General features: G+C 35.7%; 10 protein-coding genes across 10 annotated transcripts; 7 read left to right on the plus strand and 3 right to left on the minus strand.

The window, feature by feature from the left end:
- Window positions 1-14,647: 14,647 nt before the first annotated feature.
- On the minus strand, window positions 14,648-57,412 carry LOC101900021 (microtubule-associated protein futsch). Its single transcript, XM_011293158.3, has 4 exons — window positions 56,785-57,412; window positions 46,923-47,393; window positions 17,315-21,654; window positions 14,648-15,300 (listed from the first exon to the last, which is right to left on the minus strand). The coding sequence occupies exons 3-4, from the start codon at window positions 21,648-21,650 to the stop codon at window positions 14,648-14,650; spliced, it is 4,989 nt and encodes a 1,662-aa protein (XP_011291460.2). The 5' UTR covers window positions 21,651-21,654; window positions 46,923-47,393; window positions 56,785-57,412.
- A 4,655-nt stretch (window positions 57,413-62,067) lies between these two features.
- LOC101897740 (annexin B10) lies at window positions 62,068-64,134 on the plus strand. Its single transcript, XM_005180934.4, has 4 exons — window positions 62,068-62,304; window positions 62,371-63,079; window positions 63,584-63,765; window positions 63,835-64,134. The coding sequence occupies exons 1-4, from the start codon at window positions 62,293-62,295 to the stop codon at window positions 63,889-63,891; spliced, it is 960 nt and encodes a 319-aa protein (XP_005180991.1). The 5' UTR covers window positions 62,068-62,292; the 3' UTR covers window positions 63,892-64,134.
- A 3,219-nt stretch (window positions 64,135-67,353) lies between these two features.
- On the plus strand, window positions 67,354-69,368 carry LOC131801119 (annexin B10-like). Its single transcript, XM_059119229.1, has 4 exons — window positions 67,354-67,604; window positions 67,661-68,369; window positions 68,916-69,097; window positions 69,164-69,368. The coding sequence occupies exons 1-4, from the start codon at window positions 67,593-67,595 to the stop codon at window positions 69,218-69,220; spliced, it is 960 nt and encodes a 319-aa protein (XP_058975212.1). The 5' UTR covers window positions 67,354-67,592; the 3' UTR covers window positions 69,221-69,368.
- Window positions 69,369-71,812: 2,444 nt separating this feature from the next.
- LOC131801120 (annexin B10-like) lies at window positions 71,813-73,815 on the plus strand. Its single transcript, XM_059119230.1, has 4 exons — window positions 71,813-72,067; window positions 72,133-72,841; window positions 73,398-73,579; window positions 73,647-73,815. The coding sequence occupies exons 1-4, from the start codon at window positions 72,056-72,058 to the stop codon at window positions 73,701-73,703; spliced, it is 960 nt and encodes a 319-aa protein (XP_058975213.1). The 5' UTR covers window positions 71,813-72,055; the 3' UTR covers window positions 73,704-73,815.
- Window positions 73,816-76,322: 2,507 nt separating this feature from the next.
- LOC131800470 (annexin B10-like) lies at window positions 76,323-78,037 on the plus strand. The gene is made up of 4 exons (XM_059119037.1): window positions 76,323-76,550; window positions 76,622-77,330; window positions 77,548-77,729; window positions 77,794-78,037. Exons 1-4 carry the CDS (start codon window positions 76,539-76,541, stop codon window positions 77,848-77,850), a joined length of 960 nt encoding a protein of 319 aa, XP_058975020.1. The 5' UTR covers window positions 76,323-76,538; the 3' UTR covers window positions 77,851-78,037.
- A 5,085-nt stretch (window positions 78,038-83,122) lies between these two features.
- Window positions 83,123-95,777, plus strand: LOC131801121 (very-long-chain 3-oxoacyl-CoA reductase-like). The gene is made up of 5 exons (XM_059119231.1): window positions 83,123-83,555; window positions 83,938-83,984; window positions 94,594-94,669; window positions 94,740-95,080; window positions 95,152-95,777. Exons 1-5 carry the CDS (start codon window positions 83,393-83,395, stop codon window positions 95,485-95,487), a joined length of 963 nt encoding a protein of 320 aa, XP_058975214.1. The 5' UTR covers window positions 83,123-83,392; the 3' UTR covers window positions 95,488-95,777.
- Window positions 95,778-100,036: 4,259 nt separating this feature from the next.
- LOC101898599 (uncharacterized) lies at window positions 100,037-100,698 on the plus strand. The gene is made up of 2 exons (XM_005180939.4): window positions 100,037-100,136; window positions 100,328-100,698. Exon 2 carries the CDS (start codon window positions 100,334-100,336, stop codon window positions 100,496-100,498), a length of 165 nt encoding a protein of 54 aa, XP_005180996.2. The 5' UTR covers window positions 100,037-100,136; window positions 100,328-100,333; the 3' UTR covers window positions 100,499-100,698.
- On the plus strand, window positions 100,505-100,766 carry LOC105261425 (NADH dehydrogenase [ubiquinone] 1 beta subcomplex subunit 1). Its single transcript, XM_011293154.3, has one exon. The coding sequence runs from the start codon at window positions 100,505-100,507 to the stop codon at window positions 100,667-100,669; it is 165 nt and encodes a 54-aa protein (XP_011291456.1). The 3' UTR covers window positions 100,670-100,766.
- Window positions 100,767-103,152: 2,386 nt separating this feature from the next.
- LOC101898998 (FUN14 domain-containing protein 1) lies at window positions 103,153-104,085 on the minus strand. The gene has a single exon (XM_005180942.4). The coding sequence runs from the start codon at window positions 103,920-103,922 to the stop codon at window positions 103,392-103,394; it is 531 nt and encodes a 176-aa protein (XP_005180999.1). The 5' UTR covers window positions 103,923-104,085; the 3' UTR covers window positions 103,153-103,391.
- Window positions 104,086-104,693: 608 nt separating this feature from the next.
- LOC101900193 (traf2 and NCK-interacting protein kinase) lies at window positions 104,694-107,424 on the minus strand. The gene has a single exon (XM_011293155.3). It carries the CDS (start codon window positions 107,271-107,273, stop codon window positions 104,940-104,942), a length of 2,334 nt encoding a protein of 777 aa, XP_011291457.2. The 5' UTR covers window positions 107,274-107,424; the 3' UTR covers window positions 104,694-104,939.
- Window positions 107,425-115,264: the final 7,840 nt, after the last annotated feature.

Below are 115,264 nucleotides of genomic sequence, written 5' to 3' on the forward strand. Positions count from 1 at the left end.
ATAGACCTCATATGAACTATTGGAACGAATCTAAAATTTTAAGGTGAAATGTTCGTAACGGGTAATTTTAAGTCCGCAAAGGCGCTTTAAAAACACTTCTGAGAAATAAATTTGTTTTATAAAAATTTTCCCCTGATTTTATCCAGTAATATTGCCATAGACACATAATATATCTAAAATTCATAGGTTCCAGGGAATCTTAACTAAAATATTTTCAAAAATGAACAAGTAAAAAACTACCCTCTACCATTTGGAAGAAACATTAACATTTTCAATTAATCCGAAAAATACCGCCTAAATGAGACGCGTAATATATAACTGTGTACGAACTTCAAATTCGAAATTTGAAACAATTCCGTTAAACAAAATCATCAAAATACCGAAAATACGAAGACGTGGGCCGATATAGCCAATTTACGAACTTAACGTGCCTACTGGCAAAATACACGCGTGTGCAATATTTTAGCCTCATACCACAATTCGTTCGAAGGATAGCGTGATTACAACAGACAGACGGACAGACTGACACCGCTAAATTTACTTAGAAGACTTACGCTGATACAGGATATTTTTTGTAGGGTCAAACATGAGTGTTTCAAGAAGTTACAAACGGAATGACAAAGTTAATATTCCCTCCATAGAATGCTGGAGAGTATAAAAAGGCCGAACACGAACAGTAGGAAAGAATCTAAAATTTTGAAAGTGGACTTTTTGCTGACGAAGTATCGAAGTATTGCTATTTTTATACCCTCCACCATACTATAGAGGGTATATTAATTTTGTCATTCCGTTTGTAACTCCTCGATTAGCGTAAAATTCTAAGTCGATTTAGCGATGTCTTTCGAACGAATTGAGATAGAAGCCTAAAATTTTGCACACATGTTTATTTTGCCAGAAGGCAGGTTGAGTTCGTAACTAGGCCATGTAGGTCCACGTTTTCATATAGCCCCCATATAACAGTATCTCCCGATATTCGATATTTTTTTGATTTTAGCGACATTATTCACCGCAATTGTTTCAAATCTCGCATTTGAAGTTCGTAATGGATGTTACAGCTTGTGACAAGATATTGTCTGTGCAGGTCGATGTCTTCGTATAGCCCCCATATAACGGCACCCCCTGATATTCGGTATTTTGATGATTTTGGCGACAATATTTACCGGAACTATTTCAAATTTAGTATTTGAAGTTCGTAATGGATACTACAGCCTATGACAGAAAATGGGCCATGTAGGTCCACGTCTTCGTATAGCTCCCATATAAAGGTATCTCCCGACATTCGGTATTTTTATGACTTTAGCGACATCATTTAAAGGAATAGTTTCAAATTTAGTATTTAAAGTTCGTAATGGATACAACAGCCTATGATAGAAAATTGACTGTGCAGGTCCACGTCTGCGTATAGACCCCATATAACGGTAGCACCCCATATTCATTATTTTGATGATTTTGGCGTCATTATTCGCCGGAGTAGTTTCATATTACGTATTTAGAGTTCGTAATGGGAACTACAGACTGTGCCAGAAAATTGCCTGTGCAGGTTCACGTCTTCGTATAGCCCCCATATAACGGTACCTCCCAATATTCGGTATTTTTATGATTTTAGCGACAAATTTGATATTCGAAGTTCGCAAAGGGATACAACAGCCTAAGACAGAAAATTGTCTATGCAGGTCCCGGTCTTCGTATAGGCCCCATATAACGATACCTCCCTATATTGGGTATTTTCACGATTTTAGGTACAATACTCACCGAAATTGTTTGAGATGTTCGTAATGGATGCTACAGCCTGTGACAGAGAGTTGTCTATGTAGGTCCAGGTCTTCGTATAGCTCCGATATTACGGTACCTCCCTATATACGGTATTTTAATGATTTTAACGACATTATTACCGATTTTTTTAAGTTTCGCATTTTGAATATTGTAATGGCTTATGACAAAAGTTACCTATGCAGGTCCATGTCGTCGTAGAGACCTTAATATAACGGCTATATTCGGTATTTTTAAAATTTTAACAAAACTTTTAACGGATTTTATTGTTATTGTTTTGTTTTTATATTCTGACGACCTATGGTATAATTATATGACCTAAAGGATCCTTTAAAGACTCTGCTGTGATATCATAATATTGGACCCAGTAACAATGGACCTAATATTCATAGGTTCCAATGAATTTTAACTAAAATATTTTCTAAACTATAAAAATTTGCCGCCCCATTTCAGTTTCAAACTGTCGAAAGACATGCTTCATAAATTTAGCCATTTTTATCATTTTAATTTTTTTTTATTTATTTATTATTTTTTGAAGAAAAAAAATAGTTTGCGTGGAGGGAACCACGTGTCTAAATTTTTTGATATTTTCTGAAACACGTAAAACCACATTTAAAAAAAATCCAAGACTTTTCTAACACCCCTCGTACATAGATAGATCTTCTGCTTCGAAACTTGCAACATATTTCGATTTGCAATCATGCTATTTTTTTTCTTTCCGTTTATTTTTGCAATTCAATTTAATAAAAATTCATTCCCATCTCTGTCAACTGACATTTACACCAACGAACGAAAAAACAACAACAAAGTTTTATTTCGAAGAGCAGCAGCAGAAGCAACAACAAAAACTTAAAATTATTTTAAAGCTGTTAAATACAGGACCAACAACCACGGCAAAGGCAACGGCATCAGTCGGCGAAGGTGTAAAGTACAAGTAAAGCGGAAGTAACTAAAGAACAAATAGAAGACGATAAAAGTTGGTGGAGGAGAGAGAGAGAAGAGAGGAAGGACAGACGGACGAAAGAAAGGATTGATGTTGCACTTTCAACTTTGTTAGAAATGCGTCGTTCCTCTGTGTGTGTGAGAGTAGCTGTGTGTGTGAGAGTTAGTGTGTGTGTGTATGCACACAACATTCCAATGTTAACAACTTTTAATGTTGATTTCTACAAGTTGTGTGTGTTGTGTGCGTGCGAGTGTTTGTGTGTTTTTCTATTTGCCATGGCACGAAAAAACAAAAACTGCAAGACGAACTAAACATTTTACAAGAAGTAACACTTAAACACTTACTTCAAATACGTAGAACAACATTTTTCAATAAGAAAAATTATCACCGTTAAGAAAAAGGAGACGAAGAAGGGGAAGAGTGAAAGAAATGAGCTACGAAAAAAAAACTCATTAAAACTTATGTTATACTAGCCAATGGCAATATATGTATGGATGTCTGGATGTAAAGGGAATTCTCGGGAGTTTGAAGAGAGGGAATTGTAGGAAGGGGTAGAAAGTATGATGGATGTTTTTTTTTTGCTTCTTTTTTTTTTGTTAACTAGTGAAGCCTTGAACTTTTACCAGTAAAGTCATTAGTGTTGAGATATGTTGGAGCATATACATATGTATGTCGCATTTTATGTATGTGTTGGTTTGGTATAACATTCTCATTATTTATGTAATTGACAGAATTTCTTTTGCATTATCCAAGCAATAGACAATTTTGGAATTTTCTCAGAATGTAAGAAAGACTTGTGAAGTTCAAGTCGGCACCTTCTCTGAAGTCGGAGTCTAAGTAGAAAAAAAAATAGTTCAAAGGAGTCGAATTATATTACTGTTTAGATACATTGGGTTAATTTTCCTATAGCCGCTCTAATATCCGACATATCCACATATGAGCGCTTAATTTTCTGTGGTTTGCCGTAATATAATTAGTTTCAATTACTTTCAAAATTAGATTAGAATATGTCAAAGGTGTGGAACAAATTAAAAAAAAAATAAAAAAGCAATAAGTTCAATCGGGCCGAACTTTGAATACCCTCCACCATTTAAAACGAATTTGAAAATTTTCGAAAAAGATAACATTCGCCACAAATTCTGGTAACATATTAAAACCAGTAAAGAAAGTCTTGAAGTCGGGCGGGGTCGACTTTATGATAACCTACACCACTTTTCTAATTTAGTAGAGCTCCGCATAACAATTAAAAGTTTTATGGGAGAATTCAATCATACACGCCATGATTATAATTATAATTTAAAGTTCAAAGGACTAAATACGCCGAAGCATTTGTATCTTTTAAATTCGGACTTGTATTGCGCATTTGGTGCACATTTAATTTGAAATCGGATAAAAATATATATGGGAGCTATATCCAAATCTGAACCGATCTTGATAAAATTTGGCAAAGATATTTCTGAGCTGTATTTGATATATTTCCCCAAATATTGTTGTTACGGAGTGCATATTACGGCCGTGGGTAACAAATATGGCAAATCGGATGAACAGTATATATGGGAGCTATAGCTATATCTGAACCCACCTTCACCAAATTTGACATACCAGCTTCTAGACTCAATTCGATCGTAAGTGCCAAATTTCATCCCATTTGAACAAATATTAGACGTTTGGTGCACAATCAAAGGTAAATCGGACGAAGTTATATATGGGAGCTATATCCAAATCTGAACCGATCTCGATAAAATTTAGCAAATGTATTTCTGAGCTGTATTTGATATATTTCCCCAAATATTGTTTTTACAGAGTGCATATTACGGCTGCGGAGGACAAAAATAACAAATCGGATAAACAATATATATGGGAGCTATAGCTATATCTGAACCGATTTTGATCAAATTTGGCATACTTATTTTCAGGTCCAATCTAATCGTACGTGCAAAATTCCATACTATTCGGACTGATATTACACGTTTGGTGCACAATAAAAGGCAAATCGGACGAAGATATATATGGGAGCTATATCTAAATTTTGACCGATTATCTCCAATTTCAATAGGGTTCGTCCTTGGGCCAAACAAATGATTTGTGCAAAATTTCATCTGGATCGGGCAATAAATGCGACCTGTACTTTGTTTACAAAAATACATGGACAGACGGACGGACAGACAGGCAGACGGACGGACATGCATAAATCGATTCAGAATGTGATTCTATGCAGATCATCAAAAGGAACTATGGGTCTATCTCGTTTCCTTTTGCCTGTTACAAACAAATGCACAAAGACATAATACCCTGACCACCTTGTGGTGTAGGGTATAAATGGACCTTCATAGGCAATTTTCTGTCACAGACTGTAGTTCCCACTACGAACACTAAATACGTAATTTAAAACTACTACGGTGAATAATGACGCTAAAATCATCAAATATATACGAATATTGAGAGGTACCGTTACATGGAGGCTGTACGAAAACGTGGACCTGCACAGACAATTTTCTGTCTTAGTCTGTAATATCCATTTCGAACTTTAAATACCAAATTTCAAAATAAAACTGGTGAATAATGTCGCTAAAATCATCAAAATACCGAATATCGGGAGGCACCGTTATATGGGGGCTATATGAAAACGTAGAATAAACATGTGTGCAAAATTTTAGCCTTCTACCTCAATTCGTTCGAAAGAATAATTACAACAGACAGACAGACGGACATGGCTAAATCGTCTTAGAATTTTACGCTGAATATATATACTTTGTTGGGTCTAAGATCATTATTTCGATGAGTTACAAACGGAATGACAAAATGAATATACCCTCCATAGTATGGTGGAGGGTAAAAAAATCAGATTTTATACTCTCGTCCACATGGCTACAGAGGGTATATATCATTTGTTACGGCCATAACGTACCTCATCGAAATATCGTTTTTAGACCCTAGGTTTCTTTGTCCCAAATTCGTTTCAAGACATTTAGAGTCGATCAAGGGGTGTCCGCCCGTCTGTCCGTCTGTCTGGCTCATCGGTGCGCATGATAACTCTCGACAGAAGTATCCGATTTGGTCCAAACTTGGTACATCGCAATATTATTGTCAAACCTAGATCGAGGTCCATCCATTCACGTACCTCCAACACAAAAGGTCAAAATTTTCAACGAAAATAATTTAACTCATAAAAATAGAAAGAATCATTCGATTTTGTCAAAACTTTGCAAATCCCAATATTTTTATCAGTGGCAAGTCGGGTGAGAAAAAGTCGGATAATATTAGCCCACTGAAAAGGTCATCATTTTGAATAATCATAACTGTTATAAAATTCGACATAAGCGACTGATTCTCTTCAAATTTCATAAATCCCAATATTTTTATCTCCCCCACAACGGGTCAACGTTTTGAATAATTATTTCTCTAATAAAATGCGAAATAAGCACCTGATGTATTATAAGCCTGTCACATTTCAATATTCTAACCTAACCCAAGATTTTTTTGTGAATATGGTAGATATTCTGATACCTCCCTCATAAAGGGGCTAACATTTTGAATAATCAAAACGCCCATAAAATGTGAAATAAACATCGGATTCTCTTTAAATTTCACACATCACAATATTTTTACTAACGAAAGATCTGGTGTAAAGTTTTGATGGTCTACTGCTTCTGGTAACTCCCTCACAAATAGGTTAAAACTTTGAACAACCAAAATGCTCATGAAATTCAAAATAAGCATCTGATTCCTTCTAAATTTCCCATATTCCAATATTTCTATTAACACAAGATATCGTCCACCTCCTTTGGCCCTTCGCTCACATGAGGTCACAATGTTTAGTATTTATATCTCTCATAACTTGAGAAACAATGTTTTTTCAAACTTGGTATAATTAGATCTCCCTAAATCAGAGATCTGATTTGAATATGAAATCTATCGGCAAACTACTTCCGGTACCTCCCCCACAAAAATCAACCTATTGAATATCATTTATTCGTAAAATTGGAAATAAATGTGCGATTTTCTTTAAATGTTGCACATACCAATAATTTTATCAGTATAAGATGAAGTGGAATAAATTCGGTCCGCTATATTTCTCTCAGTCATATTTCAACATTTAACAAAAATATATCTTAAAATCGAAAAATTATAATAGATATTTCCAAAACCACCTTCATATCTCAAACCAGATACCAAGAGAGATGCTCCAATAACAAATTTTGGGATTCCAGCTCGATATATTCACTCAATAACAACTATAGCACCATTCAGTACTTTTCGTATAAATATAGTACACATTTTCAAAACAATTTTCATATCTCAATTCCAGATAACAACAGAGACCTCAATATCAAGTTTGAGGATTCCAGCCCCATCCTTTCACCCAATACAAAATTAGGTACCAAGAAGTACTTTTCGTATAAATATGGGACTTCTCAAGTGCCGGCCATGGTGATGGTGTGGGCCGCCATAACAGCCGATGGTCGCTCTCCGCTCGTATTAATCGACCGTGGCATCAGAATAAATTCCGAATATTATCGCGAAAATATTATGGAGGGTGTATTAAAGCCTTGGGCAGGCAAACATTTTGGCCGCAGACCTTGGACATTCCAACAGGACTCAGCACGCACCACTCAAGAATGGTTACAAAATGAGGTTCCTCGCTTCATTTCCAGCGCAAAATGGCCACCAAAATCTCTGGATACCAATCCGTTGGACTATTGTGTCTCGAGTATTTTGGAAAGCAAGGTTGGCACTAAAAAAAATACCAAAGTGTCGATCACCTCAAGCAAGCGCTTCGCTTCGCCGGGAATGGGCCAAAATACCGCAGAGCAACATTCGGGCAGCGTATGACGATGTCATTGGCCGTTTGAAGGCCATAATTCGTGCCAAAGGTGATCAATTCGACCAGATCTAAACTTATTCTGAAATTTGATGCTATTTCCGACTTTTTTTGAAACATTTAAAAAAGTTAAAAACAAATATGGCGTTTGACTTTATTGCAGTTTTTTTATCTCCCCCTGTAGATAGATAAAATGTGCCTTAATCCTTCACCTAAATGAGGATGACCCAACGACAGACAGACGAAAATTGCTTAATCAATATTTTGCGGAGGACTCAATATACCCTCTAATCAATATACCCTCTCTTCTATGAATGGTATTGCAGTATTAAGACTATCTTCGTAAAGGATTAGAAAGTCGGAAGTCAGATTGACTAGTATTTGTTTCCAAATACTTTGCAGTAGTTGTTGTTCTTGTCGCTCATATTTACTTGAGTTACTTTGGAATTGCTAAACTAGTCATAAAGTTGTGCATTCGGAAAGTTAAATAAACACAACACCTTAACAAAGTCCAAAAACAAAAGGAAAAGTTTTCCATCATCCTGCAAGGATCCTACGACTAGCTCCTCCCACAATTCAACTCCCACCAATGTGTCTGATACACACACCGAACATTGCTACTTTCAACGCCCCCCATCTAAAACTAGCAACGTTTTCCGTCTAACCACACCTTCCTTCCTTGCTTCCTTCCTTCCTATCTGGCATATCCTTTTTCCGGTTTTAAGCAAATGTTTTGCTATTCTCTCAACACGTGCCATATTGTTTGTTTTAGACACTGCGTTGCTTTTTTTGTTTTTGTTATTGTTTTCCATGTTCTCTGCTTTGGCAAACATGATTCATCACCAAAACTGCAAGTTATGGTGAGAGGGGAGGTAGAAAATGCAAAAACAAAAATTGGAACGGAAACTTTTATTTTTAGAATTTTCGGTGCGGTTAAACAACAAAGTCCACATGTGTTGGAGATTTTTCCCCAACAGATCCAAACAATTCGGAGCAAAGGACCTCTGACATATTTGTTGTTATTGTGATGTGAACACAAAAACTAAAGAAGAGCTCAACAGTGAAAAAATAACAAATTTGTTTAGCTCCATTTTCAGTTCGAAAATCTGTTCTGGATTAAATGCCAAAGAAACCACCTAACAACAGCAACAACAACAAAAACGCCAAGAAAAATTCAAACTTCGGGGTGTTGACAAAACTTTTAATGTTTATGAGGAAAATATTTTAAATAAAAATCAAAAGTTTTTCTTGTTGCCCAAAATCATATGGAGGAAAAATCAAAGATGAGAGAGGATGTGGACAGGGAGAGAGAGTGAGAGATAGAGAGGGAGAGAGAGAAATATATTTCAGGAAATCAAGTTGTTTTCAATTAAATTATAAGAATACGAGCAGGGAAATTGAAAAATAGTAGTATACGACACTAAGTCCGGTCGAACCTGACTTTTTATACCCCACGCCTTAGAAAATCATATTAAAGATTTTTTGTTAAAAGCCTAGACAAAGCGGCAGAAACTAGAACCTTGAAATTTAGCATTTAGTCACTGATGGTGTGAAGGGGATGAAATAAGAGGAATTTAACTTAAAGGGTACTAAATTACAAAATGGTACGAAATGATACAATATAGCTCAGTGCGAGCTAGGACTTTGAAATGTAGCATAGAGATCACTCTTGTCATATATATGATATATTTATATCCTCAGCCATATGGCTAGAAAGGGTATTTATCATTTGATATGGCCTCTTTAGACTAAATCCATTTCAAGACATTTGAAATCGATCTAGCGATGTCCGTTCGTCTGTCTGTCTGGCTGGCTGGTGCGCATTTTAACTTTCGAAGGTAGTATCCGATTCGGTCCAAACTTGGTACATCGGAATATTATTATCCAGCCATATTACTAGAGGGGGTATTTATCATTTGATATGGCCTCTTTAGCCAAAATCCATTTCAGAACATTTGAAATCGATCTAGCGATGTCCGTTTGTCTGGATGGCTGGTGCGCATTTTAACTTTCGAAGGCAGTATCCGATTCGGTCCAAACTTGGTACATCTGAATATTATTATCCAGGCATATGGCTAAAGGGGGTATTTTTCGTTTGATACGGCCTCTTTAGACCAAATCCGTTTCAGGACATTTGAAATCTATCTAGCGACGTCCGTTCGTCTGTTTGTCTGGCTGGCTGGTGCTCATTTTAACGTTCGAATTCTGCTACCTCACTCACAAAGGGTCACAATTTTCAATACTCTTATCTGTCATAACTTGCGAAACAAGTCAGCGATTCTTTACAAATTGCTATAGCTAAATATATCTCTCTTTGTCAGAAACCTGAGGCGAATATGGAGTTAAGATTTCACATAAAATTGGTTCGATTTTCTTATAATTTTGCCCATAACAATATTTTTTTATCTGTATTAGATGAAGTATGAAAATCGAATACTTCGGTCGACTTTATCTCGTACGTCACGCTCATTTTAATATTTTATCAAAAATTATCACATATAAAATAAAGGAAGTAACCAATATAGAGTCCAAGCCTGGCTCATCGCAATATTAAAATCATATTTATTTAGGTCCGATACGAAATGGCCAATATTCGCCCATTCCTTCGAAACCTACTCCAAAGAGGGTCAACAATTTCAATAATAATCAACAATTTCAATACATCTGTCGGAAAAGCGACAGATTGGTCTTTCCTGGAAGAGGACACCCTCGGAAACCTTGGCAGGCACCAAAAAGTACCGGAACAAAAAATAAATACATATTTCGAGAAAAGGCTTAAATGCAATCCTAATCCTAACTTCATACCCTTCATTGGAAATAGTCCGGCAGACACAAATCCACGTTTGCTGAACCAAAGCCCCTTGAAAAAATTATTTAAAAAATCCTCGTTTAATGAACTAAAGGTCCTTAAAAAAGTAAAAACTGGAAGTCTTTAAAAAAATTATTTAAAAAATCCACGTTTGATGAACTAATGATCCTTGGAAAAAATTCTTTGAAAAATCTACGTTCGATGAACTAAAGGTCCTTGAAATAAATTATTTAAAAAATCCACGTTTGATGAACTAATGATCCTTGGAAAAAATTCTTTGAAAAATCTACGTTCGATGAACTAAAGGTCCTTGAAATAAATTATTTAAAAAATCCACGTTTGATGAACTAATGATCCTTGGAAAAAATTCTTTGAAAAATCTACGTTCGATGAACTAAAGGTCCTTGAAATAAATTATTTAAAAAATCCACGTTTGATGAACTAATGATCCTTGGAAAAAATTCTTTGAAAAATCTACGTTCGATGAACTAAAGGTCCTTGAAATAAATTATTTAAAAAATCCACGTTTGATGAACTAGAGGTCCTTGAAAATAATTATTTAAAAAAAAAACACGTTTTATGAACTAAAGATCCTTGAAAAAAAATTCTTAAAAAAATATCCTTGAAAAAAATCTTTAAAAAATGTCCTTTTAAAATAAAGGTCCTTGAAAAAAAATTCTTTAAAAAATCCACGTTTGATGAACCAAAGGTCCTTGAAATAAAATTCTTTAAAAATGTCCTTTTAAACTAAAGGTCCTTGATTTAAAATTCTTTAAAAAATTCACGATTGATGAACCAAAGGTCCTTGAAATAAAATTCTTTAAAAAATCCACGATTGATGAACTAAAGGTCCTTGAAATAAAATTCTTTAAAAAATCCACGATTGATGAACTAAAGGTCCTTGAAATAAAATTCTTTAAAAATTCCACGTTTGATGAACTAAAGGTCCTTAAAAAAATTCTTTAAAAAATTCACGTTTGATGAACTAAAGGTCCTTGAAATAAAATTCTTTAAAAATCCACAATTGATGAACTAAAGGTCCTTGAAATAAAATTCTTTAAAAAATCCACGTTTGATGAACTAAAGGTCCTTGAAATAAAATTCTTTAAAAAATCCACGTTTGATGAACTAAAAGTCCTTGAAATAAAATAATTTAAAAAATCCACGTTTGATGAACTAAAGGTCCTTGGAAAAAAATTCTTTGAAAAATCCACGTTTGATGAACTAAAGGTCCTTGAAATAAAATTCTTTAAAAAATCCACGTTTAATGAACCAAAAGTCCTTGAAATAAAATTCGTTGAAAAATCTACGTTTGATGAACTAAAGGTCCTTGAAATAAAATTCTTTAAAAAATCCACTTTTGATGAACCAAAAGTCCTTGAAATAAAATTCTTTAAAAAATCCACGTTTGATGAACTAAAGGTCCTTGGAAAAAATTCCTTAAAAAAACCACGTTTGATTAACTAAAGGTCCTTGAAAATTTTTTTTTAAAAAATCCACGTTTGATGAACCAAAGGTCCTTGAAATAAAATTATTTAAAAATCCACGTTTGATGAACTAGAGGTCCTTGAAAATAGTTATTTAAAAAATCCACGTTTGATGAACTAAAGGTCCTTGAAATAAAATTCTTTAAAAATGTCCTTTTAAACTAAAGTCCCTTGAAAAAAAAATTCTTTAAAAAATGTCCTTTTAAACTAAAGGTCCTTGAAAAATGTGATGATGTGAATTTCCTTGAAAAAAATTATTTAAAAAATCCACGTTTGGTGATGTGAAGGTCCATATGGGTCAATATTTTGTAATTAATTTTAAAGTTATCCCGACAATATTCTCTTGGGCAGTTTCAATTCTAAATTTTTACACACACGTTTGCTGGAATTAATAACAGTTTCTCAAAAATTTCCTTCATTAAACAACTTCGAACTCATTTAAAATTCCACAACTATTCATTATTCCAACAGCAAGAAAAACAAAAGTTAAAATAATACCAAGTTATGATTTCTTGACCACTATTCTTCATTCCCCCCAATCTGCTCTCCTGGTCCCCAAAGAAAAGTTCAATTGAATTATTTGATAATCAAGAGTTCAAAGTTTCTCTCTCCCTCTCTCTCTCTCTCTCTTGCTCGTCTGCTCATCTTAAAGTAGAGTCGTTATAATTGACTGTGACTTGAACCTTTATACTTCATTTAATGATGGCAATTTTAGTTTTTCCACAACTTATCCCTAGAGAATCGAAAGAAAACCAAAAGAAGTCAAAGATACAGATATGTGTGCTTGAGTTTGGGTTTAACTTATGGCTGGAATCCTAGGACCAAAGTTAATTTTATTGGGGGTGGATGGTGACGGGGTAGGAGCAAAGAATTATTGAATTCAAGCAATGAAATGAAGAAACTTTTATTATTTCAATACTTTGTAAAAACACAAGGCACACTCTCACACACACACTCTCTCTACTAACACACACTCATCCAACATATTAAAAATTCTTTATTTATTTTATAAAAGATCTTCTTCGTTGTCTTTTTATTTTCTTTTTTTCTCTCAAAGAAGAATGAATGAATGAAAAGTTTTCTCCTTGCAGCACCAAATGATGCAAAATCATTCCTCTGCCATCCGTTGTGGCATTTAGTAGAGAAAACTTATCGAAAAGGCTTTTCCTTGGTTTGAATTATTTCAAATATTTTCCTTTGTCTACTGGGGATGGGGATGGGGGAGGGGTAGTTAGTTTTTAAAAAGGATTTATTAAAAAATTAAATGATTTCAATGGCAAATTTTTTTAAATGAACAAAGGAGGAAAATAGGGAATTTTAATAGAAAATTAATTTTAGAGGAGATAGAGAAATATTACATGGAGAAAGAGACAGATATAGAGAGAAAATTGTATAAATTAACAAGTTAAAAAGCAGTAAGTTCGACCGGGCCGAACTTTGAATACCCTCCACTATTTGCAACGAATTTAGAAATTTTCAAAAAATAAAATCCGTTAAAAGTTCTGTTAAAATCTTAAAAATACCGAATATTGCCGTTTTATTGGGGTCTATACGACGTGGGTCTATATAGGCATTGTTTGTCATAAGCCATTACCATATTCAAATTCGAATCTTGAAATAAACGGTGAATAATGTAGCTAAAATCGTCAAAATGTCGTATATAGGGAGGTAGCGTTATATCGGAGCTGTGCGAAGACCTGGACCAGCATAGACATTTTTCTGTCACAGGCTATAGCATCCATTACGAACGTCGGTTTCGGTGAGTATTGTACCTAAAATCGTCAAAATATCGAACATAGGGAGGTACTGATATATGGAGCCTATACGAAGACCTGGACCTGCATAGACAATTTTCTATCACAGACTCTAGTTCCAATTACTAAATATGTAATTCTCAATATCAAATTTCAGAATTCCAGTCCTATTCCTTTACGCAATACCAAGTTAAGTACCATTTAGTACTTTTCGTACAATTATAGCACACATTTCCGAAACCATCTCCATATGTCCAGGCTTCACATGAACAACAATGCTAATATCAAAAATTCAGATTTCAAGCACTATCTGTTCATCCAATACCAAATTGTAACAATTATATATTTTAGAACTCTTCTTGTACCTCCCGCACAGAAGGATATAGGAACAGGTCATAAAATAAGACACATTTTTGTAAATATCCTTATTTTCGTTGATAGTCCAGACAACCACATAAACAGGCCTTAGTTGGCACATTCTACTCATACCAGTTCACACAACCGCAACAAGTGGTCAAACAAGTTACCCCACCCCCATACTGATGAGTATGTCACTCAAAATTACAACTTCTTACACATCCTCACCAAGTTGCAGGACCTTCAAGATGTCAATTATACAGGACACCGATAAGGATTATTAAAATGCATTTAATTTGTAGATTTTCCAAAGGACCTGAGGAGTCTCAAGTGTCACAGAGGTAATACATCAATTAAGTGGTAGTTCATAATTAATTCATTATGTAAGAAGGAACAAGAATAACTAGGCGGAGAGGAGGGAGAGAATTTTAAGGAGATATAATAAAGACACTAAGCAAAGGGAAAGTTTCGAAGGATAAGGAGGGATGAACCGGAAAACAGTTTTCTTAGGGGTTTACTTATTCATTATTCCAATTAAGGATATACCAGTATAGCGGACAAGGAGGTGTGGTAGGTCTAATATAAGAATCAGGGTGGGCCTACTGACTGACCACTGCTGTATCAAAAATCTGACCAAAATAAGGGATAACAGTTTTCCGGACTACTGTAGATAATTCATAAAAGTTTAGGCAATTTTTCAAATTCCTACTCACCACTTGTTTCATTTGCTGCGCCCTGAGATCCCGACTGCTGTTGTGCTGCTGCTGCTGCTTGTGCCTGCTGATGTTGTTGTTGTTGATGCTGCTGTGACTGCTGCTGATGATGGATGTTTGTGGAACAGAATGCACTGCCACCCAAGCCAGCCGACAATGGGGGCTGGCTTGAAGGAGGTGGTGCCGCTGGTGCAACACCTGTTGCACTACTCGGATATCCACTACTGGCACGATATGTCGGCGGCGGTGAGCCAGGATCACAATGACCCGGTGGTGGCGGCCCATAATGTGATGGTGGCGGAGGACCCGCGGCATAGTGATGAGGCGGCGGTGGCATACCATGATGTTCGGCACCGGCCTGTTGATACTGATGATGGGCATGCACATGGGCATATTGATGCTGATGATGCACCCCGCCAGCGCCATGTGGTGACATATGATGTGCATGATAGGCAGCAGCTGCAGCTGCTGCTGCCGCCGCATAGGAAGGAGGCGGTGGACCATGATGTTCCATGGGTTCAGTGTGAATGCCTAAATCGGCGGGGTTGTAGAGGCCGGCGGCGGCATTCAGTGTCTCTGACAGTGATGAGGCCGAGGTTGCCTGCGAGGTGGCAGTTGTGGGCGGAGGTGAGACAATTGGAGTGCCTGGAATGAAGATATGAAGGATAATGGTAAGTAAACAAATAATCTAGGGTATTTTTAAAGAGAATTTCCAAGGACTCTATTGGCAATAAACGTGGATTTTTTACGAAGATTTTTTCAAGGACTCTCTAGCTCATAAAAGTGGATTTTTTAAAGAGGATTTTTTCAAGGACTCTCTAAACATAATAAACGGACTCGCTAGGCCATAAACGTGGATTTTTTAAAGAAGATTTTCTCAAGGACTCTTTAGGTCATAAACGAGGATTTTTTAAAGAAGATTTTCTCAAGGACTCTAAGCCCATAAACGTGGATTTTTTAAAGAAGATTTTCTCAAGGACTCTTTAGGTCATAAACGTGGATTTTTTAAAGAAGATTTTCTCAAGGACTCTTAGCCCATAAACGTGGATTATTTAAAGAAGATTTTCTCAAGGACTCTTTAGGTCATAAACGTGGATTTTTTAAAGAAGATTTTCTCATGGACCCTCTAGGACATAAACGTGGATTATTTAAAGAAGATTTTCTCAAGGACTCTCTAGGACATAAACGTGGATTATTAAATATTTTCTTAAGGACTCTTAGGCCACAATTGTGGATTTTTAAGGAAGATTTTCTTAGGGACTATTAGGCCACAATTGTGGATTTTTAAGGAAGATATTCTCAAGTACTCTCTAAGCCATAAACGTGGATTTTTTAAAGATTTTCTCAAAGACTCCTAGGCCATAAACGTGGATTTTTAAGGAAGATATTCTCAAGTACTCTCTAAGCCATAAACGTGGATTTTTTAAAGATTTTCTCAGGGACTCTCTAAGCCATAAACGTGGATTTTTAAAGAAGATTTCTTCAAGGACTCTCTAGGCCATAAACGTGGATTTTTAAAAAAGATTTTCTCAAGGACTCTCTAGGCCATAAACGTGGATTTTTAAAGATTTTCTCAAGGACTCTCTAGGCCATAAACGTGGATTTTTTAAAGATTTTCTCAAGGACTCTCTAGGCCATAAATGTGGATTTTATAAAGATGATTTTCTCAAGGACTCTCTAGGCAATAAACGTGGATTTTTTAAAGAAGATTTTCTCAAGGACTCTCTAGGCCATAAACATGGATTCTTAAAGAAGATTTTCTCAAAGACTCTCTAGGCCATAAATGTGGGTTTTTTAAAGAAGATTTGCTCAAGGGTTTCTAGGCCATAAATGTAGATTTTTTAAAGAAGATTTTCTCAAGGATTCTCTAGGCCATAAACGTGGATTTTTAAAGAAGATTTTCTCAATGACTCTCTAGGCCATAAACGTGGATTTTTAAAGAGGATTTTTCGAGGACTTCTAGGCCATAAACGTGGATTTTTAAAGAAGATTTTTTTAAGGACTTTAGGCCATATACGTGGATTTTCTAAATAAGATTTTCTCAAGGACTCCCTAGGCCATAAACGTGGATTTTTTAAAGAAGATTTTCTCAAGGACTCTCTAGGCCATAAACGTGGATTTTTTAAGGAAGATTTTCTCAAGGACTCTCTAGGCCATAAACGTGGATTTTAAAAGAAGATTTTCTCAAGGACTCTTTAGGCCATAAACGTGGATTTTAAAAGAAGATTTTCTCAAGGACTCTCTAGGCCATAAACGTGGATTTTTAAAGAAGATTTTCTCAAGGCCATAAACGTGGAGTTTTAAAGAAGATTTTCTCAAGGCCCTACAGTAGATTTTTTAAAGAAGATTTTTTAAGGCCATAAACGTGGATTTTTAAAGAAGATTTTCTCAAGGCCATAAACGTGGAGTTTTAAAGAAGATTTTCTCAAGGCCCTACAGTAGATTTTTTAAAGAAGATTTTTTCAAGGCCATAAACGTGGATTTTTAAAGCAGGGTTTTCGAGGGCCTTTTACAGGGATTTTTCTAAAAAAAATTCGAGGACTTTTAGAGCAAAAAAAGTGAATTTCTTAAAACAAATTTGAAGGACTCTCTGTGGTGATTTTTTAAGAAATTTCTTTCAAGGACTATGACAATAGGGATAACACAAAAATGTACTCACCTTCACTAGCCCCACTGCCGGCAGCACCGGGAGGCAGCATACTCGACAGAGCACTCAACGGCGTATAAGACTTCGGCGGTGGCTCCGTTGAACCGGGCCTCAGCAAACGCTCCTCCGTAACGCTAGACTGAACACGATATTGCATCTTACAATAGGCCTCCTGACCAGCACCTGAACTTGAATTGACATAGACCCCAGTGATGGTGACATCTGTATCCTGGACAATGACCACACTCGATGAGGTGGGACGACTTGAATCCTTGGCCTCTTTTGTGCTACTCGTTGTGGTACTGCTACCCGACGAACTCGAGGTGGTGGTGGTAGTTGTATCTGTATTAGTTTCTTTGGTATCCTTGGAATACTTGGAATCATTGCTTTCCTCACAGATATTTGTGGGTTGTTTTTCCAGCTTCGTGGGTGTGTTGGGAGTGGCTTGGGAGGGTTTTGTTTCAGTGGCAGCAGGAGTAGAGGTTTTCAAGGGAGTTGTTGAAACAGGAGAGGGGGTTGTGGTGGTGGTCGTGGACGTGGTATTGCTGCTAGTTGTTGTAGGTTCCATAGATGTGCTTGTTGTTGTCTCTTTGATTGTGGGAGTACTTCGGGATACCACCGAACTGGGGTTGGCTTCTGCAGTTAAAGTTGCCTCCCTTGTGACATCGGGAGTGGCTGTCTTACTGGGTGATGCTGTTGCCGCACCTGTGGCCGAGGCACTGACATTACCCGCCGTTTTGCCCGCCTTGCCTTCCCTACCCTTGGCCTCCTTGGACTTTTTACTCGGCGTCTTCTGTTCATCTTCATAGGTCTCATAGCCACTGAGCTGTCCCAAATTCCTATCCAAATGTCGTTCCACTTCATAGGTGGCTGCCACAATGGCACTGGCATTTAAACTGGCCATGCGCTTGCGGGCCAATATACCCTTATAGTCCCCAATGAGTTCCTCTTTGAAAATCCGCTTTCGTTTCTTCGGAGGTTTCTTGGCCTCGGGTAGCTTGAGTTTTGCGGGCTTTTCTTTATCCCCGCCTTCTTCCTTATCCGAAGATTCAGAATTACCCTCCTCCGCCGAACTACCGGTGCTAAGTTTGACCATTTTCTTAAGGGGTTTCTTGATTTTTGTATACTTCCGTTTGACTTTAATGGGTGTTTCCGATTCCTTGGATTCACCTTCTCCCTTGGCTTTTGCCTTGAGTTGCTTTTCCATTTCCTTTTCTTTCTTGGCTTGCAGCCGCTTTTGCAGCTTTTTCTTTTTGAGTCTCGTTTGCTCGATTTCGTCCAGTTCACTGTCACTATCAAATTCCCAGTATTTGCCAAAGCCTCTTCCTCCGGCATCATTGCGTTGCTCTCTCTTTAGCTCTCCCACAGGTTCTTCAATGGGTTCTGTAGGTTCCTTTTCCACCTTGGCGGCATCTTCAATTTTCAAAGGGTCTTCGGACTTTTTCTCCTTCTTGGTTTTGGGTTTGTCCTCCGATTTTGTGGAGCTAGTTGGGGGGTCCTTGGGTTTCTCTTTTTCCTTGTCCTTTTCTGTATCCTTTTCCTTTTGTTTCGGGGTGGGAGTATCCTCCTGTTTCTTATCCTTGTCCTTCTCCTCATCACTGTTGTCCAGGGTACGTATCTTTGGCGGCATTAATGTGGCCTTGGACAGACCCAATTCATAGGCTGTGCGAGATTCATTTTCATAGAGACACTGGACCTTGGCCAGGGCATTCAAAGAGGCCATGCGATGCCTTTTTTGGCTAAAGACAATCAGATTTTTATCATCCTCGGAGTCACTACTTTCCGCCGTTTCTTCTTCATCTCCATTAGATTTCTTACCGACTTTCTTGGCTGGTTTCTCCAATTTTTTACCCAGTTTCGATTTTGCCGGCCTGCCAGCTTTCAGGTTCTTTTGCTTTTGCAGATTTTTGACCTTGGCGGACATTAGCTTTTTGTTCAGGGCAAGGGTTTTCTTTTTGGTTAATTCCTTTTTGGGTGGATTTTTATTTGCCACTTTCTTTTCTTCTTCTTCCTCTGCGTTTTCTTCTGCCTCATTTTCTTCTTCCTTGTTATCCTCTTCATTCTCCTCTTTAACTTCCAAGTCATCTTTGGCAAGGTCCTCCTTACCCTCCTCTTTCGTTTCAGGATCTTTTTCCACCTCTTTCTCCTCCTCTTTGTTTTCCTCCTTCTCCTCATCCTTTTTGACCTTTTCTTTGAGTGAGGAGAACTTTGCCGGCTCTTTTTTAGGTGTAGATTTCTTCTGGGTCTTCTTTTCTTCCTCCGAGAATTCCAAAAGATTCTTAAGTGTGGGCAATTCCATGCGTATGTTCTCCTCATCCTCCGAGCCGGACTTAAAGGCATAGATATCATCATCTTTGGCCGTGGCTTCCTTGTTTTCCGTCTTAGCCTTGGCCGCCATGATTTTCGAGTACTGAGATTTCTTGGTAACCGGTTTGGGTATTTTGGGTTTAATGGGATTTACCTTGTATTTGGGTTGTAGCCTCTGCTTGATGTTGGCTATTTTGGGAGGTTGGGTCTTCAACACCTTGGGAGGTTTGTCAGAACTCAGAGTTTTACCGACTTCCTTTGGAGCTGATTCTGTTGTTGTCTCTTTTGATGGAGTTTCCGAGTCTTCCTTAGATTGCTGTTGTTCCTTCCCATTGGAGTTGGAGTTATCCCCTTGTTCTGACTTCTGAACGGCAATCTCCTCGATTTCCATTTGCACCTCTTCCGTATTTGAGTCTATGGTCACCTTGAGTATTTCTTCCTTTTCTTCTTCATAGAATTCTTCTAATTTATTGCACTTTGTTTTGTTCAGCTCTTCGGATGTCTCCAGGGTCTCTGGGGGCTTATTGGAACCACTGGGAGATTTTTTGGGAGATTTACTGGGAGTTTTTGATTTTTCTTCTTCCACTGGGGTAGCTTCGGCCTTGGCATCCTCTTTAACCTTATCATCTATTTTAGTTTTCTCTTCTTCCTTTTCGAGTATTTCCTTGGTTTCCTTTTCCGGAGTTTCCCCCTTCTCCGGTATTTTGTGTTTTGGAGATTTTCGTTTTTGGGGTGTAGCCACCTTTGATTCTTGAGATTCTTCCTTAGTCGTCTTTATTGTTTCCTCTTCTTTGATTTCTTCTTTATCCTTCTCCACGTTTTCCTTCTCTTCGATTTTCCTGCTTTCCTTTTCACATTTCTGATCTTTATTTACTTCCGAGGACTCATTGATTTCCTTGCTTTGAACAGCTTCTTGCTTTGTCTCCTTTTCTTCAACTTTTTTGCTCTCATCTTTAGGCAGCTCTTCTAACTCCTGCTTATCCTCCACTTCCTTACATTTCTCTTCCTTGCCTTTAGCTATTGTCACTTTTTTCTGCTTTGGATTGCTTTCCATTCTGGCCTTTTTCTTTTCACCCGCCAATTGCTGCTCCGCTTTACCTTCCTCCTCCTCTTTTTTCTCCTCTCCTTTAGACGTTTGTATCCCACTCTTCTCCACCTGGCTATCTTTACCACCTGCCTTCGCCTTTTCACTTACTTTCGAACTTTGTGCTCTCCTCCTGTCCTCCTCACTCACCTTAGGCCTCTTCAGCGGTTTGTTATTGTTACTCAAGGTGGCTATAACTTTGACAGCTGCCGCCCGTGACTTTGTTTTGACATTTTCCGATATCGACGATTTCATACCCAGCTCCTGGATATTTTGTTCCTTGGGCAGGATATTATCAAATCCACTTATTTTTATATCTAAGTTCTTAAGCATTTTACTAATGGCCTTGTGTTTGCCATCCTTTTTGTCCTGACTCTTGCCGGAGGACTCCACGGAACTTATGGTACTGGAATTGGAACTCTGAGGGCCTTCTTTGCGCGAATCTTCTTTGTCTTTTTCCAATTGTTTTTTTAGTTCCTCTTTTTGTGACTTGAGTGGATGGGTTTCATTATTCTCCGTCGATGTCTTCTTGACATTCTCTCTGGACGAAGCTCGCGTTGTGCTCTTTTTCTCTTCTTCCCCTTTGGGTTTTTCTTTACTCTTCGAACGTTCGTGTAGCTTGGAAGCGTCTTTGCTGGGCGATGATGTTACCGGCTCTGGATCGGTTTTATCTTTCCCACTGCCAGTTTTTGGATTCTTTTTGGAGGGTGACACAGTTTTTGTGTTATCCTTTTTGTTGGGTGTCCCAGCCGCCGAGGTGGAAGCTGGAGCTGCAGTGTTTCCAGTTTTGGCCGAAGGTTTACGTGAAGCTGGCGATTGACTGGCACTGCCGGTGGCGGGACGTTGTTTTTTGGCCGAAGCTGTTGTTGCTGATGCCGCCGCTGCTGCTGTCGTACTGGCTACCGTACTTGAACGTTGCTGTCGCTCAGCAACAGATAAACGGCGTTTAGGTCCCATCCCCCTGAAAAGATAGCAAAAAAATTAAAAGTTAATAAAATAAAAAAAATATTGAAAGAAAACACACAGAGAAAATATTTTAATAAAGTCAATGAGACTGAGTGGTGTATACGTTGTGACAGTAGTTATACGCCCTGGAGGAACTCAATTCTTATTCAAGGTGAATATAAAATAGAAATATTCTATAAAGGTTCCATCTTTTTGAAGATAAAGGAGTAGTGAAATAACGGACTTACTGACTGACTGACCGAGAATTAACGACGAGACGAAACGGCTGAAGTTAGAATTTGTAAATTATGATGAGGCTGGGTTTTGGGAAATTCTTAATTGAAAGAATTCGAAAGGTACTAAAATGTTCTAAAAAATGAAGACTTCGTATTGGACAAACAAACTGATCTAGAATTTTTGGAAATTTGGAATTAGAGTCACTGATGCAGTGCAGGATAGCCGTACCAAAGGGTTTTTGGATATTCGAACTTTAGGGTTACGAAAAGTTCTTAAAAGGTACTAAATCTCGAAAATGGTGCCATATGCCAAGGTTTGAAAGTAAGTTTGATATATGAAAGTTTGATATTGAAATGTGTGCTAGGTATGCGAACTGTACTAAGTGGTACTAAATTTGGTAAAATTCCATTTTGGGTGAAGGAAAGGAGCTATAGTGTTCTAGAAATCTGGAATATGGTATTAGGGTCGCTGTCTAGCCTCCACATATAGAGGTGGTTTTGGAAATGTTTACTATAATTGTACGAAAAGTACCAAATGGTAATACATTTGGTATTAGGTGAAGGGATAGAGATAAAATTCTGAAATTTGATATTTACATTACTGATGTTGTCTGTTTTTGAAATGTGGTCTTTATTGTTACGAAAAGTATGAAATTGTGCCAAAATTCCGTACTTTTATAATAGGAAGGCCACATTTCAAACACGGACAACAAAGGGTTACAATTTTAAATAATTATAACTCTTATAAAATGTGATGTGAGAGTCCGATTGTCTTCTAATTATACAAGGTCTGGTGTAGAGGTGGAATATATCGGCCCACTCCTTCAGGTACCTCCCTCACAAAGGGTCAACATTTTGGATATTCTCATATCATAAAACCCGAACTTAAAATCCGCTTCCATTCAGACTCGGCACATCTCAATACTTCTATCAGCACAAGATCAAATGTAAAGGTGGCAGAGATCGGACCATTCCTTCTGGTACCTGCCCCACAAAGGGTCGACGTTTTGAATAACCAAAACGCTCATAAAATCCGAAATAAGAAACCGATTCTCTTTATATTTTACACATCCCATTATTTCCACTAACAAAAGATTTGTCGTGAAGATGGGATATATATGTCCACTTCTTCTGGTACCTCTCCCATTAAATGAATTCCATGAAACTCATAAAAAGCGAAATTAACATCCGATTCCATTCAAGATTTGGTATATCTCGATATTTCCATCAACACAAGATCTGTTATAAAGTCGGTAGAGATCGATCCATTTCTTTTGCTACCTGCCCATAGGTTTCATCATTATGAAGCACAAAACGATCAAAGAAAGCAAAATTAGCTTTCAACACTCTTCAAATTTCACACATGCTAATATTTTTACTAAAACAAGATGGGATGTGAAGATTATAGATATCTGCCAACCTCTTCTAGTATTTCACCCACAAAGGCGACTTACGATATCTAAATATTTTTCTCAACAAGAAACCTGAGATGAGTATCGAATTTGTGATTTCCCATAAAATTTTACATAAATGTTCGATTTTCTTGTAAGTTTGCTGATACAAATATTTATATCTGTAGTAGATGAAGTATTAAAATAGAATATTTAAAATTTTCTAAAAATTATCACATATCTCATATAAAGTCAAAGTAGTACCCGTGCACGTGGCAATATTTATATTATATTTATTTAGGTCCAATATTGTCCAAAGTGGACAATATTGTTTCACTTGAACAGTAATGACATGAGTCGAAATATATTTAATTAACCGAACATTAACTGTTTACTAAACTTTACTATTTCTTCAAACAACTTTAAAAACTTGTTGTATTTTTTATTTCTCGTCAGCATTGATTGCAAATTGCTCTATTCTCTCAATAGAACTTTATGAGCGCTTATGAGCGCTTATGAGTTATTCATACTGGCGTATGAGTTATTCCAGTGGTTATACGCACTAGTGTACAAACAAATATAACGTCAAGGTATATTAAATAGGTAGTGTCGTCAACAAAATTTAAGACTATAAGTGTGAAAAGTTTCTGTAGATTTAGAATAATTTTTTACAGAATATTGGGAAATCTATTTTAAATTGAAATTTTTGATGCATTTCAATTTCCGAGTCAATTGGTTTATAATATAGATATGTAGAGCGAATGCAAAATCAGGAAATACTTCAGTTTTGGGTTCATATCATCCCCTAAATATTTTGTATTAACTCCAAAAAAGTATAAGGTTATATTCTGGTCAAAAACCATCCCCCTGTAAATATGATGATCGGTATACTAAAGAGCTACAAGCTAAAAAAAACTCATCAACCCATAACTCATTAGTTCGTTTATGCCCTACATCACATGTGGTAAGGGTATTATGTCTTTGTGTATTTGTTTGTAACATGGAGGATAAAGCGAGGTAGACCCATAGTTACTTTTGAGGATCTTCATCGAATCACTTTCTGAGTTGCTTTATGCATGTCAGTCCTTCCGTCTCTCCATGTATTTTTGTGAACAAAATGCAGGTCGCCGATTGATATGAAATTTTGCAAAACAATATTTGTTTGGCCCAAGGCCGAACCCTGTAGAAATTGGTGAAAATCGGTTCAAATTTAGATATAGCTCACATATATATCTTCAACCGATTACGGGTTAATTGTGCACCAAATGACCAATATTAGTCCAAATGACCTGAATTTTGGTACACCTGACCGAATTCAGTCTAGAAGCAAGTACATAAAATTTGGAGAAAATCGGTTCAGATAGAGCTATTGCTCCCATATGTATCTTCGACCGATTTCACGTTTATTGTGCACCAAACGGCTGATATCGACTCAACTGGACTGAATTTTGGCACTTCCGATGGAATTCAGCCTAGAAGCAAGTATATCAATTTTGGTTCAAATATATCTATAGCTCCCATATATATGTTTCATCCGATTTGATGCTAAAGTCCTTCACATGTGTAATATGCACTCCAGAAGAATTATATTTACGATATCAGTTTTTGTGCACCAAACGACTAATATCAGCTCAAATGGACAGAATTTTGGCAATTCCGACTGAATTCATCCTAGAAATCAGTACTTCAAATTTGGTGTAAATTATTTCAGATGTAGCTATAGCTTATCAGATTTGGGGTTTATTTCCCTCACATGCGTAATATACACTCCAGAACAATAATCTTTGCTACCAGATATCAGACACAGCTCAGAAATAAGTGTTTCAAATTTTGTCAAGATCGGTTGGGATTTGAATATAGCTCCCATATATATCTTAATCCGATTTCAGGTTTTTCGTGCACCAAATGGCTAATATCAGCTCAAATGGACTGAATTTTGGCACTTCCGACTGAATTCATCGTAGAAATCAGTACTTCAAATTTGGTGTAAATCATTTCAGATATAGCTATAGCTCCCATATATATGTTTTATCCGATTTGGAGTTTAAGTCCTTCACATGCGTAATATTCACTTCACGACAATAATCGTTGGTACCAGATATCAGATACAGCTGAGAAATAGGTGTTTCATATTTTGTCAAAATCGGTTAAGATTTGAATGTAGCTCCCATATATATCTTAATCCGATTTCAGGTTTTTTTGTGCACCAAATGGCTAATATCATCCAAAATGGTCTGAATTTTGGCACTTCCGACGGAATCCAGCTTAGAAGCAAGTATATCAAATTTTTGTGAAAATTGGTTCAGATAAAGCTATAGCTCCCATGTATATGTTTTATCCGATCCCTCACATGCAGAATATGCACATGATATTTAATACCGGACATCAGATGCAGTTCGAAAATACCTCTGCCAAATTTTATCGAGATTGGTACAGATTTGTATATATACCTTCGATATACATCTTCATCCGATTTTACGGTTATTGTTCACCATATATGTAATACCAGCCCAAATTGAATAGAGCTTTTCATATTTAACCGATTTTTTTCCATTTGATGAAACTCGTTTGGGCATATCTATTGCTCCAATAAATATGTTTTTATATAATCCTTATCGAAGTCATATCATGCACTATACGGCAATGTTATTTGGTTCGTAGTTGGTGTAACCTACTTCACATAAATTCTCAATACAAACTTTTTCGTCACGGGAGCTCTACTAAATTCGCATAGTGGTGTAGGTTATCATATAGTCGTCCCCGCCCCACTTTTGATTTTTCCTTACTGGATTTGATATGCTTTGGGGCTTTCATCCCCAAAAGTAATGTCCAGTTCAAAACCTGAACCTGAATATTCGTTGAACCATCTCCCCACTGAACCTGAGACAACATATTGCAGGCATTAAAAGTTCGATGATATATATCGAAGATATATATCAATATAGTCTGAATTTGACTAAAATTGAGAGTTTGAATATGTGTATCATTGAATCCCATCAATTCAAAATATTTCTGATGACATAAATTGAGAGAAAACCAATTCTGAATCGCTACGGAGCGTATACGTTCTAACAACATGTATACGCACCATGAAACCCCTACAGAAATTGAGTATTTCTAGAGAAATTACAAACATTTATATATGTTGGAAGTTGGTTATCGTCCTAGAATAACAAGAAATTGTCTCTTTGAATTTCGTTATTTAATTTTTAGGGAAAAAATATTTATCGAAAAAAAAACTATTCAAAACCTTATGTCCGAATAAAATGATATATACCCTCTGTAGCCATATGGCTGAGGGTATAAAAACAACATATTCCGTAAATTGAACTACTTTTTAACAGTTTTTTTTTACTAATTTTTCTTCCTTCCTTCCGTCTTCTCTTTCGAACATACAATTGTTGAACATTCAATCTCTTTTTTTCATTCGTCTGCGAGTACACACGGCACGTGTTAAAGTGTTGTAGTCAAACGTGTAGTTGACTAAACATGTCTAAGGGGTTTGTGTGTTCGCTCTCCCTCTCTCTCGCCCCACTGCTTTGAAGTGTATTTTTTGCCAGCATTTATGGGGTTGTAAGTGGACTTGTTGTAATGCAAGCCATTGGCGATAATGTGTGTTCGATATTTTTTTATGGGGATTTTAATCGTTTGAATGTAATGTTTACTTCCTGTTCAATACCTTTTTTAGGATTTTCAAAAGTTTCTCTCTCTCTCCCTCTGTTAGGTTTTACATTATTTACAATAGCAAGGGCCAAAATAAAAAAGAATGGAAATTTTAAAATGATTTCAATGGCTTTTCAAGTAAATCGTTTATAATAGTTTCAATTTTTTTTCTGCTGGAGGTCACGTAAATTGAAAAGTTTTTGGAGCTTAAATAACAAATCTATTAGAACTTTTTCAAATATTAGTTCAACAATTGAAATTTTGGAAGAGAAGGGGAAATTGGAGAATTTATTGAATCAGACAAAAACAAGTTAAAAGGTATCAGTCGGTTTTGCCGTCAGATGTATACCCTCAGCCAATATTCGGTTAATTAAATATATTTCGACTATGATTATTAAAATTGTCATGATTAAAATTCTGTTATGAGTGGTTTCCGGAGGAATGTGTCAATACTGTCCATTTCGCGTCGGACATAAATAAATATGTTGTAAATACTGCGAAGTGGCAGGCTTGGGCACTTTATATGAGATATGTGATAATATTTGGAAAATGTTAAAATGTTCGTGAGGTACCAGATATAGTCGACCGAAGTATTCCATTTTCATACCTTATCTAATATGATATGGGCGAAATTACAAGAAAACCGAAGAGAACATCCAATTCTATGCGAAACCAGTAAAGAAAGTCTTAAAGTCGGGCGGGGCCGACTTTATGATACCCTACACCACTTTGCTAATTTAGTACAGCTCCGCATAAAAATTAAAAGTTTTCATGGGAGAATTCAATCATACACGCTATGATTATAATTATAATTTAAAGTTCAAAGGACTAAATATGCCGAAGCATTTGTGTCTTTTAAATTCGGACTTGTATTGCTCATTTGGTGCACAATTAATTTGAAATCGGATAAAGATATATATGGGAGCTATATCCAAATCGGAACCGATCTCCATAAAATTTCGCAAAGATATTTCTGAGCTGTATTTGATATATTTCTCTGAATATTGTTGTTGCGGCCGTGGGTAACAACTATAACAAATCGGATGAACAGTATATATGGGAGCTATAGCTATATATATCTGAACCGATCTTCACCAAATTTGACATACTAGCTTCTAGACTCAATTCGGTCGTAAGTGCCAAATTCCATTCCATTTGGACAAATATTAGACGTTTGGTGCACAATAAAACGTAGATCGGACGAAGTTATATATGGGAGCTATATCCAAATCTGAACCGATCTCGATAAAATTTAGCAAATGCATTTCCCAAAATATTTTTGTTACAGAGTGCATATTACGGCTGCGGAGGACAAAAATAACAAATCGGATGAACAATATATATGGGAGCTATAGCTATATCTGAACCGATTTCAAATTTGGCATACTTATTTTCAGGCCTAATTTGGTTGTATGTGCAAAATTTCAAACTATTCGGGCTGATATAACAAGTTTGGTGCACAATAAAAGGCAAATCGGACGAAGATATATATGGGAGCTATATCTAAATTTTGACCGATTATCTCCAATTTCAATAGGGTTCGTCCTTGGGCCAAACCATGATTTGTGCAAAATTTCATCTGGTTAGGGCAATAATTGCGAACTGTACTTTGTTTATAAAATACATTCACAGACCGACGGACGGACATGCATAAATCGACTCAGAATGTGATTCTATGAACATCAAAAGGAACTATGGGTGAAATATGAAGAAACCCGGATGCTTATTTCGGATTTTATGGACGTTTTGGTTATTCAAAACTTTAACCCTTTGTGGGGGAGGTACCAGAAGGAATGGTCCGATCTCTACCATCTTCATAACAGATTTTGTGTTGATGGAAATATTGAGATTTGCCAAGTCTGAATGGACTCGGATGTTAATTTCGCGTTTTATGAGCTTCACGGATATTCAAAATTTTGACCTTTGTGGGGGAGGTACCAGAAGGAGTCAACCGATATGTCACATCTTCACACCAGACCTTGGGTTAATAAAAATATTTTGATGTGTGTAGTTTGAAGACAATCGGATTTTATAATCGTTTTGGTTATTCAAAACTTTTGACCCAATGTGGGGGAGGTAACAAAAAGAATGGTCCGATCTCTACCATCTTTATAAGTGATCTTGTGTTGATGGAAATATTTAGATGTACCAAGTATGAATTAAATCGGATGTTCATTTCGAGTTTTATGAGCTTCATGGATATTCAAAATTTTGACCCTTTGTGGGAGAGGTACCATAAGGAGTCGACCAATATTTCCCATCTTCATAGCAGATCTTATATAGAAATAATAACCTGTATGAAATATAATGATAACCGGATGTTTGTTTCGTATTTTATGATCGTTTTGATTATTCAAATCTTTGACCCTTTGTGGGGCAGGTACCAAAAGGAATGGCTCGATCTCTACCATCCTTAAAACAGAACTTGTGCTGATGGAAATATTAAGATGTGCCAAGTCGAAATGGATTCGGATTTTAAATTAGTGTGTTATGAGCTTCATGGTTATTTAAAAATTTGACCCTTTGTGGGGGAGGTACCAGAAAGGGTGGACCGATATATTCCATTCCATCAGCAGATCGTGTGTTAGTAAAAATAATGGGATGTGCGTAATTTGAAGACAATTGGATTGTTACATCACGTTTTATCAGAGTTATAATTATTCAAAATTTTGACCCTTTTTGGGGGAGGTACTTGATGGAGTGGACAGATATTTTCCATTTTCGCACCTGACCTAGCACTGCCGCAAATATTAAGATTTGCAAAGTTGGAGCAAAATTGGATTATCCTTTCTGTGCAAAACATATTTTTTTGAAAAATTTCGAACTTTTGTGGGGGAGGTACCAGAAGGAGCGGACCGATTTATTCCATCTTAACGCCAGACCTTGGGTTTACAAAAAATATTGGGATGTGTGAAATTTTAAGGCAATCGGATACTTACATCACATTTTATAAGAGTTGTAATTATTCAAAATTTTGACCACTTGTGGGGGAGAACTTGATGAAGTGGACGATATTCTAAATTTTTGCACCTGACCTAGCACTGATGCAAATATTTTGATTTGCAAAGTTGGAGCAAAATCGGATTATCCTTTCTCTTTCTGTGCAGTAAAATATTTTTTTTTTTAATTTTGAAAATGTTGACCCTTTGTGGGGAAGGTATCAGAAGGAATGGGTCTATGTTGCCCATATCCGAATTCGATCTGAGTTTGATAATAATAATACGATTTAGCAAGTTTGGACCAAATCGGATACTCCCTTCGAGAGTTATTGTGCGCGTCAGCCAGTTGGCAGACAGGCGGACGGAAAAACATCTCTAGATCGACTCCAAATATCCTTAAACGGATTTGGCCCAAAGAGACCTAGGGTCTAAAACCGTTATTTCGATACTATTTCGTTTTGGCCGTATCAAATGATGTATACCCTCTCTAGCCATATGGCTGAGGGTTTAACTAGCCATATGACTGAGGGTATAAAAACAATTATTAGGAGCGGATTCAACACAGCAGAACATTTCTTATCCTCCATTATGCGAAAATTTTTTTAGTATTTATTTGCTAAGGGTATATGTCTCTGTGTTTATTATGGCTGGTACGACGAAGCCCAACTCGCTCATTTGGTAATTTGCCACTGCCTCCGCTAAAAAAATTAGTTCTTGTTTCAGGTATTCGGCCAACAGGTATATAGCTAGCTTTGATGACGTCCACGAGGTACCTATGTGCTCCCTTAATATCCGATGGGTTGGGTAATTATCTGAGGCTGCGATTGGTATATTCTTTGAAATCTTGCCAATTGGCTTTCCCATGGTTAAGGAAAGTGCGGTGTTCAGAGTCTATGTAGTCAGGTGGTCTGTTAAGGGCGACAATAATGGGGAGGGGGGTCTAGGCCTAATGAAATTGCCAGGTTATGTCACTTTTCAGACCTAATATATATCTCTCGGAATAGCGACTGAAATTTTTCAAACTTGTTTTTCCTCCATGAAAAGTGAAAACAATTTTTTATTTAAGCCCAGCATAAAAATGACAATTTCCACAACAACAAAAAACACCTTCTCTTCAACAGCAACAATTTCGGAAAATATTAACATTCAGTGGATTTCCACGTGGAACTGCTGGCAAAGGAAGATAAGTTCTGTGAAATGGAATTTATTTTCGTTTTTTTTTTTTTTTTTGCGGCAGACAAATGGCAAACGCTTGCTACCGGAACCACTGGCAATGAAGATTCCTCTGCTCGATTGCCATTACTACGAACTACGACCAAGAACATCAAACATGACACATTGACTGTACGAAAATGTTCACCAGCATGGCGAACATGCTTTTCGCGTACTGCGTCAAGTGACAAGTTTTGTGAAAAAAAGAAGAAAGAAATGATTTCACGACGGAAAAAAATGTGGTCCAACCGAGGCATGAAGGAATGTTTGAGAGCAAACAAACACATACAGATATGTTTGTATGTGTAAGCCAGTAGAGTATGATAACTATTCTTGGCTACAGTTCTCATTAATTTCCATAAAATTGGCTTATTTTTTACTCAAATTTAGAAGATTGGATTCTCAAGTTGTAGCAAATTCGATAACTTCTGGTTCAAAAATAACTGGTGTTTTCGGAATTTATTTTTCTGATAAAATATCTTGCTTGCAATTCCATTGTCGATAACCTACGAAATATATTTGTGTCAGATTTATGTTTGGTTCTTCATGACACCAACTAGTCACAAATCGTTAGTGACATGAGGAATGTTGCCACTTCAAAGCACCCGAACGGTTGTAACTCACACGTGCCCACAATTTATTTGCCGATTGACAAAAAAAAAGGATGTTGCGTTTAGACCATGTGAGAGTGTAAATATTTACACTCCCTACTTTTTTGCTGATGTTTTTTTAAAACATTTTCGCGGAAAAAAACATGTTCTAGTTTTTTTCGAAACACATGTAGGAATGTTTTGTACATTTGTATGTGTGTGGTGAGATTTTTGCATATGTCATGTATCTGAGAATATTTGAAATTTCACTTTCCAAAAGATATGTGGGTGAAGTTTCAAAACATATGGTTATTCATTTATGTTTGTTATTCTTCTGGAGGGAGGTATAAACGTTATAACAAAGAATATATTAACAAGTAAAAAAGCTGTAAGTTCGGCCAGGCTGAACTTTGCATATCCTCCATTTGGTACAAATTTGGCAATTTTCAAAAAAATAAAATCCTTTAAAAATCCTGTTAAAATCTTAAAAACACCGAATGTAGCCGTATATTAGAGTCTATAGGACGACGTGAACCTACATAGGCAACTTTTGTCATAAGCTATTACAATATTCAAATGCTAAAATCATCAAAATACCGAATATAGGGAGGCATAGGCTGTAGTATCCATTACGAACTTCAAATATAAAATTTGAAACAATTCCGGTAAATTTTGTCGCTAAAATCATCAAAATACCGAATATCAGGAGCTACCGTTAAATGGGGGCTATACGAAGACGTGGACCTGTACAGACAACTTTCTGTCATAGGGTGCGGTATTCATTAGGAACTTCCAATACCGAATTTTAAATAGTTCCGGTAAATAATGTCGATAAAATCATCAAAATACCGAATATCGGGAGGTATCGTTATTTGGGGCTATAGGAAGACGTGGACCTACATGGCCCATTTTGTCTGGACAGACGGACGAACATCGGTAAATCGACATGGAATTCTATGCTGATCAAGAATATAGACAATTTGTGGGGTCTAAAATGTATATTTCCAGGTGTTACAAATGACAAGCTTAATATACCCTCCATACTATGGTGGAGGGTATAAAAAGGAAAGGGAACCGAGGGTATAAAAAAGAAAGGGAATCCTTAAAAAATGCACTAAATCGTATATCATTCTTAAGCATCATATTCATCACTATGAAATAGAATGTCCCTTTACATGGTCGTATCGGAAATGAAAGTGATCTTCAAAATAATCTTAAAATTTTTGTTCAAAAAAGTCCTTGTCGAAAAAAATTTTTAAAAATCCAAGATACTTGGCCTGAAATTGAAAAATATTCTTAGAAAGAAACGCGATTTGGGTAAGATTATCTTAAAAAAACCAGTTTTTGGAAATTTCATAACTGTTCTCAAAAATGTAGACAGTTCGCAGAGCTCCACATCCAATTCTTCGGGCCAAAAGTACAACGTCTTTTGATAATAACAGTAACCTCAATATCATTTTTCAGGATTCAAATTCTATATATTCATTCAACGGGTAATTTAGTACAATTCGAACAATATCAAAACTATATACCAACAGTAGCCTCCATATCAAATTTCAGAATTCCAGCTCTATCCTAAGAACCAATCCCAAATTTATTGTCACACATTTCGTACAATTGTACTACGCTTGTTCAAAACTACCTCGGCAAAACCAAACGGCATACATCAGCATTCCAGCCCTTTCCTTAACCCAATACCAAATAGAGTTCCAAACCACCGTCAAATATCAAACAAAGATACAATTAGTAATGTAAATATCCGATTTCAGGACTTCAGCTCTATTCCTTCACTCATTACCAAATTTAGTACTTATCGTACAATTGCACCCATGAACAGTGACCCTATACCAAATTTCAGATTTCAAGCACTATCTGTTCACCCAATAGCAAATTGTACCAAATATAGTACTATTTAGTACTTTTTGTGCACTCGTAGTACACATTTCCAAAACCACCTCCACAGACACCAACGGTGTCAGGATTTCAGCTCTATTCTTTCATTCAATACCAAATTTAGTATCATTTAGTACTTTTCGTACAATTACAGTTAACATTTTCGAAACCACCTGCATATGTCCAGGCTACACATGAACAGCGACTATAGTACCAAATTTCAAGCACCATATGTTCACCCAATAACAAATTGTAACAAAGATTGTACTATTTAGTACTTTTGGTGCACTTGTTGGGCACATTTCCAAAATCACCCCTTTATCACTAAGCTACCACCAACAGGGATTTCAATATGAAAACTTCGAAATTTCAATTTCAACCAACGCCATATCTCAAACCCAGGTATCAACAGAGTCTTCAATGTCAAATTTCGAGATTCCAGACCTATACCTTAACCCATTACCAAATATAGTACCATTTAGTATCTCAATACCAACATTTCAAAATATCCACTTCTTATGTTCATCCAAAGCGGAATTGTACGAAATATAGTACCATTTAGTACAGTTCTTATACATTTCCAAAACCACCTTCACATATCAAACATACTTTGCAACCTTGATTCTTATACCAAATTTCACATTTTTTGCTCGATCCGTTTACAAGTACCAAATGTACCATATTTTTTTAGAAGTTACGTGCCATTTTAGAACTTTTCGTTACCTTAAAGATCGAATTTTCAGAAACCCTTTGGTACATCTATCCTGCATTGCATCAGTGAGTCTCATTGCAAATTTCTAGCTCATTCCATTCATTCATTCAATACAAAGTATTAAATTTTTCGTACATTTTAGTACTTTTCATACCCTTTTAGTACGAATTACTAATAGTCTTACCACACGCCTACGCACCAAGACTGACCCTCGTACAAAATTTCAAGATTTTTGTTCTTTTTGAAACCAGCTCTCTCCTCTCCATTTTTTCCTTTTGGTACTTTTTTATACCCTCCACCATACTATGGAGGGTATATTAACTTTGTCATTCCGTTTGTAACTTCTCGAAATACTCATTTCGGACCCAACAAAGACATATATTCTTGATCAGCGTAAAATTCTAAGTCGATTTATCGTCTGTCCGTCTGTCTGTCCATCTGTCTGTCTTTTGTAATCCCGCTATCTTTCGAACGAATTGAGATAGAAGGCTATTTTGTGCACATGTTTATTTTGTCAGTAGGCAGGTTAAGTTCATAAATGGGCCATGTAGGTCCACGTTTTCATATAGCCCCCATATAATGGTATCTCCCGATATTCGGTATTTTGATGATTTTAGCGACATTATTCACCGGAATTGTTTCAAATTCGGTATTTAGAGTTCGTAATGGGAACTACGGTCTGTGACAGAAAATTGTCTATACAGGTCCAGGTCTTTGTATAGCCCCCTTATAACGGTACCTCCCAATATTCGGTATATTGTTGATTTTAGCGTCTTTATTGACTGGAGTAGTTTCAAATTACTTATTTAGAGTTCGTAATGGGAACTACGGTCTGTGACAGAAAATTGTCTATGCAGGTCCAGGTCTTCGTATAGGCCCAAAAAATTAGTACCTCCCAATATTCGGTATTTTGATGATTTTAGCGTCTTTATTGACTGAAGTAGTTTCAAATTACTTATTTAGAGTTCGTAGTGGGAACTACGGTCTGTGACAGAAAATCGTCTGTGCAGGTCCAGGTCTTCGTATAGGTCCCATATATCAGTACCTCTCTATATTCGGTATTTCGACGATTTTAGGTACAATACGCACCGAAATTGTTTGAGATGTCATATTTGAAGTTCGTAATGGAGACTACAGCCTATGACAGAAATTTGTCTGTGTAGGTTCACGTCTTTGTATAGCCCCCATATAACGGTACCTCCCAATATTCGGTATTTTGATGATTTTAGCGTCTTTATTCATGTCCGGAGTAGTTTCAATATTCGATATTTTGACGATTTAGGTACAATACTGACCGAAATTGTTTGAGATGTCGTATTTAAAGTTCGTAATGGATGCAACAGCCTGTGACAGAAAATTTGCTATGCAGGTATAGTATAGCTTCGATATAACGATACCTCCCTACATACGATATTTCGATGATTTTAGCCGTATTATTAACGTCGTATAGACCCCAATATGTTTTTAAGATTTTAACAGAATTTTCAACTTATTTTATTTTTGGAAAATTTCCAAATTCGTTCCAAATGGTGGTGGGTATTTAAAGTTCGGTTTTTTAACTTGTTTTGGCTGGCTTAGTTCATCGGCTGGCTTCTTCGTAAAACAACAAAGGTCAGAAAAGCCTTTTATGTACTCTCACCTTTAATCGAATTTTCAATACATAATCATCTTCTAAAAAAGTTATTGTTTAATTTTAAAGTTTTTTTATTCACTTTCCTTTCTCAGTCGTCATTTTTATTCGTCCCCAACAACATCACTCCCAAGCATATGAAAAACTTTTCTCCTCCCCTCGCCTGCCATTAAAATGTTATTAAAACCAATAAGAACAGCAATTAAAACGCCATAATTAACATTACTGTTATTATAAATACGATTAACATAACAGTCATAAATGTATACATAATAATAATTATATGTATGTGTGTGTCGGTGCGTGTGTACTCGCGTGCGTGCAGAAAACATTTATCCCTACATAATTATTAACAAATGTATCTGAATAAATAATCTCAAAATGTATCTACAAAATGGTTGGAGGAAGCAAACTGCAAAGAAAGAAAGAAGAACTACTGGCGGCGCTTATTTTACAATTTGTTGCATGTCACATGCCATGTTCTAGAAATCGCACTCTCTCTCTCTCGTGCGCTCTTGTTATGTTCTCATGGTTAAAATTTTATAAACCATTGTTGCAGACTGTTAACATTCGTAACAGAAATGTGCATCTCTCTTTGTCAAACTCTCGTTTTTGTTCTCTCCACACTTCTTACCCTTAATTTGTGACAGAAACAACATTCTGCCAGAGTAGATATCTGCAGTAAATGTTGCTTTTGTTATCGTTAAACAAAAACGAAACGTGTTTAATGTAATCTGTGTTGTGTGTGTGTGTCTTGTTGGAGGGTCGGAAGTAGCAAACAACAAAAAAAGAAGGAAGTTGAATAGAAAAACCACCACGAAAAGACGAACACAAAAAATCTTATAATACGAACATACCGTGTCAATGGTATTAAGATGTCGAATAAAAATATTTTCGATTCTAGTGGCTCATGACGGACGAAGTTCTAAAGTTTTGATATCCTGAATCTTGAGACTACAGAGGGCATATATCATGTGATATAGCCAAAAAAATGAAACGAGAAAAGAAAGTAACACTGAAAGAACCTATATCTCTTTGAACAATCGAGTCAGTCTATTGACATCGTTTTCCTGCCTATGCGCCCGAAAGAAGTATCCGACTAAGTCCAAACTTGGTATATTGTCATATTTATACCCCCAACCATGGCTTCAGAAGGTATATACCATTTGATATGACCAAAACGTGCCTCATCGATATAAAGGTATTAGATCCTAGGTCTATTTGGACCAAATCCGTTTCAGGACATTTGAATTCGATCAAGGGAGTGTCCAAATCCGTGGCAATCCAAAATAGTGACAAATCCGAATATTTTTTCACAGTTCGGTCAGGTAAGAAAATGAAATATAGTGGTCGACTCCATCAAGTACCTCCTTCAAAAGGGTAAAAACTTTAAATAATCGATACTCTCAAAAAAAAGGAAATGAAAGTCTAATTTTGTTCAAGTTTCACATATATCAATAGTTTTAACAATACATTATCTAATATGCCTTCCCACAACGGGTAAACATTTTGAATAACCACGACGCTCATAAAGAGAACAAGTTAAAAATCTGTAAGTTCGTCCGGGCCAAACTTTGAATACCCTCCACCATTTAATAAAATAAATAAAATAAAATCCATCCAAATAAAAAATGCTGTTAAAATACCGAATATAGCCGTTATATTGGGGTCTAAACGACGTGGACCTACTTAGGCATTATTTATATTCAAATTCGAAACTTGAAATAAAGGGTGAATAATGTATCTAAAATCGTCAGAATATATTATATAGGGAGGTACCGTTATATCGGAGCTGTGCGAAGACCTGGACCACCATAGACAATTTTCTGTCATAGGCTGTAGCATCCATTACGAACTTCGAATACGACATCTCAAACAATTTCGGTTGGTATTGTACCTAAACTCGTCAAAATACCGAATGTAGGGAGTTACAGATATATGGGGCCTATACGAAGACCTGGACCTGCATAGACAAGTTTCTGTCACAGGCTGTAGTTCCCATTGCGAACTCTAAATACCAATTTTCAAACAATTCCGCTTAATAATGTCGCTAAGATCATCAATATACCGAATATCGGGGGCCACCGTTATATGGGGGCTATACGAAGACGTGGACCTGCACAGACAATTTTCTGTCTTAGGCTGTAGTATCTATTACGAACTTCAAATATCAAATTTGAAACAATTCCGGTGAATAATGTCGCTAAAATCAACAAAATACCGAATATCAGGATGTACCGTCATATGGGAACTATATGAAAACCTGGACCTACATGTCCCATTTACGAACTTAACTTACCTACTGGAAAAATAAAACAGTGTGCAAAATTTTAGCCTTCTATATCAATTCGTTCGAAAGATACCATGATTACAACAGACAGACGGACATCATTCCTTCAAACTTGACACATCCCAATATTTCTATCAATACAAGAACTGGTGTGAAGATCGGATATATCTGCGAAGTCCATCAAGTACCTCCCCCACAAAGGGTCAACATTTTGAATAATTATAAGTTGTATAAAATGTGAAAAAGATTTCGATTGTCTTAAAATTTCATCGCAATATTAAGATATGTAGTGAATATGGTAGATATTGGCTCATTCTTTCGGGTCAAGAGTAGTGAATTTTTCTAATAATGTTTTAAGGTCTTTTTTCAAAATGTGTGTCAAAAAATTCTCATCGCAACAAATATTTTAAATTCATATGAACTTTAAGAATAGCTGATTTGGCCATAAATCATGTTTTCATATGCTAATGGAGGGTATAACAATTTCAGCCCGTGCAGTCCTATGGCACCAAGACCCTGCAGGAGTTAAGGGGTAACGAAATAGCAAACTCACTGTCAAGAAACGCCAAAGAAATAGCCACAGTTAGACTAAACAAGTAAAAAAGGCAGCTAAGTTCGGTCGGCCCGAACTTTTAATACCCTCCATTATTTGGAAATAATTTAAAAAATTTCAAAAAAGTTCAGTCGAAAAATATCGCTTAAATGAAAACCGCTGTATGGGGGTTATGCAAAGACGTGAACCTGCATAAGACTTTTTTTCAAATACAAAATTTGAAACAATTCCGTTTAATAATACCACTGATATCATCAAAAAGGGAGGTAACGCTATATGTGGGCCATACGAAAAGGTAGATCTGAATGCGCAATTTTTTGTCATACAAACTTCAAATGCGAGATTTGAAACAATGCCGGTAAATAATGTCGTCAAAATCATCAAAATACCGATTCGTTCAAAAGATAGTGTAATTACAAATCTAGAACTTCACGTTGATCAGGATTTTTTTTGGGTCTAATATAAGTATTTCGAGGAGTTTCAAATGAAATGACAAAGTTAATACACCCTCCATTCGAAAGGTAAAGAAGCGACTTGATCGAAACCCGCGTCGCAGAGGCCGAAAAATGGCTTGTGAACTGAACATATCGCAATATTCCATTCGGCAATTATTGAAAAATGAGCTCGGGGTAAAGGCATTGAAATTCCAAAAAGTGCAAGCACTTACAACTCAACAGAAAGAAAATAGACTCAAAAGAGCTAAAGAGTTACTTCACTTGGCCGAAAGTTGTGAACTGTCGAATTTGGTTTTCGCCGATGAGAAAACATTCGTTGTCCAGCAGTTTGTAAACGAACAAAATGATCGTGTTTGCTTGCCAAAGAGGTCAGCTGAAAATGTGCAACTTCGGTGGGCCACCAGAACTCAAGCGCCGGCCATGGTGATGGTGTGGGCTGCCATAACAGCCGATGGTCGTTCTCTGCTCGTATTAATCGACCGTGGCGTCAGAATAAATGACGCATATTATCGCGAAAATATTCTTGGAGCACGCAAACATTTTGGCCGCAGACCTTGGACATTCCAACAGGACCCAGCACCATAGCACTCAGCACGGGCCACCCAAGAATGGTTACAAAATGAGGTTCCTTGCTTCATTTCCAGCGCACAATGGCCTCCAAAATCTCCGGATACCAATCCGTTGGACTATTGTGTCTGAAGTGTTGTGAAAAGCAAGGTTGGCACTAAAAACTACCAAAGTGTCGATCACCTCAAGCGCTTCGCCGGAAATGGGCCAAAAAACCGCAGAGCAACATTCGGGCAGCGTGTGACGGTTTCATTAGCCGTTTGAAGGCCACAGTTCGTGCCGAAGATGACCAATTCCAACAAATCTTAACTTATTCTAAAATTTGATGCTATTTCCGACATTTTTTGCTTTCATTCAATAAAATTTAGAAAAGAAATGTAAAAATTATGGCATTTGACTTTGTTGCAGTTTTTTATCTCACCCTGTATTTTAATGAACGGACATGTGCTGAGGGTATACACCTTCCGGATTTATGTGGCAAACAAGGTCCTAAATATTCAACTCAGAGCGAACAGATCTATTTTTGTACTCTCAGCCATATGGCTCTGAGCAAAAGCGTAACTCATCGAAATAACTGTGTCTTTGAACAAAATCAGTTTCAGGACATTTATAGCCGATTTAAGGTTGTACATTCGGCCGTTTATCTGGCTAGTACGCGCGATAGCTTCCGAAGCTACTACCCGAATTCCTCCAACCTACGTACATTATAATATTATTATCAAACTAGAATCGGGTTCGGAGATGGACAATATCGGTTAACTTCTTTTGGTAGTTCTCCCACAAGGGGTCAAAATTTTGAATGACCACAACGCTTATTAAATATTCAAGAATAATCCAATTATCAAAAATTTGTTTAACCCCATATTTATACCCTACAATATGTGTTGGGGGTATTATAAGTTTGATTGGGCCAGAATTTATGTAACACCTCGAAATATTGGTTTCTCATATAGGAAAGTATATATGGATCTTCCTAGCTCGCCGAGCTGAGTCGATCTAGCTATGTATGTCCGTCCGTCCGTCTGTCCATGTTAATTTGTAATCACGCTACAGGTCGCAATTATGGCCCGATCCTAACGAAACTTTGCACAAAGGTGGAGTTAGGGTCAGAATAGAAGCCTATTTCTTTTGGAGATTATCGCCAAATGTTTAGGGATTGAAATGGACCAAATACTGAAAAAATGTCGGATTTTGAAGTAGCTATACAGGTCGCAATTATAGACCAATCGAATTTCGCATGTAGCTAGAGTTTAGGCCGGGGAAGAAGCCTACCAATTTAGGTGGTCATCGGATAATATTTAGCATTTAGGCAAAATCACAAAGCCATGACAAGGCTACTTCTGATCTTTACATTGATGTTAAGATCCAACAAATCGAATGTATAGCAAAATATGTGCGATATATATGTCTATCAAAGAAGATATGCTTGAAAGATCTCTTATATGTCGAGAACGGCTGAACTGATTTTGACAGTTCTTATTAATTCAAAATGGCCTCTTGGCAGGAAAGAAAAAACGTCTAAAAAATCGCATAAAAATATCTCAATTTTGTCATATTTTTGGCATATTTTCATTTTGAAATGGACCAAAAAACTGCAAAATTGACAGGAGGTCGTAATTATCGCCCGATCCTCACGCACATTTAAATGGGGGTTACCGGACATTGCAAAAGCCAAGCAGTTTTGGATGGCCAATGTGTGAAGGAGTTTGCCAACTTTTGTAGTCAAAATACGAAAATGTCCATTCCAGTGACTTTTTGGAAAATTCACAAATATCGGAAAGACGCACTTCTGAATATTTCGTTAATTAAATTGGAAATATATATAAACTGTATCGTTTATTATAGTGTTGTAGGGTATTCAACGGTCGGCCCCGCTCGACTGTAGCCTTTGCTTACTTGTTTTATATATGAAGATGGAGTAGATGGGACAAGTGATTCTGGTACCTGACAGACAACGGATGAAAATGTTGAATACCCATAACCCACATAAAATTCTAAATGAGCATCGAAATGACATCTGGTGCAAAGATGGAATATTTCAGATCCCCTCTTCTGATACCTTGATTGGTTCGGTTCAGTGGTTAACGCTACCTTTCGAACCATGGTTCGGTTTTAGAATGAGTTTTTTCAAGCGATCAGATCCCCTCTTCTGATACCTTGATTGGTTCGGTTCAGTGGTTAACGCTACCTTTCGAACCATGGTTCGGTTTTAGAATGAGTTTTTTCAAGCGGTTCGAAACGTGGGTTTTATTTGGTTCAGTGTGATGTATAAATACATACATATCGTACCGCACACAAAGTGCTTGTAAAAATCTATTAGTCGCAGAGTGTGACCTGCAAGTAATTTTCGACATATTTTTAGTAAAAATATATTTACTTATATAATTTTAAATTATTTTTTTTTAAATATTTCGGCAAGGCCGAACTTTGAATATTAGGCAATTTTCAAAAACAATAAAATCCGTTAAAAATTCTATTAAAATCTTAAAATTACCGAATATAGCCGTTGTATTGGGATCTATACGAAGACGTGGACCTGCATAGGCAACATTTGTCATAAGCAATTACAATATTCAAATGCGAAACTTAAAAAAAATCGGTGAATAATGTAGATAAGATCAACAAAGTAGCGAATATCGGAAGGTACCGTTATATGGGGGCTATACGAAGACGTGGACCTGCACAGACAATTTTCTTTCACAGGCTGTAGTATCCATTTTGAACATCAAATGCCAAATTTGAAACAATTCCGGTGAATAATGTCGCTAAAATCATTAAAATACAGAATATTGGGAGGTACCGTTGTATGGGGGCTATAGGAAGACGTGGATCTACATGACCCATTTTAAATACCAAAAGTCATGCAGACATAATATACCTTTGAGTAAAATTTTATCAATCTACTTCATTTCGTTCGGATGCTAGAGTGATTTCCACAGACGGATAGATGGATAGACGGACGGACGGACGTTAAATCGACATAGAATTTTATGCTGATCAAGAATATATATACTTTTTGGGGTCTAAAACGTATATTTCGAAGTGTTACAAACGGAGGGTATAAAAAGTTTGCACAGAGGTTTACCTTTGTGTGAGTGTTCCGTGTTCTTTTCCGCATATAAACAAAATCAAATGGCAAAAATTTTAATAATAAAAAATAAATTCTCCCGCTCTCTTTGCCATTTGCCAACAACAATTGCCAAAGTTTTTGTTTACATGTCACATAAACAAATACAAAACAATTGTGTCACACCGAAAGGTATTTGACAGATGACAACAGCAACGAATTGTAACAAGTATCTCAAACTGTGTGTGCAGTAGGCACGCGCCTTGTAATCTTGGGTGTTCTCAGGGAGAGAGAGAGAGAGAGAGAAACTGAGTGTATTTGGCTGAATCTGCACACCTGAAACGAAGTTGTTTACGTTTTGTTGTTATTGTTGTTAACAACACTACACTACATATTTACCAAACAAACTGATATCCATACCGAACAACGACAAACAAACCGTTTGCAAATTGAGTTTCCGATTTAAGCTGATTGGAACAAAAGATACAAAGATTTTCTTATTGAAATCTAACTATTTAAAATCAATGGAATTCTGGAACAAAGGGAATGCTTATAAAGGATTTTTTCTTAAGATAGAATACTATCAACGAGTTATTATAGGCACAAAAACTTTAAGAGATCTTCCGTTAAATATTGACTCCCCATGCGTATATACCTACTTTCTAAATGGATTTATAAAAGGAAGACATTTAAAGTTCTTCAAGAGATAGAAGATGATGTTTTAAAGATTCAACAATTTTATTTTTATTCTTAAGACCTCTTAGGAGGGTACAGGTTATAGAAAAAGTCCAAAATGTCGAAGACCTTGAAGCGATCTTCTGAGGCAGCAAAATATATATAAACTTCGATGTTGCGTTTATGGCCTCATGACTATCTATTCTTGCAGATACTTAAGACGTGAACATACATAAACATCCGAGTGGTCGCAAAGGACCCTAACAATATAAAATCCGTACAAAGTCAACTGGACCTTCTCCATCAACTTAAAACACTTCTTCAATCCTAAGTTTCGAAATATAAGAAGTAAAAAATCTGTAAGTTCGGCCGGGCCAAACTTTTAATACCCTCCAACATTTGGTACAAATTTGCAATTTCCAAAAGAAAAATAAAATCCGTTAAAAATTCTGTTAAAATCTTAAAAATACCGAATGCCTATGCGACGACGTAGATCTGCATAGGCAACTTTTGTCATAAGTTATTACAGTATTTAAATGCGAAACTTGAAGAAAAATCTGTTTATAATGTAGCTAAAATCATTAAAATACCGAATATCGGGAGGTACCGTTATGTGGGGGCTATATGAAGACTTGGACCTACATGGCTCATTTTTTGACTTAGGATGAAGTATCTACTACGAACTTCAAATACCAAATTTCCGGTAAATAATGTCGCTAAAATCATCAAAATACCGAATATGGAGGGGTACCGTTATATGGGGGCTATACGAAGACGCGGACCTACACAGATAATTTTCTGTCTTAGGCTGTAGTATCCATTACAAATGACAAATTTGAAACAATTCCGGTGAATAATATCGCTAAAATCATCAAAATACCGTTATATGGGCTATATGATAACTTAGACCTACATGGCCCATTTACGAACTTAACCTGCCTACTGGCAAAATAAACATGTGTGCAAGATTTTACCCTTCTATCTCAATTTGTTCGAAAGATAGCGTGATTACAACAGACAGACAGACGGACAGACAGACAGACACACAGACGGACATGGCTAAATCGTCTTAGAATTTTACGCTGATCAAGAATATATATACTTTGTTGGGTCTGACATGAGTATTTCGAGGAGCAACAAACGGAATGATTTCGCAGGATTCAAGGCTTTCAAGGATTTGATCTTTTGTAACGAAAAGGTTGGTGGGCAGAATTTTCCTCCCATTTCCGCAATTTACCTTAGTTTGATACAAATAATGCTTAGGACATGGACAGTTTCAGCCAATCGGATGTTTCCCTTGCTTAATACGGGAGACTTTTTTAGACACACAAAATATTGGGCAGGTAATACTTTAAAGAAAATCGGACATTGATTTCAGTGCCCACCTTCAAACTCGATCTAACTTTCGTAACATTGGAAATCGGAAGATCACTTCGAGAGTTTTCGTCCAGAAAGTCTGACAGATATTTTTGCCGTATCAAATTATATATATCCTCTGTAATCATACGGCCTCATATAACGGTACCTCTCGATATTCTGTATGTTGACGACTTAGCCCACATATTATATTAGAATTGTTTAAAATTTGGAGTTTGTAGTGGGTTACACTGCCCGAGATATTGAAGACGCCCCAAATATCGGCCTCATGTGATTTCCAAAACACTCTCCCTATGGGTCCACGTTGTCGTACCTTCCACGAAATTGGTTAACTTTATCGAAAATTGGTCATAGGTTATCTAGGTACACCTTTTCGTGCCCGGAACTAGTCAACATTTCAAAAGAGGGTTCATAGGTCCACGTTTTTTATACCTTCCCAGGAGGTAGAAAGCGTACACCGAAAAGCGGTCATAAGCAACCTAGATCCAACCTTTTGTGCCTCGCCCGAAACTGCTCAACATCTGTAAAAAGTTGTCACATTGGCTCACTTTTTCCTACATCCCTCGGAACTGGACCAAACTTTCAAAGTGGATTAAATTAAGAATCAGGTACGAAATCGTGGCCCGAGAAGGGGCCTTAGGTCCAAGTTGTCCTAACTTCCACTGAACAGGTTAAAATACCAAAGAACACGTATACCTTGGTGACCTATGACCTGGACCTAGATCGAATTCCCTGTTGTATACACGTGATCCTGGAATGGAACTCTGTGACCAGTTTCGGCGGAGGCAGAAAAACATGTACCCATGTTGCCCATAGCTGCTTTTCGGACTACGTTTTCGGGATTAGTACCCTCTTGGGAAATGTTGACCAGCTTCGAGGGGGGGTGGTACAAAAGCGTGGGACTACATTGCCAATGGCCGCATTTTGGTCTGAGTTTTCGTATATCCCCAGGATTTGGAACCTCTTTGGAAATATTGACCAGTTCCGGGTGATGCAGGTATACGTTGACCGAAAAGGCGCCCAAGCTCACTGTTTTTGATAATTTCCAACTGTCCCTGGGGAGGTACGAAAACGTGAACCAAGTTAACCTATGGATTGTTTTCGGCCACCCAGTCCCGGAATTGCATCCTTTTTGGGTAATTTTTTGATCAGTTTCAATTTCGTACCTCTCGGAATTTTTGAAAACGTTGACTATTTTTGGGGATTTAGACCTAGGTGACATAACCTTTTTCGGAGTCTTTTAATTCATTGAGGGGAGTTACCAAAAGAGGTGGTTCGCTCTATCCTATCTTCAAACCAAATCTCAGATTAATAGAAATTTTGAGAAGTTAAAAAAGATTCGGACTTTTATTTCTATAGGAGTTTTGATTGTTCAAAATGTTAACCCGTTGTGGGGGAAGTACTAGAGGAAGTGGGTCAATATTGCGTATCTCCAAAGTTGGATAATAACACTACGACGTAGCAAGTTAGGACTTATAATGACAAATAATTTTGTAAAAAAATTTAAATTTAAATTTTGGGAAAATAACCCGAAGTACCTTTTTGCTGACTCGCTTGATGTCTAACATTTCGACCAAAATAATTCTCATATCGTAATCAGTAATATTTTAAATGCAGGGATTCCAAGGATCTTAAGTTGAAAATAAAAAAAATGTGGAAGAGGGGGGAATTTAGCCCCTCTGTAATTATTTTTGGTATTGCCAGTTAAATATACGACTTTAAAGAGTCTGCTACACATTGAAAATCTCCCACACTTTTTAAATATTTTTCAAGGCCCCTTGGAGGTTTTCTATGCAATGGAGACTATTTCAAAGTTTTCTATACATATTAAAATATTTTGACAAAGACTTGCATTTCTGAAAGCGGAGGAGGAAATGTGTAATAAAAAAATTCAATTTAAGACCCCATCTTGAGATTTAACTGTACCATAATTTTAAGCAGGACTTTATCGCTCCTATTGAAATATTTTACTTAAAATACATTTGATTTTAATTTTCAATTACTCTATAAAGACGCAATCTCACATTGACTTACCTTTACATGTGACCCCCTTTATTAAGCGGTGTCTTTTTCATTACCGATGCCAGAGGGAAAGGGAGAAAGAAAACGAAATAAATCCGTAAACGGGGGATGTCAGGAAATTCTTTAATATTTGTGTGGTTATTCCTTTGCGGGGCCCATTAATAATAATTTTGTGGGGGAGGGATTTCTGATGTTTTTATTTCACTTAAGGATGTACTATTTTCTTCTGCACGGAAGAAAAGCCATCATTGATCTCTCTTAACCGATTTCACAAGTATTTCTTTTTCACAATTGATTTCACTTATATGAGATTCACTTCGTGTATATGATTATCTTCCATTTTCTTGAATTTTCCATGTTATTTTTTGTTGTTGAAAATATGTATATTGCACAAATCGTATTTCGATTTTATATTTTTTTCTGGATATTTATTTTTCATTATTTTTTTAATGTAATTTTCAATGCTGCTTTGATAATTTTTGGCTGCAGAGAACAATTTTTATTGAGTGCTTTTTTGGGAAAAGTTACTTTGATATTCTCTCATTACATTTTAAAAAGTTAAAGGAATATGAATGAATATATTTTGCAGGTACTTCTCCGCCACCGTTATTTGGAGATATTGGACTCATTATCTTATATATCATTATCTTATAAGATATTCGCCAATCATGGCCCGATCCAGAACCTGCAAGAATCTTGTTTTTTTTTTATTTATTTTCCATTTTCGATATTTCGTCCTCCGACGGAAGACATCATCAGGAACAATACTATTTAAACATATAACAAAAACAGTAAAGAAAGTCCTAAAGTCGGGTGGGGCCGACTTTATGATACCCTACACCACTTTGCTAATTTAGTGGAGCTCCTCATAACAATTAAAAGTTTTTATGGGAGAATTCAATCATACACGCTATGATTATAATTATGATTTAAAGTTCAAAGGACTAAATATGCCGAAGCATTTGTATCTTTCAAATTCGGAATTGTATTGCCCATTTGATGCCAAATTAATTTAAAATCAGATAAAGATATATGTAGGAGCTATATCCAAATCTGAACCGATCTCGATAAAATTTGGCAAAGATATTTCTGAGCTGTATTTGATCTATTTCCCTGAATATCGTTGTTACGGTGTGCATATTACGGCTGTGGGTAACAAATACAACAAAGCGAATGAACAATATATATGGGAGCTATAGCCATATCTGAACCGATCTTCACCAAATTTGACATACTGGCTCCTAAACTCGATACGGTCGTATGTGCCAAATGCCATCCAATTTCTACAAATATTAGACGTTTGGTGCACAATAAAAGCTACATCGGACGAAGTTATATATGGGAGCTATATCCAAATCTGAACCGATCTCGATAAAATTTAGCAAATGTATTTCTGAGCTGTATTTGATATATATCCCCAAATATTGTTGTTACAGAGTGCATATTACGGCTGCGGAGGACAAAAATTTCAAATCGGATGAACAATATATATGGGAGCTATAGCTATATCTGAACCGATTTCGATCAGATTTGGCATACATATTTTCAGGCCTAATTTGGTTGCATGTGCAAAATTCCACACTATTCGGGCTGATATTACACGTTTGGTGCACAATAAAAGGCAAATCGGACGAAGATATATATGGGATCTATATCTAAATTTTTACCGATAATTTCCAATTTCAATAGGGTTCGTTCTTGGGCCAAACAAATGATTTGTGCAAAATTTTATCTGGATAGGGCAATAAATGCGAACTGTACTTTGTTTACAAAAATGCATGGACAGGCGGACGGACATGCATAAATCGACGCAGAATGTGATTCTATGCAGATCATCAAAAGGAACTATGGGTCTATCTCGTTTCCTTTTGGCTGTTACTAACAAATGCACAAAGACATAATACCCTCACCACCTTGTGGTGTAGGGTATAAATATACAAAATCTCGCCAAGTACCGACGTCGACCTTGTGTGTTTGTACATTACTTCTTTAATACTAATCACTTCCACAATCCGAATTTTTATCTAAATTAGTTGGTAGCATTGGATCCTGCAGTAGTTTAAGTGAGATAATGTGATGTTACAATTGAGAAAAAGAAAATGAAGATGGAGTAAAGGTGTAGATTTAGAGCCCCTTTGTAGATCTAGATCCACTCTGGTGCCAGAGGCAGTAAAACATTTTTGCGATGTTATAGATGACAAAGGGATCCGTGTCTGAATGCACACTGAGATCATGAGTCGAACGTTTCCCGACAGCTCGTTTCTTGATAGAGCAGGACATTGCCATAATGGCTGTTCAATCCGTTTCATTCTCTTCCATATCCTCACACAACCTACAATATTCTACGTTAGAGTTATCCCATTTTGACATTCTAGATCGGATTTTGCAGCGGCCTGTTAGTACTCCTATTGTTATCCGTAAGGTTGATTTATTCATGCTTGATAGAGACTGAGTTCTAAGCGGGGAGATATCTTGTCAGATGTGTTTTGATACCTTGCACCTGGATTCGTTGTACAAGCACACTTTGACGTTCTCTCTTAAGAGTAGTTCTAATACTCTGATAAAATGACAAAACGGGGGGTTTTCAAATTTCGACGACTTCAAGGTCTCTTGATTTCGAGCGATCTCTCGCCAAGTAACCATTTTTTTTCATTTCTTTCAGCATGAAAAAGAAAAGGAAGAAGGAGTTAAGAAAAATAGTAGGTGATAGATCTTTGTAGATCTAGTTCTACTCCGGTGCCAGAGCCAGTGAAAACGTTTGCGATGGTATGGATGACAAAGGCATCAGTGTCTGAATGCACACTGAGATCATGAGTCGAATCTTTTCCCATAGTCCATTCCTTTATAGAGCAGGACATTGGCATAATGGGTGTTCAATCATTTCATTCTCTTCCTCATCCTCACACAGCCTGTAGTACTCGGCACTAGAGTTATCCCATGTGTTATAAGTAGGGTTGATTTATTCATGCTTAAAAGAGGCCGAGTTATACGCGACCAGATTTGTTTTGATACTTGCAACAGGATTCGTTGCACCAGCACACTTTGGCTTTCTCCATAAAGAGTAGTTCTAATGCTCTGCTAAAATGACAAAATTGTGGTTTTAAAATGTCGGTCTGTTGACTGCGAGCCCATTCTCGCCAATTCATCATTTATTTTAGTATAACAATGACCAGGTACCCAGCAAAGCCGGTGAGTAGTGTGGAGATTTCTCAGAACCTTTCTGCACCACACGACTGCATCGGAATTGATTGTAGAAGATTCAGTAGCTTTAAGAGCCGATCCAATCCTTATTATTTGTTTAGGTTTACGACTTTTTCGACGTATGTTCATTGCTAGGCTTTTGTTGAAATCTGCCTAGGGATATCTGCCATGCTAGCATATATCCAGTCTCACACAGAGCATAATGGACATTAAGCTACCAAGAAGTTATGTGTACAGCCAGTCAATTTATGTTCCACGTGGCTGTCGAAGTTGTAAACGCTTATCGATAGGAGTTTTAACAGAATTTCATACAGGGTAAGATGAAACAACTGCAACCAACTTTAGACTGCTGTCATTTCTAAGTGATTCGTCCGACAGCTGTTAAAGTAATTTCAGTGACAGCTCATTATATTGTTTACAAGCGTACAAAAGAATTTTGGTGAGAATTTCCCAGAAAAAAAGTTATTCGTGATGGAATTCAAGCGTGATGGTGTGATTTCTTTATATTTGGCTGGAAAACCACAAGTGGCTATCGTTTTGCGTCTCGTAGCATCGTTCGATACCGTGATACTGGTAACATAGCCCGACGTCAAGGAAGTGGACGGAAGAAAACAACAACATCAGCAGAAATGGTTCGAAAAGTAAAGATGCTACTTGATCGAAACCCACGTCGCAGTGGCCGAAAAATGGCTCGTGAGCTGAACATATTGCAATATTCAATTTGGAAAATATTGAAATAAAGAGCTGAAGAGTTGCTTCGCTTGGCCAAAAGTGGTGAACTGCCGAATTTGGTTTTCTCCGATGAGAAAACATTCGTTGCCCAGCAGTTTGTAAACAAACAAAATTATCGTGTTTACTTGCCAAAGAGGTCAGCTGAAAATGTGCACCACCTTCGGTTTGCCACCAGAACTCAAGCGCCGGCCATGACGATGGTGTGGGCCGCCATAACAGCCGATGGTCGCTCTCTGCTCGTGTGGAAATTATGGCATTTGAATTTGTTGCAGTTTTTTTATATCACGCTGTAGTGATGTAGGGTCATCATATACTTGCCCAGAAATTCTGTCCACTTACCTACCCAGACAAGAAACGCCAACCAGTCTGGTGGTCGAAACATCTAGGCAACCTACGGAAGGATAGCAGACAATTGTATAATAATACCAACAAGACCAAACAACATGCCGACTGGGAAGCATATGAGGCCGGCATAAGCAACTACAATAGTGAGAACAAGAAGGTATCACTGAGTCGATAAAGAACGTCAATGACGTTGCCAGATTTCGTAAAGTCCTTTCAAAGGATCCTAAATCCATATCAAGTATAAAGCGGGGTGATGGCACGTCTGGCTGATTCCGGCCTTGAGGCTCTTAATCTGTTAGTCAGCACTCAATCCCCAAACAGCTAAGATGCGATAATCAATCGGCAATTCGATCACAGCAATCGCTATTGCAAAGCGGAGGATATTGTTACGAATATAACTTTAGATTTAAGTTAATTTAGATGAATTCCGTTAATTTAAGAATTTGAATTGTAACGTAAATTTCTACTACGCAGTTTATTTGAATAACTTCACAACAACAACTACTGTATAGATTTTTCTACATCCTTCCATTTCCTCTTTCATTTTCTATTTTGTTGCTGACGTACAATTCTTGTTAAACGTCATCATTGATGATCGCTTAATTCCTCTTTCTTTGTTACCCCCTCGCCTGTGTATGTGTTGTTGTTATCGTTCACTCAATGTAAGTTTGTATGTGTTCGTTGCATTGGTAGATTGTTCGTAATCTAGGCGTTACCAGATCGTCTAGAAACTTCTGTAGCGACAGGCGAGGCTCATATAAATAGGGGAAATGGAAAGGCAGTTAGTCAGTTGTGAATCAGATCGCGAATTGAAACCGTCGAGTAAAGTGCAAAGTAAAGTTGTGTGAATAAAATCATTGTAATAATCGTAATCCGAAAGATCCCGCGTTTTATTTGGTACGAGCTGTATTGGGAAATAAAACAACGTCTACACGGGATTAAGTAAAATCCAAGAACGTAACAATATGAATCTGTTTGATTGGCCCAAAATCAAGCGGGCCACAGACAGGATCAAGCCCTACAAATCAACCGGACCAGACAGTATTATTTCGCCACAAAACAACATGCTTCGGCGGCAATAGCTCCGATTCTGGGAGAGATTTTTAAGGTTTGCCTGAATATATTGCCCATTCCGGTACTGTGAATGGAAATCACCGCCACGATTGATAGAATTATAAACACCCCCAAAATCAAGTGGGCCATAGACATTTCCAACTGCTTCAAATCATCCGGCAATATCTCCGATTCTGGGAGAGATTTTTAAGGCTTGCCTACGTCTATCACACATTCCGGTACTGTGGATGGAAGTCATCGTCACTTACAACCCTTAAAATTGGGAAACTATTAGTCTCTCCTCATTTCTATTAAAAACCCTACGAAGGTTAATTGACGTTGACAGCAGAGCCCTATTACCCCCGACTGCAGATCAGCACTGCTCAGCATGCCTGTGTAAAAGGTAAATCCGTTGAGACAGCGCAACATGATGTCATGGGTCACATTGATAAAAATATAAATGGTTCTCTATTCCCCTTGGCAGCCTTTCTGGATTTCGAGGGAGCCTTTACAAATGTCAGACTCGAATCCATAACTCTTTTTCAAAGCTTGATGTACCTCAGCTCCTCATAGATTGGTTTGATGCCATGCTCATAAATTCACAGAGAGGGGAGATGTCTATTAGGAGATAGTTAACAGGGAAACGCCGCAGGGCAGTGTTGTATAACCATTATTATGATGAATAGTAATTAAAAGTATACTTATGGATCTGGAACAAACTGGAACAGAAGTCCTTGTATATACTGACGAATTTCAAATCCAATGCAAGGAGCTCTCGTTAAACTGTCAAGGTCAACACGCAGTAATGGACTAAGCATAAACCCAAAAAACCTCGAGCTCGTCCTCTTCATGAGAAAACGTAAACGTCCTGTTTTTTCACCACCAATGATAGATGGAGTTACGTTGAACTTATCTTCTCAATTACCTCGATACTGATCTCAAAATACTGAGGATCCTGTAAATAGGGGTTTAATCGCACTCTACTCTTGTAAGAACTCAATAGGAAAAATATTAGATCTTAATCCGCATATAATCAAGTGGATATATGAGTCAATTGTTCGCACGATCGGTGTAATTGGAGCTCTAGTTTGGGTAGGTCATCCTACAATCGAGCCATTAATAATGTCCAAAGAGCCGCATCGCTACTGATCACAGGTTTATTTAGAAGCACAAGCCGCAATGGATACCCTACTTTGCTTAAGTCCATTAAGTCTTCACGTAGAGGGACAGGTTATTAGATGTGCCCTTCGACTCAGAGAACTTAGACAATGGCGCAGTCAATCCTTTGGACACTTTGCGGCCTTTATAAGAGAAGAAGTCAAGACTAGCGACTACATATCACCACGGTTAAACTTCGAACCATTTGACATCCAAATATTTGAAAGGGTCGTTTGGATCCGTAACAGGCGGTATAACTGTCTACGCTGATATCCTTACCGGTCCGGTAACTATATACGGCGATACTCTAGCGGCTTTAAATTCTTTGACCATTAAATCTACGGCAGTTTTAGCGTGTAGGAAAGCCCTGGAATATACTGGATTGTCCATCAAACTCTATTAGCGTCCAGGCCAATACAATATTTCAGGTAATGGAACAGCAGATAAATCGGCAAGACGGGGATCCAAATCAACTGACATTGAAGTTAAGAACTCGGTTAAAACATCCCTGTGCCACTTCTTTCGTGCGATACACAAACACTACGCCAGGAGATTTCATCAAAAATCGATGAAGGGGGAATTAATGTCCCTAGGGGAGTTAATGTCTGAAAATCCGGCTTATAATCTCCGGGAAAAGAACAAGATTGCTCGTCTCCATTGCGAAACCTGGCCTAAAGCTTCCGGTTATTATTATTGTAGCAGTAATACATGCAGATGTTTGAATTCTGCTAATTTGGTTAGAGCTCCAGATTTAAAAATTGGGCTTCTTAATGGGCTGTAATCTTCTGGAGTGAGTTGGGTAGGTTTGGTAGTGTAATTAAAGAGGTTGTTGGGATGACTCTCACGATTGCACCCAAGCAGGTACTGTAACGAAAGCTTATGATTATGCTGGTGTAAGGGAAGGACTTTCGCCTCCTCATGTAGATGGTCCACTGGTGTCATGAGAAGGCACCCTGTCACAGTTCTAGGGGCACGATTCTGGCAGGTCTGGATGCGCTTCCACTGCGTAGCACTAGTATTCACAGACAACAATAGAGCCGCATAGCTGACCACAGACCAACCTATCGTGTTGCAAGAGGTCAACAGGGTTTCCTTGTCTGCACCACGAGTGCTACCGGTTAGCGCCTTGAGGACCTTGTTCCTAATTTTCATTTCTCCACATATAAGTAGGGGATTGAACTAGAACAAGCCGTGTCATAAAACAGTGTTGGCAGCAATTGACCTATCAAAGGCATTCGATACGGTTAATCATGCCACACTATTTGAGGATGTGCAGAGAACTACCTTCCGGCCAAGTTTGAAACGTTGGATAATCAACTATATGTGTGGACGCCAGTCGTATGTGGAATTCCGGAACAAGAAGTCCTAAGCCCGTAGAGTGAAACAGGAATTTCCTCAAGGCAGGGTGATATCTCCGAAACTGTTCAACCTCTACCTTTTCGGAAATCCTCGCCATTCAGACGGCATAGACGAATGTGGATGATTGTACGATCATAGCGTCGGGCCCAGTGGTTGATGAGGGTATTTTAATACCGACCACTAACTACCACAATGTCCTAGGTGTCACATTCGACAGCATGTTCACGTCATCCGCGCAAACCGCAGCAATTTGCGATAAGATAATGCTTTTGGGGGTATCATCACTGGTCACTGCAGCGTGAGAGCCATGACTTCTAAATGGAGTAGCGACGATACTGATGTTCAAGGAAAGCCCCCATATAACGGTACCTCCAGATTTTTGGTATTTTGAACGTTTTTGCCACAATTTCCAACCATTGGGTTCCTTTTCGATTCAGGTCCACTAATTAGTCCACATATAACGGTACTTCCCGATTTTACTTTGATAAACATAGTGGTGGGGGGTATATAAATCCCTTTTTCTTGTTCCAATTTAGAATGAACACAAAGGATCAGCGGGTCTCCGAGTTGAGCTGATACTCTCACCTTTCTAAAATGCTACAATTTGTGCTAATACCTTTTTCCCTCAAAAACCAGTTCATTAAAATTATGTTTGGTTTTGGTTGGATACCTATATTGTCTATATCGGATAAGTGGATCCAGGTCTAGCCCAGGTCTTGAACCCGGACTTTCTGCTCAAAAAATCAAGGGTCCAGGGTCCGTCCCCTAAGAAAAATAGGTTTCCGGAATAAGGGAATAAATAACTACCACTGCAGAAAATTTCAAAAAAAAAAAAATTGAAGAAAAATAGTTTCCCGAAATTAGGAGAAAATTTCAAAAAAAAAAAATTAAAGAGTTTTTACTAAACTAGAGTTAAGCAATATTTTTTCAGTGCTTACTGACATGGAATTCTGTGGGCATTCATCAAGGGACTATCGATTCTATAATCCCAGCAGAACAATTTTATAATCCCACATCTTGATCCAGATCTCTTAAAATACTGTTGCGGAAAAAGCCGTTCCTTTATTATATTTAAGTGTTTAAACATTAATTATTCATAACCCTATTTGTTTATTTTATTTCATTCATTTTCTCATAATTTATTTATTTGTTTTTTGTTTATTATTTGCATTTTTTTATACAAAAAAATAAAACAAAACAACAAATATACAGAGTAGGATTAGCAATGCATGCAAATACCCCCACCGCATAACAACAAAACCACAGCACATTTTCAATGTCGTCATGATAGGCTGCCGCCGTTGTACACAAACACAGCTGAGAGAGAGAGAGAGAATTTACACTTCCCCTCTCACACAACAAAACAAAATGTGTTTGCTTTTGCACCACACAGCAACAACAACATGTGTTGGTCTCTGCAAATTTGCCCCATGCCGAGAGTGTTTGCCAGAGAGAGCGGGAGAGAGACAGAGAAAAATACCAGAAATAAACAAATGAGAATTCTCTTTCATTTTTTTGTTGTTTTCTGTTACACTCATTGATTTGATATCTTGTAGATACTTTACAGATTCCGAACGCAAAAAAAAAGAACACACACACGCACACCGTTACAAAGGCAACATCAGCGAAAAAATCCATAGATACACATACACAAAATATCGACGACAATGAAAAGCGAAAAAAATTCGCCTTTTATTTGAAAAATTAATAAAAATTCTGAGATATTTATTTCACAGCTCGTCACTGTTGTAATGGACCAAAGGATGACAAATGCCAAAGGCCTGGGGGAAATGCAAATGTAATGAAAGAAACCAAATGAAATTTCCCAAGAAAAACTCATTAAAAACTGGGCGCGTTTATGGCAATTTTTCTACTGTGGCACACAACAGAGCAGCACAATGACGACGACCTCATCGGTCGTTGCTTTCCACATTTTTTTGGATTTTTTGTTAAAACATTTTGGCATTTCTTGGCGAAAAAATGGCCAGAAATTGGAAACTTATTTCACCACAAACACGCAACATACAACTTGCTCCGATCCGCACCTTTTGGCCGTACACTAGCTTTACAATGTAGCTACGAATTTTCACATTTTTACGACATTGCAGGGCAATGGATAACGACGGAGACGCGAGCGACACTACCAACAGCTTGAGGTTTTTTTCTTTGCGATTTTTTTTCGTCTTGTTTTATAAACTTATTGAATGCATTTTGTTGTTGTTATTATTGCTATTATTTTTTCTTAATTATTTCTTGTTTTGCTGCCTAAATGGCAACACAAAACGCGTTGCACAAACACTCAATCATTCAATTCTCTTGAATTCATTTTTTGCTTTGCTCTTTTCTTTCTGATTTTTCTTCTTTTTTTGTTTAACCTTAATTTTTATGCGAAAAATTCCAACCGGGAACACAAGGTATCTATAAGATTTTCGGCACAGTACTGGATTCCAATTTACATGAGTTGGGAGTCGAAACTGGTACTGTTGGCTGGCTGGCTGACTGGCCGCTCTGTCTGTTGTGTGAAGTGACTTGGCTGAACAAAACAAAAAAAAAACATAATGAATAGTTTCGCCTACTCTTGGTGGTGGCGGTGTTGTTGTTGTTGCTGCTGCTGCTTTATATGGTGTTGTTGTATCGTCCTCTTCTGTTTCGGGTTGCTTCTTTCTTGTGTTGTGTGTTTATTTATTTATTTTGTGTATTGTTTTGTTTTATATTCTCATTCAACATTCTGGCTGGCTGACTGACTCTTCTTCTGCAAGGCTCTCATTGTAAAATTTACTCTCTCTCTTCCCTATCTCACTTGCTCTGTTACTCACACACATCATATGGTGGTTACTCACCACATGCAATTGGGTACTCGAAATTAACAACGAATAATTAAGCCACTGCTGAATATGTTATTATCGTTTGTCTTTCGTGCCTTCATTCGTAAACAAAAATGGTTTGTTTACAAAATATTTGCCTCGCCAGCAGTTTTGTGGATTTTGTTTTTGACAACCACAGACATTCAAAGTAAAGATTAATGCAAATATTCTTTCGAAATGATTTGTTAAACAATCTGCCATTCCACCCTGCTCTTAGGTTTGTTGTTAATTATTTAAATTGTTTTTGTCTGTGTGTGACCGGAAATAAGACAAGAAATTCGTGATTGTGTCATAATGGAGGGATTATGTTAAGTCTCTTACATTAACAGAGCGGAACTACTGTAGATTTAACAGTTCGATTTATCTTTCATCAGTTGGAGTTAACAGTTGCACGGTGGGTCTCAAACGACATATTCATAAATGTGTTACGAATTATACGAATATTTATTATTTTTAAATATTTATATTTTCTATTACTACCCTGTGAAACACAAAAAATAATTTCATGAAAGTAGAGCTAAACATAGAAGACACGTGTATCGGCGTTTTGAAATATTTTATGGACAAATAACCTAAAATAAAGAAATTTGAAATGTTCAGAACTTGGTAAAATTAAGAAGATAAAGTCACTTCAAATAATAATATGCATCTCTGCATTCTCTGTAATTTACCTTGCCCAATTTCACTAAATAGAAAAAAAGATTTCTATCACTGTTTTCTGTACAGGGTGAGATAAAAAAACTGCAACAAAGTCAAACGCCATCATTTTTACATTTTTTTAAATTTTATTGAATGAAAGCAAAAAATGTCGGAAATAGCATTTAATTTTAGAATAAGTTTAGATTTATTCGAATTGGTCACCTTTGGCACGAATTATGGCCTTCAAACGGCCAATGAAACCGTCACACGCTGCCCGAATGTTGCTCTGCGGTATTTTGGCAAGCGCTTACTTGAGTTAATCGACACTTTGGTACTTTTTAGTGCCAACCTTGCTTTCCAAAATACTTCAGACACAATAGTCCAACGGATAGGTATCCGGAGATTTTCGTGACCATTGTGCGCTGGAAATGAAGCGAGGAAACTCTTTTTGTAACCATTGGCGCATGCTGATTGCGAAGGTGCTGAGTCCTGTTGGAATGTCCAAGGTCTGCGGCCAAAATATTTGCGTGCCCAAGGCTTTAATACACCCTCCAGAATATTCGGACTTTATTCTGATGCCACGGTCGATTAACACGAGCGGAGAACGAGCATCGGCTGTTATGGCGGCCCACACCATCAGCATGGCCGGCACTTGAGTTCTTGTGGCCAACAGAAGGTGCACATTTTCAGCTGGCCTCTTTGACAAGTAAACCCGATCAGCTCACGACGGCCACTGCGACGCGGGTTTCGATCGAGTCGCTTCTTTACTTTTCGAACCATTTCTACTGATGTTGCTGTTTTCTTCCGTATCACGGTAACGAGCGATGGCATGAGACACAAAAGATTTATTCACATTTAAATGCTGGAGTGCTCTAACGATAGCCACATGTGGTTTTCCAGCCAAATATAGATAAATCACGCTATCACGCATGAATTCCATCACGAACAATTTTTTTCTGGAAAATTCTCACCAAAATGCTTTTGCACGCTTGTAAACAATATAATGAGCTGTCACTGGAATAATTTTAACAGCTATGGGACGAGTGGCTTAGAAATGACAGCAGTCTGAAGTTGGTTGCAATTTTTTCATCTCACCCTGTATACAATAAATTTAAAAATATAAATGTTGACAACGAGATGTTTCCAAATGAATTATTTGAATAAAATTAGATTTTCTCGGTATTTACATGTTGATTAATGTACATAGAGATATTCTTCAGGCCGAATCGTTTCACAGACTTTAGTTGTGTTCCAGAACCTGCAAATTAGTACTAATTAGCACAAATTCTGCTACAACGCGTTCCCGTACTCCAAAAACTGCGCTGAGTGGTGCACATTTCTGCTCGTTTTAGCTACATGAATTTGGCCGAGCAGAAATGTTCATATTGTAAATTTGACATTTAATTGGCAGAGCTAACAAGGTTGAAAAATGTATTGATACATTTCAATAAAGAAAATGATCAACTTGAAAACTAAAGGAAAAACTAATATTTGTCGTGCAAAAAACAAAAAAGAAAATATGGAGCAACTAATGTATTCACTTTTGGATGAATCCAGCAGTGAAGAGGACTGGCTGAATGAGGAATCAGATTATTAATTATTATTATAAATTATTAATTTTAACTTATTGTCTTCAATACTCATTTTTTAAATGTTGGCGTTCTTTTCAGTAAGGTTTCACCAGTCCGATTTAGGCTGTTTACTTTTGGAATTTTGAATTTTGACATTTTATCGCATTTCTGCTAATTTTCCGTTCCCTTATTTTTTGAGCAAACCTAAATGAGAATGACATTTCGAACAGTTCTCTCTTCGGCTAGTTTTACTACTAAAAAAGTACTGGAACACAACTTTTAATTAGCATTTATAAGTCTAGTAAAGGAATGCAATCTTCGTCGTCAAATTCAAAAGAGTCGTAAATATCTTTATCATACCCAGCTTTACGAAAGCAGTTTTGAATGAGATTCTAAAATTGTTAACTATATGGAACTTTTAAAGATCAGATAATTCCTTTATTTAGAGACTGGCATACTGAAGTTGCATTGGAGGTAATCATATTATCTTTATGTTCTTCAACTCAACTTCGCGAGGATGAGATGCCGCGTTATCAAAAATAGCGCTACCTTTCTTCCTTCTCGAATTGAGATTGGAATTTTCCTTTTTTCTCATTTTTATTATTTTGTGGCCTGTTCTTATATCTTTTTTTATAGTCCAGTTTTGTTTCGTTTTTCTAACTTTAGGAAAAGATAATATTCAATTATCGGGTACGCCCCGGGAAGCCAGAGATACTGAGATTTTGGCCATATCAAATAAAGAATGTAAATATGCTATAAATGCTCTTAATTCAAATGTTTAGAAAAAAACTATGGCTTGTTCAATTTCAAAGTAACTAAGAAAATTCAACTCTGTTTTGGAACCTTATTGTGTCAAATAGATATTTATTCATTAAAAAAATGGTTTTGTTTATATTAATGTTTTTCTTTAAATTCTTATATCGGGGAAAACCACAAAACATGAATGGAAATTTGGGTCCATTCCACAAAATTGAGGGACAATATTGTGTTATCCCAAAATTATGCATTTCTATTGCATCTAAATTTGAAATAATATGAATTTGTTTCTTATTTATTCAATACACACACATAAACAAACTGTGTATGTATTTTGACAGAATAGGTGCACCAAAGGAAAACAATTGTATGTAGTAGTTATTTTTATTCCACCTTCCGTTATTGTGTCATGGGAAAACCATATCATTCTCACTCTTTTAGAAAGTTATTGGCAACCCTTATAGAATTCAAAGGCAAATAAAAAGCCCAAACTTTTTGCATACTTTTAGGCGTTCACTAGTAAACTTAACATTTCGATCGTTTAAGTGTTATGTACGTATATACGTTCTTTTCTAATATTTTTAAGTAATATTTCATTTAAACTTTTAAATATTAAAAAAAACTATTTTTTATATATTTACAAATTTCTAATATTTACAATTTTTTTATATATTTACAATTTTTTTATGTATGTCGAATATGTGTTAACGATATTCGACACTTGTTCCTGGCTTGAAGAAACAGGTGTTTTGTTGGGAGACAATTGTGTCTCTAAAACCCTTTAAAATGAATTTTTCGATCTTCTTGAAGCCTTTTGCTTTGCTTTAATTCCTATTTTTATCCTGACTTTCCGTTTAGTCCATTTTCTTATTTCTCTACATTAACGAATTAAAATTAGAAGGAACTGTCTCATTTTAACAGGGTAACCCATGGTACAATGAAGAGAAGGTAGGTCAACTTTGAAAAAAATTGCAAGTATAGAGGTCTACCTGTTTGGCTTGTAATGTCAGAATTACTATCAAAACAATAAAAAAGCAAACAACTTGTTGCATTGGTTTTGAATAAATAATTTAAAACCGTGAAAACTGAATGAATGGTCGAAATTTCTTTTCAATATCATGTTCTATATATCTCATATGGTTCATTTCGCGACAAAAACTGTAGATTTTGTCGATGCATTCGTTTTCGCATTTTGAAAACTCCCGAATTTGAATATTTTCTGAACAATTTTTTATTTTTGAAAAGAGGACACACACATAAGCAAATGAAGTTGACATATTAAGCCAGAAAAATAAAAAAATTTAAATCATATGGTAGTTCTGCCCTACCTTGAATTCATTGTACCATGGGGTAACCCTTATTCTCGACAAAACAGCTTGAATGCCGGTCATGTTTTCCGATCTAGGGGACACTTATGTTTGTCGGCCTTTCTGTTTTGAGTCCACATCTTCCGATCTAGGGAACACTTTTTGTTGTCGGCCTTTCTATTTTGATTTTTTGATTCCATATCGTATACAATACGATATATTTAATTCCGTATCGTATCGCAGTGTCGTGTCCTAAGTTCGTTGGTGGCGTGGAAGTTAACGAAGTTTCAGCGAAAGGAGACAATTTTCTACGTGGTTCTAAACATTGCAGGTCTATTCCGTAACACTTATCAATCACACAGATTATTTCCCTCTTATTCTCAAGAAATACTTCACTATGGATTATGATGTAAGTACTTTTTTAGTATTCAAACATAATAGTTTAATAAAACATCCGAAAATTTGTTTTCTTTAGCCCATCCCAACTGTTGTACCAGCCGAGCCGTTGGATGTTGAGGCCGACACGGTGGCATTGCGTACCGCAATGAAAGGTTTCGGTACCGATGAACAGGCCATCATTGATATTCTAACTGCCCGCTCAAACGCCCAGCGCCAAATGATAAAAGAGAATTTCTTGCGTGAATACGGACGAGATTTGATTGAAGATTTGAAAAGCGAATTGGGTGGTAAATTCGAAGATGTTATCATTGCCCTGATGATGACACCTGTACAGTATTTGTGCAAACAATTGCATAAAGCCATGGCAGGAATGGGTACCAATGAAAGTACTTTAGTGGAAATACTTTGCACTAAATCGAATGAGGAAATGGCAGAAATTGTAAAGTGCTACGAAGAGATGTACGATCGTCCATTGGCCGAGCATATGTGCAGTGAAACATCGGGTCACTTTCGTAGATTGCTAACATTGATTGTGACGGGTGTCAGAGATCCAGTGGGTACTGTAGATCCGGATAAAGCACGGGAACAAGCTGAGCAACTTTATAATGCTGGTGAAGCTAAATTGGGTACCGATGAAGAGGTGTTCAATCGTATTCTGGCTCATGGTAGCTTTGCTCAATTGCGTTTGGTATTTGAAGAATATAAACAATTGTCGGGCGAGACTATTGAACAAGCCATTAAACATGAAATGAGTGGAGAATTACATGAAGCCATGATGGCCATTGGTAAGTAGAACAGAGAACGCTGTCTGTGCATGTATTGAAGTACTAAGACAATGTCAATGGGAAACGTATTTTGGTAAAATCGTTTATTTTTGCAATGAAGGGTTATTATACCCTGCACCTCTGTTAAAGATAGAAGACATATTTTTTTGGATAAAAGATATATTAGGAATAGGCGTTTGTGGTAAATAAGCCACATCAGTCCATATATATTTACTTTAAAATCCTTATTTACTTTTCCTATCAAAAGAGGGACCATTTCGTTTGCATTGCTTCGAAATAAAATAAATATATTCTTAATTAGCATACACTGACTCGGAACTACATACTTTCATGAACGACAGGACCCAGCCGATTCAAACGCTTTTTTGATATTTGATATTTTTAAGTAATTCTTCATCTAATAATCACGTAATTAGTCGTCGATTGGGATATAAACTTTATTTTCGAAATAAATCCAATATTTGGTAAATTATTAAAATTTCAATTTTTCTTTCTCTATTTCAGTCGAATGTGTACAATCTCCACCCGCCTTTTTTGCCAATCGCCTGTTCAAAGCAATGGATGGTCTTGGCACAGATGATACTACCCTAATACGCATTATTGTGTCACGTTCTGAAATTGATTTGGGTAATATCAAAGAAGAATTTGAACGTATTTACAATCGCACTCTGGTCAGTGCTGTAAAGGTATGTATTTGAGTTGATATTTTCTATTCCAATTATAATTTTAATAATGACCTGTTGTTCTATTTACAGTCTGAAACATCGGGTGATTATAAACGTGCCCTGTGTGCTCTGATTGGTGGTGCCTAAAGATACTCTAAAATTGAAACAACAACGAATCTCTTTGGCCAAATCCCTTTTCATGTAGGACGGCTCAAAATTTAAAAACAATCTTAATTTTTGTGTAGAGCAGCTTTATTCATTCATACAAGTATTAAAAAATGTTGTGTTATTTGTCGCTATGTAATCATCCTATATATCTCTGTGTTATATTTTATGCTGTTTCAGCACATAATAAATGTAGTGCCTCGTACAAAATGCATATCACCAAAAGTTATACTACTTTGAATTTTGAAGGTTTTTTTTAAAAAGTCTGGAACCTGAGCATATAATTTCTCTAGAGGTAATGTATCAAATCCTAGCAGAGGGGAAATAGACGCCTTATGATAAAAATCATCAATAATAAAATTTGTAATTTGTAATTACTATAAATACTGTTTACACGGAAACGTTGAGTCAAAAAGAAGAATGCGGATAAAGAAAATTGTGAAGTAATACCACAGGTCTAGAGACTACACTTCTTTTAATATATTGTATCTTTCATATAGGTGAATGAAAATAACAATTAGTTTTCATAGTTTAAATACGATAATTTTTATAGGTGGTTGACAAACAACACTATAATGTCCATTTTTTCTTCAAGTTATGGATGTATACTTTTTAAGTTTATAAATAATTGAGACTTCCAAGTAATTAGTGGACAACAAGAATAATCTACGGATACAATAATATTGATATTTATACCCTCAGCCATATGGCTACAGAGGGTATATAGCATTTGATACGGTCAAAGCGTGCCTAGTTGAAATAACGGTTTTAAACTCTAGGTCTCTTTTGACCAAATTCGTTTTAGGACATTTGGAGTTGATCTAGCGATGTCCGTCCGTCCGTCTGTTTGTTTGTCGGGCTGGCTGGTGCGCACGATATTCTCAAAGGAGTATCCGATTTGGTCCAAACTTGGTACATCGTAATATTATTATCAAACTTAGATCGAGTTCGGAGATGGACAATATTGGTCCACTCTTTCTGGTACCGCACCCACAAAAGGTCGAAATTTTCAATAAAATATTTTCTGCACAGAAAGAGAAGGATAATCCGATTTTGCTCCAACTTTACGAATCCTAATTTTTGAATAAGTGCTAGGTCAGGTGCGAAAATTGACAATATCGATCCACTCCATCAAGTACCTCCCAAACAAAGGGTCGAAATTTTGAATAAATATAAGTCTTTCATAACATTTTCTATAAAATATTTTCTGCACAGAAACAGACACGATAATACGATTTTGCTCCAACGTTGCAAATCCTTATGTTTGCGTGAGTGCTAGGTCAGGCGCAAAAATGGACAATATCGGTCCACTCCATCAAGTACCTCTCCCACAAAGGGTCAAAATTTTAAATAATTATCACTCTTATAAAATCTGATTTTTATTAACCCAAGGTCTGGTGTGAAAATGGGATATATTGGCCCACTCCCCCACAAAGCGTTAAGGTTTTGAATACCCATGAAGCTCATAAAACGCGAAATTAAAATCCGATTCCATTCAAACTTGTATATATTTTATACGTAGTCCAAACCTGACACATCGCAAGATTTATATCATATTTATTTAGGTCTGATACGAAATGGAGAATATTGGTTCTCTTTTTCGGAACCCACTCCATAGAGGCCCAACATAATGAATAATAATAACAAAAGTCAAAATATATTTAATGAAACGAACATTGGCTAAGGTTATACATCTTTCGGCAAAACCGACTGATATTTTTTAAATTGTTTACAGTTATATTAAATAATTTTCCGGACTACAACCATAGTCTTATGGATTTCATGTCAAACCGTCTTCCATTTATGAGAATTAAAATTGTAAAATAATAGCAATTGATGATGGAAAGCGTTGCCATGTCCATGCAAGGACTGAGAATAAAAAGTAGGACTAAATATTAACCGGTTTCTATGTTAGAAAAAGGGATTTGGTGGGCCAGATCATTTAGGTACAAGGATCCTCTTTAAGGGTAAGTATGTTGTATCCTTGAGGATGTTTGAATTTCTTATTTACCAAGGTGTACCTGAATTGATAGTAATTTGGAGATAATTTTAAACCATTTGCAAATTTAGTTTAGTTCCTTTTAATGATCTGCATACAATCACATTCTGACTCGATTTATGCATGTCCGTCAGTCCGTTTGTCCATATATTTTTTGTAAACATAGTACAGGTCGTATTTATTGCCCAGTTCAGATGAAAAATTGCACAAGTCACTTGTATGACTCTAGTACGAACTCTATTGAAATTGGAGATAATCGATCAAAATTTAGATATAGCTCTCATATATCTCTTCATCCGTTTTGCCTTTTATTGTGCACCAAACGTGTAATATAAGCCCAAATAGAATGGAATTCTGAATATACGATCAAATTAAACCTGGAAATATATATGCAAAATTTTATCGAAATCGGTTCAGATATATCCATACCCCCCATTTATATTGTTTATCCGATTTGATAATTTTGTCCTCCGCAGCCGGAATATGCACTCTGTAACAACTATATTTGTTGAAATATATCAAATACAGCTTTATCGAGATCGGTTCAGTTCTGGATATAGCTCCCATATAAATCTTCGTTCGATTTGTCTTTTATTGTGCACCAATCGTATAATATTTGCCCAAATGGGATGGAATTTGGCACTAGTGCAGAAACAAGTATGGCAAGTTTGGTGAAAATCGATTCAGATATAACCGTAGCTCCCTTATATATTGTTCATCCGATTTGGTATGTGAAGCTCTTCTAAATATGCAAAGGAGTGTAGGGTATCATAAATTCGGCCCGCCCGACTTTTAGACTTTCTTTACTGGTTTTTATTTTATCATAGCATAGAAACTAAAAATTGTTCGCTTTCGGATTGGAATACATTTTTGCAAAATAATTTCCGATTTCAGAACTTCTCTCAATAAAGTGCAAATACAATTTGTGGTCAGTTATTCATAATTGATTCAAAATATTAAGCGCTTCAAGAATTTGTATGCTTTCAAAAATAAAGACATCTTTCATTGTTGTTTCTGGATTTCCGGATTGGAATTATCCAACTATAATAGCACTTCTTTGTATCAATGGATATACCTTTCAAATTCTTAATGTATTTATATATTAATTTGGCCATCTATATTTATTCAACATCATCATGGCATTAATCCATGAAATTTGGAGAGGAAAACTAATGGTCTGTTCCAGAACTGCAAGAAATTTTTACTACGATAACCGATTCTCCCTTTATGATATCGAAGAAATTTGCAAAACTTGGAAATTCTTGCAGGTTTTGGAACAAAATATGAAATAATATAAATTTTCAAATATTAACGGGTTTGTGTGATGCCAATCCCGTATAAAAAATTCCACCGGTATGGTACCAACACAAATTTCAAACGAAGAAACAAACAAAACAAATCTCTGGAAAATATAATTATTCTTTTTTTTTCTGCCAATCGTGCTCTTTTTTAGTTAGTTGTATTGTTGTTGACAGACAACAAACTGGCGATTCGGAAGTAGCAGCGGGTTCGAAGTGTAGCAAGCATAACAATTAAACACACACGTATACAAACCAAAGAATTTATAGGGGCGTCATAAAAAAAGAAGACGAGAAAAAAGAAAGTACACTTTGTTTATAGTTCGAGTACGTAGTACAACGTCACTCAAGCATAATTAATTTATTAAGAAGAAATATTTTCAATCATGGATTACACAGTAAGTACGGAAAGAGAAAAAATTGAAAATTACTTAAATATTTTATTTATCTTTAGCCTACTCCCTCTGTGGTTCCAGCCAATCCTTTTGATGCCGAAGCCGATGCCGCTGCTTTGCGTGGCGCAATGAAAGGTTTTGGCACTGATGAACAGGCCATTATTGACATTCTCACAGCCCGTTCCAATGCCCAACGTCAGCAGATAAAAGAACAATTTCTACGTGAATATGGTCGAGATTTGATCGATGATTTGAAAAGTGAACTGGGTGGAAAATTTGAGGATGTCATTATTGCCCTGATGATGCCTCCAGTTGAATATTTATGCAAACAATTACATAAGGCAATGGCTGGCATGGGAACCGATGAAAGTTCTCTCGTTGAAATACTCTGTACAAAATCGAATGAAGAAATGTCGGAAATTGTGAAATGTTACGAGGATATGTATGATCGTCCATTGGCCGAACATTTGTGCAGTGAAACTAGTGGCCATTTTCGCCGTTTGTTGACATTGATTATAACGGGTGTGCGCGATCCAGTGGGTACTGTAGATCCCGAAAAGGCCAAGGAACAAGCTGAACAATTGTATAATGCTGGTGAAGCTAAATTGGGCACGGATGAAGAGGTGTTCAATCGTATTTTGGCCCATGGTAGCTTTGCCCAGCTGCGTTTGGTGTTTGATGAATACAAAGAGTTGTCGGGTCAGACATTGGAACAGGCAATTAAGCATGAAATGAGTGGTGAAATGCATGAAGCCATGATGGCAATTGGTGAGTGTTTTTCTGAAAATATAGATGAATGAGAAAACTCAAAGTTCATAAAGAGAATTGATGTAATTCTAATAAAAAACAATATTTTCAATTGCATAGCTGAATTATGGTTGAAGTTCATGATGTGATTTAACTAGAATGTAGTAGGATCTAAAATTGAAAATGATATAAGGCCTGTTCCAAAACTACAATAATGTAAAATATTTTTACTATGACAACCAATTTTTCCTGTACGATATTCTTGCAGGTCCTGGAACAGAGCAATAGTTGAATTTTGGTGCAACGACTATCCACTAAAGTTCTTAGACACTATTCAAAACATATTTATCTTAGGCTGAGCATTCCAATCAATTGAAGAAATTTTTGCTAACTTATGCTCTGTTCCAGAACCTGCAATTATCTACTAGTTCTGCAACTTTTGTCAATACCATAATGGGAAAATCGGTTATCCTAGTAAAAAAAGTTTTATATTCTTGCAGTTCTGGAACAAATCAATATTTTTTTTTTCATTTTGCTATAGTTTAACGATTTTTTTCTCCATTTCAGTGGAATGTGTTCAATCCCCAGCTGCCTTCTTTGCAAATCGTCTATACAATGCCATGTCCGGAGCTGGCACCGAGGATACAACTCTAATACGTATTATTGTTTCACGTTCTGAAATCGATTTGCTAAATATTAAAGATGAATTTGAACGAATCTACAATCGCACTCTTGTTAGTGCTATAAAGGTAACAAAAGAGTTGGGTAATTTGTTTAAAAAATTATCAAATAATTTTAATATGTTGTATTTCTAGTCCGAAACATCTGGCGATTACAAGCGTGCCTTGTGTGCTTTGATTGGCGGTGCCTAAATTACTGTTGATGTTTTATATTTTCGGTGGTAGATAATGCTGGCTTTTTATAATGAAAATTCCCAATTCGTGTCTTTAGCAGCTATAGTTGTCTAGTAAAACTTAAAAATCCTTAAAATAGAGATCATTTTTATGTTAAATTATTAAATACTGGCAGTTTTATTTAATGGTTTGAGTGCGAGCTGCCAGCTGTTAATTCTTAAGGTGGGGATACATAAAACGCTTTTTTGCCTGGTTTAAGTCATCGGATGGCTTCTTCGTAAAATAACAAAGGTTCGTAGGGTGAAAAAATATAGATTACGTGCTGAAATTAAACTATGTTTACCTAAAACTTTTTTGTTTATTTATAAAGATTCCAGACAAAGTATTCTCACCTTTACTCAAGTTTCACACGATAATACAAATCTCTTTTAGCAGTGTTCATGCTTATTGTTAAGTAGTAAACTGCAAATGGCTCCGGCTTCGAATGATGTATTATCTTCATATTGGAATCTGAAAAAAAATGTTGGAAAAACATGGGCAGTTTGAAGATTTTTAAAACATTGACCAGTAAGAAAGTCTTAAAGTCGGGAGGACCGATTTTATGATACCCTACACCACTTTGCTAATTTAGTAGAGCTCCACATAACAATTAAAAGTTTTTATGGGGGAATTTAATCATACACGCTATGATTATAACTATATTTTAAAGTTCAAAAGACTAAATATGTCAAAGCATTTGTATCTTTTAAATTCGGACTTGTATTGCCCATTTGATATATATGGGAGCTATATCCAAATCTGAACCGATCTTGATAAAATTTGGCAAAGATATTTATGAGTTGTATTTCATATATTTCCCTGAATATCGTTGTTACGGAGTGCATATTACGGCTGTGGGTAACAAATATAACAAATCAGATGAACAATATATGTGGGAGCTATAGCTATATCTGAACCCATCTTCACCAAATTTGACATACTAGCTTCTACACTCAATTCGGTCGTAAGTGCCAAATTTCATCCCATTTGGGCAAATATTAGACGTTTGGTGCACAATAAAAAGTAAATCGGACGATATATATGGGAAATATTTCCAAATCCGAACCGATCTCGATAAAATTTATCAAAGATATTTCTGAGCTGTATTTGATATATTGCCCCAAATATTTTTGTTACAGAATGCATATTACGGCTGCGGAGGACTAAAATAACAAATCGGATGAACAATATATATTGGAGCTATAGCTATATCTGAACCGATTTCGATGAAATTTTGCATACATATTTTCAGGCCTAATTTGGTTGTATGTGCAAAATTCCATACTATTCGGGTTGATATTACACGTTTGGTGCACTATAAAAAGCAAATCGGACGAAGATATATATGGGAGCTATATCTAAATTTTTACCGATTATCTCCGATTTCAATAGGGTTCGTCCTTGAGCCAAACAAATGATTTGTGCAAAATTTCATAAATGCGAACTGTACTTTGTTCACAAAAATACATGGACAGACGGGCGGACGGACATGCATAAATCGACTCAGAATGTGATTCTATGCAGATCATCAAAAGGAACTATGGGTCTATCTCGTTACCTTTTGCCTGATACAACCAAATGCACAAAGACATAATTCCCTGGCCACCTTGTGGTGTTTCGCACATCTTCATCAATTCGAGCCCAATACGAATTGAGACGGCTACACCATTCTGAACGTAGTTGCGCCAAAACTATAAAGGTTTGTCTAGGCAGCCGATGTTCTTCGGGTGCAATAGATTCTGTGGGTGGACTCCGAAGATGGCATTCGTAATGGTATCACCAATGGTTAACTACATCGGCGACTGCATCAGTATGAATGCTATTCATACCTCCTGATAGGTTTTCTGATCTAGATAACCTATCTGGGTTCTCTCTCCCTCTCTCTCTCTTTAGATCATACAACTCCATTCCCGACACGCCTGTGTGAGAGAGTGCTGTCCATCATAGTTAAAATGACTCGCACGGTTAGGATGACTCACACGGCAACACCCAAATAGGTATTGCAACGAAAGCTTATGATTATGCTGACGTTATGAAAGAACCTTTGTCTGCTCATGTAAATGGTCCGTTGAGTCATGATGAGACACCCTGTAGCAGTTCTCAGTGCGGTATTCTGACAGGTCTTACCACTTTTCCAATGCGTTGCACTTGTATTCACAGACCGACCTATCGCTTTATAAGAGATCAACAAAATTCCCTTATCCGCGATTTTTACTTAATGATATCGGAAAAATGCAAAACTAGTAGATTCTTGCAAGTTCTGGAACAGAGCCTATATTAATTTTAATTCTTTCTTTCTTTTTTACTTCATTCTTAATACTAAAGCCTCCAATCTTGAAGATTTGAAAACCTGAAAACATAAAAGAATTACAATTTCATTCGTATTTTTATTTTAAAGTTGGAAATTACCAATTTCGAATATTAACGGCTGATGCGATGCCAGCCCGTCCCGCATAAGAATTCCATCAGTATGGTACCGACACAAATTACATACGAAGTGAACGAGCAAAACAAATCTCTGGAAAATTTATTAATCATTTTTGCTTTTGTTAATTGTACTCTCTTTCTGTTTTAGTTAGTTGTATTCTAGACAGACAACAAACTGGTAACTCGGAAGCAGTAGCGCGTATTCGACAAACAACACAACTGCGGAGCACATACCTACATATTAAAGCTATGGAATTTAGAGGGGCGGTACATTAAAAAGACAATACAAAAAAGAAAGTACAATTATTTATAGTTCGAGTACGTAGTAGTACGACGTCACTTAAGCGTAATTAATTCATTCAAGTAAAAGAAAGAATATTGTGAATCATGGACTATACAGTAAGTTCTGAAAGTGCAATACTAGGAGAATTTTTTTTAATTAAATATTTTCAATTTGATTTCAGCCAAAGCCCTCAGTTGTTCCAGCCAATCCTTTTGATGCCGAGGCCGATGCCGCTGTATTACGTGGCGCCATGAAAGGTTTGGGCACCAATGAAGAAGAAATTCTTGGTATTCTCACAGCACGCACCAATGCCCAACGCCAGCTAATCAAAGAACAATTTTTGCGAGAATACGGACGTGATTTGATTGATGATTTGAAAAGTGAACTGGGTGGCAAATTTGAGGATGTCATCATTGCCCTCATGATGCCTCCAATTGAATATTTGTGCAAACAATTACATAAAGCCATGGCTGGTATGGGAACCGATGAAAGTACGCTCGTTGAAATCCTCTGCACAAAATCGAATGAAGAAATGTCGGAAATCGTAAAATGTTACGAGGATATGTATGATCGTCCCTTGGCCGAACAGTTATGCAGTGAAACAGATGGACATTTTCGCCGTTTGTTGACCTTGATTATTACAGGTGTGCGTGATCCAGTGGGTACTGTTGATCCCGAAAAGGCCAAGGAACAGGCTGAACAGTTGTATAATGCTGGCGAAGCCAAATTGGGTACCGATGAAGAGGTATTCAATCGTATTTTGGCTCATGGTAGCTTTGCCCAATTGCGTTTGGTGTTTGAGGAATATAAAGAGCTGTCGGGACAAACATTGGAACAGGCTATCAAACATGAAATGAGTGGTGAAATGCATGAAGCCATGATGGCAATTGGTGAGTGTTTTTCTGAAAAAAATGATGAATGAGAAAGCTTAGAGTTCAGAAAGAGAATTGATGAAATTCTAATAGAAAACAATATTTCCAATTGCATAGCTGAATTGTGGTTAAAGTTCATGATGTGATTTACCTAGAATGTAGTAAGATCTAAAATTGAAAATGATATATGGCCTATTCCAAAAATACAAGAATATTCAATTTTTTACTAGGATAACCAAATTCCGTTTATGACATCGAAAAAAATTGTACAACTAGTAGATTCTTGCAGGTCCTGGAACAGAGCAATAGTTGAGCTTTGGCCCAACCCATATCCAAGAGGGTTTTTAGAAACAATTTTAAATATATTTATCTTAAACTGAGCATTGTAGACTACTGAAGAACTGTTTGATAACTTATGCTCTGTCCCAGAACCTGCAAATTTTGCAAACTTTTTCGATAACATAAAGGGAAAATCGGCTGTCGTGGTAAAAAGCTTTATATTCTTGCAGTTGTGGAACAAAACTATATTTTTTCCATTTTGCTATAATTTAACAATTTTTTCTTTCCATTTCAGTTGAATGTGTTCAATCCCCAGCTGCCTTCTTTGCAAATCGTCTATACAATGCCATGTCCGGAGCTGGCACCGAGGATCAAACTTTAATACGCATTATTGTTTCACGTTCTGAAATTGATTTGATAAATATTAAAGATGAATTTGAACGTATCTACAATCGCACACTTGTCAGTGCTATCAAGGTAACTTAAAGAAGATAAATATTTTTTTGTAATTAATTCATTTAATTTTGCTATTTTGTATTTCTAGTCGGAAACTTCTGGTGATTATGAGCGTGCCCTGTGTGCCTTAATTGGTGATGCCTAAATTTGTGTTCTGTTTGGTGTGTTAATGTTTCGATGAACGAATCTCAATGGCCTTTTATTTGGAAATTTAATTTCGAATTGTTGTCTCCAGCAGCTGTAATTGTTTTTTAGAGCTCGAGCTTCTTGAAAATAGATGTTACTTTTTTATGTTAAATTATTCAATATATATTTTTTTTATTGAAAGTTGGACAATAATGTGTTTTATATTGTAAGCGGTAGAAGTATGAAGTTTTAACAGTAGGGCTTTATATTACTTTGAACGAGTAAAAGGGATCCCAATATTTAAACCTTTTATAGAAAAGAAAAATCAAATATGTTGATATATGATGTGTGCCAGAACTGCAAAAATGTAAATTGCTTTACTACGATAACCGATTTTCCCTTTATGATATCGAAACCAGTAAGGAAAGTTCAAAAGTCGAGCGGGGTCGACTATATGATACCTTACACCACTAAGCGTATATACTGGAGCTCCCGTAACAAAAAAGTTTATATTTATTTATTGCAGCAATAGAGATTCACCAAATGGTAAAATTCGGTTGAATATATGGGGAGCAATATCCGTAAAATCGGATGAAGATGTATATCGAAGCTATATAAAAATCTGAGCATATCTCGACAAAATTTGGCAGTGGTATTTTCGAACAGTATCTGATTCCCGCTATCAAATATCATTGTTCTGGAGTGCATATTACGCATGTGGGGGACTTTAACACCAAATTGGATGAAACATATATACGGGAGCTATAGCTATATCTGAACAGATTTTCACCAAATTCGATGTACTTTCTTCTAGACTGAATGCGGTCGGATGTGCCAAAATTTAGGTCATTTAGACTGGTATTGGCCATTTGGTGCACAATTAACCCGAAATCTGTTGAAAATATATATGGGAGTTATAACCAAATCTGAACCGATCTTTATAGAACTTAGCAGAGGTATTTCTGGGCTGTATCTGATATCTAATACCAAACATCATTCTTGTGGGGTGCATATTACGAATGTGAGGGACTTAAACACCAAAGCGGATGAAACATATGTATGGGAGCTATTGCTATATCTGAACTAATTTTTTTCCAAAATGGATGTACTTGCTTCCAGACTGAATCAGGTCGGATGTAACAAAGTTCAGGTCATTTGGACAGATATTGGCTATTTGGTGCACAATTAACACGAAATCGGTTGAACATATATATGGGAGATATATCCAAATCTGAATCGATCTTGATCATATTTGGCAGAGGTATTTTTGGGCTGTATTTGATATCTTGTACCAAACATCATTATTTAGAATGCATATTACGAATGTGAGGGACTTAAATACCACAGCGGATGAAACATGTGTATGAGAGGTATAGCTATATCTGAACCGCTTTTCACCAAATTTCACTGATGTTGGACATTTGGTGCACAATTAACCAGAATCGGTTGAAGATATATAGGAGCTATATTTAACCTTTAACTTCTGAGGTGACATATTTTATAACGTGGTGATAAATTTTACCCCTCTAAATATTACAGAAAAAAACTTTGTTAAAAATTTTATTTGATAATAATTTGTTTTTTAAAAGTAAGCTTGTATATTTTAAATTACAATAAGTAAAAAAAAACATTTTTTTATGTAAACAAAATTTTTATTCATTGTAATAGAATAGAGAATTTCAAGAAAATGTGAAGGGAAGGTAAAATTTACCACCACCTCAGAAGTTAAATGTTAAAACTGATCCAATTATCACCAATTTCAATAGGATTCTCCTTGGACCAAACAAATGTTGTTTCGAAAATTTCATCTTAATCGGATAATAAATGCGACCTGAATTTTGTTCACAAGAATATATCTCGCTTCCTTCTCCATGATACAAACAAATGCACAAAGTCATAATACGCTTACCACTATGTGATGAAGGGTATGAAAACATTGCAGGTTCTGGAGTATAGCAATATATTTCCCAAAATTGTATATAGAGCTTTGAACAATGTTGGCCAAAATATTTTCGAGTTTTCTGCCAACATTGATGCTAATATTTTTTTGATATGCAATGGAAATGGAGATTTCTTTTCTTTGGTGACTAATAGTGAAATTTAATGAGGATTAATTTTGTCTTTGACGTCTTCCTTCTAAAGTTAAGCTTTGAGGAGATTTTCACATAAATTCACACAAAGTACTTGAACCCTAAAAGATTTTATATGTTTTCCAGGCGTTTAGATAAGATTTAGAATTTTGACATCTTCCAGTAGGTATAGTAGAATTTAATGACAATTAAAGTTGTGAAATATTTCCTTTATCTGTTTTTTGTGTTGCACAGTGTTATGAATAATTCTCATTATATTGCAAAATTAAAAAAAATATATATTTTTAGATCAAAGTCAAACTTTTGAATATTTTTTTTAAACTTTGCGATATAATAACAGCTTTTTATTTTTATAAAATATTTAGCGAATAAAAGTCTTTCAAGAGTTACAGAATTTTGATGAAAAATTGGACTCTATATCAATGCTGAAGCATTATATGAAATCTATTTTCAAATTTTAACGGCATTCATTCCTTCACTAAAATCCAAACGATATGGTAGCCACAGAAATTGCAAACGACGAAAAATCTCTGAATAAATAATTTCTGCTCTTTTCGTTAGTTGCATTGTAGACAGACAACAGACTGGTAATTCGGAAGTAAGTGCGGATTAGAAGTGCAGCTACTATCTTTAATAAAACACAAACGTATACAACGGAAGAAATTTAAAGGGGCGTCGCAAAAAGTCTACAAAAAAGGAAAGCACTGTTCTCTGTACTGGACGACGTCATTCATTTAATTAATTAAAATAACTTATTCTGAGTCATGGATTATACAGTAAGTTGCGAGAGTGAATTAAAAGATATTGTTTTTTACCGGAAATGTTTTCAATTTTAATTTTCTTTTAGCCAACTCCCTCGGTGCTTCCAGCCAATCCTTTTGATGCCGAGACCGATGCCGCTACATTGCGTGAGGCAATGAAGGGTTTGGGCACCAATGAAGAGGAAATTCTTGATATTCTCACAGCTCGCACCAATGCCCAACGCCAGCTAATCAAAGAACAATTTTTACGTGAATACGGACGTGATTTGATTGAGGATTTGAAAAGTGAGTTGGGTGGAAAACTTGAGGATGTCATTATTGCCCTAATGACGCCGCCAGTTGAATACTTATGTAAGCAATTACATGAAGCCATGGCTTGCATGGGAACCGATGAAAGCACCCTCGTTGAAATACTCTGCACAAAATCCAATGAAGAAATGTCGGAAATTGTTAAATGTTACGAGGATATGTATGATCGTCCATTGGCCGAACAGCTATGCAGTGAAACAGATGGGCATTTTCGCCGTCTGCTGACCTTGATTATAACGGGTGTGCGAGATCCAGTGGGTACTGTTGATCCCGAAAAAGCTAAGGAGCAAGCTGAACAGTTGTATAGTGCTGGTGAAGCCAAATTGGGTACCGATGAAGAGGTATTCAATCGCATTTTGGCCCATGACAGCTTCGCCCAGTTACGTTTGGTATTTGAGGAATATAAAGAGTTGTCGGGACAAACATTGGAACAGGCTATCAAACATGAAATGAGTGGTGAAATGCATGAAGCCATGATGGCTGTTGGTGAGTCGGGATGGAAAATATTAAGAATTAATATTTGAATTTAATGAAATCACAAAATTTTGTTAATTTACAGTAGAACTGTGTGCAGATGCACTTTTGCACTAGTATTAATAATTAGAACGACCTTTCCCGGTCCTTACAAATATTTGCAAATTGTCTGTTCCATTTTTTTTTATGAATTGATTACTCATTTCAAAACATTTTCCCTCATTTTCAGTTGAATGTGTCCAATCTCCAGCGGCCTTCTTTGCAAGTCGACTCAACAATGCCATGTCCGGAGCTGGAACTGAGGATCAAACTTTAATACGCATTATTGTTTCACGTTCTGAAATCGATTTGATAAATATTAAGGACGAATTTGAACGCATCTATAATCGGACACTTGTGAGCGCTATTGATGTAAATGAAGAGTTGAATACTTCCTTTGAATATATATTTTAATTTAAATATTTTGCATTTCTAGTCCGAAACATCTGGCGATTATAAGCGTGCCTTGTGTGCCTTAATTGGTGGTGCTTAAATGTGTGTTGGTGTGTTTTAATGTTTCGATGAATGAATCTCAATGGCCTTTTATGCGGAAATGTAATTTCCAATTATTGTCTGTAGCTGCTAGAATTGTTATTAGTGCTTCTTTGAAATAGAGATTAATTTTTATGTCATAAAATTGCAACAAAATAAAAAAATACTTACAATTTTATTCGGTAATGACCAATACAAGGATTTTTTATATATAGACCTGTAGCGGGTTTAAATATATAACTTACAAACAACTTCATTTTCATGGTCAAAAAGTCGAAAATACAGGGCGAGATAAAAAAAACTGCAGCAAAGACAAACGCCATAATTTTTAAATTTTTTTTAAAATTTTATTGAATGAAAGAAAAAATATCGGAAATAGCATCAAATTTTAGAATAAGTTTAGATTTGTTCGAATTGGTCACCTTTGGCACGAATTATGGCCTTCAAACGGTCAATAAAACCATCACACGCTGCCCGAATGTTGCTCTGCGGTATTTTGGCCCATTTCCGGTCAAGTGCTTGCTTGAGGTGATTGACACTTTGGTATTTTTAGTGCCAATCTTGCTTTCCAAAATATTCCAGATACAATAGTCCAACGGATTGGTGTCCGGAGATTTTGGTGGCCATTGTGCGCTGGAAATGAAGCTAGGCAGCTCATTTTGTAACCATTTTTGGGTGGCGCGTGCTGAATGCGGTGGTGCTGAGTCCTGTTGGAATGTCCAAAGTCTGCGACCAAAAACCCTCCAGAATATTTTCACGATAATATTCGGCATTTATTCTGAAGGCGGCCCACGGCATCACCATGGCTGACCTTTTTAGCAAGTGAACACGATAATTTTGTTTGTTTACAAACTGCTGGACAACGAATGTTTTCTCATCGAAGACGGAGAAAACCAAATTCGCCAGTTCACCACTTTCGGTCAAGCGAAGCAACTCTTTAGCTCTTTTGAGTCTATTTTCTTTCTGTTGCGGTGTTTTTTGGAATTTCAATTGTTTTAATTCGAGCTCATTTTCAATATTTGCCGAATGGAATCTTGCGATATGTTCAGCTCACGAGCCACTTTTCCGCCACTGCGACCCGGGTTTCGATCAAGTCGCTTTTTTACTTTTCGAACCATTGCTCCTGATGTTGCTGTTTTAATAGAAAGAAATGTGAAATACAAAATTTTATTAAGAAAATATTTTTCATTTCAAATTTTCATAGAACAAGAATCCACCCCCTGGTATCAAATACCATTGTTGTCGAATACATATTTCGAATGTGAAGTATTTAAATACCAAATTGGATGAAAAATATATATGGGAGCTATAGCTATATCTGAACCGATTTTCACCAAATTTAATGTACTTGCTTTTAGACTGAATTCGGTCGGATATCGGTTGAATATTTATGTTGGAGCTATATCCAAATCTGAACCGATCTTGATAAAATTTGGCAGATGTATGTCAAATCAGATGAAACATATATATATGGGAGCTATAGCTATGTCTGAACCAATTTTCACCAAATTTGGCAAATGTATGTCTAATCTGTATCTGATGCATATTTCACATGTGAGGGACTTAAAACCCCAAATCGGATTAAACATATATATGAGAGCGGTTGTAAGATTTAGAAGACTTTCCAAGAGAATTTTAGTTTTATTTAATTCTTTGGTTCCTCTTCTATTGAGCTTACGATCTCGTCACTTGGGTAAAAAAAAAATGTTTTTTGTCATAGAAGTTATTTTTAAAATAACTTCTGGGGAGAATATCCCAGACAAAAACAAGGGAACTGATGAGGATTGGTGGCTCTTTCCGAAACCTAGGTATTCCCTGCCTTACCCCCTGGTAAACATTACCACCGTTCTCCACTAATAAACAAACGTTGTTTTTATAAAAACAACAATAAAGGGATAAAGCCAGACCATTTTGCAACAACAAAATACTACGGTATCCCGAACAAACAAGCCACACTGTTCTATGAGAGCTATAGCTATATCTGAACCAATTTTACCAAATTTAATGTACTTGCTTTTAGACTGAATTAGGTCTGATATGCCAAAATTCAGGTCATTTGGGCTGATATTGGCTATTTGTTGCACAATTAACCTCGAAGATATATATGGGAGCTATTCAAATTTTAGCCGATCTCGGTAAAATTTGGCAAAGGTATTTGCGAGCTCTATAAGATATCTGTGGTATAAAATACTATTGTTGTCGAATGCATATTACGAATGTGAGGTACTTAAACAACAAATCGGATGAAAAATATAAATGGAAGCTATAGCTATATCTGAACCGATTTTCACCAAATTTAATATACTTTCTTTTCTTCAGGCCATTTGGACTGATATTGGCCATTTTGGTGACAATTAACCCAAAATCGGTTGAAGATATATATGGAAACTATATCTAAATTTGAATCGATTCTCACCAATTTCAATAGGGTTCGTCCCTGGGCCAAACAAATATTGTTTGGAAAATTTCAGCTCAATCGGATAATAAATGCGACCTGCAGAAAAATAAATGGACAGACGGACGGACGGACATACGGAGTGACATGCATAAATCGACTCAGAAAGTGATTTTGTGAAGATCCTCAAAAGTAACTGTGGGTGTATCTCGCCTCCTTCGCATGTTACAAACAAATGCACACAGACATAATACCCTTACCACTATGTGGTGTTGGTTATAAAAAGTGGAAAAAGTTATTAATAGAAGATAAACAACTGAAAATGAACAAGTAAAAAGTCGGTCGGGCCGAATAGCCTCCACCATTTGGAACGAATTTGGAAATATTAAAAAAAATAAATAAATAAATAAGTAAATAGAATACGTTAAAAATTCTACTAAAGTCTTAAAAAACGAATATAGGGAGGTATCGTTATATCGGTGCTATACGAAGACCTTGACCTGCGTAGAAATTTTTCTGTCACAGGCTGAGGCACCCATTAGGAATTTTAAATACAAAATTTGAAATAACTCCGGTGAATATCGTACCTAAAATCGTCAAAATATCGAATATAGGGAGGTACTGATATATGGGGTTATACGAAGTCCTGGACATTCATAGACAATTTTCTGTCATATATTGTAGTACCTCTTGCTAATTCTAAATACGAAATTTAAAACAACTCCGGAGAATAAAGTCCCTAAAATTGTCAAAATATCGAATTTCGGGGGGTACCATTGTATATGGGCCATACGACATCGTGGGCCTATATAGACACTTCTCTTCCAGGGGGTAAAGTGCTTAGAAAGAACTTCAAGTATGGATTTTTGGACAATTCTACTGAAAAATGTAGCTAAAATCATCAAAATACCGAATATAGGGAGGTATTGTAACATGGGAGATATACGATATCGTGGACCTATATAGACAATACTCTTCCAGGGGGTAAAATACTCAGAAGGAATTCTTTTGTAGATTTTCAGACAATTTCATTGAAAAATTTGGCTACAATCACCAAAATACCGAATATTGGGCGATGTTGTGGACCGATATAGCTCATATTCGATCTTTACCTGCCTGCAGACAATAGACTGATTTGTGAACAATTTAAGCTTCCTATCTTTATTAGTTTTCAATTCTTTTTGGCCGTTTTCATGGCCAGTAATAGCTTTAAATTCCAGGACATGAGACGCGTCCGTTGCCAAAGGCAGGCGATTTGTCTCTCTTTGAATTTCAAATCACAAATCTCCATTTCATAGCGTACACGTCAAATAATAGGTGTGTCTGGTTACCCTAAAGTTTGTAACAATTGTTACAAATTGTTACTGGAAGTCGTCTGTTAACCCAAAAGTTCTGCAAAAGAGAGCGGTTGGAGAGAGAAATTTTGACAGTTCTTTCAGTGAGAGTTTGCAAATTCTTGCTGGAAAAATTTCTTCTTGCAATCACTTGCAACTCTTCTTCTTCTCATTCATCGACATTCAATCAGATGTTTTCTATTGTTTGTTTATTTCTTTTTGTGCTTTCAATTTGAAAATATTTTTTTGGTATTAGCAAGACTAATAGTTTTTGGGGAATAACTTTACAAAATGTGAAAAACGTAAATGTTAATATGCAATGAGAAAATAAACGACTATTTCCAACATTTTTATTTAAAAAACTTGTAAAATTAGTATTGCTTCCTTTGTTTTAATTCTCCTTATGGGGGACAAATTGGTTTGTTTTGACAAATCAGCTGATTAGTTGCAAGCTTCTGCAGGAATACCGTCTGTTTACTTTTCGCATTTTCCTTGCAAAAGAGAATAAAACTACCTTACTCTCTCAGAAAGAAGTTACTGGACAATTCCTGCTGGAAAAGTAACCAGACACACCTAATATTCACTGAATTTATAAATACGATTTACGTGACGTATACGCTTTGGAATTGACATTTGAAATCGAGTGGATTAAGTAGTCAAATTGTGATTTGCCACTCTTTGAATTTTAAATCACAATTATGAGCAAGTTTAGGCTACTAAATCCACTCGATTTCAAATGTCTTTTAATTTTTATAGACTTGATTCTAATTCTATTTTTCTATTGTTTAAGGATTATTATAGGCCCCTTCCAGTTATTTTTGGTATCGATGATCTCCAAAAGGTCTTTTATAGATAAACTTTTTTTTGAGAATTCTGCATTCATAAACATTTTGCTACTGGGTTATTTACCATTTTTTGTTTTATTCCAATTTGCTTCTTACTTAATATTCGGTGGTACTCAAATAAAATATAAATTATTCGGCCGTACCATTATCATCCGAAAATTATGCTTCACTTTTTATCGAATAACTTACAGCACCAACAACCCCTAATGACATGCCACTCTGTCAAACTGAAAATCATCTGCGGCAGACGTTAAAAACAAAACAAGGAAAATATCAACCCCACACACAAGAGAATAGGGGGTTAAACACAGAGACATTTATTCATTCAGATTGCATGTGTGAGCATAACGGTATTGCTGGGAGGGAACATTTGAGAGGCAAACAGTATGTAATGCGCACACCCTTTTCTTCTGAGTAGGAAAACATTTGCACACACAGCGAAAACTATTTTTACCGAAAGAGAAGACTGAGAACGACAAAACGAAATTATGCCGGTTGAAGAGCCATGGCAATGTGAGAATGTATATGGGAGCAGCATGTTCAAAAAGGGGGAGAGAACACACTGATTGCCTCCTTATCAACAACCGCCAGCAATATGCCGACCCAGCGCACATGAATATTTGGCGTATGAGTTCTGAATATTGAATAGAAATAAAACGACTCAAAAACAACAACGGGAAAAAATTAAATAAAAGAAATGCCGAGTTGCGGTTCTCTGCATTTCAATTGGAAGCCAGACATACACATAGAACAACGTGTGGAACATCACTCGACACTAGGAGCTCACTCATTTACTTGCTATTGCTACAATGAAATCAATGAAATAAAATAATTTTTTTTCAAGTGACATTAGTTTAATAAAAGCGCCCCAAACTAAGCAAACCAAAAAATTTATTTTTCACAATAACGCACGGAATAGTGAGAAAATTTAACAAAATTCAATCGAAAAGGGCTGCCAACAAACTTATTATGGATTTCGATACGAAGTGTATGCGTCTGGTGGGTACGGCTGCCGTTTCCATTGTTGGATATCAACTTCTTACAAAATTCCTGCCATGGCTGTATATGAACATAATTGGTCCAAAATTTTTTGGACCTAAGGTCGATGTTCGTCGCATGGGTTCATGGGCTGGTAAGGTGTTTTTTGTTCATTTTCGTTTTACAAGAAATGTGAATTGGAGAAAGATAAGAACATAAGTCATCACCGGTGTGTTGTTGTTGTTGTGGTTTTTCTTTATCGAAAATGCATTGTTGTTATCAATGTGAAACATACATACCTGAGGAAAAATAGTAAAATGTGATATGATTTTTGGTGATTATGCTTGTTGGACTCCAAACAATTGCTCTGTTCCAGAACCAGCAAGAATCTATTATTTTTTCGGAAAATCGGTTATCGTAGTAAAAAGTTGTATATTCTAGCAGTTCTGGAACAGATCAAATATTTTGTGTGAAAATGTTAGAAAAATTCTAATTTATTTTGTTTTTCCCATATTTTTTTCTACAACACCTTCTAGTTGTTACTGGTGCCACCGATGGTATTGGAAAAGCCTATGCAAAAGCGGTAAGTTGTTGAAACAAAATTAGACTCCAGCATGGGGAAAATTATGCTGGTGATTCATTCGCTCATTAATTAATTGTTAATTAGGAAATTAGAATGAATTGTTCAAATTTCATGTCTTTCACATCTCATTTTCAAAATTTGTAGAAAAATTGCTCGGAATAAAGAGGGTAGATCCGTATATTTTTCTGGAGGGTAGATCCGAGGGTAGATCCATATCCGTATAAATTTTGGTTTCTAACAAACCAAAAAAAAAGTAAAATAGTATCAGTCGGTTTTGCTGACAGATGGGGGTACACATCTGTCAGGTTGGCCCTTTATTGGAGAGGTTCCGAAGCAGTTGGCCAATATTGACCAAGGCTGATAAAAATATTACAACGTGCCATATTTGGACATATACCAAAGACCTAAAATGGTAAAGACTAGACAAAATGCATTTTGAGCAAATGGTTTGTGTCTATACTATCCAGATAACACCTCATGACAGGACCATGTTAATATAAAAACCCATTTATAGAAATATAAAACAAACAAAAAATTAGAAAAATCCAAAAATTGGGTTTCAAAATTTTACTCCATAGACTTTCCCAGTTAATTGCATATTGCCTAAGCGGTTTTAATCGCTTAACATTGCTAACTATAGTTGTGTTCCAGAACCTGCAAATTAGTACTAATTAGCACTAATTCTGCTACAACGCGTTCCCGTACTCCAAAAACTAACAAAACTTGCAGCTCTCTCGAGAAAAAATGGCGCTGAGTGGTGCACATTTCTGCTCGTTTTAGCTACATGAATTTGGCCGAGCAGAAATGTTCATATTGTAAATTTGACATTTAATTGGCAGAGCTAACAAGGTTGAAAAATGTATTGATACATTTCAATAAAGAAAATGATCAACTTGAAAACTAAAGGAAAAACTAATATTTGTCGTGCAAAAAACAAAAAAGAAAATATGGAGCAACTAATGTATTCACTTTTGGATGAATCCAGCAGTGAAGAGGACTGGCTGAATGAGGAATCAGATTATTAATTATTATTATAAATTATTAATTTTAACTTATTGTCTTCAATACTCATTTTTTAAATGTTGGCGTTCTTTTCAGTAAGGTTTCACCAGTCCGATTTAGGCTGTTTACTTTTGGAATTTTGAATTTTGACATTTTATCGCATTTCTGCTAATTTTCCGTTCACTTATTTTTTGAGCAAACCTAAATGAGAATGACATTTCGAACTGTTCTCTCTTCTGCTAGTTTTACTACTAAAAAAGTACTGGAACACAACTTATGTTGTTACGATATCATAACAGAGGTATTTTCACGGGGTTGCCATATCTTGACTCTGTCTTGTCCCATCTTTACACTTCTATGTCTTTGCATTTACTTTTTATGCGACATGTGCAAATTTTTGGAAAATGTGGAAATGCGCGTGAGGCTCCAGATAAAGTCGACCGAAGTATTCCATTTTCATACTTCATCTAATACAGAAAAAATATTGGGCACAATTACAAAAAAATCGAAAATTTATATTCAATTTTATGCGTAATCTTAAATTCCATATTCATCTCAGGTTTCTGGTTGAGAGAAATATTAAGATATAGCATGTTGTAAAGAACCGCCGACTTATTTCGCAAGTTATGACAGATATGAGTATTGGAAATGTTGACCCTTTGTGGGTGAGGTACCAGAAGGGGTTCTCAGTTATATTTACAACAGATTTTGTGTTAGACAAAATGTGTGTGAAATCTGAAGAGAATTGGATGCTTATTTCACTTTCTTTGGGCGTTTTATATTTTAAAATTTTGAACCCAATGTGGGGGAGGTTGCAGAAGAAATGGTCCGATCTCTACCACATTTATAACAAAGCTTGCGTTGATAGAAATATTGAGATGTACCAAGTCTGAATGAAATCGGATGTTAATTTCGCGTTTTATGAGCTTCATGGATACTCAAAATTGTGACGCTTTGTAAGGGGAGGTACCAGGAGGAGTGCACTGATACATCCCATCTTCACAGCAGATCTTGTGTTAGTAGAAATAATGGGATGCTTGAAATTTGAAGAGAACCGGAGCTTATTTCAGATTTTATGATCATTTTGGTTATTCAAAACTTTGACCCTTTTGGAGGAGGTACCAGAAGTAGTGGTCCGATCTCTACCATCTTTATAACAGATCTTCTGCTGATGGAAATATTAAGATGTACCAAGTCTGAATGGAATCGGATGTTAATATTGCGTTTTATGAGCTTCATGAATATTCAAAACTTCGACCCTTTGTGGGGGAGGTACCAGAAAGAGTGGACCGATGTATTCCATCTTCACACCATATCTTCGGTTAATAAAAATATTGGGATGTGTGAAATTTGAAAACAATCGAGCACTTACATCACATTTTATAAGAGTTATAATTATTCAAGATGTTGACCCTTTGTGGAGGAGGTACTTGATAGAGTGGACCAATATTTGCCCATATCTGACCTAGCACTGATGCAAATATTAAGATTCGCAAAGTTGGAGCAAAATCGGATTATCCTTTCTCAGTCTGTGCAGTAAACTATTTTCTTTAAAAATGTTGACATTTTGTGGTGGGAGGTACCAGAAGAAGTGGACCGATATTGCCTATGTACGAACTAAATCTAAGCTTGATAATACTATTACGATGTACCACCCTTCGAGAGTTATCGTGCGCACCAGCCAAGCAGACAGGCGGACATCGCTCGATCGTCTCCAAATGTCCTGAAACCGATTTGTTCCAAAGAGACCTATGGTCTAAAATCATTATTTCGATGAGATAAGTTTTGGCAGTATCAATGATATACACCCTTTGTAGCCATATGGCTAGAGGTATAATGACAGCACATATGTAAAACCAATTTCTCCTGATAATGCCTTAAAATTCCAAAAAAAAATTACTAGACATTTTTTTCCAACAAATGTTCAGTTTCAGAACCTTAAAGAATCTACTAGTTATGCATTTTTCTCCGATATCATAAAGGGAAAATCGGTTATCGTAGTAAAAACTTTTACATTCTTACAGTTCTGGAACATGCCAAAAATGTTGTATGTTTACAAATAACTGACAAATATCTATCTATGTATCTACCAAAAAAACATTCTGACAAGTTCTTTTTTGAAAACCCTTTCAAAGAAAATCCTTCTCAATAAATGTAATATTTTTGTTACACGACAGATTAGATTAACAGAAAACAATGCTCTATGTAAATAAATCTATAATGTGGAAAGTGCATATATACATTCTCATATTTATTTTATTAAATGATTGAATAGTAAACACTTGCAATGAATTGTAAAAAAATGTATTTTTTACGCTTTTCCAATATCTCTAAAAAAATATTTATTTGGAAACAAAAACCCGCTAATGATTTATTTAACCCTGGAATAAGTTTTTAATAAATCTCATATTTGTACTATGATGAGATGGAGGGTACTTGACAATGACTCTTCGAAAGATTTTCATGAATTAGCACATTTTCAATACATCTGCCACCACCATTTGCAGTGCAATGCAAATGCATTTAACAACACTCGCTTTATTTGTCTAACCAATTGATGCAAGTGTTTATTTGAAAATTAATTTTAAATGCATACATTTCTATTGCTGGTGTATTCAAATGATCTGCAAACAGAAAGTTTTTTTTTTTTTTAATTTTGCAAATATGTATTTGTCTGGTCATCTGGATTAGACGGGCAAGTTAAATGCAAAGAAAACTCAGTTTTTTTTTTTTGGGATGAATGGTTCATTCCACTCATGGCTTATACATAGATCCAGTTTCCTTTCAAAGAAAAAAATCGTAATTTTCGATTTAAAGCACGTTTACATATGCGAAAACAATTTGATGTCAGCTGTCAACTTCCTTGTGTATACGTCATGGTAGAAGAATATACGTAGACGCGTCGACACAGCTGCTGGGACAATGAACTGTCAAACCAATTTTGGAATTGAAAATGTTGAATGAAAAGTTATTTAAATTTGTAAAAATTGTTGAAAAACGCGAATTATATAGCCCCCGAATGATGTAGTATAAGAAAACATATAAAATTCTACTTATATTTGAAAAAACATTTAAATTTTTTTGACATATCCGAATTGCGTCGTATAAGAAAACATAAAAATCTACTTATTTTCGACAAAATATTTTAGGAATTTTGACACATCAATGTTCCAAATCGTTCATGTATCTACCTGTATTATTCTACCATACCATATACCATGGTAGAAGAATATAGGTAGATGCATCGACACAGCTGCTGAGACAATGAACTGTCAAACCAATTTTGGAATTGAAAATGATGAATGAAAAATTATTTAAATTTGCAAAAATTGTTGAAAAACGGGAATTATATTTACCTCCCAATGACGTCGTATAAGAAAACATATAAAAATCTACTTATATTTAAAAGAACATTTAAATATTTTTGACATATCAATGTTCCTAAGTGTTGATGCATCTACCTGTATTCTTCTGCCATGCCATATACGTAAAATTTGAAATCAAGTGTATTTAATTTTACGTCTACGACTGGAATTGAGCGTTGGATCGCCTGGATTTCGTGTTTTTCGAGGTTCATGCTTCTTTTTTTGTCACTTTTGATGACAATTTTGATTAAATTATATTTTTTGATAAAAATAGGGCTCGCTGTGATCGAAAAAGAACATATACACCCTTCTCACACAGGAGGTGTGGAACTTCAAAATATGGAAAATTTGACACTACATATGTAAAACCCATATCGTCTGATATCATCTTTAGAATTTTCCCATGGTAGAAGAATACAGGCAGCCGCATTGACACAGCTGCTGGGACAATCAACTGTCTAACCGATTTTGAAATTGAAAATCTTGAGTGAAAAATGATTGAAATTTGTAAAAATTGTTGGAAAACGCATATATAAAAAAACATAAACACATACTTATATGTATTTGAAACAAACATTTTAAATTTTTTGACATATCAATGTTTCCAAGCGAATTCTTCTACCATGGAATTGCCATGACATAAAACGTTTAGATATAAATCCTTATCAGGGTAACCCGCTAATTAATTATTTATGGAAACATAATATCTACAATTTTTTCAAAATTATTCGTTAGACAAACATCTCATTGTCAAAATATATATTTCATAATTCATTGTAAATACACAAATCAGAGATGGAAACTTGGTTTTTATGCAGTGAAGTTTGGCAAGGTAAATTACAGAAAATGCAGGGATGGGTATGCTTATTTGAAATGAATGCATTGCCTTCTTAATTTTACCATAGTACAATAAAAAGGTAAGGTAGAGCTACCAACCGATTACAATTTTTGTTCTAAAGGTGTAAGTACATAAGAAGCTTGAAGTCATGCCTAGGCATATTTTGTGACATTCCATAAAGGGATTACAGAGCCGCGCTAAAATCCTGCCATCGTTTCCCATTATAATTTGACATTAATATGCCTAGCCATGACTGCAAGCTTTTTATGTACTTGCACCATAAGTGTGCCCGGTTTCTGCCAATTTTGTGTGTGTATTTATTGTTATGAAAAATAAAAACAGAATATTTTCAAAATCAATGCGAGACGCTCATCAAAACTATTCGCCAGGTTTGCCATGGAATTGAAAGATAGAACTGTTTAGATCATATTTTTGAAAGAAAATCCAGGCATTTCATTCATTTTCCCCGCAGTTTACCTGATTTTAAAAATGAGGAAAAATACTGAACAAATTAAAACAACTTGTTGTATGAAAATTTGACAGGAATCGGGCATAGCCTCAGGGCTGTATTTCTGTAGTTTTACGAACCTGATCTGTTTGTTTTGAAAAATAAAAACAGAATATTTTCAAAATCAAGGATTGGAAGACGCGTAGATTGCGAGACGCGCATTAAAGCTATTCGCCAGGTTTGCCATGGAAATGAAAGATAGAACTGTTTAGATCGTATTTTTGAAAGAAAATCCAGGTATTTCATTCATTTTTCCCGCTGTTTAATTGATTTTATAAATGAGGAAAAATATTGAATAAATTAAAACAACTTGTTTCACGAAAATTTGGCAGGAAGCGGGCATAGTCTCAGGGCTGTATTTCTGTAGTTTTACGAAGCTGTTCTACCTCCTTATTGTACTATGGGTTTTACTATAAAAATTAAGAAACAAAGTTAAAATAAATTTTTTTACATTTAATAATGTCGAAACAACTCAAAAAATCTATAAGAATTAGAGCCAATATTCATATATTTTTCATTTGAATGAATCGTATGTTTCAACCACATCTTCACCATTAACTATGAGTGCCTCAAACAATTTGGTGAAAGTGATTAACCAATTAGTGAATTACAATTTGCCTTCCTACTCTCAAATACCACTTTTCATTCGCATGTAAATAAATGCATTATTAACTATTTCAAAAAGAAAAATTGAACTAAACTCTCACGCAACAATAACGGATTTGCAACGAATTGGCGGCTGACGTTGAACTTGTCGCATTCATAATTTCCGTTCAATGCGTTTATACACATTTCGATTCGATAATGAATTGCCACCAAACCAAATGAAGAGTCCGCGTATATGTGGTATGCCAAGACAAATGTATTTGAACCCAAAGGGTGTCAATAGATTTTTGTATCGATATTTGAATATGGTGGTGCCATAAACACATACGGCCGACAATGTTCGTCGTATTCGACGTGTACGTGTTGAAAATAATGATGAGTTAGCGGAATACCAATAATAAGGTATACATATAAATTCTTTTTTATTTCGTTTCGTTTTGTATAATTATGTACATGTGCAATAAATTTAAACAAGAACTTTGTACAAAAGGAGTGAGAAGGAAAGGTTTTGAGCGGGGTCAAGGGTATTGGGGAAATTTATTTCGTAGTGACAAGGTAAAATTAAGAATGTAAAGTAATTTCAAATAATAATATCCATCTCTGTATTTTCTGTAATTTACCTTGTCAAATTAAACTGAATAAAAAAGGGTCCCATCTCTGACACAATGGAATTATAAATATACATTTTGACAAGGAGACATGATAGAAGAATATAGGTAGACTCATCGACACAGGTGCTGAGACAATGAACTGTCAAACCAATTTGGGAATTGAAAATGTTGAATAAAAATTATTTAAATTTGTAAAAATTGTTGAAAAACGCTAATTATAATAACAGCCGAATGACGTCTTATTAGAAAACATTTAAAAATCTACTTAGATTTGAAAAAACATTTAAATTATTTTAACATACCAAGCGTTGATGCATCAAATTTTTGAAATAAAAGGAAACATGTGATACCGTGACTTTACCTTCTTAATTCTACTATGCGTAGTGGTTTCTTTTTTATAATATTTGGTTACACGTGTAATTATCTTTAAATTGGTATTGAACATATATGTTTGTAAAAAAAATAAATTGAATTCTAATATAATGTTGACTTTTTGAAATCTCCATAAAATCCGTTTCTGGCCACTGTTCTTAACCAGGGCTTACAAAATGCAAGACAATTGCGTTCACGTTTATTTGCCAAAAGACTATTTCTTATAATATATTTGCCAAGGCCTATATAAGGTCGGCCATCTGACAACTAAATTTGCTGCCAAATTCAATGGAAGTAGAATACAAGTAGATGCATCAACGCATGGCAACATCGATTTGTCAAAATTTTTAAAATGTTTTTTAAAACTGAGTAAATTTTTTTAAGTTTTTTTTTATACGACACCAATCGGAGGTTGTTATGATATGCATTTTTCAAAACATTTTGCAAATTTGAATTAATCTTTTTCATTCAAAATTTTAAATTTCAAACTAGAATCTACTAGTCTTACAATTTTCCTCGATATCATAAAGGAACAATCGGTTATCGTAGTAAAAACTTTGTTTTTTTTTACAAATGTAGTGTAAAATTTCCCATATGTAGAAGTTGCACACATCGTGTGTTACATGAACGACATTCCATGTGTGAAATATATGAATAAAGTGCATATGTACATTTTCGATCACTGCGAGCCCTATTTTCGTCGGAAAACATAATTCAATCAAAAGTATTGTTTGTTGTATGAAAATATATCAAATTATATTTGCGGTAAAAAGTAATCAATAAAGTATTATAATTTTTTAGAAAACACAATATAATCAAAGGAAACAAAAAAGTTTATGCCAGTGCGTGATGGCAAGAATTATAAGTCTTGTGTAAAATGGCAATTTTGACATACACACGGAAATACACATGGATAGAAAAAGTGACAGCACATATGTAAAACCCTTTTCGTCTGATAGCAGCTTTATTCATAAACCCAGTTTCCTTTCAAAATTAATAAATTCTGACTTTCGACATAATGCATGTTTACATATGCGAAAAACAGTGGATGTCAGCTGTCAACTTGATTGCCTATAGTTCAAATCTAAATCCATTGTATTTCATTCGTAATTGCGCTGTAAACGACCTGATTTCATATTTGTCAAGATATATGCGACTTTTTTTAGAAACTATGTTATCAGAACATATTAGGAGCTTCCTAAGCACTATTTACAATGTCGAATAAAACAGATGATCTCTTCCATATTGTCAAATCTCTTCCATTCCCAAAATTAATATAATTATAATTTCTTTTTGTGAACTTTTGTGAAAAAAGTACATGATTGCATTTTTAGGAATGGCGATTTTTTTTGGGGAAAATTTGTTACGCGATAAGGGTGTATATTTATAGAATATTTACATTAGAGCTTTCGTGGTTATCACCTTTATAAAAGCCAAAAAACAGTCAGCGTTGCGGTTCATTCTCTTGCTTTGCATCTGCAAAATTATAAAGAAATGACAGAGCCGATTTATTTAGGATTTATGTAAACGTACTATCCTTTAGCTTTTAGATTACAGCTCCTAAAAGTCCGCTACAAAAATATTAAATATACGTGTAAAATCGCCACTTCAAATATCACTAAAATTATACTGAATTTCTTCCATAAATTAATCCTAAATCTTAGGCGACACATACCTAGGATAAAGTTAAAAACAGATCCTCATGTGAGTAAAGGTGAGAGTACAAAAAATACTTTTTTTAATGGCTTAGCCGAAGACTTAAGACGAAAATATATAAAACGCATTTTTTGACAGGCGTAAGTCATCGGCTGGTTTCATCGAAAAAGAACAAAGGAGCGTAGGGCCAAAATCGAACTATGCCAACCGAAGACTCCTTTGTTCCTCTACGAAGAAGCCAGCCAATGACTTAAGCCATTCAAAAAATCTCTTTATGTTCTTCCACCCTTAAACCAGTCAAAAAAGCGTTTAATGTATTCCCGACTTAAGTTATAGGCTAAGCCAGTCAAAAAAGGCTTTTATGTACTCTCACCTTTAGCTTTTTATGTACTCTCGCCTTTTGGCTGGCTTTTTCGTAAAAGAACAAAGGAGTTTTAGGTTGACTTAGTTCGATTTTGACCCAACGCTTGTTTTTTTACGAAGAAGCCAGCCGATAACTTTTATGTATTCTCACCATAACCGATAACTGGTAAAATTAATAAATGGTAAAATTAAGAAGGTAAAGTCATTTCAAATAAGCATATCAGTCTCTGTAATTTACATTGTCAAATTTCACTGCATAGAAAATAGGTTCCATCTCTGATTTTTGTATATAAAATGGATTTATAAATATGCATTTTGGCAATAAGATGTTGTCAAATGAATAATTTTGAAAAAATTGCAAACATATGATTGCTTGACTTTACCTTCTTCATTCTACCATGGTACCATGTCATGTGGTATTAAAATGCAACTCCAATATGAAACAAGTAAAAAAGTTGTAAGTTCGGCCGGGCCGAACTTTTAATACCCTCCACCATTTGGTACAAATTTGGCAATTTCCAAAAAAAACGTTAAAAATTCTGTTAAAATCTTAAAAATACTTATACGACGACGTGGGCCTGCATAGGCAACTTTTGTCATATATTATTACAATATTTCAATGCGAAACTTGAAGAAATATCTGTTTATAATGTAGCTAAAATCGTCAAAATACCGAATATGGGGGGTACCGTTATATGGGGGCTATACGAAGACGTGGACCTGCACAGACAATTTTCTGGCATGGACTGAAGTATCCATTACGAACTTCACATGCGAAATTTGAAACAATCCCTGTAAATAATGTCGCTAAAATCTTTAAAATACCGAATATCGGGGGGTACCGTTATATGGGGGCTATATGAAGACGTGGACCTGCACAGATAATTTTCTGTCTTAGGCTGTAGTATCCATTACGAACTTCAAATACCAAATTCCGGTGAATAATGTCGCTAGAATCATCAAAATACCGAATATCGGGAGGTACCGTTATATGGGGGCTATATGATAACTTGGACCTACATGGCCCATTTACGAACTTAACCTGCCTACTGGGAAAATATACATGTGTGCAAAATTTTAGCCTTCTATCTCAATTTGTTCGAAAGATAGCGTGATTACAACAGACAGACAAACAGACAGACGGACATGGCTAAATCGTCTTAGAATTTTACGCTGATCAAGAATATATAAATATTGTTGGGTCTGACATGAATATTTCGAGGAGTTACAAACGGAATGACAAAATAAATATACCCTATAATCTTCCTTTCCGCTTCTCTATTTTCAGTTGGCTAAAAATGGTCTAAATATTGTTCTAATCAGTCGCACACCCAGCAAATTGGAAGCTGTCGCAAAGGAAATCTGTAAGTATTGCATAATTAAATATTTCTCTAATACACCAAATAAACTCAAACACTCCTCTATGTATTGCAGCTGAAGCCTACAGTGTTGAAACAAAAACAATCGATGTGAACTTCACTTCGGGTCCCGAAATTTATGAAAAAATCAAAACAAACATTCTAGGATTGGATATCGGTGTTTTGGTTAATAACGTTGGCATGAGTTATGATTATCCTGAATTCTTTGTTGAATTTAGTCAGAAAAATCCGAAATTTTTATGGGACATAATTTCCGCCAATGTACATTCTGTAACCCATATGACGGCATTGGTTTTGCCCGCTATGGTGGAAAAGAAGAAGGGTGTCATTATTAATATATCTTCGACGGCTGGTGTCATACCAAATCCTCTATTATCTGTCTATAGTGCCACAAAGGTATGTATATTTGTAGATAATTTGAAAATTGACAGAATTTTACTAATTGTTGTTGTTTTGTTCTCTTTCAGGCCTTTGTAGATAAATTCAGTGCAGATTTGCAAACCGAATATCGTACCCGTGGCATTTTCGTTCAAAGTATACAACCCGGATTTGTGGCCACAAATATGACGAAGATTCGCAAAACTTCCGCCTTTGCTCCATCGGCCGACACCTATGTCAAGTCCGCTTTAAGTACATTGGGTATTGCCGAACGCACAGCTGGATATTTGCCACATACTTTGCTACAAAATGCTATCAATGGCATTGGCTATATTACCTGTGAACAATTCGCTAGTCAAATGGTTTTTAAGAATCTGCTGAAAACCCGCCAACGCGCCCTTCGCAACATTGCCAAGAAACAATAAATGGAAACTAACTAGGGAATTGAATATAAGATTGAAATTTCTGTTTAATTTCAAGTGCAAGCAGTGGACTGGGTTAATATTTAATTCTTAAAAAAGCAATGGCAAACAAATAACTTTGAAGTTGTTTTAAATGTCAAACTAAACCCATGCTAATTTAAGGTGTCGTATGCATTTTTAATGCTTTTCAAAACGTGTCATATTCAATTATAAATTAGATAATTTTTTTAGTTTAAAGTCAAATAAAGATAAATACATACATGTTGTACATGTGTGTGTATATTGGAAATCAAGCAGTATCAAAATCTAAACGGACTTCGGCAAAATATTGCGGAGTATTTTTGGTGTTTTTAGGTGTATAATATATATTACACTATTCAGGTTTGTAAAAAGTTAAATCTGCTTTAATTAATTTATAAATTTCCTTCTAAGCAGAATTAGGTCAAATTTGCCAAAAATCTACTCTTTTTGGTGAGATATTGCACACTTGTACACAATAAATGTGAAATCGGATGGAGATATATATGGCAGCTGTTTAAAAGGTTTAACAGTCTGGCTTTTATTTAAAAGCACATAACCGTAGAAATTTGTCTACTCTTAAAAGCTCTATCAGACCAATTTTTTTACGTATGTATGGTCACATTTTCCATATGTAGAAGCTGCACATATCGTGTGATACATAAAAGACATTTCAATTGTAAAATCCATGAGTAAAGTACATGCGTACACTTTCGACCACAGCGAAGCCTATTTTCATCGGAAAACTATATGGTCTTTTCCAGAACTGCAAGAATGTAATAGTTTTTACTACTATAACCGATTTTCCCTTTATGATATCAAAAACTTATTGCAAAGCTAGTAGATTCTTGCAGGTTCTCGAACAGCCCAATAATTTAATCAATTTGTTGTGTGAAAATATATAAAATTAAATTTGCCGAAAAATACATCCATAGGGTAAGGTTTTTTAAATACCATATAATCACAATGAAATCAAAGGATATAAAAAGCATATGAAAGTGACAGCACATATGTAAACCCCATTCCATCTGATAATGCCTTAATTACAACATTCTTATTGTAGTAGGAGACACAGGACATTTGACATATGATTTGACATACTGCAACCCATTAGGAATCTAGTAGTACGTTTAGATTTACAAATCCTCTCGATCTCAAATGTCAATTCCATAGCGTATAAGCATGGTACAAGAATACAGGTAGTCGCATCGGCACAGCTGCTGGGACAATGAACTGTCAAATCGATTTTGGAATTGAAAATGTTGAATGAAAAATTATTAAAATTTGTAAAAATTGTTGAAAAGGTCATATTATATTAACCTCTGATATGCGTCGTATAAAAAAAAAATTAAAAAATACACTTATTTTTCATAAAACATTTTAAAAATTTTGACATATCAATGTTCCCAATCTTTGATGCATCTACCTATATTCTTCTACCATGCGTATAAGTTAAAATCACATCCACTCAACGCTTAAAATTGGCATTTGAAATCGAGTGGATTTAGTAGTCTAAACGTGTTGAAAATATCATATCAAAAATGCAGTTGAGATTCCATCGATCGTCTTGTTTGACTTGCAAGCTAAATACTTCCATTTTATTGTAAGAAGAACTACATATTGTAGCACTACACATATAAATACAAAGCGATCTGCCAAACCTTTACTAAATTTCTCTATTTACATCTAATATTTTGACGGGAACTGCTACGTATTGGACGTACTGGATCTATTACGAGGGCTTCGCCTACACTTGTTCCCTGTAGTTAGTTATATCTATGGTACAATTACAAAGGTAATCTCTTACTATATATTATAATTTTTTATTTCATGTCCCTTCATTGTCAAATTTATATTATGTAATTCTTTCTTAAATACGGGCGTAAAGCTGGCAAGATTTTTCCTTTTATTTCAGACCAAATATTTTGTTACTTTCACGCCTTTTAGAGGGTATAAAAGTCAAAGAAGAATATAATCTAAAACAAAACACATGTTAGTCTAATATGTCATGTAAGACTTATTTATGGAATGGTTGAATTTGGTTTCGCCTAGGACAAGTGTGAAGACAATATCACGTCTTTTTTGCTACAATACTTGTAAAAGTTTGTCATTCCTCATTTTAGTCGAATTTGCATTGTCAAAACAATTTGTCAGCGAAGTTTTCGTTTTAGTACAGAATCCATATAGCAGTTATTGTGAAGATTTTGGCAACATTTTTAGCTAGTAATTCTGGGGATTTGACCCCTAAAGGTGGACCTAAGGTAAAACCTTATTCGGGGCCTACACAAGAACCAAAATGACCGGAAACGCTTACTAAAGATGAAGGGTTTGAAATCTTTATATTAATATGGTAAATTCCAAGAACAGCTAAATAAACTTGGTGTTCCATAAATATGGAACGTAGAACCAAGAAACTTCAAAAATATAAGTATATTTATTATCATTTTTTTCAAAATTATTAATTTGTCAAAATTTATGTTAATAATTCCATTGTATATACACAAATTAAATATGGGAACCTTTTTTCTATTTGACAAGGTAAATTACAGAAAATACCGAGATGGATATGCTTTTTTGAAATGACTTTACCTTCTTAATTTTTGCCATGCGAACATGCATAAATCGGCTTAGAATGCAATTCAAAGGAGTAGTTTATCTTCGAATGAATTAGGAAAAATGCAACTCTGTACTCAAGTTTTTAATCATAAAACATATGGTTGGGTTTATATTAGAATTTTTCATAAAATGTTGTATATTGGATGAAACCCACAAGATATGAATGAAATGAAATACCACAGAATGGTATCCAAGGTGGTAGAATAATATTGTTTAAAATCGCAAAACTTATTACCTATTTCACTCGAACAATGCATTTTTGCTGCATTTGAACTTGAAATAGTTTCAAATTGTCAATATTTTTTAAAATGATGTTCTATATATTTCAAAAGATTTATTTCGTTTTTGCAACATGGTAGAATAATACAGGTAACAGCAAATGTTGCTGCACAACAGAAGTCAACAACAAGTGTCACAGTTATATGTCCAAAAATGTAAAAAAACAATTAAATTTCAATAAATTATTTTAATTTAAAAAATATACATTTTTGGAATTTGGATTATTACATTTATAATGACTATTATTAGTCAAACAAGTGTTCACTTTTAACGACAGTGAAATTTTTTATGAAATTATCATTTATAATTTACTAGCCGAACCCGGTGCGCTTAGCTACACCTTTTTACTTTATATGCATCATCGTATCATTATATCATGTATCGAATATTTGTTGGTTTAAAAAAATAAAAAAAAAACTCAACGTTTTAAAAAAATAAATTGTTGTAATACTTTAATGCGTAAACAAACAAATGACTCGGTATACCGATTATGCCAGGAACAGCTGACCATGAACATGCCAAATTTAGTCCGCATACACGAAGGGTTTGCCTGACTTCCGCCAATTTTGTGTATGTTTTGAAAATGTCTTTGGTTACGCTTTTTAATGCTGTGCCCATGGTACAATAAGGAGGTAGAACAGCTTCCTAAAACTACAGAAACACAGCTCTGAGGCTATGCCCGCTTCCTGTCAAATTTGAATGCAACAAGTTTTTTCCATTTGTTTAATATTTTTCCTTATTTTTAAAATCAGTAAAACAGCGGAAGAAATGAATGAAATGCCTAGATCTTAACAGTTCTATCTTTCAATTCCATGACAAAACTGGTGAATAGCTTTAATGCACGTCTCGCCATTTACGCGTCTTCCAGTCATTGTTTTTGAAAATATTCTGTTTTTATTTTTCAAAACAATAAATACATACACAAAATTGGCAGAAGTCGGTAACACTTCAAAAAAAAATGTAATCAGCTGGTAGCTTTACCTTACCATTTTATTGTACCATGCATGGTACAATGATATCAAGGTAGGGCTATGATACCATATGATTTTAATTTTTTTATTTTCTTGGCCTAATATGTCATCTTTATTTGTTTATGTATGTGTTTTGTAACAAAAAATTGTTCAGAAAAAATGCAATTTCGTGTGTTTTCAAAATGTTCATTTCAACGCATGCATCGACAAAATCTAGAATTTTTGTAGCGAAATAATCCTTTAGAGATATATAGTACATGATTTTGAAAAGAAGTGTTGACCTTTCATTCAGTTATCGCGATTTTCAATTATTTATTCAAAATAAATGCAACAAGTTGTTTGATTTTTTATTGTTTTGATACTAATTCTGACATTACAAGCCAAACAGGTAGACCTCTATACTTGCAATTTTTCAAAGTTGACCTACCTTCTCTTCATTGTACCATGGTACCATGCTTATTATAATATATTGGATGATGCATTATTAACAAATTTTGTTGCTTTCAAAATTGCGTTTTTTCTAATTTAATCAAAATGCTCATTCTTGTATTAGTTGTATTATGTGCTAGTGTAAACAGCCTTGAGAACTCTTGCTTGATTTTCATATGCTACGTTGACGTTACGTTTACATTTTAAATGCTGGCTAACACAATTTCATTTTTTATTACGCTTGGCAATACCACCAAGACGTCAAATAAGGAAATAAGAAACGTCAAAACAAAAAGAAGAAAAAAAGAAAAATAATCTAAAAAACACGCAAAATTTTAGGTGAGTTGTGTGAGGAAACTGTTTGTTAATTCCTAAAAATAATAAAAAAAGAATTGAGTATGCAGTAAATAACTCCTAAAATTATCGGCAATAAATCTAAAGTATTTTTAAATGAATTTACAAACTCACCATCGACAAAATTGTACAAACTTTTTCTGGAACTTACGTAATGTCTTGTGTTTCCTTTGCAGCACTTCATGGCCGGTAGTGTTGTTGCACGTCTGGCAAGAAAATACGGAGCTGTTATATTCTTTCCTACCGTCACCGTTACAACTATCTACGCCGACTGGTCTCACACCCAGCAGTGGAAGCGTGAACAAAAAGAAATTGCTAAAATCCAAGAGCTCTTGAAGCACCAATAGATCAAAATGGTTTTGGGTCTTGATAAACGCTACGTTTGGGGTGTACTTCCCTTGCTTGGCTTCGCCATTGGTCACTTCCTGGATCAGAAGGAAACCGAGCGTATGACCAGATTCAGAGACAAAAGTGCTTTGTATGGTCGTCCCGAGGGTCGGGCACAGCCATCCTGGTAAAACAGCTCTGTGATGGATTAGAGTTTAAATTGTAAATTTATACGAAATAATCGAAAAAAGGTTTAAAATAAAAATAATGCGATCTGTCGCTTAGAAAGCTATTTTTGTATTGACATTCGGTATTTAAATGGATTTAAAAAATTCATCAGAAGTGCAACGTTTTATAATGTAGCTTAATCCATTTGAGTAAACTCGGAACTATAGAATCTATAAATTAACGCAATTATATTTTTAGGATTTACAGGATGCGTCCCGCAAAAGGTTGTTTCCAAATAATATAAAGACCAGTAAAAAATGAAAAAATAAATCGGGACCGATTATATGAAACCGTACACCACTGTATGTTTAGAAGTGGCTTTAGGCTTTTTTTTTTGGATTTATTGCAAAGTAATCGTTCCAGTAAGATGGTTATTGATCGGTATTTAAATTTGGATGGAACATACATGTGTGTGGGACCTATGTCTGAATCGTTTTCTCTCGTACCAAATTATAATTTCTATGATCGGACCTAAATCGCATGTTACAAACTTCATCTTATATAAAGAAAAAATACCAGGTTGAATCATTAACACCAAATCGGAGGGAAAGTATACGAACGTTATTTCTTAATAGCCAAAAATTGGCTGAGGTATTTTAATCTCAGGCAGTTCCAGTCACTCAATAATTCAATGAGCGTAATTCTCTCAGTACCACTGAAGAAAAACAGTGACATCAGAGAGTAACCAATAGGGAACATAAAAGTAAGACTCTTTGTTTGATCTTGTTCTAGGCTTAGGCATAGTACATTCGTTCTAAGTCGAGGCTCGCCAACTTGCAGCATTAATTCAACGCCTTGTGCTAAATTCCATATGGTTCAGGAAGACATTATACATTCTTTGCATAATAAATGTAAATTGGATTAAAATCTATATGACATCTGAGTTCAAATCTGAACCGATTATCGTCAAATAGGGTTTATTACTGGGCCGGAAAAATTAACAGTGCCAAATCAATGGAGCCAAAAATACAATTTGTACATTATTTACAAAAATGCTTGTGCTTAAATCGACAAATGCAGAAATATGGGTCTAACATGTCCATTGTATGTTACAAACAATGTCACAGTCATAATGTATGGTATATGAACACCTGGATGAAAACTAATTATATATAAAACCAGTAAAGTGCAAAAGTCGCACAGGGTCGGCTTGTTGATTCCCTACACCACCTACAAACATCAAACTGGATAAACCAAATATATGAGAGCTATAGCTATATCTGAAACCATTCCGCCAAAATTTGCTTCTTTGATCGTATGCTCCAAAAATTCATCCAACTGTGTCTGATTTGACACAAGACAAGCTATATCTAAATCAAAGCCAATTTCCATAAAATTTGGCAGAAGTATTTCTGAGTTGCATCTGATATCCTGTACCAAATTTTGTGCATATTGCGGCTGAGAGAATACCTAAATAGCAAGTCGGATGAAACATATACATGGAAGCTATAAATATATGTATACCGAATTTCCCCAAATTTGTCACACTTATTCCTAGGCTAAATCTCGTCCTATTTTCCTAAAATTACAAATTGGGTTCACAATAAAAGACAAATCATATGAAGACGTATATGGGAGCTTTATCCAAATTTGGTCCGATTATATCCAATTGCAATAAGGTTCATTCTTGGGTCTAACAAATGTTTCGTACTGTTTTACCAAAATACATGGAAAGGCGGACAGAGCGACAGACATGTCGACTCAGAATTCTGTGCAAATCACCAAAAGGAACTATGGGTCTATCTCGCTTCCTTCTTCATGTTACAAACAAATGTAGAAAAACATTATACCCTGTACCAAAGTAGGACGTAGGGTATAAAAACATATTTTAACATTTATATAGACATCAACAACATTTGGTGATGAAAGCGGAACAAAAAATGCTTAATGTAGTCGAAGAACTCAAACATTTTAAAGTTTAACTAGATTTTTCACCGTTTTGCGTGTAACTTGTTTTCTGAGGGTGGAGCGATCATTTATGTCACGGCCAAAAATATCCTAAAACTCTTCTCAGTTTTCTTAAATATATGCCAGATTTTATCTTCGTTGTACGAAAAAGATATTTCCACAGCTATTAGAAATTGGTCTAATCTCGGCAAATCTTACCCCTGTAATGATTGTAGACTTAAACTAACTTTTTTATTTAATCCCCACAGAATAGCACCCATCACCTATCTACCGCAAAAAAAATGTTTGTTTACATATCTGTTATCTAGCTTGGTTTTTTGAAGAAATTTTATGCACATTCATTTATATGGCGGTCATATACATGTGACAATGTTGTATACTACACCTCTGCTCTACATATTGATGCGCATTTTTGTCTTATGTCTACATACTAACAAAAAATAATAAAATGCGTTATATAAATGTGACTAGCCAGAACATTGTTAAAATTTGAGTATTTTTTCCTTGGCTGATACACCAAATTGAACAATTCCCATAATTTAGGTATATTTTTGTTGGTTTTTATTCGATTGAACGCATTTTAATACTAGTTTAAAACATACATTAATATTTAGAAATATTACATACATATAAATTATAAATATCCTTTGTAAATATTAAATAAGTGCTTGAAATTAGGAGTTTAGGGGGAAATGAAATAAGGACGAAAAAGGGAGAAAAATAAATCACTTCAAAATCCACATTTATGCAATTACTTTCATGGCGTGTTATTACTATTTAAGAGCTCGCAATGCCCAATGCAACACCACCTACGAAGGCAGTTAGGAAAATGTGCAAATCATTTATTTTTGGACCATTCTCATCGCCAATGAGAGAGCTGTACCATTTCTTGGCCTTCTTTGTCTTGTTCCTGAGTAGCTCTTCGGCACGATCTAACTTGCGGTCCAATGACCTTTCGGCCTTGTCCACCCATGATTTTTCCTGGCCGGTAACAGCCTCCTCTACTTTATCGGTAACTTTGTCCAATTTTCGGCAAATCTTGGACCAATCGATTTCAATCACGCCCTCTTGATGTGCAATCTCCATGAGTATGATGCCACCGCCAATTGCAAAGGCGGCAAATTTGCCAACTTTCATTGTGGCAAAGCCAGTTGCCCATCCAGCAGCAGCTCCAATGCCAATTTGTGCATATGCCGATCGGGAGCTGATGTCGCCCAAGATTCCTCCCAAAAACTTAGATGCGTCATCGGACATTTTTTCAATGTTTTTATTTGTTTGGTTCTTCTGTGATTTCGCCCAATCGCTCATAATATGTATTAATGCAAAGCAAACAAACTTTTTCGCGTTCTTAACAGGTAATAACGATTTTTGCTTCCTTTTTGATGCAATTTATCGGAGAGAAAACGCAGGTGATCTAATAGATATGCAATTCTTTTCGTCTGAATATAGAGAACTGAGTTGAAGAAAAAATGTTTAACGGCGTGAATAACAAAGTGGTTTACAAAGTCGATGTGCGGGGACTAGGCTAACGCCGACAAAATGACTGTTTGTTGGCCATTTAGAGAACCTCTTTCTTTCTTTAAAAATACCGCAGCATTTAATAAAAACAAAAAAAAATGATAAGCAATCTTGTTGAATTATTCCAAAATATAAGAATAAATATAATCCATACAAAATTTTTTCCTAAGTGTTTGTTTTTAGCGGTGTTATCAAATATACGTTAAAGGTCTTGCCAACTGAAGATGAGTAGCTTCCGGATACCTCCTGATGCCATGTTCTATTTTTAAATGAATGTTACCAGATTTAAGTATTTGGTAAGGCATATGACTTTTTTGGTCAATTTGGTATATATAAGAAACTAGTTTCTTGGTCTATTCCAGAACTGCAAGAATGTAAAAGTGGTATTTTTGGCGATACTTTCCAACCAAACATTTTGGGTTTTTGTGGATTTACTCCTCCCAAACAATAATCAATATGGGTATATCCCCCATATAAATATTTGGACATGATTCAAGTATTCGCAACGCTCCCTTCGAAAGTTAAAAACCCACACTCTCGATAATAAAATGATATAAACAATTGGTTTACATAGATATTTCAAAACAATTTATTATAAATGTTTGCTTGTCGTCTAATAATTTATATTAAAAAATTATTAATCAGTTTATTTAATGTCTATATTAAACTATATCTTAAAATTATTGGAATTATTTCCAAATCACAAATCTTAATTGTTGTATTTTAATTCCTTGGAAGAACATATACCCATGGCAAGAGAGTAAGGGAGGGAGGGGAAAAGTCAATCAACCAATGAACACCACACTTTCAAAGTACAATCTGTTCCCGCATTCCAATGGGACCATGATGATTTGTTGGTGCCATTAGTGAACGTCGCATACGATTACGCTGCAGGGTGTTACGTTCACGAACCGATTGACGTATTTTGTGGCGAGGAGCCATGCTGCCTTCATTGCCGGCAGCATTCATCGCGGCCAACATCTCAAAGGCAGCCTTTTTATGTTCTTTGGTCCAAATGTTGGTCAAATCTGCAGTTTCACATTTCGAAAGAATGCGTTCTTCTTTATGTGGCTGCGGGGCAAGACGTTCTTGGGCCGTTGTTACTTTTTCAATGATTAATGGTGCTGATGTTGGTGGCAGTGTTGATGGGGCAGATTTGTTTGTTTGATTATTGTTGGGCGCCATTGGCTCCTTGTTATTGTTACGACTTAAACCGAATATCGAAAGAATCGATTTGCGGCGATTTGTGGTCGATGATCCAGCGGAGGTTGCAGAATTTGTGGTACTTGAACTTTCATTGGAGTCATCGCTGCCCTTACTCGATACACTGGTTTGCATTTGATTCGCACTGATGGCAGCCGATAGTTTACATGGCTTAGACTCAATGTCATAGGTAATGAACTTCTTGGGTGATTGAAATGTGACTTTACGTAATGCAGGAAAGGCTTTCGGGGCGGGCAGTGAAGCCAAGTTTAGTTTGGCCACTGTGGGTTCATGCAGTAAAGTGGTGTCGGTGGGTTCGATAGTACAATATGTCTCATCGGGATTTACTGGTTTTCGGGGTGGTATTGGTGGTGGCAGTTCTGAGGCTGGTCTCATATCTGGCAGTGATATCCGTGATCTTTCATTAACACTGGATGGTCGTTGATTGGAATTTGTTTTGGCTATTTGATTTTCATTGAATGCCTTATATTTTTCCATCAGACTTTGTTCGAAGGCTATTAAGCGTTTTTCTTTTTCATTAAGTTGTTGTTCTCTGGAATTAAGAGCTTCTTCCCTTTGTCGAAGCAAAGATTCCTGTGCACGAATTGCGTGTAGTCTTTCCTGTAGAACTCCATCGAATATATCTCTTGTCAACACATCTGGGGATAGGTCAACGCAATGTTCTTCTTGGGGAAAATATCGGGGTTTTATTGTCTCATCTATTGTGGCATATTCTTCTCGTCGTATAGTTTCATATAACTCTGGATCTGAAACTTGTAATTTTGGATTAATTGGGAATATTCTACGTTTGGCTGAGTAGAATAACTCCTCTCGCAGGTCGGGTGTAAAAACGCCCGTTATACTCAAACGTCGTTGACCATAACCTTCGTGAAAACTATTCTGCTCGGAATACACAGTGCTGGAGAAATCACGCAGGGGGCTATATTCCAATTTACATCGAACATCGCGTTCATCTGTGGTCACATAAAAATCTTGCTCCACACTCTCAATGTCGATCAAGCGGGGGAATTGGTTACCCAAATCATTGATGTTACGTACCAGAATTGGATGTCTGGATATAACTTCAATGCTGGGTCGCTGTTCATATTCCACCTCCAGCATAAAGGCAATAATCTCTTGCAGATCTTTGGAATAGATTTCGGGAATTTTACTGAACTTTCCATTTGAAATATTTGCAGAAAGTTGGGTAAATTCTTTGCCCTTAAATGGAGGACGCAGAGCACACATTTCATAGATCAAACATCCCACAGCCCATACATCCGATTTGCGATCGTATTTTGAACCCTTCACCATTTCCGGGCTCATGTAGTAGGGTGTGCCAACAAAGGTTTCCGCAAATGATTCGTTGCGCTTCAGCATACGGGCCAATCCAAAATCTCCCAATTTCACATTGCCCTCCAGGTCGAGGAAAATATTGGCTGGTTTAATGTCGCGATGCAAAATTGTGCCTTCTTTGATTTTATTGTGGCACACCTGCAGGGCCCGACACAGCTGAAATAGAACTCTCCAAATGTAACGCTCCTCGAAACGTTTATTCTCAGCCTTTGCTTTGGCTATGAGCTGGGACAAATCGCCACCTTCACAGCATTCCATAACAATGAATATGGATTTGGCCTCATGATTGACCAAATGATGATAGTATTGAACAATGTTGGGATGTTGCAATTGCCGTAGCACACGTATTTCCGAAACAAGCGACTCCTTTTGCGATTCACTTAGCTCATCGTAGTCCATGCCTTTCCAGGCAAACAACTCGCCCGTTTCCTTGTCACGCACCTTAAAACATGTTCCGAAGGCACCGTTGCCAATTACCGATATAACTTCATAGTCTTGTAATGTTTTCTTGGCAAACTGAGAACTGATATCCAAGTCATGGGAGGAGGATGATGATGAGGTTTTCATTTTTTCGACACTCATTTTGTTCTCATTTATTTTGTGCGCTCCATACAACCGTACCGTACAATCTCTAAAATTCAACTGATTTTCAACTGGCACCAAGTGAAATGATTTGAGCCGATGCCGATGTCCAAGACAAAAATCTCTCTACCTGACGAGAGAGCACTCTTCATTGAAAGGAAATCTAAATCCCGGCTTGAAGCGGCGCACAGTAGGTGTGGGGATTTTGGTTACTCTTCTTCATTACACACTGGATATAGGCTTTCTGAGAAGGGTACAACACGCACACATACCAGCATACTTAAATGTTTGTATACAATATTAACAGCGATAAACAATGTTTGTCCACCACCACCACCGGCACCAAACAGGTATGGAAGCAGAGATTTGATCTCTTCGATGTTCAGAACAACCCAACAATGGGACAAAACAATTGTAAGTGTTTGTATGTTTGACTAACTATGACTATGTATGTAGCTAGCTGACTGACTGTTAGGCTCCATGTTGAGTTACCGGTTTCATGGCACTTTTCGCTCCCACACTCTCTCTCTCTCTCTCTGTCTCTACGTGATGTATACAAATAAAAACCGTTGGATCTAATCTTCGACGTGATCAAGTCAGCACGCCTTCTATGGCATGGCTGTTGTTATTATTGTCTTGTACCTTTGTATAGAAAATCTTTAATTGGTTTGTATTGTTTTGAAATTTTAATTTTCCATTTTGTGATAAAGAAGAAAAAAAATAAACGGACTTGACCTTACTTTTGTGGCCTTACGTGTTAGATGGGCATAGATGAAAATAGGAAATTTTTTTCTGCAAATCCTTTGTGTGTCTCGACAGTTACGTGAGAAAACTGATAAATACTATGATTACGGATAGTTTCCTCTTACATTGGTGTAACATGATATTGTTTGTTGTCTATCCGTATCCTTGGTAATTTCAGCACAATTGAAGACCACAATCATCTTAAAAGATTTGAAGTTATACTGTTTTAAGGTTCGAAGGATTTTGGTCACAAAAAAGATTTAGAGGTTTCTTAGTTGGTATTTGTGTGACATAAGTTCGCATACTGTACACAAGTATTTAGAATTTAAAGGAAATGGAGAATGTCGGCTACATTCTACGTGATAAGTCGACAAAGACTATTGTAGTTTAAGAGGGCGTTTTATTGCAAAACACATTTTTACGGTACAAAACTTCTCTTTCGGGTTGTGCTATCAATGGTATAAGAAGAAATTGAAATCTAGCGAAGTACCACGCATCCCGCCAGTATGCTACTCGTTTCCCTCCAGTTATACCTGATACTTCCTCATAATGGTGGCGCCCGATGGACCAGTTGCATGTAATTCATAAAAGATTCTCTTTATAAATTTTACTTTATAAATATCAGATCATTGAATAGAAACCGTCCACTGTCCTAGATGTACGTACAATTCTATAAAAGGTATGTACGGTAACCCAACATTTTGTGGTGCGATGACTCATAAGTTCTGTAAATAAGAGCGAGTAACACAATTGACAATTGGGTTAGTGAAAGTTTGCATAATTTTACTGGAAAAACTTACTCATTAAAATTTATCCGGTAACATCAACAAAAATAGCTGCATTCTGGCGGATGAAAATATATTTCCAAATTTCTGTACTATACCATTAATACTGTATTATACCATTAAATAACTTATTTTTCGCTACTAATTTATGTGACACATTTTTAGCTATTATTTGTGATCACTTTTGTAAGGGTGGATTAATAAAAACTTTAAAACGCTCCTAACTCCTTAAATATTGAGTTTTCGGCGTTTTTAGCTATTAGTTGTGATAAATTTTGTAAGGAGGATTTAATTTTCGATAACTTTTTGTAATATTTTGACGTGAGAGAGAACATTTTCTCAGTAAATGTTACTAGAAAAGTTATCGTACATTACTCAGTTTGTTTTTAATTTGCGGTAGAGCGTTAAAATACAACACTGTTGTCAGCTACAAGTGACGGCCAAAAAAGGCTACAATGTTGTCACGATTTAAACTTTGATTTGTTTCACCCTTAAAGGCATCATCGTATGTGTTGTGACTTTTATTACCCAAGTGTATTTCCGTATGTATGTCAAAATTGCAATTTCTCATAATTTTTACTATCACACATTTGCATATGTTTTTTATGTCCCTTGATTACATTGTGATTGTATTGCAGCTTATAAAAAATCATAATACTTTGTAAATGAATTTTTACCGCAAATTTATGGTCTGGTCCAGAATTGCAAGCGTGTAAAAGTTTTTTTCTATGATATCGGAAAAATTAGATGCAAAATTAGATTCATACAGGTTCTGACACAAACCATTAATTTTTTTTTTATATTTTTACACAACAAACCCAAAACACGTTTGAATTAAATATATATTTCCGATCGATTTTTGTGATCGAAAAAGTACGCACGTACTTTACTCATGTATTTCACAACCGAAATGTCGTCCATGTATTACTTGTATTACTACATATGGAAAATTGGATATTACATATGTAAAAAAATTTGGTACGATAGGGCCTTACGATCTACCAATAGAAATAATAATAATAATAATTATAATTATAATAATAATAATAATAATAATAATAATAATAATAATAATAGTAATAATAATAATAATAATAATAATAATAATAATAATAATAATAATAATAATAATAATAATAATAATAATAATAATAATAATAATAAGAATAATAATAATAGTATATTGTTATCGGAAGTGTCTGTTAACACAAAATCGGTTAAAGAAATAATCTTTGACAGTTATTTTATTGAGAGTTGACAAATTCTTACCAGACAAATTAGTCTTTTTCTTCTTTTAAGCTAAATGCTGAAATCATTAAATTACATAACATTTGGTGATACCGTAGGGAGGAAAATTTCGAATTAGAAATAATTCTGGTGAAAAGTGTTGATAAAATGGTCTAAATAGCGAATATATGGGAACTATATAATGTCGTGGACCTGTACATGAAATTTTCTGACATTACCATGGTACACCAAGGTAATCTCATGGTACAATAAGGAGGTAGAACAGCTTCGTAAAACTGCAGAATTACAGCCCTGAGGCTATGCCCGCTTCCTGTCAAATTAGCATGCAAACAAGTTGTTTTCAATTATTCCATAATTTTCCTCATTTTTAAAATCAAGTAAAAAGCGGGAAAAATTAGTGAAATGTTCGATCTCTCAATTGCATGGAAAAAACTTGCGAATAACTTCAGAGACCGTCCCGCAATGTACGCGTCTTCCAATCATTGATTATGAAAGTATTTTGTTTTTATTTTTCAGAAAAAAATTGTTATCAGCTAGTAGCTCTACCTATTGTATTATGGGTAATCTCATGCTATCTTACGATATCATTTTTTTTTATTTTTTGTTCCTTCATTGTCATGGGTATATTTTGTAGTTCTTCCTTAAGTATTAACATACCGCTGGTAAGAAACTTACATTTATTTTCGAACAAATATTTTTTGATTGCCATCTCTTATTATTAGAAAATTGTCAGCGTAAGTTTTCGTTTTATTACTGAATCCATATCCAGCGGATATTCTGTAGGTTTTGGCAAGATTTTTTCAGCTCGGATCCTAGGGGTTTGATCCTTAAAGGGGGGATTTAAGTAAAACATAATTCGAGGCCTAGACAAGAACTAACATCACCGAAAACGTTTGCTTAAGATGAAGCGGTTGAAATATTTATCTTTATATTTTTTAAGTCCAATAACAGATAATTAAACGTACAGTATTCCTAAGATATGGAACGTATATGTTTTTTATGTGAAAATAAATGATTATTTATTATTTTTGCAAAATCTGCCACTCGACATACGAAAATATTTAAGATATGATAATAGATTTTATTTAAAAAATGACAAGATCAAGTTCGTGCATGGTAGAATTAAGACCATCATATGTTTATGTGGCGTTTCCACTGCACTTGATTCGCTCTCTATTCGTTGTTTGACCCTTAACTATGAAAAAACTACTTAATTCTTCACACAACATTTCCTGAGCGAACACTCATATTTGTAGATTGTTCAAATCAAATCACTCTCAGGACAACGAAAAAATATGTCCCATCCCTAACAAATGAGAGCATTTATCGAAAAAATTAATTATGACATTTAAAAATTGAAAATAGAAAAATTTAATGAAATTTTGAAAAATTTTGGGAAGACTGAAATTTATGAATGAAAACTAAAATGTCGAATAGCGTATGTACATTCATACTTGTAAGCCATCATCCACATCAAATATGCCTGATGAGCCGCTTAACCAACGGCGAAACGCGTCGCATAGTGGTGAGTGTGTGATAGTGTCTATCTGGCTTTCCTTTTCACTGCAAATTTCAGATCATTAAGCTCGTCTCGAAAGAGAAAACAAACACTTAAATCATAAAACATATGATCTTCGCCTTAACAAGGCAAAACTCGAAAGTAAATTTAGTTTTCTCTCTCATCCGAGGTACGCATTTTGTCCACGAGTTGAAATTACCACAGAAAACAGGAAACAAAAGAGGCAATATTTTCAAAATGTTTGCATCGGCAGAAAAAATGTTTGACAAGTGTCTCTCCAGCAGAATTTAAAAATAGAAAAATACAAAAATATGTTCAAAATGTCAACATTTACACAAAAAGTTTGAGACGTGAATGAAAATTATAAAATTAATGTTATAATAAATCTTTGGGAGAAAAATAATCATTTCTTCTATCCATATTAGTGAGAATTTAATGTATTTTAGTATAAATTCCCATTAAAATCAACAAACAAAATTATGAAAAACGGAATTATTTTACTATGAATTACGAATCGTGCCGTATGAACGGGTTAATTCGAGTACCTAATTCTGAGAGCGAACAACGTTGTTCGGTTTCCAATGGAAACATGCTATTAAATTTTTTTTCAAAATTATTCATTTGACAATATCTCATTGTCAAAATTTATATTTATAAATCCATTGTACATACACAAATCGGAGATGGGAAGCTGTTTTTCATGCAGTAAAATTTGATAAGCTAAATTACGGAAAATGCAAAGATGGGAATGCTTTTTTTTAAATTGTTGAAATTACCTTCTTAATTTTATCATTAGTTCGTCAGAAAAGAGCTGCCATATTGAATTTAGCAAATGAGTTTACATTTATTGTTTTGCCATGGTTCTAACATATATACGGGATTTTTAAGCCCACTAAGTGCAACTAAGTCCATAGATATGAGTCCAATAAAAGATGTTTATACAACCTAGTACTATTAAAAAACCTAATATTTATATGAATAATTTACAACGCTAAACATTTGTCTTGTTCTTTTTCTTTTCTGCGCAAACCTTTACCCAAACCTTTGATATGGTCACAAACAATCCAGCATTTTATAAGATCATAAGAATGCAACAGTCCTACAAAAAAAGCACACAAACAACTTGTGTTGGCATACAATAGCCCATTGCTTAAAATTTATGACTCTGTTTTGTTGATCGTGGTGTTGTTGCTTGTTAAAGGTGACTCCTCATTCACAACGTCTAGTAACGGACGCTTCCCTTGTCCCAAGTCAGCTAACTACGAGCAAAGATTAACGACTTGACGGCAGGCCACAGGTACCAGCGGGCGCACGCACGCACACACACAGAAACCATTTGTTCTGCTGGTTTGCACCAAAAAAAACTTTGGGAATTGTTATCATCGTGGACAACTGATGTGGAAAATTTGTGTTAAGTGCTTGTGGTGATTTTGAAATGAGAGAGCGAGAGAGATTAAACGTGCCCTTGATGCCTGTCTGCATTTCTAATCAAGAATGTATGTAGTGCATGTAAGTGTACAGTATTTCTATATCGATATGTATGGACATATGAATACACATGTCCAATGGTCACAAGTACTTGCCCCATTCACCCAAAAGTTCCAACTTTTCAAGTGGCTTTTCTTTGAAAATCAATTGAAATGTTATGCGTTGGCCTTAACAGACATTTCCACAAAATTTGTTTCCAAAATCGTGCAGACATGTGTGTATGTTTGTACACATATACATACATCTGCATAAAATCTAATAGAGTGACAGTCCACTCATAAATTGTAACATGATAGTTGTGTTCCAGTACTTTTTTAGTAGTAAAACTAGCAGAAGAGAGAACAGTTCGAAATTTCATTCTCATTTAGGTTTGCTCAAAAAATAAGGGAACGAAAAATTAGCAGAAATGCGATAAAATGTCAAAATTCAAAATTCCAAAAGTAAACAACCTAAATCGGACTGGTGAAACCTTACTGAAAAGGGCGCCAACATTTAAAAAATGAGTATTGAAGACGATAAGTTAAAATTAATAATTTATAATAATAATTAATAATCTGATTCCTCATTCAGCCAGTCCTCTTCACTGCTGGAATCATCCAAAAGTGAATACATCAGTTGCTCCATATTTTCTCTTTTTGTTATTTGCACGACAAATATTAGTTTTTCTTTAGTTTTCAAGTTGATCATTTTCTTTATTGAAATGTATCAATACATTTTTCAACCTTGTTAGCCCTGCCAATTAAATGTCAAATTTACAATATGCACATTTCTGCTCGGCCAAATTCATGTAGCTAAAACAAGCAGAAATGTGCACCACTCAGCGCCATTTTTTTCTCGAGAGAGCTGCAAGTTTTGCTAGTTTTTGGAGTACGGGAACGCGTTGTAGCAGAATTAGTGCTAATTAGTACTAATTTGCAGGTTCTGGAACACAACTGATATTATTAGAAATTTTCATGTTTGGTCGTGTCATTGGTTTATGATTGTTTGGCACTCTCTTGAATGACAGAGGCATTACCAGCTTGTTGAGGTATTGAATAATGACAACACATGGGTTAAAACCCCAAAGCATCAGAGAATGGATTGGATTTTCCAGTTTATTCCATTTTGAAGATAAGGTTTAATTTTACTGTGCTAAGTAAAGGTGAAAGTACATAAAAGGCTGTTTTGACTGGTTAAAGTCATCGGCTAGTTTCTTCGTAGAAGTTTTAGGTGCAATTAGTTCGATTTCAGCCCTATGTTCTCGTTTTTTTCCGAAGAAACCAGTCAGAAAAGTGTTTCATGTATTCTCACCTTTAATATCCCGATAAAAACCATTTTTATAAACAAAAATATATTTTTAATATTGATTTTATGGTGGGAATTATTTTGTATTCATATCGGAAGCCCAAACCAAAATAAATCATTAATTTATTCTATATAAATACACACACACATACATACATACAAGTTATGATCCTATGCATGCCTATGAAACTCGAAGTCATTGTTGACATTCATTAATTAACCACATAAATGAGCTGTACTGTGTTTGAATGAGTTTACACAAATATCTCTTCTCTTTTTGATATTTCAAGGATATTCAGGTAGAAATTTAATGCTTCGATATCAGGTAGGTAATGTTCTGCTAGTCATAAATTAGATTGTTTTAAGAAATAAACAATGATTTAGAAGATATGGAAACGGTACTCCTTTGTCTTATCTTAGAAAAAATAACACATACACGCAGTCTATGAGAATAGTACATTTGTGTATGAAATCAAATCCTTTTCCCAATTTTTTGTTTATAAAACCCGAAAAGGTAGATATTTCGTAGAAATTGTAAATAGAAAATTTGTTGTCATTTTCATGGCCTTGTTTATTTAGGTTGTACATTTCACGTCGTTGTGTTTGTCTTAATGACTTCCTATCACGTGTGACCTGTGCTAAAAATATGTACAGTGACTCAAGAAAAATATTAAATTTTTATAAATGTAAACAACAATTTGGTTAAATCTTTGTGTTGAATCGCTTTAAATTACTTAAGGTGGGAATACATACAGCGCTTTTTTGGCTGGCTTAAGTCATCGGCTGGCTTCTTTGGAAATGATCAAAGGAGCCTAGGGCCAAAATCGAACTAAGTCAACCTAAAACTCCTTTGTTCCTCTGCGAAGAAGACAGCCGATGACTTAAGCCAGCCAAATAAGCGCTTTATGTATTCCCACCTTTAG

The sequence above is a fragment of the Musca domestica genome, unplaced genomic scaffold, assembly GCF_030504385.1.
Source record: "Musca domestica strain aabys unplaced genomic scaffold, Musca_domestica.polishedcontigs.V.1.1 14, whole genome shotgun sequence".
Classification (NCBI taxonomy): Eukaryota; Metazoa; Arthropoda; class Insecta; order Diptera; family Muscidae; genus Musca; species Musca domestica.

Bases quoted from the DNA above. Each gene is read 5' to 3' on its own strand.
- LOC101900021 (XM_011293158.3), bottom strand. From the start codon at position 21,650: ATGGGACCTAAACGCCGTTTATCTGTTGCTGAGCGACAGCAACGTTCA. The intron at 15,301-17,314 runs GTGAGTACATTT...TCTTCATTCCAG, and splicing joins CGGCAGTGGGGCTAGTGAAG to GCACTCCAATTGTCTCACCT.
- LOC101897740 (XM_005180934.4), top strand. The intron at 63,080-63,583 runs GTAAGTAGAACA...TCTCTATTTCAG, and splicing joins TGAAGCCATGATGGCCATTG to TCGAATGTGTACAATCTCCA. The intron at 63,766-63,834 runs GTATGTATTTGA...TTCTATTTACAG, and splicing joins CTCTGGTCAGTGCTGTAAAG to TCTGAAACATCGGGTGATTA.
- LOC131801119 (XM_059119229.1), top strand. The intron at 68,370-68,915 runs GTGAGTGTTTTT...TCTCCATTTCAG, and splicing joins TGAAGCCATGATGGCAATTG to TGGAATGTGTTCAATCCCCA. The intron at 69,098-69,163 runs GTAACAAAAGAG...TTGTATTTCTAG, and splicing joins CTCTTGTTAGTGCTATAAAG to TCCGAAACATCTGGCGATTA.
- LOC131801120 (XM_059119230.1), top strand. The intron at 72,842-73,397 runs GTGAGTGTTTTT...TTTCCATTTCAG, and splicing joins TGAAGCCATGATGGCAATTG to TTGAATGTGTTCAATCCCCA. The intron at 73,580-73,646 runs GTAACTTAAAGA...TTGTATTTCTAG, and splicing joins CACTTGTCAGTGCTATCAAG to TCGGAAACTTCTGGTGATTA.
- LOC131800470 (XM_059119037.1), top strand. The intron at 77,331-77,547 runs GTGAGTCGGGAT...CCTCATTTTCAG, and splicing joins TGAAGCCATGATGGCTGTTG to TTGAATGTGTCCAATCTCCA. The intron at 77,730-77,793 runs GTAAATGAAGAG...TTGCATTTCTAG, and splicing joins CACTTGTGAGCGCTATTGAT to TCCGAAACATCTGGCGATTA.
- LOC131801121 (XM_059119231.1), top strand. From the start codon at position 83,393: ATGGATTTCGATACGAAGTGTATGCGTCTGGTGGGTACGGCTGCCGTT. The intron at 83,985-94,593 runs GTAAGTTGTTGA...CTCTATTTTCAG, and splicing joins GAAAAGCCTATGCAAAAGCG to TTGGCTAAAAATGGTCTAAA. The intron at 95,081-95,151 runs GTATGTATATTT...GTTCTCTTTCAG, and splicing joins CTGTCTATAGTGCCACAAAG to GCCTTTGTAGATAAATTCAG.
- LOC101898599 (XM_005180939.4), top strand. From the start codon at position 100,334: ATGGCCGGTAGTGTTGTTGCACGTCTGGCAAGAAAATACGGAGCTGTT.
- LOC105261425 (XM_011293154.3), top strand. From the start codon at position 100,505: ATGGTTTTGGGTCTTGATAAACGCTACGTTTGGGGTGTACTTCCCTTG.
- LOC101898998 (XM_005180942.4), bottom strand. From the start codon at position 103,922: ATGAGCGATTGGGCGAAATCACAGAAGAACCAAACAAATAAAAACATT.
- LOC101900193 (XM_011293155.3), bottom strand. From the start codon at position 107,273: ATGAGTGTCGAAAAAATGAAAACCTCATCATCATCCTCCTCCCATGAC.